Raw genomic sequence first — 142,453 nt, 5'->3', positions numbered from 1 at the left:
CGTCAGATGTGTTAGAAAAGTGCCGTACTTACGCAAAATGCCGGGTCGATGCAAGTCGGCAAGATGTTCACGCTGACGACGACGCACGTCGCGCCCCAAAATGTGGCCATGCCTGCCCCAACTGCTATCAAACAGTAGGACCCACCACGAAACACCTAATGTGGAAATTGTGGTCGGTGGCCTAGAGGACCGCCGCGCCGCCTTGCAGTACGTGCCTCCTGGCTTTTTCCATGGAATGCGGGACTTTAGCATTGGTTGTGGATCCTGCTCCTCACATTGCGCCTTCCACGCAAGGGAAGGTGGCAGAGACGGCGTCCGGATCTTGCGCGTTGTTTCCACTTGCAGATCACGGTGCGCCATCTTCGTTGGGTCTGGCGATTGAGAAGGACACTCGCGAAATTCGTACTATATTTGAGAAGCTCGTATTCATCATTGAAACTTTTGAAAACCTTTTAAAATGTTTACAACGTCGCGCGAGGCATATATCGGCGTAAGTAAAAATTTGAAAATTATCCCCATATCTAAACACATTCTTCACAGCTTGAGAAAGTACATCCCTTCTGCTACGTTGTTAGCATTTTAAAAGATATTATAAGTTAAACTTTTTATGATCCCCATCATTGAACCTCACCCTGCTTAGGCTACTGAGTCATTCTTTTCACTAAGGTTCATTCTCTCTCTCTCTCTCTTGAGTTGCTCCACGATAACTACAACTCCTCGATCTCAGATTGGCCTTTCAACCACGTCCTGTCTGCTGGCATTACCGACACATATCTGTTAAACCTATCTTTGATTAGAGATATGGGCGTTTAAAACTGGTAAAAAGAGGAATCTTTAAAGCCAGTTTGAGCTATGCACTTAGAAAAAATTCTGCGAACACCGAATGAATTGGACTTTCCAATAACAATTCGAGTCGCAGCAGGCTGGCTATCCACAGAATGACATTACATCACTTTGTCTTACCTCTGTTAAAGGCAGGAAAGGCGTCGAGCTAAAGGCACGCCGTGATAAGAAAAAAATTCAATTATTCCGAGCATGCATAGGACAGCTCATGAATTAAAGAACGTACGTAGGGGCCAGATATAAAGTGGAAGTCCGGTTTTCATGTTAAAAAAGATAGCTTCAACGTATATTCTGCTGTGTACATAGGAAGACCCCTGAATGTACCATTAAACACAGCAAAAAGTTTGTGGAATGTATTTGAGGAATTGTATACGCTATTTCGGTTAACTGTGCCAAGGTATATGTGGGCCAATCTGTCCGATGTATAATGTTGGTCTAAGGGAGCATCAGGCGTCTTTAAAATCAAGTGGGCCGTTGCATACGGCAGCCCATTGCAGAGAGTGCGGAGGCTATTCCGTGTTTAAGGAAACAGATTGTTTTCAAAAGCAATAATCAGCTCACGGCAGAACTTTGCAGAAGCCTTTCATATTATCAAAAAGAAAAGATGGCTGTGTGAGCCATCCTTGTGTCTTGTTAAATGATAAGGAATTTGTGTTTCTCGATTGTTACTACACGTACATGTTTGGGTTTACCTTTTAAATTTCCTTGCCAATAACTATGGGTATGTCGTTTTGATTTGTTAATCCTAATTTCCGCCGCATGCGCAATCACTTCTAGGCACATATATATGTGAAGCTTGTTAAATAAATTCTTCAAATACGAGTAAGCGCCTTGTCTCTGTGGTTTCTCTGTTTTTATTCGTTTCGTTGCGCTTTAAAAAATAGCCGAAGATCAAAGCCAGCCCAGCGGGAGGCGGCGCGCTACCAATGGCATATAAGGTTCCCCACTTTGCAAGAAAAAGCGCAGGAAACTCTGAGTACAATCGGTAAATCAGCCGATGCTCGGAAAGGCAACATCACTAACGACACCGGTTATGGAAATTTCGCTGATGCGGAGGCAAAATGCTCGTAAACGTTGCACATGACACGCACTTACCATATGGCTGCACGTGGCTCTGTCTGCGTGTACATGTGTTCGCGTGTGTGTCGAAAGAGACATGCTATACTTATGAAACGGCATGCGTGCTCGCATGCAGGCTTAGCTTAAGAAAGTAAGTAAAGGGCAAAGTAATGTCAAGGACAGATTGGTCGCTATCTTTCGCTATGAAATACTTTCGCGGTAGTACTAGACTGTAACGTAAGAATAATGTTTTATATTTCTATAATACTGCCCCGTGTATTGCAGGTGAGACTTCAGAAACCTATATAAGACGAGAACAGTTCTGATAAATGTGACATAATTGATATGCTCAGAGATCACCCACAATATTACCCGCAAAGTCGAGACGGCACTGATTTTTGGGGCGCATGGGCGACCCCCGAAAACAGGCAAAAGCAGCGGCGAAATTGGCGTCATGTCTGAGAGGCAAATTGCACCTTGCCTCCGCCGTTTCTCTGGCCTCACCACACGTTAACAGGCATCCCAGGACGAAGAACAGCGCTGGCTCGGACAGACGAGGAAAATGTTCGAGCACGGTAGCGTTAGCCCTTGACCCCACGTGCGTTTCGAAGGCCTTCCAGAGCACAGTCCAGGACAGCACTGCAGCACGAACATCGTCAACGATTGCGCTGAAATTTCGAATATGACTTTCATGCACGGCTGCGAGGCAGTCCATTGTGCCTTCAACTTCCGCGAGGAATGCCTTGTCGCAAGCGCGCCTCTTCGGTAACAGCTCGGATATTAGCCTCGAGACAAGGCGGGAACCTAGCCCGGCGAACTTGACAGCGCGGGGCGCCCCCAGCGAGTACCACGGGGCGTCGAGGTAACTCGCTTCCAGAGGTCTACTCCAGGCGCGACTATAGTTGACGTACGCGGCATCTCCGACGCTTCCCGGTGTGTCACCGCTCGTGACGGAGAGGGGGCTAAATTCCGCAATTCGCATCCAGTTCGTCACGGCGATGGGCGTCATGTCGGGAAAGTCCGCGTAATAGCCTTCGAAGTAGTCAGGCCTGGCGCGACTGAACAACTCCGTGTGCACGCCCGTCAGAATCTCGTCGCTGTTGATAGTGCATTTACTGTTCGGCGACAGTGGACGCGTTCGCAGAACGACCTTGCCGAACGACCGGCTGATCCGCCGCATTAGCGCCGCCACGTCGTCCCTGACCGTTTCGGAGACGATATCGGCTAAGTAAGGGTATACGAGAGCATAATGGAAGACCCGCTCGGCGTTTTTGAAGCACTGCCACCTGTGTCTTTGCAGGGCGGTGTTGGGGGAAGACATGTGTTGCGCCAATACGATGCGACTGCTAGTGAAAGGTACGAGCGCTTGTATGCACAGCCAAGCATAGAGCTCATTGAAATCGGCCTCCCCAAGCTTCTCGTAAAGGGCAAACAGTATCTGGAAGTAAGAACCGGTGTGCACAACGACGGGGGTGTTGCGTCCCTCCGGTATGCTCAAGAAAACTTTGAACGCCTTCAGCCAGCGGTCTTTTGGGATGGCTCGAGAAATTTTGTGCACCGAAGATGTGCTAGTGAACCAGGCACTGTCTTTGTATTCCTTGCTGCCACCAATAGAAAAGCCCAGAGAGGACACCAATGCAAACTCCAGTCGGGCTATGTTCTGCACTTCGAACCCCGACGAATTTTTGCCTCCCGAAAAACTGTCGTAAACGGCGCGAACATAGTCGTCGTATTTTTCGGAGGCCCTGTCATTTAAGCGGCTCTTCATTTCTCCAAGAAATACTTCCGTGTTGTCTGGTCTCCGAATTACCACCCGCCGGTCCAAGCTGGGTTCCACTGACGCGTCCAGTAACACGGGAATCTTAACCACTTGTGACATGTAGAACATGGCCTTCAAGACGTCCGTCGGGGAACCATTCTTCATCGCAGACCTCCAGACAATGCCGCCTTCGGCCAGAACCCGCTTGACGTCTGTAGACTGGTCGTCCGAAACGGCGACGATGTTGTCGCACGCGACCAGGTGCTTCGCAGCCTTCTGAACTGCCGTCTGGTTGCCGGCTGCATGCTTCAGTGGAATGTGGGTATTCTTTCTAGCGTGTCGAGTGACACGACTGAGGAATTCCGAAGCAAGTACTTCTGCAACGCTCTTGTCTGGGTGTGTGTGCGACCAGGAGCCGCACACGTACGCGTGGAAGTCGTCGCAGGGTTGCACTCTGTCGTCCAGGGCGTCCTTGAGCAGCGCCCCGATGCGGACGCAAGCCTCGTCGCGGCAAAGCCTGACTCGCAACGGACCACGAGCATCGGCCCGCAGGTGGAGCTTGCGTCCCTTTTTCCAAGAAACCACGCCGATCAAGAGTGTGACCGCGATGATGGTTACCAGGAGCATGGTGGAGTTCTTCAGAAGACAGGTCTTGCTGGTACTGCACTGTACCGACCGGAGCAGGGACGTCATGGCGTTGGTTCGCCGCAGTAAGTTGTAGCTCGCTTGCTCGTTGCAGGAGTTCTGCGAGCGGCAATCATCGAGCAATATATTGTCGACCTCCGACCGCATCACCGGAAGGATGCGAAGGCATATAATTAACCACGTATATACTGTGCCGTTACGTAAGCACATAGACTATTAGAAACGTAAGAGCAAGTCCGCTTCATTTTTTTTAACGCAGGTGCCCTAATTTAGACCTTCCATTATATATTTAATAATGATACCTTACGGATAAAGGAACACAAAAATACACGTAAAATTAATTAATTGAATTGAATTCTGGGGTTTTACGTGTCAAAACCAGGATTTGATTATGAGGCACGCCGTAGTGAGAGACTCCGAATTAATTTTGACCACCAGGGGATCTCCAACGTGCCCCCGATGCACGGGATGCGGACGTTTTTGCACTTCGCCCCCACTGAAATGCGGCCGCCGCGCCCGGGATTTCATCCCGCGACCCCGTGCTTATATTGTAGCAGTGCAACACCACAGCCGCCAAGCAACTGCGGCGCGTAGACGGAAAATCACAATTCTAAAGCAAAATAAAATGTCAAGCCTGCTTATGAGACGAAGGCGAAGTTAACCTGTGAGCGTCAGGATGCGATTCTACACCATCCAAAACGGCAATCTTAATGTACAGATAGCAGTGTATAGATGCCTTGCGTGATACAAAAAGATGTGGCCAGATGAAAAATAGAGGCTTAATCGGGGCACTCATGGGCCGTGTCTGTTAGTACTATTCTTGCGCCATAGCTATGCACATTTCTGCATTACAAGAACATGGGAATTGCTTGGTGTCACACTCGGCCACAACCTGGAGACATAGTTTTCCTGGCGATACTTCTATTTAAGCCACCTTAAAGCGTTCATGTCGAGAGAGCGAGCGCGGCCGCTGTCTCACCGGCTTCTGGCTGATGGCCGCCGGCATGGTCTTCGTACGTATCTCGCCGTCAACGCCTTGCAAGGAACGACGCTGCTCCCTGGAGGACGCGGCATCTGCCCCCGTCGCCGCTACCAAGCGACCACCGCGCACGTCCGTCAGCGAGGTCGACATCTTTGGCCGGAGGAGTGGAGGTCCGTGCACCTCACTGGAGGCGCCGCCCTGGTGATGATGATGATGATGATGATGTGCTTGGCGCATACTCATTTACGGGGATTGGCCGAGAGTCAGGCAGACTTTACGTACGTGTTCAGGTAATAAATGGTTAAATCTATAATTTTGATGAATAAATTAAAACGAGGAAATTTCAATGCGATAAGTAGACAGTCATTCAGTCAAAAAAGAAAAAAAGTATATATAATATAAATGAGGCCGCCCTTCTGCAATCGCTCAGTCATCACGGTAGCCTACAACCATGGGCTACAACCAACGGCGGGGAGCGTGCTTCAGTAATTCTAAAATTCTCAGAAAGCAAGAGGCTTAAAGGCGACTTGCACGGGCACGCAGCCTCGGCGGTAAGAAAACGCCACGAAATGCACGATACTTATACTAACTGAGGAATAACCAAAAAGTCGCTAAATATATTATTAATTAGCAGAGCCAAGTAAAACACTATGGTTGCGGAATTAAGCCTATGATGGCTACACGAACACAAATACAAAATAACGCACGCGTAAAGGACACAGATTCGGCACATTTCTTTCACAAGGAGCGGGCTTGCGTCATTTGCGCCGACGCGATAATGATAATATTTGCGAACGTTCCAAAACGCGCGAGGCGTAGGACCTAGGTATCGTACCTCGGTAAGCACACAGAAAAGCGAGCTTCCAGCGGATGATGATGATGATGATGATGATGATGATGATGATGATGATGATGATGGTGATGGTGATGATGATGATGATGAACCTCTGTCATGGCTCGCACCCACCGGGAATAGGCCAAGAATCGGGCGGCAGGAGGTAGCTAAAGGTAATTCTGATTTGAAAACAATAACCGCGAAGTAAAAGAAATGCGAAATCGAGAGATGTTGCAATAACTAGACTAGTGCGCGAGCGAGCACTCAGACTAACTAAAAGAGGCTACGGGTATGACCAGTCGGTATCACCTCACTTTTTGTTCATCGATCTCGCGGAAGCCGTCGCAGATGTCCTTGCCGCCAGTGCCTTTTACTAGGGAAGAACAAGCCCACACCATATATGGCGGACAGTTGCTGCTGTATATAGCGGAGCTTCCCCGCCATAAACCTTTCTCCGTCGCCTTGGACGCCTTTGAGAACGTGTAGAACCCACCATTCCCCTTCCCCCGTTTCCCGCTGTCGTCGCGATTCCGTGTTGCGTGCTTGCAGCAGATTTGTGGGAAAGACGGAAGTACATATATTATCCCTATAGGCGAGGAGGATGACCCTCTTGCTGGATGAAGGCGACAAGAATATACAAACACCACTTGCACGGGGACGGGCTCACTCGCTGCAATTCACGCAGTCTTTTTTACGGTCCTTTTTGCCCCGTGAACAAGCCCGTTGCCTCACCCCGAGCAACGAGAAGTATGCCGGCCCCTTTGCTTCCATCGTTTATGGGGAGGTCGTCCCCCAAATTATAGTGTCTGTTCATGTTGTCCAAACAAAAAATATTGTCTCTGGTGTATGCAGTGGCTTCGCGTTATTCTCCCGTACCCACCGCGTGGTTGCAATTAACTTGTATACGGGTCGGAGAAGCATTACGAAGCGACTGAAAGTGGGGATTACGTTCCCCACTATAGCACTGTAAAATATTTATGCCCTTAAGAGTGAATAAGAGTGTAAATAGGTTTATAACTCACACTTTTACATGCTTTTTTAGTGTAAACGTCAGTTATAGACCGATTTCTTCCCTTATTAATTTTTAAGGGTGTAAATTATTTTACAGTGTAGTCGCAAGCTCAGCGTATACCATACGTGTTGTGTAAGATTAGATTGAATAGCTTATTTGCCGTATTTATCATTTAATTGAAGGTGCTTGTTCTCTATCCAAACAAAACACATATTCGCAGGAAGGGGAAGACTCGAAGTGACTAACAGTGGTAGAACAAGAAATGCCACTGAAGCAATGTTTAGACATAGGCACTTCCTTCGTCAGGGCCTTCTGGCGAAGTTCTGACGTCAGGACCAGCAGGGCCGTCTGATTGTCAGTTTCTTTTTTTTTAAGCGAAGTGTTCTTATTTACTTCACCCACTTTGAATGGACGATCTAGCATAGTAAAAAAAAAAAAAGGCGTGCGGTAGATTGCAGCTGCGCCAATTCGTTGCGAGTACCCCATAGAGTTTCTCACTGTATTGCCTAGAGGTAAATCTGGCGCTGCTGCGCTGTGGTATGCATGGGAATACCGGTGTATTGTGTCTTCGAATTGGCATCGTTCTCGGAGAACCGGGCAAGCACCGTTCCGTCTGTCACAGTGATTAACTTTCTACTAAAACTGCACGTAAGAAGCTGTTTTAGCTTTATTATTGCACAAAAACATGTTTTGTTTAACTATGAGAACTTGTTATTGCATGTACAATTATATGAAACGTAGAAAGTACCAGCGGGCCGCTAAAGTTGGAGGACAGACGACAAGATTGGTGATCGCTTTGAAACAGTTTGTCGTCTGTTCTTGCTTTTCTACGCTTGGTCATGCACTGTAGGTGAGTAAAGATGCAATATGCGTGAATTGAAACATTTCATGAAGATTCATGAACATGAACATGAACATTCATGAACATTTCATGAATCCACGTTCTAGACGAAGCCTTTTACAACACCAGCCAACACGAGCCTCGCAGACACATATACCCTCATTCCCATGACGGCACGGCGCCCCTTAAGAAACTCCCATAGACGGTGGCGCCAGATTTCCCTCTAGGTGTTATAGTGAGAAACTCTACGGAGCACCCACGCCAAATCGGTGCGCCCAGTGTAACGTAACCATAGGTGATGCCATCTGCGCTTGCCGGAAATCAGGGGAGCAGCGTTCACCATGGTATCCTGGTCTGAGGTTGTACGTGCCATGATACATGCTCATAATGGCCTCGAATTCGGAACGCATTCTCACACTCGAAGAGGTACAATTAAGGTCTGGGGTTTTACGTGCCAAAACCACCCTTTTATTATGAGGCATGCCGTATGTGAGGGACTTCGGATTAATTTTTGACCACCTGGGGCTCTTGAACGTGCACCCAATGCACAGTACATAGGCGTTTTTGCGTTTCAACCCCATCGAAATGAGGCCGCCGCGGTCGAGATTCCACCCCGCGCCCTCGGATTAAATTGCGCAACGCCTTAGGCACTAACGCAACTACGGCGAGCAACAGGTATGAGAGAAAACCATGTTGCCCTGAAGCTGCACGCGTCCGCTATGCTGCTCGCGTGAACAGCGACTGGAAGTTGAATAAATCAGACAGCCCCGTAGACAACGCCAAGCCTCCAAGACAGCAGATGAAAAGGAAGTGGGGCTAAGCCAAAAACGTGTAGCTCGTCGTTAACGTGCCTCAGAAATGCCTTCGACCATTGCTGCCGATACATACGTCATCAAAGATTACATTGAGGACCCATTCGGAGTTGCGTGTAACGTGTGCTATCGTTCCGTGGCTCGCATAAGACATTTTCAGTGATAGAGAAAGAGCTGGAGAATTGTTGCGCTGTGAGTGGGGCTTTGGAACTGGTCCCTGTGGAGTTGGCGGCGAGGTAGAGTTTGACATTCCAATAAGATGTGCTGTAGAGTGCCATCCGGGCAGGAACTGTGGCTGGTAGCAAAATTAGATATAGGAAATTACACCAAGATATAGTGGGGAAGTGATATCGTGCTTTACATCGGGGTTGGCAGCAATAGTACTTCATGCCGGGTGCGCGAGGTACTTGAGAACACGGCTTTGAATCACCGTCGACAGTAAAATTCTCATCTGCTTAACATTGTCTTCCCCAAGCCCTCTGTCATGTATTCAGTGCATTTATCCCAGCGTATCAGCTTCATGTATGACATATAAAGATGTACGCTGTCCTAGTCGTCTTACACGCAGATCAGAGCAACTTCGAGATCGCCGCCTCTCAGGATTAGATTGGAGCTCATGGCCAGTTTTCACCTCTCACAAAGAAATAACCTCTGCCAGTGGTGAGGCAGGGTGTCGAGTCTCTCCAGCCGATGCCAGCCATGGCGATTGAGAGCCCTGAAGAACCAATGATGGCCATCGAGGAGCAGCATCCGGTGGCACATTTTAGCAGCTAGGTTCTCTGCAGAAAGGAGTGGGGGAAACATAACAAACAATTTGTGCAAATAACATTGGATTTAATCAAAGGCATGTTGAATGGCGTTCTTGAAGTTAGTAGTATCCGTGATGGCGGCGATGGCAGTGGGAAGATGGTTCCATTCCGTACTTGTTCGAGGAATGACAGAATCGCTGTAAAGATTAGTCTTACATGACGGCACGCCTACTTTAAAGCAATGATCTGAACGAGATGAAACCTAAAACGACTGTGTGAGAAGCTGCCCTTTTCCTACACGGTTGAAGTAGAAAATTTTATGAAATTGCGAAAGGCGAGCGCGTTTTCTACGGGATGAAAGATCGGGTAGCTTTAGGCTATTTTTCATTGCTGTAACGCTGGAATGACGTGAGTAATTGCATGGATAAAATTAATCTAGTTGCACGGTTTTGGATTGATTAGAGGGCAAGAGTTAGAGTGGTTTGAGCGGGATCCCATATGGTGCATGCATATTCGAGCTTTGATCGTACATGGGCGTTTTTGCGTTTCAACCCCATCGAACTTTAAGGGATGAAGGCGCAGATGCAAAATTACGACGCAGGTATCCAAGCATGCAGTTAGCATTATTACAGACGTACTCAATGTGGGTGTGCCATGAGAAGTTATTTGTGATATCAAGGATGAGATACTTGGTTGAGTTAACAGGCGTTAGCTGATTACTGTTAAGAAGGTACAGGCGCGTGTTACTGCATTTTGAACAGCGGTAAATTTGCATAGGTTTACATTTGGTTATGTTAAGCTGCATTAGCCATTTACTGCACCAGAGTGCCACATTATTCAGATCGTTTTGCAATTTACGTGCATCAGATGGATTAGTAATTTTATGGTAAAGTACACAGTCGTCAGCGAAGAGCTTAATAGAGGAAAAAGTAATGCAATCAGGAAGATTGTTAATATAGACGAGGAAAAGCAATGGGCCCAGCACCCATCCTTGCGGCACTCCCGATGTTACAGCAAAGGAAGGAGAAGAGTAATCATTAGCTCTTACATATTGTGTTCTGTTAGTCGGGAAGTCTCTAATCCAACATAAGACGTTAGGATCAATATTAAGTTTGCTGAGCTCAAGGATCAGTAAATTACGTGGGACCGTGTCAAATGCCTTGGCAAAATCCAGGAAAATGCAGTCAGTATCAAAACCTGGGTCAGCATTAAAGAACAGGTCATTGGTAAATGATAATAGCTGAGTTTCACAAGAGATTCCTTCCTCTCTACGTCACACTTATTATTCGTCTCTCAAAGCCGACTGACCACATTGATAACAAAAGCCCCTTAATAACGAGGCCGAAGCTCCGTTCTTCAGCTGTGAGCACGCAAGAAACGCGGAAAGCAATGTAAAAGGCATAGCATGTTTCAAAATCCCGGCTTTGCTCGCACCCTATCGACAGAGTGCACGCATAGCTATATTTCGCGCCAGAAACTTGCTTCGCACAAAAGCCAAATTAAAGTTACGGTTTTAGCTTTCATGAGAATGTATACTAGCTACAATAACAGGTTCACTGCATAAATTAAAAGTGAAATAAACAGACCGCGAAGCGGCCCACGTGTTGAGAAAAGGCAAAACCGATGCGTTCAAGAAGGTAAATGACCACTTCTAAATGCGCCGAATTGGCAATCTGGGCGCCTGCACTAAAACAAACAAAGAAATACATCAGATTTCATTGTGACCTTATTATATATGAATTCGTAAGCGCCGTTGAACACCAGCTGCAGCCTAGAGAACGTGTTCCAATAGGTCTCCTGCAACTACGCAGTACTGAGTCCGCTTTATCACATGTTCAGTGGCTTTCTTGATGACTGACGCTCGAATTCTACAACAGACATTCATTATCTTGCCTTGAGCTAATCTGTCATCAGTCTCGATCATGTAAACACGATCGTTCACTTAACCCCAAAGAAAGAAAACGAGTGGAGAGAGGTCAGGTGACCTAGCCGGCCACTTTACAGGCCCGTGCCTTCGAATTGTTTGGGATCGCACCGCTGGTACGATCTGTTGGGAACTCGGCGCTGACGCCCGTGGTTGTACCTGGGTCGCAAGCCCCAAGGGTAGCGTTGGCCTGGCGGCCCGGGGCACAACTGCAAGCATCCGAAGGTCCCGGCAAAGCATGAGTCGACTGGTAACAACGAAACAACTTGTTTATTTTAACATCGCAAAGAGTTGGTGGTCAGGTTTGACCGAAGTAGAGAGACGGGAGAGCACTTCACTCAACAGAAGAAATCGGAGCCCTCCCTTTTGGCGTCCGGGGGCAGCTGTTTTTATACTCTCGCAGTTGAGGGCAAGAAGGAACCCCTCAAAAGACGAGCACGTGAATGTACAATGGGCTAATGGTGACGCACACTGTCGTGGCGCTGCGCACGATCTCGTAGCACCCTGTCGTGGCGCTGCGCACGATCTCGTAGCACCCCGTCGTGGCGCTGCCGGTCGGACACAATGACTGTAACGAGAAGATGGTCCCTGCTTTGGCATCGCCTGTTTCGGGCACAATGACTGGAACGAGATCCCTGCTTTGGCATCGCCTGTTTCGGGCACAATGACTGGAACGAGATCCCTAGGCGGTCGCATCGCCGCAGACGCGCCTGGAAACACCTGGCGATGAGTGTTGCGGCGACGACGATCGGGCCAAAATGTCTGCCGCCCCGCCGCAGTCGCGCCGGCAAAACCACGTGTCGCAGGCGAAACGCAACAGACCGCCCCGCCGGGGGAAGGAGATCCCGATGGACAGGGGACTGCATCCGCTGTCCGGAGGGATGTCGCTCGATGATGCTCATAACCGAAGTCGGGCGTCCCTTGACGTTTCTTGAGCGCAGCGCACAGAGAAGGCCTCGTTCTCTCGTTCAGGTTCGCACGGGACACTGCAAAGTGACTTCGGGAGAGTTCACATTTTTGTTCTCGTTCCCGGCAAGCGTTAGAACTACGCTGAAAACTCAACCGCTCAGTCAGCAAGCACGGCACAACCCTCACTAAGCCCTGCCAGGCTCTTTCCCCTTTTTATACCACTGCCTAGTTCCTTACAGTAGTCTAGCATCACTCAGAACGCGTCCACAAATTGAAAAATTGCACTAGAAAGCATATCATCACTTTGAAACACTAAACAAAAGCAATATGTTAAAAAAAAATCCTGCCTCAGGAAGAAAACATCAGTAACAAACAATTTTGAGGCTGATTCCTACGTTAGGGGCTTCAACTTAAGCCATCGGCGTTACCGTTGAGACTCCCCTTTTTGTAACGCACCTCAAAGGAATATTGTTGTAAAGCGAGGCTCCAGCGCAGGAGGCGGCCATTTTTGGGAGAGATGGTCTGCAGCCATTGGAGAGGGCAGTGATCCGTCTCAATGATAAACCTCGAGCCGGCTAGATAGCATGACAATTTCTGAACGGCCCACACGAGACACGCACACTCTTTCTCGGTGGCGCTATACGCCTGCTCACGACTGGTCAGCTTACGACTAGCATACAGGACGGGGTGTTCTACTTCTTCATTTTCCCGTTGGCACAGTACAACGCCCATGCCTCGCTCACTAGCATCGCACTGAACAATGAACTCTTTTGTATAGTCTGGCGATCGTAGCACAGGCTGGCTTGTTAGGGCACTCTTTAGGGCGCTAAAAGCTCTTTCCTTTGTCTCGTCCCAGACGACTGTTTGAGGCTCTGTCTTTCTTAGAGCATCCGTCAGGGGAGCCGCGATATCAGAGTACCTAGGGATGTACCTCTGATAGTAGCCGGCGACACCCAAGAACGACCGAATATCGGTCTTGGTGCGCGGTTGCGGAAAGTCTCGCACAGCGGCCACTTTTATTTCAGAGGGGCGGCGACGACCCTGACCAATCACGTGACCGAGGTAGACAACCTCGGCCTGTGCTAACTGGCACTTAGGAGCCTTGACTGTCAAGCCCGCTTCGCGCAGGCGGGTTAGCACTGCCCGCAAGTGTGTCATATGCTCAGACCAGGATGCGGAGAATATCGCTACGTCGTCTAGATACGGTAAAGCGAATTCTTGCTGTCCCCGCAACACTTTATCCATGAGGCTTGAAAAACAGTATGGCGCGTTCTTCAAACCAAAACTCAACACTTTAGGACGGAATGTTCCCATTGGTGAAATGAACGCCGCATACCTACTAGCCTCTTCTGTAAGTGGAACCTGCCAATAACCCCTGACAAGATCTAGGGTGGAAATAAACTGAGCGCTACTAACTTTCTCAAGGCGCTCCTCGATGTTAGGGATCGGATAAATTTGATCCTTAGTGATGGAATTAAGCCTGCGGTAGTCGACGCAAGGACGAGGTTCCTTGCCCGGTACCTCAACTAAAATCAAAGGGGAGGTATAATCACTCTCACCTGCCTCAATAACACCGAGCTGTAGCATTTTCTTTACCTCAGCCTCCATAATATCGCTCTGGCGGGGTGACACCCGATACGCCTTGGATCGTACTGGCTCTGTGGAGGTAAGTTCTATATCATGAGTAAGTACAGAAGTCCTACCAGGCCTCTCAGAGAACAGACCTTGAAACTCTTGTAATAGCTGGTGTAGTTCGGTTTTCTGCTCAGGTGACAGCGGTGCTTTACTGATAAGGTCACTAATGACTTGACCGGTGTCTTCCCTGTTCGTCACTGAGCCTAGTCCTGGAAGCTCGACCGGAAGCTCTTCAGGAACGTTTACCATCATGCACACCACTGCTTCCCTTTGTCTATAAGGTTTGAGCAGATTACAGTGGTAAACTTGCTGTGCTTTCCGCTTTCCTGGCAGACTTACCACGTAGTTAACGTCCGACAGTTTCTGAACAATTCGTGCTGGGCCCTCCCACTGCACGTCTAGTTTGTTGTTTAGCGATGTGCGCAATATCATGACCTCATCGCCAACCTCAAAACGACGGGCCCTGGCTGTCCGATCATAATAAACCTTGGCCCTCTGCTGGGCCTTTGCCATTGCTTCACCTGACAACTCCTGTGCCCTTCTTAAGCGTTCGAGGAGCTTAAGTACGTACTCCACCACGACTGGGTCGTCGCCCCTACCTTCCCATGATTCTCGAAGCATGCGAAGCGGAGATCGAAGCGAGCGACCGTACACCAGTTCAGCTGGCGAAAACCCCGTAGCCGCATGCGGCGCGGTCCTTAAAGCAAACATCACCCCAGGCAAACACAGCTCCCAGTCAGTTTGATGTTCAAAACACAAGGCTCTCAACACGCGCTTCATGACGGAGTGGAGCTTCTCAACGGAATTCGACTGTGGGTGGTACACTGAGCTGTGTAACAGCTTTACCCCACACCTTTCGAGAAAAGTTGTCGTCAAAGCGCTAGTAAACACTGTTCCCTGATCTGATTGGATTTCCGCAGGAAAACCAACTCGCGCAAATATGGACAGTAGTGCATTAACTATCTCAACTGAGCTGAGTTCTTTAAGCGGCACTGCTTCAGGGAACTTTGTCGCTGGGCAGATCACAGTCAAAATGTGTCTGTACCCCGTGGCTGTTACCGGCAGAGGTCCCACAGTATCAATAACGAGCCGTCTAAAAGGCTCCGTAATGATAGGTACCAATTTCAACGGCGCCCTCGATTTGTCCCCTGGTTTGCCCACCCGTTGACAAGTGTCACATGTCCTCACGAAATGGTCTGCGTCCCGAAAACACCCTGGCCAATAGTACTCTTGCAAGAGACGGTCCTTAGTTTTCTTAACTCCTAGGTGTCCGGACCACGAACCCCCATGTGACAAGCGCAACAGATCCTGACGATAGCATTGAGGCACGACCAGCTGATCGAACTCCACTCCTCGGCGGTCGAGATACTTCCGGTACAGGACTCCACCTCTTTCCACAAAACGCGCAGTTTTCCTTGCGATACCTTCTTTGACATTGCAGCGCACGTTTTCCAGGCTGCCATCCTTTTTTTGCTCGGCTATCAAAGCCGACCGGCTGACTCTTAGCAACCTATCAAGTCCGTCTGACGTAGGCGCGATGAGCAAATCAGTAGATAGCTCTTCTAACTTTCCCGAATCGGGATTTTCCTCTCCAGTATCTGGCGCCTTCAACGCTACAGACTCAATTTTATTCAGTTCGGGCGTGCTCTGAATATCAGCTTGCTGCGCCTCTGACCCTTTTTCGTTGTTTGATAACGTCGGCCCCGCAACTACCGCCTTTGCAGCGAGCTCCCGAACCTTCGATCTGGTTAAGGCCTGAACACTAGCTTCACCAAACAAAAGCCCCTTCTCGCGCAGGAGGTGATCGGACCTGTTTGAAAATAGGTACGGGTACTGGGGTGGCAGCATAGATGACACTGCGGCCTCCGTCTCAAGCGCTCCGAAAGGTCCTTCAATAAGCACTTTTGCTACCGGCAGACACACGCTATGAGCTTCCACGGCTTGCTTGATCCATGCGCACTCGCCCGTGAACATATGGGGTTCTACGTAAGACGGGTGAACTACATCCATCGTAGCTGCGGAATCGCGAAGCACTCGGCACTCTTTCCCGTTCACGAGGAGGTCTCGCATGTAAGGCTCGAGAAGCTTCATGTTCTCGTCCGTGCTGCCTATTGAAAAAAACACAACTTTTGGTGTTGTTTCCGGACACTGCGCCGAAAAGTGACCCGGCTTCTGGCACGTATAACAAACGCCCGCTCGCCTCATCTCGAACCGCTTTCTGCGTTCGGCTTCGGCTGCCGTCTCTTTACGTTTGGTCGGATTGCTTTCACTCGCATCCTCACTACGCGTGTCCCCCTTAAATCTCATGGGCGTGAACCTTGGCCTCTCAGACTTGGAGCCAAATTCACCCTTTTGACCGTCCTTAGCTCCGCGAGCTCGACGCGTCACAAACTCCTCGGCTAGCTCAGCGGCTTTAGCCACCGTACAAACGTCTGGCCTATCCAAGACCCAGTATCGCACGTTCTCCGGTAACCGACTATAAAACTGTTCTAGCCCGAAACACTGCAGAACTTTATCGTGGTCACCAAACGCTTTCTCTTCTTTGAGCCACTCCTGCATGTTCGACATAAGCCTATACGCAAACTCTGTATATGACTCACTTCTGCCTTTCTCATTTTCCCGAAACTTCCGACGGAACGCCTCCGCAGACAGCCGGTACTTTTTTAGCAGACTCGATTTTACTTTGTCGAAATCCTCTGCTTCCTCTCTATCCAAGCGAGCGACTACGTCGGCCGCCTCGCCGGGTAACAAAGTGAGCAAGCGCTGTGGCCACGTTTCCCGAGAGAACCCCTGCTTCTCGCACGTTCGCTCAAAGTTAACCAGGAACAAACCAATGTCCTCTCCAAGCTTAAACGGCTGCATCAGGTCAGTCATTTTGAACAATACGCGTTCTCCTGCACCGTGTGCCTGACTTCCATTACGAGCGCGTTCCATCTCTACCTCGAGACGCTTCATTTCCAAAGCGTGTTGACGGTCACGCTCTTGTTGCTCTCGCTCTTTCTGTTCTTTAAGTTCACGCTCTTCTTTTTCTTTCTGTTCTTTAAGTTCACGCTCTTCTTTTTCTTTCTGTTCTTTACGTTCACGCTCTTCTTTTTCTTTTTGCTCTTTAAGTTCGCGCTCCTGTCTTTTTGACCTCTCCTCAATAGTCTCAAGGCATTCCGACAGCTCGTCATCCTCAGCCTCTAACTCAAGAATAGCCTTTAGCAGTTCAGGTTTTCTTAGTTTGTCTGAGACATCCAGACCCAACTCTCTTGCAAGCTCCAACAATTTCGGTTTGCGCAACGACTTCAAATCCATGGCTGCTCTGAATGCTGCTTTCTCTACTGCTTACTATTGTCTTGCCGCAAACTAACCCGGCAGCAACGACAACCACAATTACCAGCTCTGTTTCTGACACTAACAAAAGCCTGGCAAAGCTCAGAAGAAGAAAGTCCCGCACTCACCAAACCTCGCAGGCAGGAATTCCACGCAGTCGTTCCGCTGCAGGCAACCAGTCGTCACACAGGGCTCGTTGCACTGCTCCCGGATCGTCGTTGAGCTGCTCAGCATACAGTCAACTGCATCTCTTCGCTGCTGGCCTCCGTTGTCGCGATCTCGCCGCTGGCAGACAGTTGTTTGAAGTTGTAGGCGATCTCACCGCTGGCAACCAGATGTTTGGATCCGGACCGCTGGTACGATCTGTTGGGAACTCGGCGCTGACGCCCGTGGTTGTACCTGGGTCGCAAGCCCCAAGGGTAGCGTTGGCCTGGCGGCCCGGGGCACAACTGCAAGCATCCGAAGGTCCCGGCAAAGCATGAGTCGACTGGTAACAACGAAACAACTTGTTTATTTTAACATCGCAAAGAGTTGGTGGTCAGGTTTGACCGAAGTAGAGAGACGGGAGAGCACTTCACTCAACAGAAGAAATCGGAGCCCTCCCTTTTGGCGTCCGGGGGCAGCTGTTTTTATACTCTCGCAGTTGAGGGCAAGAAGGAACCCCTCAAAAGACGAGCACGTGAATGTACAATGGGCTAATGGTGACGCACACTGTCGTGGCGCTGCGCACGATCTCGTAGCACCCTGTCGTGGCGCTGCGCACGATCTCGTAGCACCCCGTCGTGGCGCTGCCGGTCGGACACAATGACTGTAACGAGAAGATGGTCCCTGCTTTGGCATCGCCTGTTTCGGGCACAATGACTGGAACGAGATCCCTGCTTTGGCATCGCCTGTTTCGGGCACAATGACTGGAACGAGATCCCTAGGCGGTCGCATCGCCGCAGACGCGCCTGGAAACACCTGGCGATGAGTGTTGCGGCGACGACGATCGGGCCAAAATGTCTGCCGCCCCGCCGCAGTCGCGCCGGCAAAACCACGTGTCGCAGGCGAAACGCAACAGAATCCATTGTGCATGAAAAGTGGCATTCAGCCCGTTTCGTGCTCGGCTGCTGCTGTGTGCTGGTGCTCCATCTTGCTGATACCACAGAAGTGGAAGACGTGACAGTGGGACTTCGCTAAAAAACTCATCCACTACTCCTTCAAAGGTTTTGTCCACGTAACGCTGTCCAGTCGGTATGTGATCGAAGAAGATGGGACCGATTATAGCACGGGCGTAAATTCCGCATCCCACATTGAACGACCATTGGTATACTGGTGCCGAGTGCGCTTCGCCGAGTGTAGATTGGAGTCACTCCAATAGTGTGCATTCTGGAAATTTACCTGGCCGTTTCTGTGAAAATTGGCTTCACTTGTGCACAGGATGTTGCTCAAAAAGTCCGTTGACTCATCGGCTTCTGTGAGGACCCAATTCGAGAAATCTAGACGATTCTACAGGTATCTTCCAAGCATTGGTGCTGGTTAAGGTGGTACGGATGAAAGGCTGTCGTTAAGAATCTCCCAAACTGATTACTCGAAAATTGGTAACTGGGCGGCGATGTCCCCGAATGCTAGCATGAGTGTTTGGGGCCATAAATGCTAGAACACACGTGCGTATAGGCTATAGGATTCAAAGATGGAGCCCTACGCCGCTGTTTCTTGAAGCTGCCGGTTTGTCTCAGGTTTTCATCATTTCTGATTATAGTCGGAGCCTTTGGTTTACCGCCACACCCCCATGACTGATACATATTTGCAGCCTTCCTCTTGTCATTTGCACCTCCCAAGGTAAGGATCATTTTTCCTTCAGCTCATTAGAGAGAAGACTTGGCGACGCTGATGAAACAAAACGTACCTTTAAACATTCTCTCGGACATTGTCAATTCGTTTTTGTGGCAAAAAAAAAGAACCATCCGTGCACTTTATCTACGCTAAGACAACAGTTATGACAGCTTGTTTCCAACTAACACCAAACGTGACATGTTACTTCGGCCGAGGCACGGCTCATAAGGCACTACTAGTTCTATCACCATCTTTTACAGCGAAGCTGCATGTGGTAGCCGATTCGTCCATCCGTCCGTGCGTCTGTCGTCTATACGCCGAAAACTCCTCCGACGCAACTCCATGCGAATGCAAAAAAAAATAACGCGAAAGAGAGGCGTGCGATTGGCTGCGCCATCGTTGTTCGCCGTCGCAGCCGAGCGCTCGCTCTCGAGCTCCGAAATGTGTAGGCCACTCGTCATACGTACTCCTGAGGAGCAGGCAGCTTTCGATCAGCAACGCCGTGAGCAGAACCGGGAACAAGCTCGTCTACGCTGTCTTGATGCTGCAGCCCGAGCACGAGAACAGGCTCGTGCAGCCGAGCGCAAGAAGCAGCTGCGTACCGAGGATCCGGCAGCCTTCCAAGCCGTCGTTTAATGAACCGTCGGGATTAACCCAGTGATAAACAACGGGACCGCACGTTTCAGCTTCTCTGGTTAACCATCTTTACAGAGTGCTTGGGCGGTGATATTTTTTATTTATTGCCTTCATTTCGTTCCGGCTAACTCAGAAGGAGCCTGTTCGAGGGCCCTGCCTTATGATGCGGGTGGGAGCGCGGCCACGTATTCGCCATGTTTCGCAGCGTTTATTTATCAGTCCAAAAAAAAAAAAACATAGTGCGCAATTATTACGTCGCTGAATATACCGCAGTTAGGTGTACCTTGGCTGTGCCTGCAAATGTCTCATTGACACTTTGATAATTATGACAGTACGCCTCGAGTTAGATCAATACAATTACCTAAGTAAATCTCAGTAACTAAAAAATTACTGGCAGCTACTCTACTGTGCTGGAAACAAAATGCACTACGTTTTCTTCGAGTAACGCATTATTTTTTTTATTTTGGTGCACGATAGTTAATTTGGAAACTCTATATATTTATGACCTCTGCTTGCAAGTGACGATGTTTCCATTTCTAATAAATGTTGCAAATTATTAGAAGTGTTTTTTGAATGAGTCGTTAGCTTTTCTTAGTGGAAAAGAAGCGATACTGAGACGCATATCATTCACGTGCATTTCACATGCCGTTGATAAAATACTCTGCCTAAGGGGCCACTAAAGTCTACAGCTTTTTTGCAGAGTTAAAAATGCACGCAGAGTATATTGAAGCCAGGTGAATATACAGTAACAATTACTTCTCTAGTCATAAGCTACCCATACCTTTAGAAATAACTTTTAATTGGCTGCCTCGTTTTCTTCAAAAAATGTAATAAGCATTGTCCTGTGTGTGTGTGTGTATATATATATATATATATATATATATATATATATATATATATATATATATATATATATATATATATATATATATGTATATATATATATATACATATATATTATTTAGACATTAATAAACATTAACTAATGTCAGTGGGATGCCGCCTGGAATAGAAGTGTCTATAGTTAGAACTTCACTTTCTGGAGTCATAAGCTGCTGGTATGCAATTTTAGCTCGGCGCGCAATTTGTGAATAAATAAACATAGCTAAGCTGTCAGTGCAAGAGGGATGGTCTAAATGAAACGTACGGTAATATATAACGTGAAATTTTTTTTGTGCTGACAGCCAAGTTTTTTCAACGCAACAATATCATGGGCGTGCTCTGTGTAAAGAGGTAAAAAAAGTTTAAAATTCGCGCTTCTCAAACCGAACGTGGACTGCCTACTAATTTAGTTTAAGCCAACACTGTGTTCCTGCCATTGGTGAATGCTTGATATTTAGAAAATAGATGAATAATTTTTGTATTTCTCTTTTGCAAACCATCTGTACCATAACATTCCCTACGTTTCTGATGTTTGTAAGCAATGCGATTCCTCATCATCATCGCCATCAATCGCACGTTTTAAATAGTGCTTCATGAGCGCGATCGTGCAATAGGTGTTCTCTGCTAGTGGTTTGTTGGTTCTATTTGAACTTGTCGCACAGTCTCGTGCAATGGCAGGGCACGCTGAGAGTGCTGTGCGTTGTGTCGCGTCCGGTGAGTGACTGTAACGTTGAAACCTAGAACAGTGCTTTGTACAGAGTGAAACACGGAGCCATGAGACGCAGCGAGTAGTCGCTGCGGTGTCCCTGCGTTTCACGTCGTTGAAAACACTGCATGCTGTTCCGCGCATAGTGGACATGTGTTCCTTTACACCTTCACAGGTGCTTTTATTCGCATAGATGTTCGTCATTTGTCCTAGTTCCGGTACTTCTTGCAAATGACACCTCTTCTCCGCACGCGGCGTCCGCCAGAACGGTTGCGCTGAAGTGGCTGTCGGCGCCCTGGCACCAGCTGTTTTTCTTTGGATGACCGAGGAGTGGGGAGCGTATGACAGTACACACGGGAACGCGTGCTGCTCGGTACAGGCAGAGCACTCTAATGAGAGGCTAGCGCGCCCTCGTAGCATAGTAATAGCACACGGTTGCGCTCTTTGTTTACTGTCACTGTACACCGGGGACGTGCTCATTGATATTTCACATGTGTAATCAACTTCAATTTTAAAGCGAAAGCTTTTCCGCCCGCGAACTTGGGATTTCACCGTGGCCGTGCTCCGAGGAGGCACATGACGTCACACCGCGTTCCTTGTCGTTGCGTTCGCCTCCGCTTGTTTGGCCAGCTGCGTCGCATGCCTGATAACATGTCGGAGGATTGAAAAGAAGAGCTCGCGTGCGCCGCAACCACAGTTGAGGCAGCAGTATGGACAGCGACAAATCTGATAAGCAGGAGGAGGCCTTTAATCGACATCGGAACGAGATGTTGAGGAAACGAATCGCCCAGGAAACAGACGAACAGTGCGCCGAACGACTGGCTAAACGCTGCAACATAGCTAGACAACCAGACTAACCTGGACTTGTAATCAAGATTAACCAAGGCTAACCATGCTATGGCTTAGCTTTCGCTACGTACATCCTGTCATAGCCGAGCTAAGCCACTGCCAATTTTTTTCTCTGTCACGTCTCGTTCATTGAAAATGTGCTTGCAATGACACATTCATTGGTTTTATTTCAAGTGTACTGTCAGCCTCTAGTCAGGTGTGGTTACATGTTGAGAAAATAACATAACATTTCACTGTATACAAGGCATGAAAGTGATGATGTTTGCAAAAAGATAGCATTTAGTGCTATCAGTGAGCTGTTCTTGGGGCTCAGTTTGCAAAAATGAAGGAAGAGAAAAGCAGAAACACCAGAAAAAAATATATGTATACATGTGTCAACAGGTGTAATGGAATACCTCGTTAGATTCCCTCAGTGAAATGGGCATGTGTAAAACGATGAAAAATTTCCAGAAGCACAAGAAAGCACATGTGTGAGATCACATAGAAGGACAAGTTGAAAAGCAAAGGAAGGAGGGCAGCCAATTTACCCCACACATTTGTTCCTTTTTTACCATTTAAAAATAAATCTATAGTGTCGCAGGCAACTGCCATGCCAGGCAGCATATTCCATTCCCAATGGTTTGTGGAAAGAATGAAATTCTAAATGCTTCAGTTATACAGTGGTACTGTTTAAGCTCTTAAGCACCGCTGAACCTAGTGAGAGGCTTAGTGTTTGTGTTCTTATGTATGCCCAGCTTTTCATGCTGAAGTAGACACATGTACTTTAGGTTGCCTTTATTATTGCCATTTCATACTTGTACATAGCAAATTACATGTAATTGATTACTTGTAATGAATTACATTTTCACAAATGTTTCTTAAATTTAATGATTGCTTTGCTGATTTGGCACTGCTCATTGTATCAATTACTTTTTCAGTAAGCAATTACATGTAACCAGTTACGTTTTTGACTAAACAAGCTATAAGAAGCAATGCTTGTTTGGAGCACTTAAATTTATCAAAAACGACGCTGTCCAAAGGGATGAAAACATTTACAGAGGTTATTTCCTACCCGATGTGGTTGCTCAGTGGCTATGGTGTTAGGTTGCTGAGCACGAGGTCACGGGATCGAATCCCGGCCACGGCGGCCGTATTTCGATGGGGGCGAAATGTGAAAACACCCGTGTACTTAGATTTAGGTGCACATTAAAGAACCCTAGGTGGTCGAAATTTCCGGAGTCCTCCACTACGGCGTGCCTCATAATCAGAACGTGGTTTTGGCACGTAAAACCCCATCATTAAAAAAAAAAAGTTACTTCCTTCCCACAATAAGTGTCCTGTGGTTGTGTCTCGATCGCCTGAACATAGCAGGCTTGCAGATTTGCACACCTCTCATCGAACTCTGGCCTTTGAACTTTTCTCTGATATCTCTCTTCTGGAAATCCAAAATCAATAATGGGGCTGATAGATGGAATAGCACACTGTGGTATAAAGGTTATAAACAGCGATAAGGGCCAGCCTTTCTGAGGCACCTTATCGCTGTTTATAACCTTTCTTCTGGAAGTGGTTTTAAGCAACCTGCATAGGCAGTGAGAGCTGGTGCTCCAATCTTCTTTGCTTAGTGCCATTTATGAATTCTTTGATATAGATGGAAGTTCTTTGTCATTGAACATATATGTTACTGTCTGTTTGATATATACGACTCATATGCATCTTCTTTTGTGATTGTAAGAGCAATATTTTAAGGCTGAATATTATGTAGATTTATATTAAATTACATTACAGACTTGGTCACCTTTTCAAGTAAGGTGAATGTTTGCTCGCTTCCATTAGTATTGGTCGTGTTTATTCTAAATGGCTAACACGAGTGGAAGGTGCTGGGAGGAGGTCCACCTGATGATGGCTGACAAATTGAAACCACATTTGTCTTACTCCATAGCGACGGCCAATTCAGTTGTTGATGCCAGGAAATCACCTATGGAAAATGTTTTAGTTTTTCACTGGACCTATCGGGAGCACCTTCTCCTAGTGCCAGCGACAATGAAGTGCTGCGCTTCATAGAGGACCCAGACCCGAGTATCCTAGCTCTGCATAACCACAATTTTGCAAGCAAGGTGTGTCAGAAAGTGTTAGAACACAAACCTTCTCTGCTGTGCATATATCGAGCGAGTTTTCAGTGTGACGGCAGATGTCTTCACAAGAAAATGAGGGAAGATTACGGAAAAAAATTGTGAAGAGCAATTCTTAATGAAGATAATGTGTGAAGGACTGCTGAGGATACACTTGAAGAGCCAGGCCAGCTTGTTCTATTTGCTCTATTTTTGTCACGTTAAGAAAAATAAAGGAGGAAAGTGATGCGTTACTGTTTAGTAATTGCTCGATTACATTTGTGGAGCAAAAATTGATGACTGTAATCAATTAGATTTTTCTTAAAGTCATTGTAATTGTAATCGGGGACTTTTCTACTCTAACGTGTACAAGTCTGCACCTTTTCTGTAGGGAATCTAATTCTGCTATTTCCAGCATCGCAGTCAGTGAAGCACGCCGACAAAAGGAGTTGAATACAAATCTTACCACCTTTCTGTTCATTTTCTCTGCGCTCTTTATGTTAAAATCACTGTGGGTGTCCCAGACCGATCCATAATCAAGAGTCATGCCGACAAAAGTCTGTGTGCCAGCAGCTTAATTTGGCGGGGTGAATTCCACAAGCATTGCCTCAAGTCATTGAGTTTTCACATGGCTTTCTTTCCTATGTATGATACATGCTCGTTTCATTTTAAGTCTGAGTTAATAAGTACACCCAAGTATTTGTAGCTTGTCACCAAGTCTAAAATTTGCCCATCAGTTGAATATTGATAGTTTAAAGGGTATAATTTCCAGGTCGAGGTCATTACAACAGTCTTTTTCACATTTATTTTTGTTTCCTGTGGGCTGCACAATGATTGTACTGTAGATAATGAAGATATTGAAATTTTGTGGTCGTCAGGACTACGGATTTGTTGTTGTAGAATGCAGTCATCGACAAATAATTTTATTTTAATTGGCACCTCCTGCACAGTATCATTGTTAAAAATTAAGTAAGGGTCCAAGCACTTATCATTGTGGAACTTCAGATAGCACTGGTTTTGAACGTGGATATGTTCCCCCTATGTTTACATTTTCTTGTCTTGAAGAAAGGTATGCTTGAATCCACAATAAAAGTGTATCATTTTCAAATATTGGTTTAAGTTCTGTGATGACTTGACTTCTGATGCAAGATGTAAGCAGCTGAGCTCATTCTATTCAACAAATGATGTCATCTAACAATGTAGGAAATGAGCACCTTGTGAATTCGGAGCAAGCAATGGAACATGTTCGCATGCTGCGAGCATTTGCCTTGGATACTGGTCTCTCAGCAGATCACATGCTGCAGATGAGTACAGTCGTCACTGCACCCACCACAAGTAAGTTTTCTCTTTTCTCTCGAAAAAAAGGAAAGGACACATGACTTCATGACCATATGCTTTGCTGGCAATGTGACTATCTGTCTGAATATGAGTCTAACATTGTGCCTTAGTATAGCCACTCAACAATGCGGGGTTGTTTCTACATATGCTCACTTGTCTTTGCTTTGAGGAGTACAAAATTGTGGTTTGTTGTGAATTGCCTCATAAGTGACATTTGAGGTTCTGCTATGCTGAGGAGGAATATGAAAGTTGTAGCACAAATTTTTTTGTTGCTTTGTGGTGTATTGTGGTATACTTCAACATTTTGTCTAATAGTGGCCTTTCTTAGCAGCTCCTTGTCCAATGCTGAGCTAAGGCGAGCAGAACTACAAAAATCGCAATAAAATATTAGTTTTTCTTAATTATGCTTATGTATTTATTATATTATTTACACTGACCATTGATGATGTAATGGTCTTTCTTGGAGGCTTCTTGTCTCTTTTTCCAGCTGATCGTGCATGTCTATTCACAACATGGCAGTGATGCAACATCTGGTGACACAGCAAATGAACAGTAACCACCAAAACTGGAAAACAAAAACAATTGTAATGTGTATTTGGTTGAAACAACCTACATGATGCATACCATAGGCAATCAACTTGCCATTGTGAAAGTAATTATCTCTGAGACTTGTTTCTGCTGCTTCCGTGGTTTATCTGGTCATCTCATTTGGGTGCCTAGCCAGCGCGACAACCGCTGTCACACCTATCACTGTTTACCACACAACAAGGTCTCATTGGTTTGCATCATTCAATAGACCACGTGGCATTGTCAGTCTGAACTTTATTCATCAGTGGTAGCAAAACCATATTGCGTCTCTGCTGCAGCGCATTTCTCTGATGAAAGTGCACTTGCTGTGATGGTTTTTCTCTCCACAAACTGCGGTATATCTGTAATGCAGTGTATATTGCTTGAAAAGCTGCTATAATTCTTGAGCCATTTAGGTAATGCTAGGCCATTTTTCTCATGTACTATGCTGCAAGTATTGCAGTATGATAGTTTAGCATGGTAGTTTGATTTGTGCTTGATGGGATGAGTTAATGGGCTCTTGGTGCCTCGTTGACTGTGGTATTCCTGATGCTGACCACATTCGTGAGTTTTGTCCCTGCTTGTTGAAACTCGTGTAAGCTTTTGATGTAATATTTCGGAATCTGGGGTAGTTGAATTCTTCACTCGGGTGTCTTTCATAACCACTGTGTTGCCTTAGGACATTGAACTCTATCAATGAGCTAAAAGTAGTCCATGAAGATGGGAGTAAAGCAAAAAAGTGGGCAGTTGAACCATCTTTGCTGTGGGTGTGTCGTCCTGTAGTCTCAACTGAGGTGTGGATTTCAGGATCTCCCATGTCAAAGTCCCTGCTTCACTGCATGGTGCCAGCCAAGAATGTCACCAAGGCCGTCGTCTTCAATTTTTCTGGGGCACTATGCAGTGATTCGATATCTCCTGCTGTCAAGGTTGGCATTGTTCATCTTGTCTCTGTTGCAGTGACTGTAGTTTCAGCTTTTTCAGCTCTTTACATGTCTGTAAGCTGTGCAACAAAGCTAGTTGCCTTATACAATTTGTGATGTTGATCTCGATGTCTGGGTAGAGGTTGTAATAGTTGCCCCAGGTACTGACAGTAGGGATAAAGAGCTACAGTGCAAGAATCTTCCTTGGATGTATATTGCCAGTACTGCAAAGTTAGGTTCTGTATTTGACATTGCAAGCAGCATGATCATAGTAAAAGGTGGCACTAAATGGTGCTTGTGAGGTAGTGGATACTAAAGGCCATTTCAGTGTGCCTCCATACCACCATGGAAAGGTATCTGGATAGCGCAACAAAACAAGGAAACAAGAAGAAACGAAGATTGACAAGCACTAACTATGACCACTTCTGGAACATACCACTATTATATATAGGGAAGCGCGAGTATGTAAGATCAATAATAGAAACAGAGAAAATCCTTTTGGCCGTTGACCAATGCATCAGCAAACTGTCGCTATCATCGTCCGCGAGAGCGTTAGATTATTTGCGCTTGGCATGAAAGCTGTTTGCATTTGCAAAATGTCATTTACATTTTCTTGTGTTTTCCTGGTGTACCAGTTTTAGATTGTTTATATCTTCATGGTTGATATCGGTGTGTACGTGGTTGTTTAACTAAATTTTAATTGTTGATAGTTAGCACTTGTCTTCGTTTCTTCTTGTGACCTTGTTTTGTTGCACTATACAGACACCTATACCTTTCCATAATTACCCACCAAGAGGACCATATCGCCACCCTCCTTCATACCACTTCAGGGGAGTCTTTTGTTTGGCTATTTAACAGTGGTAACAGAGGAATCAAATCGTTACAAGAGCCAAGCTGGCGAACAGTAGCTGCAGTTAGCAGTGGTGCTGAAAACATGCGCTGACTTCTTACACATTCTTTGACCTAACAAAGCCCAACATAAAATTTTTTATAAGCTCAGTTATTTGCCTCAAAAGGCTGATTTAAGCACGGCAAATCTAATTCAAAGTCCATACAGTCAACTTCCATTAGTTCGACCCTGACGGGACCGACAAAATTGATCCAATTGTCCGTCTGTTTGAATTAAACAAGATGCTTAAATAAACATCATAACCCACCACTGATTCACTTGGCAGTATTTGCCCGATTCTAACACGCCCCTGAACCAAGTGGGTGCCCACTTTCTATGTGTCCAAAATAGAAAACTAACATGAAATAACATTAAAGCTCCTATGCAAAGCAGAAATATAATGCCGAATGGATCTTTATCAACAAAAATGAGCAAGAGTCTAATATGTGCTGCACTGCGGCAGCCGGTTTATTAAAGTCAGCTTCGATGCATGGTTTTTCAGCCACCTTCGCTGTAATACAGCCTTGTTATGCGGCGAAGCGTACAAACGCTGCGAATGCAGTTTTAGGTTTCATTTTTATGGAGGAAAAGAAAGGCACTCATTAAAAGTGGGTAAATACCGTAATGAGACATTGTGAGCGACCGTTATGGCTTGAAAATCTTCCTATGGCAGACTGAACATATGCGTTTTTGACGGGAGATGACATATTTTCAATGCATTTAATGTCACTTATGCTATGCCACGGCCGATGCTGTCAAAAAGGGGTCGCTGTTGGGGAAACTTAGGGGTCATGTGCGTGCATGCTGACTGGTCAAGTTCAAAGGATCTGGTGAAGGCCAATTTTAGGATCGAAATTATGAAAATTTATGCCCATAGAAATGCGTGAGTACTGGCCGAGACCTTCGTTTGGGATCGAATTAACAGAAATTTACTGTAGTACTGTCTTGGTATTAAGCCAACTGTCAGTTGTGGGTAGTTTAGAAAATCAATTAGTAAATAATTACTAGGCTAAATAAGGTACTAATGTACTCTTTATGGCCATGAACAAGATGCATAGAGGTTCACTTTCCAAATAGAGAGGGTAACATGCTGATTATACAGCATTAGACAACTGCAAGACATGTTACAATGTAGCTTTGTCTCGCCCAAAGGGACAAAACAATGCATCAGTTAATAGATTTGTAGACTGCACTAGCTTCCTGTTCTAGAGAATTGGAAGTAACTACGAAAATCTGTCTTATGAAAAGCTTGCCTTAATTAGAAGAAGTGGCTTGCTGAAATGAAATTCAAAGGGGCCAAAATTCTTGTGTACATAGATATGCAGTTTGTTAAAGAACTCCAGTTAAAATTATACTGAAGTCCCCCCACTATAGCGTGCCTCCTAACCAGATTCTGCTTTTATCACGTAAAACTACATAACTATTTGCTTTACCGCCTGTTCTTATCTTTTACAGAGAGACATCATACAGTGGATGGCTGCTGCATACCACTTGTTTGATGGCAGCTGCAATATAGTGCTGCTCTGCAGATCTCTGCTAAGGCTTCTTGACACATCCCTGGTATGCTGCTTGCCATGTGCAGGCTTTAACATGCTCACACTTTAAGGCAACAATGAAGGAAAGGTGGACGCGGTACCAATACTAACTTTCAACTAATGTTTATTCAGAATAGACAGCATGCATAATTAAAGTGACATAGGTGCATAGAACCACATTGCTCGTAAGTGAAAAGAAAATCCACATTCATGCAATCGAGCAATACAGCCAAATAGTATACCAGCAGTCTTTCTGTAAACTTTTGCTCACTGCTGTGCAAATGTGAGACATCTTACAGATACAAGCCTTCTCATTTTATTTTTTAATGAAATAGTTACATTAATTCCTGCGCATGTATGTCTCCAACCTTACCCAGAATCAGAGTACTAGAAATCAATTACTCACGGGTGCGGGACCAATGTTTTGCCAATAAATGGAATGCATCCTTATTCTTCACGCACAGCATGTATCCTCATGCTTAGTCATTGATGCAGTGGCCTTTTTTGGGAGCATATCAATCTTCTAGCTTAATGCTGATTCTGTCTTTTTATAAAGTTCTCTTGCCCTTCACAATTGAATCTCAAGATTGTGAAGTGTGTGTACATTTTTTCAACATTGCTTTCATTTATAATAAGTGAGTTCTGCAGAACTGTGCAAGGTAGAGGAAGTTTCATTAAAGGGAAGCCATAGCTGCAGTTTAAAATACAAAATATAAATAAAGTTGAAAGTTTGTTCATTTCTTTTGATAGTAAACAGACCCTTTTTCACCAAATAAATGTAAACATGAGAGGAAAGAATGTCATCTGCCTGAAGGTGATTTGCATATCACCCTGCCTCCTATCACCCTATCACCCTGCTAGCCTCCTGGTTAGCTGAGATGGTAGAGCAACTGCCTAGGTGGCTATTGATCTCGAGTTTGATCACCAAACAGTACCATAAATTTTTCTTCAACTGTGAAGCTTGCTTTCTGAGAAACCGATATTGAATTTCCTTTGTAACTTCGTGTTGCACTCGGGTGGGTGACAAATTTTCCCCTTGATGTCTTTATTTATTTGAGAAAAAAAGGTTTCTTTTTTACTACCGTATTTACTCACTTCTAATGCACACCCATTCTCCGTGACAAAGAAAAAAAAAAGAACCTCGATTGTAAAGCGGACCGTTTTCCCTGACCAAAAAAAAAGCAGAGTTTAATATCGCACATCTCGTGCTTTTATATAGAAATACTATTTTCTCTCATTTGGAAAAAGCAGATTTGTTCTCAATACACTAAAGTTGCGATGAATAAAAGCACAAATGGAAGCAGCGTACCTTCCCCCCAAGATTTTCACTGCGCCGGTATGAGTCGCGTGGGTCAATAGATATCACTCAGTGTCGCTATCAGACAACTCCTTATCACTATCAACAGACCAAACCATTTCATCCTCAGTGCCGTCCATGGAATTCGAAATCCCACACTTTTTAATGGCCTTGTTGACCATGACCAGACAGGATCGTGCACCATGCGTCTTTCACCCATCCAGCAAAGTCCTGCAGCGAGGCACGGTTCATTTTATTGGCGGGCGTGAATTCGTGGCAGCCACTGACAAGCGATTTGGTGTAGAGTGCCCAAATTCTATCTTTCACTGGCTTGTTCAAACAAACATTGAGCGGCTGGAGCTGCAATGTCATGCCGCCGGGTTCACAAAAAGGTCAGTGTTGCATGCAGCCAGCTTGTCCTCGATGCGCGTGTCAAGATGGCACCTGAACGCGTCGAGCACAAGCATCCTACACAGACCCAGACTGCCGCCGGGTCTCTTCCGCCAAACGTTATCAATCCAGTAAGTGACCAAGTCCATGGTCATCCAACCTTTTTCATTTGCTTGCACAATCACGCCACTCGGAAACACGATTCCTTTTGGGAGCGTCTTCCGTCTGAAGATAAGGTACGGGGCAGCTTGTGCCCATCCACAGTGCAACAAAACATTGCGGTGACTAGTTTTTCGTGGCCGAAAGACAAAATATGCACTTACTTTGCCCCCTTCTTTTCAACGGTTGTGATGGCAGGCAGGTCAAAGTAGAGCGGCGTCTGATTGGCATTTCCAATCTGTCCGAAGTGGTAGCAGTTTCTATTGCGCAACTTCAAAACGTACTACTGAAAACTGTGCAATTTCTTTTCATATCCTTCGGGCAATTTTAGCATATCCCTGTGCGCCTTCGAAGAGAAAAGCATTTTTTCTTTTCATAAAATTTGATAGCCAGCACCTGCTGGCTTTGAAGTCACTCTACATTAGCCCTTTCTCTAGTCTTAACTGCATCACTCGTAGTTTGAGCAGATTGATCGTCACATGCCGCTCGCTGCTCTTGCACATATTCCGCAAGCAGCTCTTCTATTTCGGTGAAGTGGCCCTGCTTCAGTCCACTGAAACCCTTCCTTGTTGCTTTGCTGGTGAAAATATTCTCCTTCTGTTTGCATCAGTCCTGCACACAAGTTTCGGGAACTTCGAACGCCCGTGATGCGGCCTGATTTCTGTCCGTCTCCGCGTACATGATAACTTTCCTTATGCGGCATCATGGTGGACTCGGCGTGTCTTCGCAGTCAGCGCTTCCATACTGATTGAATAAACTCAGAAAACAGAAAGACAGGCAGCAGACTAGGTTACACCAGCGCCTGGTTACACGTACAACATGGAGGTATGCACATGGAGGAAGCTACGGCAGCTAGGCTAGAAGCGTGTACGAGGCGGCCATTTTTTGAATGCCAATGGTGGTATGGTAATGCGTATTTAGGGTCATACTCGATTCTAAAGCGAATGCAATTTTCGGACCCATCTTATTGTAAAAAAGTGCGCGTTAGGTTCGACTAAATACAGTGCAGTCCACTTATAACGATACCACATATACCGATACATCGGTTATAACGATGGGTCGACATGAGAGTGTCATTTCATGCATTAGGTCTATGGGGAAAAAAACCATGTATAACGATAGGTTATTCACCGCATATCGGATATAACGATCAAAATTTTGCCGTCTGAACGGCATTTTCCGTGCCAAATAATCGTAACATTTGCGTTGCTTAGTTCCCTGAAACGAACAATGTCAAGACGAAGCGATGTTTACCTCCGTAAGTTCGTATCTGCCGCCATTACCGCACAGCGCGTCCCGCCCCACCCGTGCACCGGAGAATAGCTGAGTAGACGCAGTGCGCTACAAGGTAGCACTAGCTGCTTCATGCGCGTCGGCCACAGTCGCTCTGAAAGAGAGAAAGAAAAAAAAGCGACTCTCTCTCTTGCGATGGCGGGCTGACGCCACCGAAGCAGCGTGCAACCAACAATTCAACCCAGTTCGAAGATGGCGCCAACAAAGCGCAAAGCTGTGTTACAGTGTACTAGAAAGTATTCTAGTACACTGTAGCTGTGTCGCTTGACACGAAGATGGATATTTTGCAGGACTCTCGATGCGGCTTCAAGGTGAGCGCCCTTGTGAAGAAGTATGAGCTCGCCCAGTTAACGTTATCAACCATCTTGAAAACCGGGAGCACCGCTATTGTGAAGGCAGGAGCTATCAGCGGCCATGCCGATCAGTGGGAAAGGGTTAGAGACCCTTTGTATGCCGATGTTGAAGAGGCGCTTTACCAGTGGTTCATCACCAATTGCTTCAAAAAGGCGGGCTTTGTGCCTAAGGACGAACTTCCCCAATCCACTGAGACCAACATGGTGGAAGCCGCTGACAATACCGTTGGGAGCTCGTTCCTACTGGTGACACAGGTGGTGCGTCGAAGGAGGAGTTTTTGACTGCAGACAGTGCTGCCTCATTCTGCGATGAGGTCACCGACGAGGCGATCGTTGAAGATGTGCTGTCACAACAGACGGCAAAGTTGTGCGACGGTGGCGACGGCAGCAGCGACAGTGACAAGATTGACAGTGGCTCCTTGACCCTGACCTCGATGTCCACGCGAAGTGCACTGTTGTCGATCGACTCCTTAATTGATTTTATGCATGCTAAAGGATTGCCGCCAGTGTTCGCGCAGCAGCTGGAAACCATGCACACCGCGGTCGTGAAGCTGAAGCTGCGGCAAAAGCAAGTGCAGATTTCGGACTATTTTGGCGCACCTAACCCTTGACACGGTCATTGGCGCTAGAAATAGTGTTTTTCACAGCCTGCTTTCTACATCATCTATTCTTTAGAGCAAGTAGCGAATTCGAGTTCGGAGCTGCAAAGGTATATTCTGCGTTTTTAAAATTTTTTTTTTAAATAACTGCAGTCCAGATATAGCGAACATCGGTTATAACGATCATATTTTTCGTCTTTCTCGATATCGTTATAAGTGGAGTGCACTGTATGGGAGTTGCAGAAAAATGAAGGCTGAAGTTCCATTTTGTAAGTGTTAGGCATAAGCAACAGTGCTAGTAGGTCAGTGTCACATCGCTGATTTCAAACTATCTTTGCGTCTTCTGGCCTTTTCTGTGTGGATGTGGCTCTAAAAATTCACTAGATTGAATCTTTTGTTCTCTTAAAATGTATATAACCTTAGTTCATTAAAAAAGTTGCAGTCTTTCTGAAAGGCGAAGCTATAAGAAGTAAGGTGAGTAGTTTTATCAGACGTGTAAACTGCTGTAAACATTCCCCTAACTAAATTAACTAGCGTGGTGTCACAGACATACAGGCAAACATGAACACATCTCACTCGATCACCTTGCTGTCGCATGCTGGGGACACGTGGGGACACTTGCTGTCAGAACGCTCGTGTAATAGAGTGGCAGCAATGGCAAACGAATTGTTCTGCATACTAGCTCTCGCTTCAATGTGAACCAGGCGCACAAGGTTATCTTGGGTTGCCTACCTTTGCACCCAAGATAGGATGTGCGCGTGGCTGGGTTTAGCCACGGCTGGAGTGAGTGAAGCGCACTAACCTGCCCCCCATCCCCTCCCCCTCTTTTAGTCTGCACATATCTCTCCGCTTAGGTCCTTGCACACGCAAGAAGATGGCATGCATCCTCCCTGCCCTCCTCCCTTGTGCACGCAAGATCAGGGGTGCGATCTTGTACGCGTTCCAAAATAGAACGGAGGCGGTCCTTCCACCGAGCCGCACACAATTGGTCAATTTGAACCCTGACGAACGCCATGACGTCAATTGTGACATAATATCTGCTGTCAATCACTCCGTGTCGTCTGCTATCGGACGAAGGCAATGGAACAGACCGCCTATTTCGTGACGTAAAGAGCGGACCGCCTCTGTTCGATTTGGGACGCGTACAAGATCGCACCCCAAGCCACCCTCCTGCTTAGCTCACCATTGCACGCTTTCCCTCGCATGTCCAGCATAGGGCATGCAGCTGCGATTGTATGGTACTTGGACTATTTGGAACTTCATGAAGATGTCGATCGTGATCCCGGAAATGTGCTTGGAGTGTCCATATAATTGTTATCACAATAAAAAGTATATTAGGCTCTGGCAGATGATGTCAAAATTCATGATGTTATGGGCAACTACTGTGGGAACTTCAAGGTGGCACGGCTAACCATCTTTAATTCTTGCACCTTTCCTGGCTCACGCACTCTTCATGCATGGTAAGACTGATGTTTTCTGTGTTCCAGAAGCGTAATTTACAAATATAGATAAACTTAGTACTACTAAGTAGTGCCGCTTTCACATTGTCTCTTGTGCTAAATCACAGAAATTATTGACAGAACAATCTAATATAATAAAGTCAGTGGCAATATTACAGTGCAGTAATACCAGGCGATATTAGAAAGACTAGGCTGACTGGCCTGAGAGACTTCAAGACAGCATGGTATGATTAGCTATAGTCAGGCCCTCCTTCCGTAGCGCAAGAGGACTTTTCTATATTATGCTTTAGAGAAGTCCAGCAACTATGAATGCACAGCTAAAGGTGCTGTACTTCGACAGGACTGGACCGAATATAGTATAATGTTAGAATGCACTTTCTCGTTAGTCCTTGAAGCTTTTTAGCCCTAAAAATATGAACACGCTGTCAGAGCCCAGATTCTACTCTGGTAAAGCATGCACTGTTGCATTGTCCTAACAACTTGTGAATGGAATGGTTTGTACTGTGAAGACTTTTCAATGTATGTGGTTCTGGTTTCCTGCAGTCCGGTGACGTTGTCAGTTTGATGCTTCTGCTGGCCTCAAAGGAGACTGCCACGTCGTTCACCATGTCCATGGTTTCTAAAGCATCAAAGAAAAAGGTGACAGTTTAGGTTGTCTTTCTTACATTGTTTCATTGAGTGACAGTCTCAATGACAATTTCGTTGAACGGCTATGACTGAAGGCACTGGCATTGACTAAAAATTCTAACCCATAAAGTCGTTTAATATATTAATTGGATTTGTGGATTTATATACATAAGTGAAAGAAATCAAATCCAGTGATTTGTTACGATACATACAATTTGAAGAAAGAAAAGAAAATTTTTATTTGAATCAGCAGTTGCCTTTATTATTACTTAAGACACACTGCAAATTGGCATTCAAGCATGTCAAACTCAGTCAAAAAGTGAAAGGGAGTGGCATCTTTTTTTGTTCTGCACCATGCCTGTGCCTTCATTCAAGCACTGAAGCAAAGGCATGCGTGTACGGCATATTTTCTTACCCTCCCCTCCCCACCCCCCCAAAAAAGGCAAGATAATCAGTTATCTCCCCTATTTCTGGCGATGAAAACGCGCTGCTCATACGTATGCTAGAGAAACACTGAACATTTCGACAGATTTTGCCAAGTCTAGCACACATGAATGGAGGTGCAGGCAATTCAGTCCCACTTCCTTGCTGTTGAGCTGGGGGAGTGGGGCTGTCAACGACAGTGCTTGCATGATTTTTGGAGTAAAGAATTAGTAGCAATTCAACCTTCAATCAATTAAGAGGTTAGTCCATCAGTTGCCCAGCCCTACTGGCATCATGTCCCAGCTTCTAGTGATGAAAGGCAATGGTAGCAGTCGCACTGCACATTGGCACACTTACCCCTCCCCCCATTTCCCACCAAACAAAGCCTGTTCTGGGTTATGGCACCCTTGAGCATTGGGCGTAGCGCAATGCCGTGGAAGGCAGTTGATGTGACAGAATGCTAGTTGTGCTTGCAACGAACGCTGAAGCTCTACCCCGGAGTTGCCAAGACATGGCAGTGCGGGTACTTAGAAGGGTGATGGTTTGGGCTAGTCGGTTTTCATTTTAGATTGTGTGGTGCAGCGTGACACAGGGACAATAGATGCTAGGGAAAAAACGATAAGTCACTTCTCGTTTTTTCCTTGCGTCCCTTGTCCCCGCTGTACCACACAATGTAAAGTGTGGGTACACTAGTCTGAGGCAAAGTGAAAATGGCAACAAGGCTGCTCAGTTCGAAAACGGGAAATGGATGCACGTTGTTTCCAGCGTTGGGACGCTGCAGTGCCCATACTTTGTCGTTTTAATAACTTTGATAGTACTGGTGGATGCTTCATTGTTTCTTCTTGTGTGCATTCTTCTTTGTCTGCAATTGACATTTTTTATTATTGCTGTCTGCATTGTTCTGCAGCGCCATCTTGCTCCTCTTACACTCTGATTGCCTGTGTTGTGACTTTTCAGCCTTCTGACGAGCTCCTCTACCTCGCCCATGTTCTTGAGAGGTGCAGCCCTGTTCAGGAAAGCCACAAGGCTGTCGAAGACGAGGTGAATGTGGTATGTCCTTTGCTTTTAAGCAAATCCTACGACGAGGGTACCACCATGAATATCCTCAGATACAGGATGTTCAGGGTAAATCTGACATTTTTAGGTGAAAGACAAAAGGAGGCCATAAGTTCAGCAAAACAAAGTTGATTGAGTGCATGGAAAAGGGACATAAAGATGAAACAGTGACAAAGTGACATCACTCAAAAAGGGCACCCTCAGCATCCACAACTGCCTTGAGGCAGCTCAAAAATCTGGCACATGAAACCTTCACGGTGTTCCGAGGGACAGCCGCAAAAGTTACCCGAATCTTGTCAATCGACAGGTTCATGGTGCTACTGGCATTGCTGTTGGTTACCTGCTCAACTTTTCACCAGACATAATAATTTGTAGGGTTACAATTGGAGTAGTTCGGGGGCCAGACGTTGGGACCAGTGAAATCGTAAAGGCTCTCGTTGTTTTCTCAGCAGTATGACAGGGAGCCGAGTCTTGTTGGCACACGTAAGTTCCTCTGGCAACTGCCCTTACCACCCAAGGTTTCACAATAGCATACAGCGTCCTAGCATAGGCGCGTGCTCAAATTTAACCGTGACTCCCCATGGAAAGACATATGTAGCCACCACATTACCCTCACTGGAGACTCATCCAAACACTATCACATTTTGGGGAAATTTGGTCTCCATGACATGTGGAACATAGAACTTTATCTTCAGCCACAGCTTTGTAGTCTCCATTGCACTTCTGCTGTTCATGTTGCATCGCTTTTGCAGCGTTCAAGGTGCACTGAAGGGCCACTCACCAGGCCCCATAGCAAATCTTTATTATATGCTCGAAGTTGTCACGCGTCCTCTAGGGAGCGTTCTGCCACAAGGATGTTTAGAATTGGCTCATTAATAGCCGAGGTAGAAATATTTCAGTGTTGCGAACCCATGATTTCAGGAGATGAGCTTCACTGCAAACATAGACGCTCTCTCCACTTGCCCCGTCTAGCCTCCGCAAGCTAAATTCCCTCCCTTTGTTCTCACATACCGGACCTCGAGGATCGCATGACGCATATGTCACGGGACCCGCCTTCATTTTTTTTCTCCTCACTTTTTTGCAGCACGGCGCACTTCTGCTGAAGGCGTCGCATGCGAGCTGTTGCGATTGTCTCGTTTCGTGCAGCACACGATTTTGCATGCTGTGCATGAGCAGACCTGAATAGAGGTATAAGTCTTTGCTGCACGAATACTGAGGCAGACACAAGCGGATCACAGAGCATGATCCCGCGGTGGAACACGGTAGAAAATGACAGTTTTGGTGTCCGCGCGTGCGAGTGCACACTGTGGGAACAAGCAGACGAAATGGAAGTACATCTCTCTTGCTGTGGTGTGGAGCAAAACAAAAACATGCAGACATTTGGTTTGTGTGTTTTATTATTTCTAAGCTTTAATTCATCTATATTAGCAACATATTACACATATAACCGATGTTGACTTGAATAATTCTCAAGTCACTTGTCACCACAAGCGATGTCGCCACGCAAACACATGTGTGTAGGCGTACTAGCATGTGTACGTCATCTTCCAGCTTGGAGTGCGGCAGCCGCGAAGAGAAGGGAAGACGGCGTTCGGTTTGAAATTTTCAGATCTTTACGGGGCGCATAATGATATAGTGCTTTGCAAACACGATCATTATCACGCATTGTGTGCTCTGCGCTTGTCAGCTCAAAATGACCAGACCTGGTGAGGGGCCGCCCTCTAAGCAACTGTTTCGATTGTGCAATTTGGCTGCCCGGCATGGATCATCATGATCTAGGTAACTCCTCTGTAATATTTTGGTGGCTTCTTTGCATCTATTGCAGTTACTTTTGATTTGATGGGCCTATCAGAAACAAAATAATAAAATCATGGGAATTAAAGCAATGTTGATATATGTACCAGGCAGGGTAGGTATTCACCACAAGAATCGGGCAACAGGTTCTGGAAAAAATTAATTATAATTCTTGCAAATGTCCACCAAACGAATGTAGTTAGTGAATATACAATGCCTAGAGTGTTAAGATCCATTCAAATTGGCTTGGTAAATAATCTTAGAAAAACATGCGTTTTGTGCACACACATCAATCCTTTAAAGCACAATGTGAAGACCACCGATGCGAAGGCATCCATTGCTTCATTATGGCCGCAGACCCAACATATTGTACAACCAATTTCAGCCACTTACCTGTTGCTTTTAAGTATAGAAGTGCATTCTAGAAGGAGAAGGCCACTTTCAAGGAAACTTTCCTAACTTCGAAGTCGCTAAAATGTTGCCACTTGTTTTGTCACACTGCTAAAAAAGGGTTGCCAGTTGCTAAATAGAAAAATCTGTTGCTAAACACACAAGGAAGTTGCTAAATCTAGCGATTCTAAAATGGAAACACTGATCCTTTAGCCTTTGCTTAATGTTAGAACATCATTCGAGAAGTTCAAATGCAACACTAAACCTTGCTCTCACTTTCAATGTTTTGCCCTTAGGCAAAACTACAAATTTTTGTATTCTTTTGTTGTGTTTTACTATACAAACACTTGTTCTTAGCTGTGTCGCATGGAGCCACGTGATTAAACCCCTTGCCTTTCCTTTTACTTCTCTTTCTCTCTTTCCCACCGTGCAGCAATTTAGGTTCAAAATATATTGCAGTAAAGCCTCATTAATTCGTAAAATAAGATAACTTGGGCTCTTCCTCTGGTCCCTGCAGGCATATGTGTTATTTAATGCTATCAAACTCTCGTTAATATAGACGTGTATGGCCGGCGAGCACTGCGAATTTGCAACACAAAAGAGCAATACCGGCTCTAGCGTCCAACTGAAACGAAGCGGTGGAGTCCGAATTGCATAGTAATCAACAGAAATCGTACGTTAATGACAGCCACACCAAAACACTGTGCTTATTTATTTGTGCCCCTAAAGTCTTTATTCTTCCATTCACCGCCATGCATAACCCTGCATATAACTGCGCAGCCACCATCCACGATCGCGTCTATAGCGACCAGTGTTTCGTCCGCAGCTGTTGTGGCTACATCGCAGTTAATGGACAGTCTGTTGGTGAACAGCTCACTGGCGAAAACTAATTGCTAATTGCACAGTAGTGAACTAATTGAATTGCATAGTAGTGATAAGCATGTCTCGTGTGAAGGCACATCCCTTGGCCGCACTGCAAGAGCCAATCAGTCACAAGATGAGAATTGCAGCTTCGACATTGCTTCTGTAGAAAATATAAACAAGATTTGTTCGTTCATTCAACAAATAAAAGCATGTTGGCGAAGTAAGCACTTGTTTATTGTTTTCTTGATACCCTCGATAATTCGACATTCACTTAGTTCAGACATATTTTTCTGTCCTGTGAAATCCGAATTAATTAGATTTTACTGTAGTAGTGCCTGTTTCGTATGTTTATAGTTCAGGAGCCGTGCAAATAACCATTTGGAATTTAAATCATGCACTTCATTCACATTATGATGTACTTCATGTGAATGTGCGCTTCATAGTCATACATTTTCCTGAGTAATATACTTTGCATTTTTCTGCTAGTACCTTTGTTAACCCTTCGATAGGGGTGGTTGTATGTGTGCGGAAACAAAAATAGTATGCACCGAATGGGGGTTGACGGAAACATACAGCAGGAATGGCACACTTCAAATTTCTACTGCATTGCAGGGAGGCAGAGTTCAGGAGATGTACCATTTCTTGTGTAGCAAAGAACGTTTAATCTTGTGTTTCTATCTGGTGCATAGAAAACATGTTTAAAAATCTCATTTCACATTTGTTTACTTTTGGGACTGTGATGAGTGTGACGTTTCGTGATCTTGATATATGGCTGTGAAGTTTGTCAGTCATTCTCGAGGTCTGCAGAGAGTGACTTGTATCGCTTGTTGCATTTCACTAAAGAAGTAATGCTGGGGTCTCACTAGCATTACTCCATCACTAGCATTACTGCATTACTAGCATTACATAGTTTACTGCTAGGCGCTTGCATGCATGCAGCCATCTTGCAATGGCTGCACATGCCTGTTTTTCTACAAATTATTCCTGCATTGCTTCTTGAAAGTCAGTCTAGGAACTGAGAAGGTTACCAAGATTGCTGCACAAAAGCTCATTTTTATTAAAGTACTACCTGTGACTGCCTTAATTTCAGAACCAGAATCTTGGTTCGAGATGGTGCTTGCTGGTTTCTGTTTTTAGCACTAAAACCACGAGTCTCTGATATAGCTGCTGCCTTCTTTTACGCCTCAGAAATGGGGTTCCTGTGCCACTGAAGTATTGGCTAAATGCATTTTTTTTAGTTTTATGATGAATTAGGTTGTTTTGTAGCTCTCAAGTCAACAGTAAAAGCGCTGAAACCCCTGAGAGGTGTATTTCGCAGCAATAATTAGGCTTTCATATGGCTGAAAACTTATTATTTGATGTGCTGCGTACAAAAAGTGTAGTATGTTAATTTATTTTTTCCTATTTGAGTTTCACTTTGTCCTGGCGCTAGTGTACTACTGCCTCAGCTGACACGAGATACAATGACCTGCCTTGCATATTTGCTTTTCTCTGTTCAGAAGCTGGATGCTGTTGGGTCACAGTGGGAAGCACACATGCATAAGCTGCAACAGGAGCTGTTTGGAAGAGTCAGGCATCCCTACCATGCTAAGGTGTCACCTTTACGCTTCTTTTTATTTTTTTATTTTATTTATTTATTTTTTTTCATTGTCCATCCTGCTGCATGAACTTTCTGCTTGATTTGCGGTTTGTTTGACGATGCCATGAGGCACATTTGTACGTGTAGACCTTAACAGGGCAGCAAAATTGACTTGTCTCGTTTAGTCATGCATTATAGACTGTGCAAATTAAAAAAATTACACATATCGATTTACATGCATCTGCGGGGGAAAAAAACTATATAAAAAAGAAAGAAACATTGCAGTAATAAGCATTCAGCTCTCTTGAACGATATTACTTAGTTTGTGGAGTGTACATGCTGAGAGTTCACTCTGATTTTAGGTTTCTGTAAAGGGTGTGCAAATACCGAATAGTAGATTTCAAATCAAATATTGAATCGAATCAAGAAAGGATAGCCAAATATGGAACCGAATATTTAATGTAAGAAAATTTTACACAAAGCTTTGTACTTACAAATTTTGTGCAAGAAAACACCGGGCTGCACGTGCTGAGGAGTTTACTCAGATTGTGTGACAAGAATGTTGCTAGCTATCAGGAACTTGGGTATCTAGGAATGGAGATGTAAGGTATTGTTTACTCCTATTGAAGGGAACACCAAATTAGCATGCCAGTACTGATAACAACTCAGTTCATATGTGATGGTTTGGAAAAATATATTTTTATCAATAGAATGTCTGTCAAATAGAATCAAGGGCTTTTTTCCTTTTGAAGCTGAAGAAATAGAGAAGTTATGTTGCCCTGAATACCAGTGAGGTTTTCATTTTAATAGTGAGCCATAATTGGGCTTAATGGCAATCTTCAGCATCTTAAAAAGTTTCGCTTTTCTGTTTTCATCCAGAAAACAAGGGTTTTTCCATCTTTATCGCGGGTGATTTCATTGGGCTATCGTCAGCTCGTTAAGGCCAATCTGCAAGACAGATAAAAGCGGGAGCCGTGCATCACGTGACTCGGTACCGCATCACACAGTCATTGTCATAGCATCAGTTGACTGCAGTCAGCACCAATGATTATGAACAGCGCGTTTACACTTTCAGGTTCAGCATCATTTGCTGCCTGTTATATGTTCTCAAATCAAGAGGACCACGGCAAATTCACGCAACACCTCGCACCCCTTCGTTCCGTTTGCATCCATATACCGTTAATGCGCGTGATTCTCGATGGTCTCCGAAACCAGGCCACTAAAAGTGCCCTGCAGGTGCTTGCTGTGCTGGAGCTGCTTATCGCAGCTCTTTACATGCTGTAAAGCTTTTGTTTGGTGCTTATGCTGCTCACGCAGCGGAGGCCCACACACTAGCTTCGTCTTAGTGCCTTTATCCTTAGGTTCACTTGAATTGGTGACTGCAGACTAGATATGGAACCTGATAGTGGCTTCGTGAAAGAGGATGCACCGTTGCGCATCCCTCTTTCTATGTCATCATCATCCCTCATCACACCATTATGTCCTCGTTCCCCCTCCCCCTGTGTAGAGTAGCAGGCTAGAGTGCATTAGATCAGGCTGGCCTCTCTGCCTTCTTTCAAATAAGTTATCTCTCTCTCATGTACCATCGTGTGAACGGCGTCTGCAGCTTGGAAGTCAGTGCGCAAGTCATATGACATTTTCTAGCCCACCTTGTATATCCAATGCTAGTCCTGTTACGGGTTGCCGAGGGGCTGTTGTACATTGTCTTAGCAAAGATGGCGGCTGTGAACAACTGTCCGCCCACACACTCGCTTTCATCGGCGAGGCGGTTTGTTGGCTTTCTGAGTGCCATATGACAGCTGCGAATAGATTTGCATTGAATCAGTGTGAAACCCTAACTTTGGTCACCGACGATTGATGTGCCACTCTAATTATGCCTAATGGACTAGACAGTGGTGTGGCTGGGGTGAAAATTGGCTGTCGGCCAGTGTGATAATGGGTAGCAAGCCATTGCGGAAAGCTCATTGCTAATACATTCCAATGGGTTGCTCATCAGTGATAGGGGGTGATATTATGCATACGGCCTGGCTAGACTGATGGCCGTTAAGTGCCTGTGATGCAGGCTCTTTTTCTTTAATTGTTGCAGACGGTTCTCCGAGGCGGAGCCTCTGAGAACTCAATTGAGGACAATGCCATTTATTCCAAAACGCGCACGACACTTTAATGCAACAAACGAAAATAAACACATAAAATAGCTATAATAAACATAAAAAATAAATAAATAACACATAATTAAACACATAACATAACCACTCAATGAAAAACTCGTGATCAGAAATAAAATACAGTAAGAACTATAAGAATAGCCACAGCACTCGAGTTAGGGGCAGATTATGAGTGTGAGTGCATGCAACAGTTCGACACGGACAGGCGGAAATGAGGCGGCAAAGGAAGTGGCATTGGTCTTGCCACAATGTCGATGTAGTTGACCGATGAGCCAATGACCAGAGCACAGCTCCAACTTGGAGAGGGGACACAGGTGGCATCTCAGCTGGGCAGCTGGGTGCAAACTCCGGCCCATAGCCCCACTGCTCACACCCTGCGAGCGGGCACAGAAGTTTGCCGGCCACGGGTAGCCATCCATGCTCGGCAGGAGTAGTGACGCCTGGGAACGGGACGGCTGGAGGCCTCGTTCATGTGAAGCCCTGAAGGCTCGGGTCCGGAAATATAGTGGTCTGTCTTCAGCTTCGGGTCTGGTGGACAATCTTCACTGCGTCGCTTCCTCAAGCTCTCCCCCTCTTCCACCAGCACGCCTCGTTTTTCTGCCAATCTGGCGAATTTGCCTTTTCCTGATTGGCCCCTGGGAACTATGTGCACTTTCCGTATTGGGTCAATTTCCTTTTTATCTTTTTGGACCATGGGCGTTCACGTGCTTAATGCTCCGAGATGTCATCGTCTTCCATTCAGTACTGGATTTGCCTGCGAACGTACACCCTTTGTCATTCTCTTCTTTTCTTATCCTTCCACGACACTATATTCGTGCGCTTCACACACCACAGCGTCGTATGAGATGCAGTCTATGTGCCTTACTGTGGCTAATCGAACCAATCTTCGCACATGCACTCGCGCTTTCCATGCACACTGCTTTTGCAGTACCCTCTGTCCGCCTTGCGTTAATCATTTCAAATGGTATTGTTAATCTGGATGAACCTTGTACTGATAAAGATTGTGTGTCATGGAAAAGATGGGCACGTCAAAGCACCAAGCACGGCTGAGTCCTTTATTGGACATTTGAAAAATAGAAAAGTCGAATAGTAAATATTCAACTCACAAATCGAATTATTTGGACATTTGCTATTCGTTTCTAAATTAAATATTGAGTATTCACACACCCCTAGTTTTCTTGAATGCTTATCTCTTTTGCAGAAATTGAAAAGTGGTAAAGGTTATTCATCTTTGTTGTCTGTAGTATTCACTAAGAGTGACTTGCGATCTGTGCAAACTTGTGCGGAAAAAGCAGTTTCAGTATTTCTTCTCAGATTGTTACAACTCATTTATACAGTATCCTTCTTTTTCACTATTTCGGGGAGCCAATGTTGCCCTGAAAAAATTTTTGTTTCTGTAGCAGTGCAGTACCTTGCAGAACAAGCTCAAAGAAATCCTGCATCACCTTCTTTATTGTTTCTCAAAATTTAGAACATATTGTAGTGAGTGCTACGCATTGAAATGTATTCCCACAAAAATGTTTGAGAAGGACTTAATAATAATGGAGCATAAAGACCACAATGTCCACCTTCCCCATAACTCCCTAACACAATGTTTACCGTCTACTGGGGCAGCGCGAAGAATAGTGCACTTCCATGGCTCTTTTGTTATTTTTTTCTTTTTTTTTTATTGAAGGGGTGCACTTGTGGCACCCCTTCAAGATTGGTGTCTGATAAAGGCGGCCAGGAGCGGTGGCAGGACGGGCGGGGCAAGGTAATAAATGCCGTTTCCCTGTTTCCATGAAGATTGGACGATTGTGCATCCGTACGTGACCCTGCACTTGGGACGAGAAGAAAGGGGCTTAACCGAGGGGCCCAATTTTTATTATTTATATCATTAGGAGCCAACAAACAGACACCAAGGACAACGCAGGGGAAGTTACTTGTACTTACTAATTGAATTAAAATAATGATAAATAAATGGAATTGAAAGTGGAAGAGAAAACAACTTGCTGCAGGTGGGGAACGATCCCACATCTTTGAATTATGCCTGCGATGCTCTACCAATTGAGCTCACATGCGTAATGCGAAGACGTGTGATCATTCCCCACCTGCGGCAAGTTATTTTTTTATCCACTTCCATTTCCACTAATTTATCATTTCTTCAATTCACTTAGTAAGTACAAGTAATTTCCCCTGTGTTGTCCTTGGTGTCCTTGTTTATTGACTTATGACACGATTAATAAAAATCGGGCCCCTCGGTTAGCCACCTTCCTTCTCATTCATTATATAACGATGGTCTCGAGTCTGGCAATATTGATGTCTTCAGATAGCACGTGTGAATTTATTGACTGGCACCGTGGTACTAGTACGAGGCGAAAATTTGGGACGCTAATAGTAAAAAAAAACTCGTAATATACGTGGGTTATTATGGTAATTCATTATGTAGACGGGCTTTCTTTGTGAGGCACTCTTTCTGTGGGATAGAAACGGAGAATAGACAGGCAGTGTAAGTTTTTCTTTTTTTTTTTTTTGTCTCATTGTTCTTGCAGGAGCTGGGAGTACGGTGTGTTGGCATCAACACCAGCAGTAAGCAGCTGCTGGAAGCCTTCGAGGTATGCTTCTACTAAGATATTGCATTCTACTCAATGAGCTGTTTTTAGTGATACCAATGGAGTACCCCCCTCCCCCCTTCGTTTTTTTTCCCTCACATTTTAAACAACAGCTGCACTCGAGCAAAACGCAGCGTTCTTGTTTCTGCATATAGGGCTTGTCTCCTCCCATATTGCGACTTAAAGGGGCCCTGCAACACTTCTTTATCAATATTGAGAAATGCATTTAGCGTTAAAATATACTGGTACACAAACCTTCAATAAATTCAATTCTGATATCTCAAAATATTGCTTAGTTCATAAAATTTTTCCAGTCATGGCTCCAACCCGTGCGTTCACCTCTATTCCCGAAAAGCTTTTGCAGCTGATTCTGGATATCAGAAAATCTCAATTTTGAAACTACAATACATAACTAAGGCTGTAAAATCTGCAATTTGCTTCAATATATCAGAATATTGTTCAATTGAAGTTTGATCTTTTATGCAAATAAGTGGTTGTCAATGAATTTTTCTTACATTGAAGGGGCTGCAAAATTTTCTGAATAATTGTGCAGTCATAAAAAGGAAATTTAAAGAAAAAAAGTCACTTTGTTGAATTTGAGAGTCGGCGATAAAAGATACGGTTTCATGCTGCGTCGATGGTAGCGTATTTATTCGAATCTAGGCCAATAGTTTCTTTCAAATAATCATATTCTAAACTCAAGGGTCGGCTTAGGTCTGAGGATTTTTAAAAACCCGCCAGTTTTTCATTGAAACTGCTAAATATGGTGCCTAGCTAGCACCATCTAGAAAAGTCAGTATCGCAGCCGCTACTAGCCGTGCCAGTAGCCAACCGTACACAAGCGAGGTTGCCATTTTGACCTGTGTCATGTCGGCCGTATCGGCAGTGTGTTCACGAAGCACCCTCCGTTGAGGCGCATCATGTAAATAGCACGAGATGGCGCTGTAGGAACATGGGCTGTTCAGAAGGCCATAAAGAAACGTCAGGAAGCCTCCAGGGAACACAGGTATTCCAAAAGTAAGGGAGAACCTGAAGCAGAAGTAGAGAGAAAATGGGTAAACTACATAAAATGCAGAAGGGAAGCATCCTATTTGATCAACGAGAAAATCAAGACAGAAGAATCCCAATGGCTGTCAGAAGTAAGCAATAAAAAAGATAAACAGGCAGCTAGGAAATTCTGGCAACATCTGAACTCCTTGGGTAATAGGACAAGCCTAGAGCAGAGGTATATAGTAACAGCTCAAGGTACTCGGTTAGAAGGAGAGGATGCAATGGAGCATATAGGAACCATGATGAGGGAAAAATTTACAGAACAGAGAAATGGTACATGCAGTATGTCGGAGAGGGATGGCCTGGTCAATCCACTGCTCTCGCTTGGACAAAGAGAGTGGGAAAGGGCCGAAAAGAGGGTACCAAGTAGCACATCGGCAGACCCGGATGGTATTCCAATTATGTTAATAAAGAAATTGGGCCCGAAATCTAAGAAAGCATTAAGGGAGGTGGTGAACAAAAGGCTGATGGATGGTAAAGTACCTGACGAATAAAGGCTAAGATGAGAACGATATAAAAGGGAAAGGGGGGACAAGGCTGACATAAATAACTACCGGTCTATAACAGTGATGTCAGTGGTTTACCGGATGGTTATGTAGATTATAAAGGACGGACTGCAGGCATGGGCGTAGAACAAGGGGATGCTTGGAGAGCTACAAAAAGGGTTCCGGAAACATAGGAGGCTAGAAGACAATCTGTTCTCACTGACACTGTGCATTGAAATAGCTGAAAAGGAACACGGACCCCTGTGGCTGGCTTTTTTGGATATCAAGGCAGCCTATGACTATGTACTTCAAGAGGGCTTGTGGGGCATTCTGGAAACTTCGGGAGTGCAATATGGAGTAACCAATTTCTTAAAAGATATCTATAAATGTAACCGGGTAATTATACAATAGGAAAAGCGGGTTTCGGAGCCTGTAATGATTCGGCAGGGGCTTAGGCAGGGGTGTCCATTGTCACCGCTGTTGTTTATGCTGTACCTACAAGGTTTAGAGGCCAAACTACAGCAAAGCAGACTTGGCTTCAACCTATCATTTTTCAAACAAGGAAAATTTATTGAACAGTCATTACCAGGACTGGTGTATGCGGGTGATATTGTATTAATGGCTGACAGTACTGAAGATCCGCATGCATTGATAGACATATGTGGTACAGAAGGAGGCAGTTTAGGCTTGAAGTTTAGCAAAGAAAAATCAGCAGTCATGATTTTTAATTATAACATTTGTGGTGAGCATAAGATACAAGAGGCCATGCTTCAGGTAGTCGATAAGTACAAGTATCTTGGGGTGTGGATAAATAATGGAATTGAGTATCTGACAGAGTACGAAAAATATGTAACGACTAAAGATAACAGAAGTGCAGCGATTATGAAGAGTAGGGCACTGTGGCACTACATAGGTACGAGGTACAGTGAAACCTCGTTAAACCGTAGTCGGACGGAGCTCGAAAAAAGTAAATACTAAACGGTAGTACTTAACCGAAGTAGCATGAGATCGATCGGCCACTTACCTGGCAAAAACGGAACTCAGAGAAAGTGCGTTGAAAGAGGAAAAACATGCAGTATTTATTCACTTCGCGCGACATAAGCGTTATTTTCGTTTGATGCCGCGGCGGCCTAGCACGACGACAGCGGCCTCAAACTTGCTGGAGCTGCGTGCCAGCTTCTCAGCCAGCCCCCTCCGCTCTGCAAACACTCGCACGGCAGATTCCTCGTTGACGTTACGTATTCTCCATGCACGCACGCAGTAGTGCTACATAAGTCCCGGGGCGCCTTTTTTCATTGCCGGGTGCCGGAGTTCGGAAAACTTTTGGTTTGGAATAGTTACGTTATCGCGCCCCTGTTCTCGTTGCGATGATTGCATTCATGAGGCTGACGTAGCGCGCAGCTTATGCCACTGTCGGGCCTGAATCGCCCGCGCTGTCACTTTCCGTGTCATCCTCATCACTGTCGCTAGTCGACACTTCGGCAACAACGGAGGCAACGATGGCGAAAAGTCGAACCTCGTAGCCGACATCTCTTCGCAGTCGCAGCAGCGCTGCCGAGCAACTTCGCATTCCAAATGCCACACACTGTAGTCAACAGCAGATCCATGTCGCGGGCCAGCGCCAACTTCTTCATGTCACGTTCGATAGCACGGACGATGTCTAATTTTTCTAAGTATGCATGCTGAGCACCCGGCGTGTTTTTTATCCGAGCTTCAGCATGACGCGAGTCCTCGCTTGCAAGACGCTACAACGCTCTCTGGCACGGCGTCGAAATGATGTTGATGATGATGCGGCTTCATGTGCAAACGCACAGGGCGCTTGGAGGCCGTTGTACTGACCTCTGAGGCTCGTTGTTCTGCTGGGCTCTGCCGACGCACCGCCGTGTTTGCGCGACGAAAAGTGGAAACGCTATGTTTTAACCGATGCGTACGCAATAAGCTGGTACGGTTTATGCAGATACAAAATAAATTATGTTCAATTACCGCTGAGTCGGGGAATTGACTTTACTACTCTTAAACCGAAACTACTGTTTAAGTGGGTACGGTTTAACGAGGTTTTACTGTAGTACGGGGGATATGGAAGGGGGTAGTGGTTCCAGACCTGACTTTTGCCAATGCAGCTCTATGTATGAGAGTAGAGACGCGGCAACAGTTGGAAACTAGGCAACATGTTGTGGGTAGGCTCGCTCTGGGAGCACATGGCAAGACACCAAATTTTGGGGTGCAGGGGGACCTGGGATGGTCTTCTTTCGAGGGTAGAGAGGCTAGTAGCAAAATAGCATTTGAGGAGCGATTGAGAAAAATGTGGGAAATGCGATGGACTAGGAAGGTTTTCAGTTACTTATACACAAGGAATGTTGACACAAGGTGGAGGAAGCGAACTAGAAAATTGTCAAGCAAATACTTGGGCAGCAGTGGGGGGACAGGTAAGGAATCATCCGTCAAGAAAAAGGTTAAGGAGACAGAGAGGGGTATGTGGAAAACAGATGCAAACCAAATCAGCATTAGAGACATTCAGGACGTTTAAGCAAGAAATAGCCAAAGAAAATATTTACGATAACTATAAGGGAAGCTCACCGTTTGAGGCCAGGACAGGTGTACTGCGAACTAAAACGTACCGAGCCAGATACCAGGAGATAGAATTGTTGTGCGGGGTATGTAGAGAGGAGGAAGAAACGCCTGAACACCTGATGCTTGTAAACAACTTCACCCTGCAGTTTAATGTAACGGGGAACTATTCAAAGCTTTGAGTTTTAAAGACAGTGAAAGTATAATAGATATTGAACAGGTAGAAATAACTAAATGGAGGCTATCTGACTGGTGGATAATATCAATGCAGAAGTAAAGGAGTAAATACTACATAGGTATGCATGCATATAGTACCATTCAAGGCTAGGTGGTGCGCGCCGCCGCCCGATTCAAAGGGTTGAGCCTCATTCATCCATCCATCTGTCCATCTGTACGGTACCGACAACGCAGTGCCAGTGCTTCATGCTGATATTTTGATAATCATTTTCTGTCGCAGCCAAATGGACGTGCAAATGCTCGGCGGATGTTAAGATGCATGCCCGAAACTCACTTCGTATAAGAGATGAATTATATGTGCACTCCTAACGCATCTCAACACCCATTAGACGGATTTATTAACCTGACAGCAAAGGTTTTGCAGACAGCAAAGTAGTGGCATAAAGCCGTTAAATCTGTTTTGAGCCATGCTGCCACGTAACCAGAAATTATTCGGACGGAAAAAGAAAACTGATTGATTAATGGGTTTCATATCTGCAAGCAACACTCGGCTGGAAATAACACTGTAGTAAAGGACATCGAATTGACTTAAAGCAACTCGGATTCCAGGTGCACACATTTTCTTTTGTGGTTCGCATTCATACAAAAGCGCCGGCGGCATCCGCGACCCAACGTCCAGCGCTTAGTTCTTCAGCCGCTGTTGTAGAAGAGAAGGCAAAACAATATGTACGTACAGTACATAGCCCAAAGCCAAAGAGCTTCCCTGCTTGGAATTTACCTTCTTTCGCGATAAACATTTGTTCCTCGTTCTTTCATTGTTTCGCGAATCCCCCGCAACTACATCAGCACAGTTTATTTGTGAATTTTTTTTTTATTTACATCATGAAGTGCTACCGAACGTCAGGCTCATGTGCGAGTATGAGACAGTTGCTGGTGCATTCAAAAAGCTAATTTTATTAATATAGTTAAGAAATGAATTAAGGAATCCACTTGCGCTTATTAATTCCGCTATAGGTCTCAATGGTTTGGGATGGAATGTACTGTTTTTCTGTGTTTTGGCATACTGTGTGTAGTTCTTGCAGAGATACCTTTTACTTGGCGTCTTTCCTACCTGTTTTATTCCTTTCATAGAAATGTAGAATGTCGGTGTACACCAACATCCTACATTGATATGTAGGACTCTGTGTTATGGCTAAACTCTATGACATGGATAAATGAAGGCAATAGATATATGGAATAAAACAGATAGGAAAGACTCCAAGTAAAAGGGATTGCAGCAAAACTACACACAGTATGCCAAAACACAGAAAAACGGTACTGGATACATTCCATCCCAAACAATTGAGACCTACAGTGGAATTAATATGTGCAAGTGGATTCCTTAATTCATTTCTTAATTCACAAAATTAGTGTTTTGAATCCACCAGAGAAAGTTGTGCATTTAGTTGAAAAACAAGAAGGGTCAGCATACATATGTTGCACCAGCCTGTTAAGAACAGCAGCTAAATTTAAAGTGCAATTTCTTTTTTCGTCGTGCTTCTCTTCACTGATTAAGACCTTTAACATAATTAAAGTACAGTCTTGTTAGGACATTAAGCCAACTACTGCTGATGTGAAATCATCAGCATGTAATTTGCAGCCTATGAAATAGCCAAATTTAAAGCTTTCACTAGAATCATGACATCAACTACGTTGTCGCTGCAAAGCTCATCTTTGCTGAAGAAGGTTGTAGATACATTCCCTCAAGTTTCTTTACGGCTTCAGAAAGCAACTTGGAGGGATACAGCAATCCTTCCCTGTCACAAATTTCATGAATTTTGAGACTTTGCTACTGACACTAGAGTTATTCTGCAAAAGAAAAGAGCAGCAGTCCTCACATTTGTTGCGAGTAAAAAATTTCTGGGCGGCATACCCTGCCATATAATGGATGAGGCGGTCATCGCTCCTTTGCTCCACATAAGTCCAGTGCTCTGCCAGAGTACTGTTTAGCCTTTGCTCTATCAGCGTCAGATTTCCAGCTTCAACTAACTCATCAAGTGACGCAAACGTCCCCTTCCTTGCCAGAATTATCAGGTGAGTGAAGCAGCGATACCAAATCTTCACTGACCTCTGTGTTCCCTGTTAGCATTGCCTTCGCCAAGTTATAAAAAGGCAGGCAATTCACAACAATAAAAAATTGAGACGGTGTTGGGTGATCGTTGGATCCGCACGACTACCTCACAAGAAGTTCTCCAACTTATATTGGCTTAGTTTAGATGTCAATAGATATTTAAAACCCTCCCCTTTGAAGTATTCTAAGAGAGCCAAAGGGCTGCACAATGTCACATGGAGCCCATCTGCCGCCGACTGGCTCAAGAAGCCGCAGTCCTTTCGCATGTGACTCCCAATGAGACAGAGAGACAGAAACTCGAAGAATTCCTTCAGAGTCCTTAAGAGCAAGCCCGCTGCAACCGGCCGTAACACATGGAGAACGCGTCTGTACAGCCCGTGCGACGGCAGCGCCGCCGCATACATCCGGGACCTGTATACGCTCCTGACTTCAAAGCAGTGCGTGGCACGCTCCGCTGCCTGAACACACTGCCCCTATTCTAGTACACTGTAGTACCGGTGTGCGGCGTGGTGTTATCGCGATGGCACCAAGCAGGAGATGCCACTACAGTGCCGCTTTCACGCGAAAAGTTGTGATAGCTGCAGTGGCATCGTCGAACCTTCAAGCCGAGCGGGACTTTAACGTCGGCGAGAAAAACTTCCGTCGTTGGAGGGGACGACAGCAGCTTTTTGCGTGCGCCGCAACGAGGATGGCATTTAGCGGACCAAAGAAAAGCCGTCACCAGGAAGTGGAGACAGTTTTTGCCGACTTTGTTCGGATGCAGAGAGCAGCTGCCCTTCCAGTGACAACAGAAGTGCTCCAAGCGAAAGGTAGGGATCTTTCGAGGGAGCGAGGCCTAATGCCAAAGGATTTCGAAGCCTGGCTTCAGAAATTCATGAAGCGCTTCGGCTTCAGCCTCCGACATCGCACTTCAATCACCCAGAAGCTGCCAAGCAATTTCGAAGAAAGGCTGATAGCTTTTCAGCGCTACGTGCTGCAAAAGGGAGAAGCGGCAGGCTACAACCTTGGGCAGATCGGCAACGCCGACCAGACGGCTGTGCATTTTGATATGCCAGGGGCGTACACTGTGAATGAAAAGGGTGCCAAGGAGGTGAAGGTGCGCTCTGCGGGTTACGAGAAATATCGCGCAACTGTGATGCTGTGCTGCACAGCTGATGGACATAAACTCCCTCCTTATGTGATATTTATAAGGAAGACACTGCCTGCTCAAGAAACTTTCCCAAGAAATGTCATTGTGTGGGCAAATGAGAACGGGTGGATGACGGGTGCAATGGTGGAAGAGTGGGTTAAGATCGTGTGGCGACGGCGTCCAGGAGCCCTTTTGACAAAGAACTCGTTCCTTGTCATCGACTCTTACCGTGGGCACTTGACCGACAGCGTGAAGGCTGCACTCGCCAAGCGAACACAGACCTCGCTGTCATACCGGGCAGCATGACGGGCCAGTTGCAGCCACTTGACGTCTGCATCAACAAACCTTTCAAGGATCGTCTGCGGAAATATAACACTGACTGGTTGACTGACGAAGACCACATGCTAACAGCAACAGGGCGCATCAAACGTGGATCGCTATCGCAGCTGGCGGGCTGGGTAGCTGCAGCGTGGGATGACATCCCAGGTACTTTGATAGTGCGCGCTTTTAAAAAGTGCAGCACATCTAATGCGCTTGACGGTACCGAAGATAGTGCTCTGTTTGAAGGTAACAGTGACAAGGAACACAGCGACGAGTCTAGCAGCGAAGACGACGTTGAATGAGCTCTGCACGTTCAGATTCAATAAATGCTGTTTACATTTTGTGAACGCTGTCCTCGCTTTTTTTGTTCGGCCTGCATTCGAAGTAATATATATATATATATTTTTTTGTTGGCTGGGGACTTTAGGGAGTCAGCTTAGAATCGGGGTCGGCCTAGATTCGTTTAAATACGGTATCTTCACATTGGCAGTCCAAAGTGAAGCCAGCCAAGCTTTTCTGTCTGCTCCTCCCCATGACTGATACAGTGCAGTACACTTATAAGAATATCAAAAATGAAAAATCCTATCGTTATAACTGATCATCGTTATGTGTGGACTGCTGTAAAAAAAATCTTTAAAAAAAGCTGCTGAATGTGCCTTCATAGCTCCGAAACAGAATTTGCCACCTATGATAAAAAATTGGAGGGGTAGGGGGCAGGCTCTCCCAGTCCCCTCCCGGAGTTCAAGCACTGCAAATGTATATCTTTTCGCACTTCTGTTTTTATTTGAGGTTGCTATCTGATGACTGCTGTAGGCACTAAGCACGGTCAGCCATGATGGCCAAGATTTACAGCGCTGCGCAACGGAACATGCTAACTTGGGTGCCGTGAGCCATGCCGATGCATTGCTCTCAACGCGATCTGCACCGCACGTGCTGGCACTCATAACCACACTATTATGGCCCAACCTCCTTGTGATTTGTTTATAAGTGATTACTGACAAGATATCCACGAGGAATGTTCTGGGAATTTTTGAATTCATTTTTACTGCTTAAATGAAATTTGGGATTTGAAGTTTTTTGCTGCAAGTGCAATTTCCTTATGTCATTGCTACTACGATGTTGAAGTCTAAAGAAGCTGTCCTTGACTTGCTGAAGAAAGGGACGAATTCCCAACGAAAGCAGCTTAAATATTGAAACTAACAGACTACTTTTACTATAGATAAATGTGTTTTCGAGGATTGCAAAGCTGCTGCAAAAGGTTTCGAACTTAAGTAGCCAACTGATTTTTCTCAGTTGCTAGCACTTACCTGTGGCACCGCCACTTACTCCATAAAACTATGTAAATGTTCTGTGATAAAACTGACTTGTACGACCTCTGTTGAACCAGTTCATAACGGTGACCTAAATTTCTGGCACCATACTGGATCTTGCTTGATTTTTTGGACGCGATGCTTAAGCAATGTCACAAAACAGAGGATGTGGCAGCTATCTACAAAGCTTCTGTAATTTAGGTTGTCACTTCACATCCATGCGATCTTAAAGCAAAGCTTTTTTCAAAGGAGATCTTTGTTGCATTGATTGCATTGTGTGGAGAGCAGTTCCACTCGGTGAACATAGCTTTTGATGTCATACCAACCTGGACTACAGCTGAGGTTATGCTGGCAAGCATGGACATGAATGGACATGAAAGCTTTGCTCATTCTTATAATTGCAAGCTTCACATTGTTTAAGGTCTTCAGCTGTTGTGCCACCGTGAAAAAAAAAAAAAAAGAGAGAACGCTTGACCTGCTCATAGAATGTGCGTTTCTGGTCCCCAAGAGGCGCCCCCCTGACCTGATGACCGTGCTTTTGAATCCGGAGATATTGAAGGCCATGGCTAGCGAGGGAAAGCATCGCCAGATAGACTACTTTCAGAGCCACTTGCGGATAGCACTCAATGATGGTGAGTTGTTTGACTGCCTGAATTGTTTCATTCCCTTGCAACGGTGCCTTGTGCCTTAAGTATTAAGTTAGGTTGGTATGTGACACTCAAGAATGCCAAATATGTACATGTATAAATCATTATTGATAAGCTGGAAGCTTGGTAAGCCAGGAATGACTTGAAGATTAAAGATGACTAGCGAAGTTACCTGAACATTCCGACACCAGCTCTACATGGTCTCATGCACATTAAAAGGACCCTGAAATGATTTTGCCAATGGTGTACAAACTTACTGAATCGGCAGGGTAGGTCATTCTGGGTAGGAAGGGGCCCTAACCTTGAACTACTTTTTATCCCTGAAACCTGAAAGGGGCCCTGAACCACTTTTTATTGAACTGTAGAAAGGCATCTGAAGTGAAAATAGGCTATTTCAGAAATACTTTGCTGCAAAAAGTACTTCAATGCATTCAGCAGAAGCAAAATTAATGGCAATCAAACATGGCCTCCGCTGTGTTCCCGTTCCTTCTTCAATGCCTTGCACTGCAAAGGCTACGGCGGAATGGGGCATGCCCACAGTACTCCACCTTCTAGATGTCACCATGGCATGCAGTGCAAATTTCATTTTGGATGTTAAGGCAGACACCACAACTTCCGATTTTGGTGCCTACGACATGCTAAACATAAGCCAAATCCGATTGTCCTTAGCGAGCTGGAGCAGCACTGCACTTAGCCACTGGACTTGTGGCGGCACCCCACAGTGGGCCGCAGTATCTACACTACATAGCTGACCACAGCTACCAATAGCAGCCACATGTGGGAATCTGCTTTATTATGAAATAAAGCATCCACAAGAGAATGAGGAACAACTTCTGTTGAAAAGAGCATTTGAGCGAAAGGTGACTTCACGCTCCACTTGTCACTCAGGCAAGCAATACGATCGGCTGCCCATGTTATGTGATCGGGAATGCTTGAAGCATGCCGCTGCATTAAGCTTACTTTGAATAGCATACCTATATATAGTAATTTGTGTACCCTTAAATATAAGTACAGATATACACTAAATGTAGATGTTTCTTCAAACCATTGGTGTAGTGCCTGAGAATGTAGATCGCCTACTACAGCTCCATAGGATGCGGAGGGGGTTCTCACATTAGAATAGGAGCAGCGTTGTCTTCTTTGATGACAGGAACATGAAATGTACCAGCGCTATATTATGCTCATCTTGCACTGCAGATGTGTGCAGGGAATAAACTGCAGCGACTACATGCTGTAGATGACACGGGTGCTTCATGTCAATGTCAGCACCTACTTCCGTGATCAACACAGCGATCACCTGCAGTTTTGAAAAGAAAGGCGATTTTAGCTGTAATCGTAGGTTCAGCATTCGTCAGTGTGCAGGTTTCGTACATAATCTGCCCAGAATGTTAGCAGGAAAATGCCCTAGCAAGCTGAGATACAGAAAAAAAGGGTTGTGAAAGTAATTGAACATGCCTTACAATCTGTCAAAACTTCCGTCAGTGAGCCGCCATCTTGACTTTGGTGTAGTGGTACCGTCTCCGCTTCCCATGCAGAAGGTGTGGGTTCGATTCCTTATGTCAGTGTACCTTTTTCTTTCTTTTTTATTCTAAAGTAAAGGAAACATGTGTAGCCATTTCACCACATTCACAAGTTACAGCACCACTCATAATTAAGTAACAACTACAAAGAAATCTTACGAGCAATCGTAAACATATGTATTGTTAGATGTGTACATGTCATCAGGCGATTATCAAATTGAAATAGCGGAAACAGCTACTTTTGTAGTTTGTACATGTATATACGCTTGCAGCAATGCGGTAGCAGCTGCCTTTTCGTCTCATGCAGCGCAAACCAGAGAACATTGTGTGTAATGCTGCCGCGTGAAGTTTGTCTTTAAGTTTTGCTCGATGTAGCCCACGCCTAACGAGAAAAACTGCTTAGAAAGGAGACATGGAAACCCACTCAGTTTAACTCAGCTGAAAGTAGACAACACTTGTCACCGCATAAAGGAGGTGGCACATAGTGATGTCCGCACAGTGTAATATACGAGGGAGAATGCCACAGCTTGAGGGGAGGGTAATGATTAAGCACTCGTACCTGTGTTATCGTAGGGCACTGACATGAAATTCTTGTAAAAAAGTATTCCTTGAGAGATACCCTCGGTGTCTAGATGTACAACTAAAACAGTTTCAGGGACCCTCTAACAGCATTTGTTCAGGGCTGCCAATCATTTACCTACAGGAAAGAATAACCGCATTTGAAATTAGGTGTACATTCTTCCTGGCTACCTTTGCAGACGCTCATAAATAACTGACAAAGTAGAACGTAAAAATGCAATGAGATCTGTGACATTGGTGGGACTTCACAAGTGCAAAACTGAGAAATAGAACTAGTTTCGCCTTCAGTTTGTCTACTAGTAATCAACCTCTTTGTATTGTAGAAATGCATATAAATTTTTGAAAGAATGCTCTATCAATATTAACATTCGATCCATGTTATGTGCTGGCTTAAAGTTGAAGTTGTGCTACAATTATTTGATAGTTAATACAATAGGCCTAACACACCATGCCCACAGGGTTGTGTAGTAGTATGGATCATTAATATAGTTGGCATGTCATCACATTGCTCTATTTTTCCAGCATGTTTGTGTGTTCTGGGCCGCTATTTTGTAGCGATGCCTTATGCCTTATTCTGTGCTATTCTTATCATCCACCACACACGGCCGCCTGATCCCGTTGATAATGTGGGCAGACCATCGCTCTGACCACTGGCCAAGCGCGAAAAGCCTGAAAAAGCATAGAATCGTAAAAGGCATCGCTACAAAATACCGGCCCTGTTGGCACCACTCATTAACAGAAGCCACTGTAGTTATCCCTCAAACTGCCAGAATACACAATGAAACCCTGGTGGTGACAATGACATTGCTTTAAAATCACAGTGATGTTGATGTGTGCTTGTACAGTTTCTCTTGCAACAATACCACGTTTTGACTGTGCAGTGTTCCGTAGCCCGGAAACTGATAAGGGCAGGCATTTCCTCAAGTCACTGGCAAGCATGGTCGGCATACTACAGGTGAGACTGAAGGCTCCTTTAGTACTAAAGGGAATTTGAGTCAGTGAGTTACTACCATTTGGGTGCCGGGTGTTTTTCCGAGTGCAACAATTTCAAATTCTTTCCGAGTAGCACATTAGCAGGCTTTAAATTGAAATGCTATTTATTGGTGATATGTTGCTGGACATTTGTAAAATAAATCTGGACATTCAAGGAAAAAAAAATTAGGACTTGTAGTAATATATTATATTAATTAATGCTGCTCGGGCAGCAAATAGCCTCTTCATTGCTGTCATTGTTCCTTGAAGACATTGCATAATAAACATTAACGTCTTCTGAATCAGAGTTTGTAAGAGACCCTTCAATTTCTGCATCAACAGAAGTTCTTGAATTTCTCCATCATTCAAAATATGCCAGTATGCAGTGTTGGAAAGTGAGAGACATGAGCAACACTGACATCAGTAAACTTTGTCATGCCACCTGTTGTTTAAAAATAAAGCCTACCATACATTTTTTTTTTTTACGTCCGAGTATTAGGTGACGCAATCAGTCTACGGATGTTCCACATTCTCAGTTTATCTCTGGCATGGCCAGGGCTGTGCGTTGGTGGCCAAGTGAGTACACTCGGTCATGGCACTTCAAGGCTGACGGCAACGAAAGTTCACGTCGGCTGCATAGTTAATAAAAGTGAGTGATGTACAGTGATCTCTCATTAAGACGAACTCAGTTAAGCCGAATTCTCTCATATAACAAACAGCATGGGAACATTTGTTTGGTTTTCCATAGACTGAATGCAAAAAAATCCGCTTAGGACGAATTGCCTCAGACGTTCTCTTTGGTTAAGACAAACATTCTGAGTGACCGCCTCCACTACCAATCCGGGGGTGCGCGCATAGAGGCACCCTACTGGAGGCCTGTGCGCAGAGGTGAAAACAGGAGGAGGAAACAAAAAAGTTACAGTGACATTTCACTTCATGAATTCGGGTGACGCGCAAGCGCATGGGTGCTATAGCGTACACGAAGCTATCGGCCCTCGGTGCGCCTAGACACCTACACTGTCTGCATTACAGATTGTATTCAAGACGGGGCTCGCGCGGCCACATCATATGCAGCAGCCGCCAGAGTAGAACGCCCCCTTGTAAACATTCCCTAACTACACCAACAAGCATGGTGTCAATGCGCATAGGTAAACATGAATATATTACGCTCGATGACTGCGAATGTTCACTGTCAAAATGCTGGCATCAGCGAGCGAGATGAGCTTTTTGCTGTCTCTCGCTTTAACACAGTGCACAGGCAAGAACACAGTGCACGCAAAGCTACGAGCCATCGGCTCACCTAGACTGTGCCCCTGAAGCAGATCGCTTTCCAGATGAAGCCCGCACTTCCTCCCGCTTTTGCTCCCTTGCGCACGTGAGATTGAGCTGCCATCGTCGGCTCACCATTGCATGCTTTCACTCGCACACACAGCGTACGGCGTGTGAGGACTATGTTATCATGAGACGAACCCGGTACGTCCGTATCGCAAACAAAACCTGTAGCAACTGCTATTGGAGGTCAACGCAGCACCCCTCTGCCTACGTTTTTCCTCCGTGACCTTTGCCTCGTTTCTCCTTCCACACTTTGCCCAACTTCACCTAGCCTTTCCTCTAGGTGGCGTTGCTTTGCTGCAAGTTAAGCAAGTTAAGCAGATAGGTTACATTTGCTAAGGTCTCACATTAAAGCTGCATATTCTAATTTTGATAAAACAAGTGTCTCATAACTGAGTATGCTTAGAGAGACAGGTGTTGTACTGAAGTCGTGTCAGAGATACCCTTATATGTTGTTAGTGTTGCATGTTATTGAGCCAGCGTGGTGTTTCCAAGTCAAAGTAGCTCTTATGAGAATGCCTAAGTACTTATAGAAAAATACAGACTCAAGTGAAATATTGTTCAAGTTGGATGATGGAGGACAAATGTTCTGACGAGAGAAACACAATTGTTTACATTTGGTAAGGTTGAGGTCCAGTTTCCAAGTTTTACACCAAATTGCAACAGAACTAAAGTTGGCTTGAAAGGCCTGTTCATCACGGACTTCGTGGTAAAGAACGCAGTTGTGTGCATATACGTGCAGGATACTTAACGACACTATAAGGACACTTTGTTTGGCTGGTCATTAATATAAATTAGAAAAAGTTATGGAACTAAATCTGAACCCTGAAGAACACGAGATGTTACCTCGATCTAGTATAGCATGCAGTGAATGTGTGAAAAGAAGTTTAATTTTGCAGGAAAACGAGCGCTGGCAGCCATGTGATGATGCGAAAAAAGTATTATACAGTCAAACGTACTTACAACAATGTGCTCGGGACGAACAAAATTCTTCATTATACAGGTCACTTCTGTGTAAAGGTCACACACAGTGCCACTCACACTAGAGCTGGCTGAGTGCCTTCAACATAAGAAAACCTTTATTTAACATGAATTCAGGAGCGACTTACTGAAATAAGCTGGTAATCTTATTGCGCACCGTTTGTCTGACAGAATGTGTGGCTGCAGCCAACCTTATTGCTCCGGATTCACGGCTTGCTCCTAAACGAAGCACAGTAACTACACAAAGTAAAGCTACAGATTGTCGAATGCTGCTATCATCTCTTTCACCATCGAAATGTTTGGTTCATTTACAGGGTCATCACTGTTCCCTTCATTAATATTCATGTAGTTTCTACCTTAGCTAACTTTGAAGACTTCGGTCATCAGTTGCGATGGCATCATCACGTGGTCATCAACTGGGATGTTATCGTCAGCCATTGCACATGTTGATGCGCTACAACTAGCAGCGTATGAGTTAAGCGATTTGATGCAGCAGTGCGGCAGGACATTGGAACACTCAAGTGTGCCACTACTGCTGCCATTAGCTCTAGCACAGGGTGCGCCTTGGTGGCAGGGGCAAGTTGCCGTGCATTGCGATTTCTGGCGTGCGTCTCGGCCATGGCTGCGCATGGCTGTAAGCGCGGATGAGCGCATACACAGCCACAAATCGTGCTTTAAAGGTAACCTTCCGCATATGCAAGGAGTGGGCACGCCTAGACTGCGTGGCATCATGTAAGCTTTCTTCCTGTGCCTTTAATATTGGAAGTTGCGTAATCTTGAGTTCCAGTGACTCGTTGGGGCAAGAGCCAGACAAAGCATTCACAACCCGCTGCCGGCACTTTTCATGGTAGTGTCATCCCAGTGCGGGCGACACAATCAGCCGCAGGGGCGGAGTGCATATGGAAGCGTGGCTGGCTTCACTTAATTCGTACCGCCGATATGAATAATATGGTCGACATGGCATGAAACCGTATCATTCGTCGCCTACTCCCAAATTCATCGAAATTGTTTTCTGATTCAAACTTGCTTTTTTCGATTGCCCGATGACTCAGAAGATTCTGCGGCCCCTTTCTATGTAAGAAAAATAAATCGGCGAGTGTACTTATTTGCATAAAAAGTTGAATTTCAATACCATGAAATTTCAATACAACGCAGCAAATTGCTGATTTTACCTACTTCATTATATTGAGGTTTAACTGTAAGTGGCAAAAAAGCATAGTGACACAGAATGCTGTTGGTGACGTTATAGAGCTCATCGACAAATGATTATGCACCGTTTGCAGGATGGTTAATATTCATGACATCTATTACCATATTACCACATTGTTTGTATTCGTGCTAACAAACTAACTGCTGTATTTACCTAAAGTATTTACTTGAAAAAAAGGTCGAGCAGGAATATAGGTCGACCCCTATATACTGAACTTGCCGAGAAATAAAAAAGTTATAATTTGAATATTGTCATCATCAGTCTATTTTTATGTCCACTGCAGAACGAACACTTTTCCCAGTGATTTCCAATTACCCCTGTCTTGTGCTAGCTGATTCCAACTTGCAAATTTCCTAATTTCATCACCCCATCTAATATTTTGCCGTCTTTGACTGCACTACCCTACCCTTGGCATCTGTTCTGTAACTCTAATGATCCACCGGTTATCTGCCCTACGCATTCCATGGCCTGCCCAGCTCTATTTTTTCTCTTAATGGTAACTGACATATCAGCTATCCTTGTTTGCCCTCTGTTCCACACTGCTCTGTTCCTGTCTCTTAACATTGCACCTAAAATTTTTGTAGCATCGCTTTTTACGCAGTGCTTGTTCTCGAGCTTCTTTGTTAACCTCCAAATTTCTGCCTTATATGTTAATGCTAGTAGAATGCAATGATTGTACATTTTTTCTTTTCAATGACATTGGTAAGCTCCCAGTCAGGATGTGGTAATGCCTGCCATATGCACTCCAACCCATTTTTATTCTTCTGTAGATTTCCATCTTGTGATTAGGATCGCCTGTGAGTAAGTTACATTGATAAAAGTACTCCTGCACAGACTCTAGAGGCTTACTGGCAATCATGAATTCTTGTTCCATTGCCAGGCTATTGAAAATTACCTTTGTCTGCTGTATATTAATTTTCAAACCCACTCTTACACTTTCTCAGTTAAGGTCTTCGATCATTTGTTGTAACTCGTCTGCAGCGTTGCTAAATAGAACAATGTAATTGGCAAACCGAAGGTTGCCGAGATATTTGCCGTCAATCCTTACTCCTAAACCTTCCCAGTTTACTAATAGCTTGAATACTCCTTCTAAGCATGCAGTGAATGGCATTGGAGAGATTGTGTTTCCTTGCCTAGCCCCTTCCTTGATAGGTAACTTTCTACTTTTCTTGTGGAAAAACAAGGTAGCTGTGGGATCTTTGTAAATATTTCCCAAGATGTTCACCTATGCCTCCTGCACTCCTTGATTATGCAATGCCTCTATGACTGCTGGTAACTCTACTGAATCAAATGCTGACTGCTGATTTCATTACTTAGTCAAATGCCTTTTTGTAATCCATGAAAGCCACACAGAGAGGTTAATTATGCTCTGCAGATTTCTCAATTATCTGATTGATGACAAAGACGGGATCCATTATAGAATATCCCTTCCTGAAGCCAGCCTATTCTCTTTGTTGAATGCTGCCCTGATTCTATTGGAAATTATTTTGGTGAATATTTTCTACAGTACTGAAAACAAGCTAATGGGCCTCTAATTCTGGAATTCTTTAGCGTCTTCCCTCTTATGAATTAGTATAATGTGGGCACTCTTCCAGCTCGAATATAGGTCGACCCATATCTTTTTGGAGGATGAAAAACTTTGAACATGGCACACTGCAAGCTTGGCTACTAAATTTTGCTAGTCGGTGCCACAAGCTCCAGATTCATTGAAACTGCAGAGAATTTCTCCTTGTCTCATGCATCACAGGCATCCTCAGCACTTCAAACAACGCCATCCTTGATGCTGTCGGGTACGTTAGATATGCAACACTTCTTAAAATCAATTCGGATAATCTCCAGACTGGCTTTTCGGTGGTCACAACAGAGGAACTCTTTTAGCTCAGTACTTTTGTTAGCTTTGTTCACGTGTGTAGGTCGCGATTCTTTGTTCAGGAATCTAGGTTTACAGCTCATCTTGAGTAACAGTATTAAAAAAAAAGAAAGAGGTGAACCTTTATATAAATGAATATGGTAAGCAAATAACTTTCTTTGACAACTGTGCTGAGTTTCTTGTTGACCACGGCCATTACTTAGGATACATTGAGAGAGGAGCGCCGGTTCAGGGGAGGAGATGGAGCATTTGCCATGCTTGGGACTCCCCTTCTCTTCCGCACCAGGGTGTCTACTAACCGGGAAAACCGAGAATTCTCAGGGGTTTTTAATAGTGTGGAAATACTCAGAGAACACTCAGGGAATTTGTGCTTCTATCAGGGAAAATTAGGTGTAATTTTATCGAAAGAGAACGAAAGTCGCAGTAATGCTGGCTCGAGTAACAAAGAGGAATCGTAACGAATCTACTTTGACGTCGTGTTGTCGGCTAGAGGAGGTGCCAGTGTACAGTCAACGACTGACTTTCAGGACGTTCAATAATTCTGACAGCTTCGCGGCACCACCACGTACCCCGTAGAGTCAGCGTCTGAAATTTTGGACACAAGAACCCTTCGCCGTCCGATTTTCCGGACTTTTTGTCGTGACTGCTGGTCCGCAATGGCATTAATCAAACAGAGCCACTACCGCCGACATTTTGATTACCTCGCCGACTCGAACGGCGCTCTCGCACGCAGATCCGCCTGCAGCCGGAGCTACCACCGCGGCAGCGCTAGGCCCAGCTGCTTCGACGTTCGCTGTTATGCTTCTTGCCGTTCGGTGCCATGTTTTTCATTGAAAGAATTTGCCACTGTCAGCAACGCGACTCCGCCTTTGTAGTCCTCACTATTAGCTTCGAAGCTTGGAAACCACAGCGTGTTGGATAAGGAGGTTCCTGAAAGTTTTCTTCGCCATAGTACAGTAGTGTTACGTAGTGAAGCATACGCAAAAGTATTGCAGTGAAGCATAACAAGCGTCGGAAGGGGCAATTGTCACGGGACGCAGTATGTGTTCCTTAATTATACACGCTTACACTCGCCATCTCCTATCACAGTACGAGCACCGAAATCAAGGTTCTTGGGCATCACGGAAACAATACTAACTATAGAACAATACAACATATCTCGAATAAAACAGATGAAGTCATTAGGTTACTAAGGAGAATTACCAATAGACACAGAGGCCTAGGAGAAGACAGCGCTTTGAGGATAATACATGCCTTTGCTCTCTGTCACTTCACTTATGTGGCCGGATTATTCAAATGGAAGCAGGCAGAACTTAACAAACGTAATGTGATGCTCAGGAAGCTCGTTAAAAGTAGCCGTAGGGATACCCAGTAACGCTGCAACCGACAAACTCATGAGTCTAGGGGTGCGCAATACAATGGAAGAAATTGCAGAGGCCCAACAGCTAGCGCAACACGAAAGATTGACAAAGTCACGAGCTGGCAGGAACATATTACAGGCAATAGGTGCAGAACTGAATACATCAAGGAGCCCAATAGAGGCTGAAGTAGAATTAATGACTGAAGTTAGGAGCAAGATCAGAACCAACCCTCTCCCCAGAAACATGCATGCAGAATATAATGTCGAAAGGAGAAAGGCAAGAGCTAAAGCACTCTTGAAGGAAATAGAGCAGCAGAACCAACTGGCAGCTATAGTTGATGCTGCCTGGGTGAAAGGTAAAGAAGCCTATACGGCCATTGTATCAAATTATCAAGGGAAGGTGCAAGACGGTCTCACTATTTTTACCATGGACCCCACGGTGGCGGAACAAGCGGCAATTACTCTAGCCATCAGGAGTAATAAGTGGGCCTTCATTTACAGTGATTCGAAATCCGCTGTAAAGTGTTTTGATAAAGGCTACGTAGCTGGAGTTGCAGCTAAACTTTTTGAAAACATTGTGATTATGACAACTGAAATCCGATGGTTTCCTGCGCATATGGGGAAAGTGGACGAGACTCGGGTAAACCTCAATGAGGTTGCTGATGACTTGGCCCGAGGACTTGCTAACCGTGACAGCCACAACCGAGCCGTTCACCATCAAGCCAGGGAATCTAGAGATCATTTATTAACATACAATGATGTTACCAAACATTACTATTTAGGACGCGGACAATTCCCATTGCCACATTCAAAACTGAACAGGGCTCAGGCAGTCTCACTGCGCTTATTGCAAACGGGTACATATCCCACACCGTACGCCATTAATAAAATATATCCAGAGAGGGAGATTAAGATGGACTGCAATGATTGTAATGGCATCATTGGAATCAGACATATGCTGGCGGGGTGTCCCGCAACTCTCCCCAACCTCGTTGAAGAATGGACACAGTGGGAGAAAAGGATTCAAAGCCCATTGTTTCAGGACCAACTAAGGGCAGTCCAGAGGACCCATGATGTCGCTGAAAGGCTTGGCCTGACAGTGCCAACGTGGGAGCGCCAACGTGAAAGGCTTGGCCTGACAGTGCCAACGTGGGGGCCTTGGCTTGAGAAGTCGAGCCTCCGGACCTCAGTACAATAAAAGTTTTCACACACACACACCGATATGCCTAATAAGTGTACTGGCACACGTTCAGAGCTTTTTCGCATGTGCTTGTGGCGATTTGAGCCCTTAAGGGCAGTAGAAGACATGCATTTGTTTTGTCGAACTGCCCGATTTTTCGGATGTTTCCGCGGCCCCTAGGGAGTACTAAAAATCAATCGTACATTCACTGTACAACTGACCAAGAGGATAATTCAAATGGTTCGTGAAGAGCACGTACGTCGGAAGGAGGATGAGAACAGAAAAGACTGACGCATTGCGGAATGAATGGGAAAGGAAGCGTCGTGCTGCCACTTCTTTGAAGAAGCTTGAGAAAGTTAAAAAATGCATTAGCTGACGCCGAGAGGCAGGTGTCCCTCATTCAAACCAAAATAAACTCTTTCAAGTAACGAAACGAAACACTGAGGCGTTGTGCACGGGCTGAGAGTATGTCTGGACAGCTGAGGGTGACTTAACAGCTGTTGAGAGAGAATCTCACTTGCGACAAAGTTCGGACATCATACCGATGAGCTTATAATCAATTGATGCAAATAGCTCATATTTGAAAATATTTGCTTCTGTACGCATCATCTTTTTGTTCCTATTTGAGAATAGTCGACTTGATTCGGAATTGGTTTTACCATATTTTTAACGGTATTTTATTTGCTGGGCATTTCACTACCCACTAGCCCATTGTGTTTTCTGATTAAATAAAATAAGCGCTACTCCTTATCATAAAAACTGGATTAAGTAAATTTTAAAAAAATTTTTTAACATGCTTACTAGAGAGTGACAGTATCGGGCGACATGTTGTCCAGCCCACCTTGGCGTAAAACAATGTTCTGTGTCACTTGAGGAATATTGCAATGCCACTCAGGGAAAACCTGGAAAACTCGGAGAATTCGGAAAAGTCAACTTGGTAGACACCCTGCACTCTGGCAGCTGTGGGAAAAGGCTCAGGTGGCAGCATAAGGGGACGAAAGCAGCCACCTTCCACTCCACTGGAGACAACGCACATATGACAAATCGGCATATATGTGCACTACAGCGACAGACGTGCTGGTTAACAGCTCTGTTCTCTACTGGATTAAGCATTGAAACAACAAACGCTACCTAAAAATCTTTGTGGCAACAATGTGAGTGCAATCGACTTATTAATTCAATCTTGACGGGTCCGACGAGACTGGTCAAATCATCTGGCGGGACGAATTAAACAAAAGGCAGAAAAAATGCCGAAGCATGCTGTTGGTAGTGGTGCATTTACCATTAGCTTCGCCGCTATACAGCCATGTTATGGGGCGAAGCATACTAAGCGGTGTGTGGGGGGGGAGGTGTCACTGTTGCAGGGCATAGCATGTGTTCCTCAATTTAGACACGCACATGCGCTGTCTCTGGTCGCAGTACAAGCACTAAGGCGGCTGACAAGTTTGCTGGCAGGCACTTAGAGTTAAAGGCCTGCCAGTACAGCCACTCGATGCGAGTGAACACTCTCAAATACTCACAGGATGTGAGTGCCTTTGTGATGGATTTATTTCTACTAAACTCAAGGACAACTTTCTCTCACAATGAAGGCAAACTATGGAGGCAAAAGGGGCTAATGTAAGAGTGCCGCTGAAAGAAGTCCCACATTCTCATCCACATAATTTATTGCTATATAAGAGAAAACATAACATCTTATTTACAACTTAAAAATGGGGCAAAATACACTGTGTAGTGTTAAATCTGGCATATTTTGCTGCTTTCCTCTTAAGATAATGCGAAATCACTGTCAAGTGCTGCAGGAATACTTGGTACAGACGTGCAGAAGCCCCACCCTTGTAGCTTTCCCTTCATTGCCAGAGACAGTTGTCTGCGAGCATAGGTGTGGAACTGAGGTGAAGTTGGTGCCATATGTATACTTGCGGTACTGAAGTGTCTTGTATCATGTGATGGCCTCTTACTGCTGGTCAGTGCTGCCAATCCGTGAGAAATTTTCCGAGATCTAGAGATCCTAGACCTTGTTCAGAATAAAATTCCAAAATCTAGGAAATATTTCTGCTACGACATGGCGGAAAAAAAACTCTGAGACTTGAGAAACCACCGCTGCGATTCTGCAATGACCAATACGTGGAGCTGCTGTCGTGACGGTGTGTTTTGATTTCGGCCAACCCAAATTACTTTCGCATTAGCATGCAAAGTATGATTTGTGGTCGTACTGCAGCGCAGTGAATGCCTCTTGTCATATAAATGACAAGGTGTGGATGTCCCAATTAAAATATTTAACTGCAACTGGCAAAACAAACTTATACTCCAATGCAAAACAATGCAGCACCTGCAAATCTCGGCATAAGCAAACACATATACCTGCCACTGAGCACAACTAGGCGGTTGAGGTGCTGCATAGCCAACTTTGCACCCAAATTTACCGTCCATAAAAAGAGCAGCAGACTCGCATTGTAGTGTCCCAGCAGTCATGTGTTTGGGTGAGAATTGGCATAGATGAAAGAAAAAAAAATTGGGACGCATATCTGCGTGCTTCGTTGCAAATGACTCATAAGCACGCAAACATAGTGCTGCTATGTCTGTACATCACAGCACATGAGAAAATTTTATTGAACATACTTTATATTGGTGTCGTGAAGGCTCAGACTGTTTTGACATTGCTGCATATTCTGTAACATGGTGTAGTCTGGTGCCTGCTTCCGTACAATTCAAATAAAGTTCCCTGTCAGTCTGGACATTTTGCTGTTCAAGTTTGCTTTGCATGCGGAGTTAGTATAAACGTGCCGACATCTTGTTTTGTGAACATAGTTTCAAGCAGGAGGCTGTGTTGTTGGCATGAAGAACACTGGTTAGCATGGCTTACATGCAACTCCATTTGAGCTTGAGTGCTGTGGCTTCATTACTTAAGGGGACAGGGTAAGCCCTATACTCCCCATGTATTTTTGACCATATTGTGGTGCACTTTTTTCAGGAACTAATAGAGATATTGTCCAGAGGTTGATGTCATTTTGTTCAGTACTTTGTCTTCTATCTACTTAACCAAAAAAAGTTTATTATACAAAAAAGCTAGTTATTAAGGACTTTTTCTTCCCAGACATGCTTTTAGACCAATTTTTGTCAATTTTCTTCTCATTTCACAAGAACTACTCATTTTACATACTTAATTTTGGTTCAGTATATTGCCGCATAAGCATTTAGTATGCACACGAAAAATCAGCATGCTATCTTTTGTCATATTGAAAACAATGGTACCGACATGATGAAAACTCTTGCTTTGAGAAAACTGAGTTTAAAGTAAACAATAACTTCAATCCCACGCTTTTCACTCTGCAAAAAAATTTTGACCCATTTATTCAGTAGGAGTCAGCTGCATAGTCATCATCTTGGTCAGCTTCACGCTTCTTTTGCTGTCGTTTAGCTTCCCAAGCCTGTTTTATTGCTTGATGCATTGCTCTTTGCTCTGTACGTGAAGTAAACTCGACGCAGTCGACTTCCTTTAGCTAGCAGACAGTGTTATCGCCCGGATTTAGTCCGCATGCCTCAAGAACCTTAGTTCTTGCTGTGTTGCCATCATTTAATGTTAGGACTGCATCTAATGTGGCAATCTTCAATGTCTTCAGGCCCACAAAGACATTTTTTTGGAGCACGCTCCCACACCACGCTATTGAAAGACTCATTTGGGTTCTGGGTTTGTCCGTGCCGACACTTCGCCAGAAGCTCCGGCTGTGAAAGCTGTCGATAAATGTTCTTCATTGTGTCTAGAATAGGTGGCGGAAGAGTGTCTTTGTGCACAAATGGTTTACCTTCCTGCACACTTTTGTTGTAGGCACACCAGGTGCCCGGCCCCTTTGGACAAAGTCCATGGCATGGGTTCTTGTCAGATGATGCCATGTGAAAATAGGTTGCCCAAACGGCCTTCCGCATCTCTTCCAAGTTCCCGACGTTTCTTCTTGTGGCCAAACCATAGTAAGTCTGAAGCTTATCTATGACTGCGTCCGTCAGTCGTCCTCTGCCCGAAAGGCTTTTTCTATCAGACAACTTTTCGGTCCTCTTCTCTTTTTTTAGCCATCTCAATCTCGTGCCCATTCTCTTCTGCATGTGTCCAATACATTCAAGCTTAGTAACTTCAATGCTCTCGCCATATGGCTTTGCTTCTTTCACCGCCGGAAATGCTTTGCTATCACCACCTCCCAGATACTTGATGTAGCGCACTCCAGGGCGTTCCTCACTTCTGTTGGAAAATTTGCAGTGCACCCGAAACTTCCATGCCACCACTGCTTCCTTGGTAGTTCCACTGGCAAATGTTTTCGTGCTGTGGATCACTACGTCCATCCTTTGAGCTGCATACCCGGCAGTGATTTGCCTTGACTGCAACATCAAGTGCTTTTCCAGAGTCAACGCTCGTCGCAGAAACGATGCCATTGTCGGAAGTGTGTTGCCGTTTTTGCCAACTTCCATCCAAGGCAGCAGCGATGTCATTGTCATTCAGCTCCACAGCCTCTTCCACAGCACGTTCCATCGTATCCTCAGTGGCAGCTTCAATATGAACTAGCAGCTCTTCATTGTACTTAGAGAACTTGATTGGCGGCTTCGGGAGGTTCAGCATGGCACAAAGCACACTTCCAGCAGCCGCTCCCTTACCTATGCATTTCAGTGCATACATCATTCTCAGGTTGGCTTCATAGACGCCAGAAGCAGCCATTTCAGAAGTGTGGAATTTTTGTGAGACACCACACAATAAACAGTTCAACATACAGACGCTGACAACACCTACACGTTCAGCAGCATTTTCTCGAAGCTCCACCTTGCCGCCACATGGTTTACACGCACAACTTCTTGCTAGAATTCTGAAAGGTATGGTCATGTCCATCAGAGCATAACCGGTATCGCACACACCTGGCCTTTCTTCTTGCGGCAACGCAGAAAGCTTCGACCTCGAGGAGCTGATCGGGTCTGCTGCTGGCGTTCCGGGGCCTTCCAGAGAACAATTTCGTTGAGCATCTGAAGTGCACTGATTTCCACGAAACCGACGCTTTTGAAATATCTTCGGTCTGCTCATCGTGGCACACGAAAACAAAATAAACTCAAACACATGCAAGAATAGTTTGCTGTCACGGAAGACGCAGCATATAGATCACAACCAACGCTACCAAAGCTCAACACATGGACAACATGTCAAAGACGGGAAACAGCATCTCAGGCTTCTCTTGGCTAACAACTTGAACACTGTTGCCAGACAGCTTTTTCTTTCAGCTAAAATGAGAAAAACTGTAGGTTTTTTGCAGAATAATGCTGAAACAATGCTACGAAAACACAGCATGCGTAAAAAGGGGCGTGTTGCTTTGCTTTCAGAACGCTTTTTTTTTTTTTTGGCTTGATATAAATTGCGCAAAATGAAGTGTGATACTGAAAAAGATGCAGAAAAGCATGTACTTTCATGTTTAAAAAAACAAAAGGTCGCTTTTTTTTTCATGATATTCGCTTACTCTGTCCCCTTAAATTTATAAAACAAGCTTGGAAATAAATTGACTGTGTAAATTTTCAATCTATTTGCATAACAAAATAGTACACCTTTACATCATATTGAAGAACTGAACAAGTGCATCTTAGAACAATCTAAAGAAATCTAGGTAATTTTTGCATACAATTTAGGGTAAAAGTGGCTTAGGAGGTTGGTAGCATTGCTGCTGATGGCCTTCTGTTCCTGTGTTCAGGAGAACCCGCCTGCTGTAGAACAGTGGCTTATGGAGTCTGTGGGCCTGTGGGATGCTGATCACTACTGGGAGCAGATCCTGGCACTCATATCCAGCTTTTCACTGGCCTCACCCAACCATTTCTTTCTGTGCATCTGGGAGCCAATTGCCCAGATTCTTTTCTACCAGAGCCTCGAAATGCAGGTAGGGTGTTATTTGTTGTGTGCAAGCTGTTAAAAGATGTTAAATTGGGGCTTTTTGGCCATTCATCTTCATAACCTTCAGTGCAAAAAAGACAGGGACAACTGAGAAGCAAACATTCAAGGAAGATACGCATGTGCAACAGGGAACACAAAGCATGAAAGGAAAACCCTGTGGGCAGTTTGATGCTAAACCAATCGCACAAGGTAAAAGCCCTTTGGATGGTCAAAATGATATGAAATTTTCCATGATGGTATCTTTTATAACCTTGCAGATCAGTCAGTCAATTAGCCAGTCATCCTTAGGCAATAAAGACACTTTGATACAACCTGTTATTTCAGTATCTGTTGCTTTGAATCTTTTATAACTTAATTATATTACTATAATGAGACATGGGGCTAGGCTTCACATAATGCAGGAAAATATCTGGTGATTTGCTTGGCTTAGAGCACTTTGGAAGTGCACTTCAACATTTGGGAGCTAGATGTGCCTTAAAGAAGCCTCCAAACCACTCACTGTCTTCATCATGCATTGTGTTATCTTACAGGTGAACATATTCCAATGCTTCACGGAGCTGTGTCGCTTCTGGACTCTAGTGGAAGTACCTCGCTCTCGAGGGCGCAGGTCTGTACTACCTTTGTTTCAGCATCTTTCAAAAAATACCTTTAAAGATGCGTGATTCTTTTTCTTTCTTTTCTTTTTCATTTTTTTTTTTCATTTCACATGTCTCAATATTACCAAATAGTGGAGCTTTCAGTAAAGCACAGTGGGGCTCAGTGTGCCGTATTCTTGACCTAGTTGCTCAATGGTTTAGTATGGCCAGTACAGCAGTGTTTGCAGTAATGTGTAAGGCTTTGTTCTTGTTTTCCGTAAACAATTGCAACTTGATTGTTATTGCAGCATTGGTCACTGAATATAAATTGAGTGTAAATTTACCCGCGGGCCCTGTTTTTTTAAACCACTAATAAATGAGGTATTCACCGCAAACAAATTCCAATCGGCTGGAAGCTATCTTGATTGCTTAGAATGCTGCCTATGGCCTCGGCAATCTTTGACGTCCCCAGCAACTGCCGCTTGTGTTGACAATTGCCAACTCAGCGGGAGTCATCTACAAGACTGTACATCATAGTGGCACATTCTCACTAGCAGTGCAGAAGATTTCTATTCACTGCATTACAACTGCATCAAGCTTATGTCAAGGTCCCAGGCGCAGGGATATGCCTCTGAACATAAGAACTATGAATGTGCTTTGGTACTATGCATACTGTTCTTTGGCGCAGGAGGTTCGATAATTGAGTCAAGAGAAATGGTCTTTCATTGTGTGCATACTCCAGCTACTTGGTCAGGCAGTCACTGTTCGCTAGGATACACAGGCAATATTACACTAACTTTTACTGTACGAAACAGTTTCGATAATGATCCAGTAGCTCATCTCTAAAGCTAGACCAGCGTTCTTTAGCATATAGAATATGTAGCCAGAAAGCAGCAAATGGCATGAAGGTCTGAAATTCATGTGTTTGACTGTCGTTAAGTACACCTGTAGCTATTTTGTTTTATCAAGAAATTTCTTACCCAGAAAGCTTATTTCTTTGTTGCTGATTGAAAATATACTTGTTATATAAAACATGTTTCTAACACAAAAAAAACATAACTCATAAAACAAATAAAAGGGGGTTACTGAACTTTATTTTTATTCTATTGCATATTATAAATGTACCAACCACCTGCTGCTAATCAACAAAAATTATGGAAAGAATATATGCAGAATTGTTTGTCTTTGTCATATTAGCTGCGCATGCTAAGAGTGCATTATTTGACTAACAGAGCTTTGGCGACATGTGGCACAGCTTAAAAAAAGTGATTACGCATAGTCGCTATCCTATTGGTTTCATCAACTGTCATGAAAACCATATCACTGCCTTGAAAACAATCGATATAATTATATATTCGAACAATTCAGCTGGCGAGCTTACAGTAAATATTTTACTGGATACAAAAAAAAAAGGAAACAGTGGTGGCTTTGACAGAACGTTGTTCACATAAATTTTAGCCCACAAAAGCGCACTTGCGGTGTTGTCCTGCAAGCCTTCCTCTTTGTCTTCTCTGTCCGAGGCGCTGCTGACCTCACTCGTCGTCACGTTTGTCTTCGATTCCCGAAACAAGATACCTCTTGGGTGTCTGAACCATCCTCTTCGAAAGAAGACAATGAAGAAATTCCTCCTTTTCCGGAAGATGGGCCGGCCATACATGCATCGCCTCCATCAGACGCCATTTTGAAAACGTTAGTCACCGCATGAGAAACGCGCTCCAGATATACAAGAAAGAAAAAAATCAACTGGCACATACCATCATACTGAAATGCCAATTAAGCCACGGACAAGCGCCTCTTGACCAAAATGCTAAAGGAGAAAAGAAATGCCGTAATGATGAGCTGCACTCTTCCTAAACACTTTGGGGATGCAAGTTCTCTGATGAGGAGGGCTCGTCCAAAACAGTTAAGGGAATACATATGTCTGGCCATGCCTGAAATATTGTGCGATGTTAAAACTTCCAAGTGGTTATTTTGTTGCTTTTGAACTGTCTCTCAGTCCTGTGACTTGGTGGAATAGTTGCATTGGTGCAATAGCTGCTCTACTATGTGTACCTTAATAAATGTTTTATAGTGACCCATTGTTGCTTCTCGTAAGGCTGTCTGTAGAACTGCACTTTTCTGCAGGGATTCCATATTCGTCAGGACCTATGAGAAGGAAACCATGCATGCATTGGAGCGCCTTATTACTGACCTTGGGCGTGTCGGCATGGCGCTAGTGCAACTTCACCCAAACAGGCTTGTCGAAATCCTGCTGCCTGTCTTCGAGATTTACTCCATGGTGAGCCTGTCTTCTGAGATAATCACTGCGCTTGTCCAACGTGAGATCATGTCCTAAGGCTGACTGTGCAACTTCTTTGGTGCACAAACTTACAATCATGTAGCTTATTGAGTCTTTTAATGACTGCTGCTCTGTAACACCACAATCTTGTCGATTGTCAAAAACGGTGCCCTTGACTCTTAGAATGTTGTATCTAGCTATGTGCATATCAGCCCATATTAGAACAAAGCTTTCTTTGTGGTGTTTAACGGGTTTAGGTACTGTTGTCAGCAATAGTGGTTGGATTGTGGAGAGGACGAGAGGAAGTGTGTGGAGGAGGAAGCTTGGAGGAGAGGTTATAATGTGTGTTTATTGGTTAGCATGAGTGTTGATTCAATATCCGCACATGCAATGCTTCCAGCAATGCCCTTTTAATGCACCCAAAAGCGTCATACAGCTAAACCTGCTAAACAATGCGCCCCGGCGCAGTCGATACTGTTGAAGCATGCTGGATCTATGCCACATGTGATTGTGACCCAGTGGGATATGGTGGTAATGATGATGCCATCATTGGTGATGATAATGATGGCAACTTATTGGCATACCCTTTTAGATGGGGCGGTGACAGTCACCTGCCTGCATGAGTTAACCAGGTATGCTATATGCGTGCTTTTCTATCTACCAGTACTGTGGCTGTTTGGCCGTGCTGGTAAGAAATGACAAAAATCTTTCAGTGCACAACCAGACGATGGCGGTGAAAGAAGGCAGTAGACACCCAAGTGCTGCAACAATTTATTGACACCCAGAAAGCAGTATGTAAAAACCTTTTTGGCCGAACATGATGCAAGCGTAGTGATGATGCAAGTATTGTAACTACTTTGATGATAAAGCAATGGACGACTTGGACACGCAGATATCTCCTAAATTATCAATAATCTGTGCCTCGATAATTTCATGTGCCATTTGGCAGCTGCTTCTCGTGGCAATGGTGCATTCTTGATAGACCAGCACGCAACTCAATTTTTCGCCGGAGTCTACGCTTAGGCCGTAGCTGGAAACAGCGCTAGGATCATTACTAGTTCACACTTCCTAAAATGCACATCAAGAAACCCTCCGCACTTGTCCGCCACATTTCTACGGTGTTCACGGAGGCAGTCGTTTGCACACCTCCCATTCGGACCTATATAAGTCTTACCTCAAGAAACTGGTATGGTGTATGCAGTCGATTCCCCACATTTCACGAATTGATATGTCTCCTGTCTTCTTTCACCATCCTCATCTCGTTGTGTGCTTAAAGTTTTTTTGTCATGGTTCTTTCTACAATTTTTGTGTACATCTCCTTAATCTGTTTTCTCTTCCTCAAAACTTCTCTATGTACCTTGTACTGCTACCTATGCCTGCAACGGATCCGATTGTATCAATCTCTCATTTGCTTTTTTACCACTGATACTCTAAACCTCTCTTGCTAATCTCAGCTGCTGACCGGTTGATGCTTCTGTCCACTTTAAATCCATCTGCTTCTAGAACGTCTACCTTACCTGTGGGTCTCACTGGCAGAATAGTCACATTCCATTAGAATGTGCTGACGTGTCTATGGATTTTCGCTGCAGCAGAGAAATGGCTCATCTTGTTGCGAATATCTGCTCCGGTATGTTTTTGTCTCTAGGCAACCAGCTCGAGCTACAAATAGCAAGGCACTGCCCTTTGCGCTATCGCACAGCTTTCCCCTTCTAATTTCTTCTCATTCTTGTAAAACTGAATGGTCGTTTTTTGTTTCCGTTCTTTGCATCCATTTGACGTAGGAAGCATGAAATAACATAGACAGAGGGAAAGAAAAGCATATAAACCCCCTCTGTTTCTCTCACTTTCTTTTTGATGACTCCTGGTTGTCTATTTACACTTTCAATTGCTTTCTACATGGCTGCAACTTTCTTGACCTCTTCCTCCATTTTATATTTTACACTTTCTAGGTACAAATACTAGTGCACTTTAGCCGCCCATTTGTTGTCTTCCACGTTCCTGAGTGTTTCTTCAAAACTAATTTTGCTCTGCGCTTCTCTGGCTTCAGAAGTGGCCCATTTATGCCTCATTTATGGTTTCGCCATGGGCTCCCAAAGCCATCCGGCCTACCAATCTTTACAGAATGGCATTTGCAAGCGCTAGCGCTAGTATCATTACTTCGTGCCGGGTTCCGCGCACCACTTCATAGTATTTATTGTAGCCCCAAAGTGCTCTATGTTTCATTATTGCTGCCGTCCACTCCCTATTTTTTTTTTAGATTATCTTGGTGGGTGCTTGAGTAAGCTTTTTCTTTGTTTATGTACACACTGAGGTACTTATATTGCTTCACTATAGGTACACCTTGCCGTTGAATTCATACCACGGAATCACTTATATCCTCATTAAAGATCACGATTCCCAATTTCGCTGTGCTAAACCCAAGGCCTAGATTTTGTCGCTGCATTGGCACACATATTTGCAAGTGTCTGTAAGTCTCCTGCATTGTCTACTAGTAGTACCATGTCGTCCACGTACATCAGACCTTCTGTTGCACCCTTTGCTCATTATGAATATAAGATAATCAAACCTCAATTCACTGTTTTCCAGTTGTCCATCTATGCCCTTAACATAAAGTGTGAACAACAATGGAGGCAGAGGACACCCTTGCTTCAGGCCTTGATGAATTTCCACTACTTCATTACATTTTCGGCCTACCCCATACAAATTGTACTCGGCTTTCTCTATATACATGTCCCTCAGCAGCTTCACAAAATCATCATCTGTGCCTTCGTGTTCGAAAATATCCCATAACAATTTCCTGTCTGCGTTGTTGTAGGCTCCCTTAATAGATATCTATTAACGCTATCCATAAAGGTCTATTCCGAGCTACTAAAATCTCTATGCCCAGAGTTAGTACAAACATATCCTCTAAGCGTCTGCCTGGCCTGAACTCGTTCTGTAGTTCCCCCAGTACTGTATCATTCTTCCCTACTCACTTCGGCAGTTCTAATTTTATGGTTTGCCTTGCCATTCTCTATATAGGTCACCGATGTTACTGTAACTGGCCTGTATGAGCTTGTCTTAACCTTAATACTTTTGCCTTTGTGGTTGAGGTTCATCTTGCTTTCACGCCATCCAACCGGAATTTCCTTCTCGTGACAGGACAATAACCAGTACCATCTAGTAGCGGCTTGAAGAAATTAACCAGCACTCGGGTGTGGCCTCTGATATTGCAATGGCATGCCAGTGCAATTTCGGTGTGATTCTATTGTCTTCAGCATGCTATGTCCTCGTATAACAAACTTCAGTACAACAGAATTCTCTATGTAACAAAGTGTTTAACTTTGTTAAATACTTTGCTTAATATAATATTTAATTTTGCTTCACTTCATTGAATGAAGTGAAGCAAATGTGTTTCTCACCAATAGCAGCACATGGCGAATGCATGCTCATTACGAATATTAGATATAACGTAGGTGTTCTTGTGTCGTATATAGCTTTGTTACAATGAGGTTTGACTGTGCCATTCGGGTCATTAGTTGAGTCGACTAGATAGTGCTTCTGCAGGTAGCTCACTTTCTCACACCACCGCTTTACAACATTTTTTTAAAGCAAAGCTGACCTTGCAAGCCCTCCTGTACTTTCCTGATCGTGGCTATACTGGCTGGGTGCTGCGGCTTTCTTGCCGAATTGTTCACAACTTGGGTTACTACGTGTATCACGTCTTGTGGGTTGGCGACCAGGCCTGGGTATATGGGAGGTGTGCAGAATAAATGCCCACTTTTCTTTCCTCTCAATCCTGTGCAGTGCATGCCTCGATACACTAGGAAGCCCATGGTGGAATGGGTAGAACATTGAGCTGCTGTGCTGAGGTAATAGGACTTGAAAGTAACCATTGGGCCAACTTAGGTCACAGGATATGTAAGAGAGAGAGAAGAAACTTTATTAATGAATGGTCCAGCAGTTTTGTTGTGGTGGCCTCAAGTGGCGGCTCGAAGTCCTTGGACTCGGGCGGAATCTTTGGCTTGCTGGATGGCCCAGAGCTGGTCTGCCAACTCTGAACTTTTGAGAGCCACCTCCCAGCGGCGGCAATGCTGATGGAGAAGGTCCCCGGTGGCCCCCGCAGCCGGGGCGGCATCTGGAAGAAACAAGTTCGAGGCTTCCCGTACTGTGGCAACGGCCGCGATTACGGACGCGTCGCGAACGGAGGTGATCTCATTACCGCGGTTGCCTGCACATTCCCTGAGCATGTGTCGCAGCATTGCTCTCTGTCCGCAAGCTTTACAGGCATCTGTCGGATATAAGCCCGGGTAGCAGTGGTGTAGGACGGCGGAGCTAGGGTAGGTGTGTGTCTGGAGCAAGTTACGGCCTCATTCCTGTTTAATTTATCGTGTGGTGGCGGGAATGTGCATCTTTGGAGTCTGTAGTGTTGGGTGAGATTTCTGAACGTGGTCAGGCGATCGCCCATGCCCATTGTGATTCTTGTTGCTGCATTTATGTTGTAGTGTCCCGATCCGGCAGATCCAATGCCCCCGCTCTCGGGGGCGGGGGCGGCGGCCACATAATCTGCTGCGGCTCGGCGTGTGAGACCTCGAGCCGTGGCGTGGGCCGCCTCGTTGCCCGCGAGCAGGACATCGGTGTGTGCCAGGGTACAGAGCAGGAAGACCGTAGAATTTTGGGGTTGCGAGGGCAATGACGAGTCGCCGTCGTCGCAAAATTAGAGTGTGCGGACCGCTTCCCGCGAGATGCGACTGCCCGCGAAGCCGCGGATTGCCGCCTGCGTGTCGCTGATCACGATCGTAGCACTTGGCACCGCGGCCAGTGCTAGGGCTATTGCGGCTTCTTCGGCCTCCTCCGTGTGTCCCGTGGTCACCGTGGCGCTTGCGAGGCACTTACCTGTGCGGTCTACAACCGCGATCGCGTGTGCGCTTCTCTCTCCTTCATATAGCGCAGCGTCTACGTACACCGCCTCGTTGCTGTTGCCAAACTTCTTCTGAAGGTCCCTTGCTCTTTTGTTGCGTCTCGCGGCATGGTGCGTCGGGTGCATGTTTTGGGGTAGCGGCGGGATGATCAGGCGGTCGCGGACCGAGGTTAGAACCGCCATCTTTTCTCCATGCTGAGTGTGGTACGCGATGCCGAGTGACTTGAGGATGCATTGACCTGTCTTTAAATTAGATAATCGTTCGTATTGCACAATGTTGTGCGCCTCGATTAACTCGTCAAGTGAGTTGTGAAGCCGGAGCTCCAGAAACTTGTCGGTGCTTGCGTTGAGTGGAACACCGACTGCCCTCTTAAAAGCCTTTCGTATCATGCATTCGACCTTGTTTTTTTCGCACCCTATCCACTTAAGGTAGGGGGCAACATACGTTATGCGGTTTATCGCGTACGCCTGCACGAGATGGATCGCGCAGTCTTCACGCATACCATTGCGTCTATTCGTGATGCGATGCAAGAGTCAGATCGTGTCATCTACCAAACAACGAAGTCTTCGCACCGTCTCTCCGTTATGGCCATTTGCCTGCAGGTGTAACCCCAGGATTCCAATTTTGTCTACGTGCGGTACAGGAGTACCATCTGCCAATATAATACGTATCTTGGAGTATATGACCTCTCCTTGTGGGTTTGTATATTAGCAGTTCGGACTTGGTAGCCAAGCACTCGAGGCCCGTTCCACGCAAGTAATTCTGGACCGCATCTACTCCTGCCTGTAGCGTTCGCTCGACGTGATCATCACGTCCTCCCCCGGGAACCCAGAGGGTGATGTCATCCATGTATAGACTGTGATGCAATCCTTCTACTTCTGCTAATTTCTCGGGTAGATATGTAAAAGAATAATAATGAATTACATGCCTGATGCAGGAATTGTACCTTGGTTCCCCAGCACAGCAGCCCACTGCTCTAACCATTAGGCCACAATTGTATATATACTTCTAAAGTGAGAATGCCAACTAGCTCTTTGAGATGACTGGGTAATTGTCACATGTTCATGATGACGATGATGATTTCTATACTGTGGCCCACAACTTGGTTAAGAAGCAGGTGGTATGTTTAAAATACATAAGAAGAAATGAATAAGAAAAAAAAAAACGCCGTAGTTGCTCAGTGGCGCCATGGTGCTGGGCTACTGAGCACGAGGTCGCAGGATCGAATCCCGGCCACGGCGGCCGCATTTCGATGGGGGCGAAATGTGAAAACGCCCATGTACCTAGATTTAGGTGCATGTTAAAGAGCCCCAGTTGGTCGAAATTTCCGGAGTCCTCCACTGCGGCGTGCCTCATAATCAGAAAGTGGTTTTGGTACGTAAAACCCCATAATTCTTTTTTTAAGGAAATGAAGAAATATGGGGGCAATATAAGAGTTGTCAGATTGCATGCACGGGTGTTCGAGAGCACATGCTCACGCCAGTTACCTTTGCGCCAAGACGCAGGAATGAAATGGACAAATTTATAGCATTTCATTAACTGCTTCATGAAAGCTTCACTACACATAGGTCCTAAAATGTGCATTGAGTCTATATAGTTCTTTTTTTTTTACTTCTATCTCAGTTACTACTAAAAATCCCATTTGAAAATTCTTGCAGTAGAATGCTTCCTCAGTGGCACTTCGCAGCTCCTGGTGCATAACCAAAATTTGCGGCAGCGCCTGGTCTTTGAATACAATGAAGGCACGGAAGGCAATTTATTGATTGCGTATTTCTGTTTTCCTGACCAGCTTGAAGTGCCCAAACATGCCTACTGTCTCTCTCCTTGTGGTGGGTGAGTTCACAATGGTAAAGCGTAGTGGAAGGCTCACTTCCTGTTTTTTCCTGCTTCTATTTTTCAGAGACTGGAGGTGTTTAGGAAAGCAAGAGTCATAATGCTATGCTTACCCGAGTGGCCATTTGTGATGCTTCCAGTCTTCTCACGTAATCCACTACTCATCGATGGAGTCTGCAAAATGTACTTGAGGTAAGGAGGAAGTGGAGTAGCAAGCAGTTTCTGAAGGAGAGTGACACAAATGTGATATGGCTCTGTGCATATAGTGTGAACATGCAAAGACACATTATAGTATTCATGGAAATGCAATAATACGCTCACAGCGTTCATTACTGAAAGGGAACAATTGTCATCCACCTGAACAGTAGTGCAAAGAAGCAGTGTTTCTTTGGCCAACTCTTAGACAGATGACGATTCTTCTTTCATGAAACTTTTTTAATTTCCACTGAGCTCACTTGGCAGGGTTCATTATTGTATTTGCAAAGTAAATCGTCTGTTGCCATTTGATAGATCGATTATGACTACCACTCAATCAATTTTACTGTGTAATGCTTGGAGTCATCGTTTTTTCTTCCACTTTCAGTTTCTTCTACCTTATCACTAGCACATTTCAATTAACGCAACAAATAATTTCCCTTGTGCTATCCTTAGCTTTATTATCTGTTGTCTTCATATGGTTGTGACTAAGAAACTTTGGGCCCCTTGGTTTGTCCCCCTTCTCGTTGAAGTCTCCAAGATGCAGGGGCCTTTTCCCACTTTTCGAAAACTGGTAGGGCCACTCACACTCAAATAATACAATACCTGTTATCTAAAATTACTGGAGGTAAGGCGCATGAAGAAACTCGCACTGGTAGTCCAACATTGGACGTGCAGCGAGTATTGAAAGAGGTCATGATTGTGCCACATGTTTTAAGAGCATGCTGGCAACATACCTGCCAGTGTTTATGATTTCATTGTGAATTTCTAATTCTTGTAGCTTGTTTATAATTGTCATATTTTGCACCATTGATTTTTCATTTGCGTTCAATTTATGGCAAAAGGGATCTCAACAGAATGCAAATACAATCGCCAACCAATTTTTCGAATACAAATTTTTCACACCTGCTCGATTATTCGTGCCTAGGTGCAGCAGTGTTGCCCACTCATGTGATAAATGTACTGCAACAGCAACTCAAATTTCAGCCGCCATTACGGGAATATTTTTGGAATGAACTTCACAGATATGTCCATTTTAAGGTGAAAGCCTTAAATCTATGTTTCAAAGTGCCGTTGTGAGTTACAGAAAATATCACGTGACCCAAGGAAGGCCAGAAGTGAACCAAAGCATGTCCACCCATGTTTAAGAGATGACTAATGATTAGAAAAGTTAATTCATGATTGATCAGTGATTAGATAAAGGTGGATTAGCATGGACTAATGTGGATTAAGCATGATTAAGGTGAATTACAGTAGGCTTTACAAGGCTCTCGCCTTTGCGTTTCGTAGGCGATCGCTATGGACACGTGGGAATTTTTTTCTGTGGCACTTATCAGTCTTGCTTTGACTGTAGAGCTGAGATATTTCTTAGTGTTTTTAGAGAACCCATTCTGAACTTTTTATTAAGAATAAAGATCCTAAATAATAAAACATTTTGCAGCATTTTCACCAAACTTCAAGTTTATGCTTCGCTTCTAGTGCTTTTTAACTTTATAGGTTGACAGGTTTTTGTCGATCATTGTCTTTCTTTTTTCTTTGTTCATTTTCCTGGCAGCCTGTTGGACTTCTTGGAAGAAGCAAAAGAGCATCTTCCACTGACTTGGTTGAAGACAAAGATCAGCGAGTACAATAACCAGGCGGTCTGGCTGGGTTTGGCACTGAGCGGCGACTGGAAGGGCGCATGTGCTGTTGGCCCGCAGTTGTCTCCAAGTGTCCTGGAGGCGCCGGAGGTTTCTCCCAGTGACAGTTATAGCCCCTTGGCGCTGTGGTGGCAACCTGCGCTTCAAGAACGTATTTCGGAACTTTGTCGTACTCACAACGTGGAGCCCCATGAGATTGTCCTGGTAAGTGGCTGGGATGCCAGCCTAGCATCCCATCGTAGAGCAGTGTGAATAGACAGCATCAGTGTTTTCTTGCACAGGAAGATTCAGTAACATTGGCTTTCGTGTTCTAGTGCAGTTAAACCGTTTGCTTTCTCAGCCAGCGATTTTCCAGCTCCTCAAAGAACGGTTGTTTCTGGCTATTGTTCATAGATGGCAGCACATTGCTCGCTATCTTATACAGTTGTTTTGGGTTTCACACACTAGATGGACATATTTGTTTACACTTTCAGGATTTATTTGTAAAACAATGGAAAGATTCCTGCCTGCCAGACTCCGCTCTGTTATTGTAGCCGTTGCTACCAGAGTACCTGGCTCAAAAAAAATGTGCAGGCTTCCGAGTGGGCTCATTTTTTTAGTACATGCCACCGAAAACTGCAAAGCAGAACCGTTTGATGCTGTGCTTAGTTTTTGAGGGCAAAGTTCAAAAACCCGAGAGGCGTTCTGATTGCAAAAGAATGCAGGAGTGCACTCTCCAGGTTCCTGCTCATTCTAGGCTTTTATTTTGCTCACTTGCTAGTTGTTTATTGCATCTGACGCAGAAGTTGTTTGGGAAAAAAAAATAAATTGGACATTTTGTAAATGTGATGTCTGCACCAGATTTTAAAGTAATTTTCTTATGTGGAACACGAAATACACTGGAACGGGCGAAAGCAAAAGGGTTAAACTTCAATATAACCAAGTCTGTAAAATTGCCAATTTGCTTAATTTTATTGACACTTCGTTATATTGGCGCTGCCATCAGCGTTGCAAAGCGAAGCCTGTGAGCTTTCTCGTCTACTCCACTGCCGCCGTGGCTGATAGTGTCGCTCACAGTGGGACAATGCTGTCATGCAGAGCGCACGCAGAGGGAAGCGAACGCTTCCCTTGTTGCCGCTTGCTTTTAGCTCGTCTCCGAAATTCGAGATTACGCAGCCTCCAGCACTAATGCGTGGGAAGACAGTGCGCGTGAAGCCAAGGCCATCTCAGCTTGCCCATCCGCCACAGATTGCCTCCAACATAGGGCGCACAGGCCATGTATGCACTCAGCCGTGCCGACAGCCTTGTTCAGCCGGGAACAGGCTAGAGGAGGAGACTTGCACCCACTGCCCTGCCCCTACTACCCCTGCCCACTACCCTGCTACACTACCCTGCTACACTACCCCGCTACACCTGCCTCCACTACCCCTGCACTCGGCAAATGCCTCATCATGTTACAGCTTCCTCAGCCCCATGCCTTGCTGACACGGGTAGCAACATGCATGAAGCCACCATGCTTCTTGGCTCACCTTTGCATGCTTTTCCTCGCACTCACAGCACACAGTGCGCTGTAGGATTTTATCACATTTGGACTTTATATAGAACGTGATACAGCAAGAGGGTGCTGCTGCTATGCTGCTCCACTTTAGCTGCCGCTCTCTGTCGCGCAGCACGCTAATTGAGAAGTGCATTCTCAAGCAGCCGCCTGTAATATCAACATTTGGCCCCAGTAGTTGTCATTTAGCATTTCCTCAATATTCCTTTGCAGGAGCGGTAAAATGTCATCATATTGAAATCATGTATAAACACACTTCTTTATATTGAGGTTCTAGTTACATTGTGTTGGTCTATGGACAATAATCTATAAAATGTTAAGTACGTTGTTATACCTACAATTTTATTATACTGAAGTTTCTTTTTGTGGTTCACCTGTATTTGTCTTTATTGACCACTTTAAATCTCCTTCGCTGTTGCCTTGTTATATATTTAATTCTATCTTACTTTTTCTTAACACCAGAAAAACTGTTTGTCTTCTTGCTATAATATAGCCTTGGTCCTCTTATTATGCAGCCAGCCTATCTCATTCTCTCCTCTTGAAACTTAGCTGTATGCCAGTGGCCTAAAAAGGTAGAGAGAATAGTCTAGCATTCCAACCTTGCGCCTGTTAAAGGTGGGCTGGGCACCCAGGACCATCAAGGTAGCATGGGCCCAGCAATCTGGAGCTTGACCAGCAGGGAATGACCCAGGCAGAGATGCAAGATGATTGATGTAATGAGTAACAAAGAACCTTTAATTACATTGCTATGGAGCAGTCAGCTGTACAAGCTTCACGACTGACTGAAAGTGACACGAACTGTCTATTTTGTGGTGCAAGCTGAAGTCGGTTGGTGGGGGCGTCCTTTATGACGTCGTTGGAAAGCCCTCGTCCAGGAGAAGCAGACAGTCAGTTCAACAAATTTGCTAACCGGCACCGCTGCAACAGAGGGAAAGGCACAGCACACACATGCACCCACACGCACACACACTGCAGCCGTGTTCCGTGCTGAAGAGAAGGAGTGAACGCGCACAAAAAGCTTGACCGTCTTGCTCACCGAAAGCAGACGGCACTGGCAAGCCGACACAGCAGATATCAGGGCGTCATGCGTGTCGGGGGCAAGGAGGTGAGAATGAGTGCACAAAGGCGGTCTTCTTTTCGGCGTTGCGGCCTCCTAAGCGTTTATCAATGGTTGCAGGAAGCTTGGCAGATTTCAAACGTTCAGGCTTTCGCCGGCACTTTGGCAGTGTGAAACAAATTGTTCATCACGCAGGCTAGTTGCAACAAGCCTCACAAGAATATTATAATGTACTTAAATGTACATTTAAGAGAAACACTTAGCCACTTTATCATGCTGAGGTATTCTTATTCTAGTAGTATTATTCTAGTAACCAGTGCAAAAACACTGGTTACTAAAGAAGATGAAAGACAGACCTCTCTATGTTGAATGGCATACCTAAGCTGCAGCACCAGTGCACGGGTGTGACATCATGGATTTCAAAGTATATTTTCTCGTATAGTACAACCTTTCAGCACAAAAGAAGTTGTTCAAACTTCCTGTATGTATTCATTCTTTGGCCTACTTAGAATGCAATTTAGTCTTTATTTGTAGGTAAATAATTAACTAAACCGAAGGAGGCAAGGTCAAAATGTGTGATGTCACGAGTAGCTCGTGCAGAAAATTGCATGGAGCGTTGCTACCCCTCTTCTAGTTTTTTGTTTTCTGGCATACCAAGCCTCCACTAATTGTCAGAGTGAGTTTTTAGGGATCTTCGAGATGCAACTTTCCAATGTAGCCTAACTTAATACATTTCTCTTTCTGTGTTTCTTTAACCCCTTTGCTTTGGTCCAATCGGCACTCTACTGCTCATAATGTTCCACGGCGCATATTCCTGCTTCATTCTGCATGTTCCACTTTGTAAGAAAATTGCTCTAAAGCCTGCTTTAAATTTCTGGTTTGTGTTGTTGACAAAAGACTTCTGCATCAGATGCAGCAAAAATGTATAAAAAATGTTTAAACATGCAGGAACCGTGGAGTGCATCTTTGCCTTTTTTGCACTTAGAATGCCTCTTGGACATTTTGACTTATTCCTTGAAAAACTAAGAGCCTCGGAGGGTCCTGCTGCGCAGTGTTTGCCAGTATGTGCTGAAAAAAAAAAATTGCTTGCTTGGGAGCCTGTACACTTTTTTCGAGCCTGGTTCTCTGGTTGCAGCAGCTACAGCAACAGAACGGAGCCCAGCGAGCGGGAACGTTTCCATTGTTTTACTATCAACTTGTGCTGAAGATGTGGGCAAGTACGTCCATCTAGTGCGCAAAACCCAAAACAACTAGTAAATAGCGCTGCCATCTATAAAAGACTAGTTAAAGCATACTTTGAAGAGGCCAAATTTTAGGCAGCTGGTGCACCACTGGCATCCTGAACTTTAGCCTCTTCTGGCCTGCTCACCACCAGACACGGAAGTGAATGGGTGAACATCTCCATGCTGTGTACAAAGGTATTCTCTTTAATCATAAAGAACCAAGTTTCATTCGATATTTCTTTATGTATATCCGTATTTGTTATATCAAGGTGGCATTTTCATTTTCAACCTAGCTTGGGGAGTGTTAGCCAGTGGCCCTCATGACCACTTGGCTGCCTCCAAAATGTGCAAATGACGTAAATTGGTATTTTATCTAATAGTTTTCCCGAAGCCTATCTCACGTGTAGCGAATACCGCATTTACTCATGTAAGACCTGAACTCCCACTTTGCAGTAGGAAAGTTTTGAAAAAAGTTTCGCTTAGCGTCAATCGCATACTCACATTCTCGTTAATAGCTGCAAGCGGCTAAAGGATGGCACTAGTCCGTGTCCGAAAAATTGCTCGGTGACTGTAAATGTGTTTGTAGTCGGCCATCAGTGGTTGCACTTATTTGCATAGCAGTCGGAACATAGTTTAATGATTCAGTGAGTAGCCACATGCCTGACTCGCGTAAGGCCTGTGCCCGGTAAAAATTCAGTAAATTAAATTTAATTTCAGGTCCACTTCTAGAAGTCGACCTTAAAAGGTTGTACTGCTAGCACTGCCTGTCAGTTTAGAAGAATCCTTTTTGAGTTAAAGAACAGGTAGCTCAGTAGCATGCAGATATTGATGCAGACAAGTTTCTTAATTTTGTTCTTGAAGAGCATTCCAAAATAATGGGACCATAAGGACAAGTGCTAATATGTCGTTTACAATGACATCCTTGAAGGAAGCCACAACAGATGGGGTGCAGATGTACACATCACGGCAGGCAGACATAGCTTCAAGATTGTTCAAGGCACAGGGGTCAACATCTTCATCTGCAGCCTTCCTGTGCTCCAAACTAGGGGGAAGAAGCTGTCTTCAACTTTGGGCAGTCTTGAACCTTAAAGGGCTGCGCAAGAGAAAAATTAATAGTTCTATTAGTAAATTACTGTTATAAAATACCCAAAAAGCCACTCTTACCGTGATAAGAGAATTTGCAAGCCAGAGAAGACACAAGAACGAAAGACTGGTGATGCCACTTTAATGTTGTCGCACCAGGTTGCCATGCTGGCATGGATTTTGATGGCATCTGCTTGAGCCTAGTTTCACTGCAGTGTATTGTAGAAGCGCCAAAGATTAAACATAGCAAGCTTCAGGATAACTTACTGAGATGTATTTCAATGGAATTTACTCGGGCCTAGCTAATTTGATATCAGCAAAGGTTCACTACATTGTATTCTAAGAGAGAAGAATTTAACCTAGCAAGTTTCAAGAGCTTTTACTTAGCTGCAATCAACCTGTTCTCATGAAATTACTATAAAAAAAATTTTGAACGACTATTTAATCCTTCCAAACTGATTTAATGCTCCTCTTTAGTGGTCCCTCTATATGTAAGTTTCTGGATGTATGGTCAGACATGGCAGAATTGCCAATGCGGTGGTCATCTTGATTGGAAAAAAGGTGGGTTATCCGAAAATTAGTGTTTCTAATGCAAAACAAGCAGAGTACGGATGAGAATTTTCATCCTGTTGAAGCCGCTGTGGCCCAAAGAAGTTCACGAGAAGGAAGCAGAAGCTGCACACTGGTCGAGGTCACACTTTTGTCCGTGCTTTTGTATCCTGCTCCTTAAGATAGCCCGATGAACCATTGCCCTTCAGTATATGTTTAATTGTGAAATTCTCCATTTTGTTCCCCTTAATTTGTTGCAGATTGAAGACACCTGGCTTGCCTTTATCAATGCCTTGGCAGACTTTCAACCACACACGGCGGAGTTTATGCGGCGGATATCAAAGATGAATGAGCAGTCGAGGGCATCTGCAGCATCAAAGATATCTGCTGAATGACTGCACCTCCTACAGTTTGAGTATTTATTGCACATAAAAGAGATATGCAAAGATTAACTCGTTTCCTCTGTGAATTTTCCATACTATAGTCATCGCTTGGGTGTTGTGTCTATGCCTTCCTTCATCTTTATTTTTGATGTGCTGTTATTAGCCAGGAATATTTTTCCAGTACAGCACGAATTACACTAACTGAGGGCACAAGTTATAGTGTTGTCTTGTTGTGATGGACTTTGTCATCACAACATCAGATGGCTTGAAACATCGCCAAGCCATCGAATCCCTATATACATTCATTGTTTTTTACAGACAACAGCATCATAGTATACCCTATGAAAGGTTCACAGGGAAGTCATGTTATGCTGCCACAGATCTAAGATTTACGGCCATAGATTCCCAGCAAGGATTGCTTTCACGGAAGTTGGGAAGATGTTATCGTATTGTCCATTATTGCCTCCTACATATCTGTTATTGGTTATGCCGCTGTGCAACTACAACAATTTTCATATTACCTTATCTCGTGCTATGCAAGCTTGACACATGGCACTTTCTTTAATTGTAGGAAAACTGGAAAAAAGGAAATGTGTGACAGAACAAAACCAGAGTAAATAATATACGACAGTGCACAACGAGAAATGTGTCAGGATAAAACAAATTGCAACACAGTCCCACTTTAAAACCACTGATCCTTTCTTTTTAAAAAAAAAGAAATAGTCTGGAAATTATTTTTCTTAGTAATGCTAAAGGGGGGGGGGGGGATTGCTGCGCAAACGTGTTTGTAAAAGAACCACGTTCAGCATAAATTCAAGATGAACCAGTGCAGCCAAAACACTAAACATCACTGATGACAGGGCTGGTGAAAAATCAGGGTTCGTCTTATTGCATTTCATTTCAGTGCATTGGAAAGCAGTAATTTGTTGACACTGCATTTGTTGAAGGAATCTATGGTTGGATGACTTATTGGTCCTCATGGCAGCCCCCATACTCATTTGCAAAATGTGGTGTAAACCTGCAGTTTGCTGACGGCACCATTGCTGAAAATGGTGCTGAAATGGTGCTGACCAGCTCCACAGTACTGTGGTACTGTGGAGCTGGTCAATCCAGAACGTTGCCCGTCCAGAACCATCCAAAGCTCCCGGTTCTATCACTGCAGAGATGCTTTGTATCTCCAGAATAGTGGCTAGCTGGGCTTGTTGGTACAAACACATTCTTTAGCAAACAGCGAAAATAACGGGACACCTTTCGGGACACCTGTCATGTACCTCTTTTCTCTGTCCCGTTATTCGTGCTGTTTGCTAAAGAATGTGTACGTTATCTCACATGAGTTCAATTTGTTAAATATGGGTAGTGAATGTCACCAAAGTTAATGTGGCAGAGGCGTATGGCTAGCAGCCGCACACCTTTTATTCAGGTTGCCTTGTAGCCTATGGCTGTCGCAGAGCCCTTATCCACCTTATTGTATAATAGCTGCATGGGGCAGTGCCACACAGATATGCATTAATGTGGATTGTCGTCAATATCAGAATCGTACATGGTGCACTGGGAACTGTCCCAGTGGTATTGCTTGCCTCAAAAATGTGCAATGTCCCAGACATGTGGCCATACTCTGCATGAGTATGCACCCAAAGCAGCGAGTAAACATCGGTTTGCAATTCATGTTCTGAGTAACTTTCAGCAATATTTACTAGGGTGGTGCTTTTTCCAGTTTCGGTAGAAAAAACTGGGTTTTTGCGGGTTGTTTCAGATGCACTCATTCGTATTTTGGTCACAAATCCGCACCGGGGTACTTTCGGGCTTTGGCTCGAGGATTGCAGTGGCAGTCTTCTGTGACTATGTCAAAGGTCAGTGAGACGCCAGCCAGCTATATCGGCGCAATAAGGATTGTTTGAAACGCGCCCCTGGTAACGAACTGGATTTCGACCTTGTTGTGGTTCTTGTGTCTCGTGATGGGGTCAGCATTGTGGCAATTAAGCAATGCCAAACATGACGTCCTGGTCAGAGACCTACCGTCCCTTCATGCAAGCAACATCTTGCTCCTTTTCGGGAGCTTTCTGTTTTGCGGAGATCTGCACGGTGCGGGCTGTGCAATATTCCGTTGATGCATGGCACTGACTTTGCCCATGTCTAGGGATGCCCAAGTGGCTCTGCAATGAACCTTCGAGTGCCTTCGAAGAAGAAACGAAAAAAAAAAAAAACGCCTTCGAAATACCTGATGCTTTAGCAATCTTCATAGATCAGAGCAACATCTGAAACAGTGTCTTTCAATGCTTGCGTGTATGATCTGTTGTATGCAGCAGTGCAACAGCCGAATCTAAAGCAGCATGAAGGACACCTGCCTTGACAGGCTGCTAGAGCAATGTGTGCATGCTGAACTCTTTTGGTGCAATGCTGTTTTATGCAGATATTAGTGTGCCCCATAATTTGGATTTATCTAATGTCACATTTTTTAATGCGGATTGGATTTTTATTTTGTGGAATATGAGCTTCAAGAGCATTGTGCTCATCGTCATATCACGATCATGGTCAGTGTGGTCGCATGTAATATTTAATCGAGGACGGTGTAGGCCTTCCTATACACGATCGAGGCGCTTCCTCACTTTGTGAAAATTGTCTCTGGTGATGAAGTTGCGAGCTTCTTTCCAGGTGTGGTTTTCGAAATCCCGTGAGAGCAGAAGTTTTTTTTTTTTTAATCTGCTATGGTTGACAGGAAGTCAAACTTCTTAAAGCTACATAAATTTGCGGATGCTTGTTTCTGCATTTAGAAGAAACGCACGCCCTCTGCCGTCATGAAGCGTGTCATGTGTCAGCATTGTGTCCTTATATAGAAGTGACACTGCCTTTTAACTTATAGCATTTAAGCTTGAATTTTTCTACCATGCCAAAGGATGTAGAAGTGGTTTTTTGTGAGTGTAATGACAGGTCAAAAGAACCCATGCAGATCCAATGCACTTGTTGGGGCCTGTGCGGAGTGAAGCTTAAGTAAATTGGTCAAATGCTTTACAGCTAATGGTGATGGATACAAGAATGAGACGGGTCGAGCAGCATTGAGAGATTCTGTACTCCTTGTGCCACAGTGGGACATATCCATTCTGAAGGATTGGCCAAGAACAGGCACACCTCCAACGGCACACATCAGAAGGCTAAAAAAAGAAGTAAAGTAATAAACTATTCGTGAATTATAATGAACCAATTTATTAAGATTGATATGCTTTGGAAGATATCTGTGAGCTGACATTATATCTTCATGTATTATGTAGGAAATGTACATTGCGGGACATGCCCGTTCTGGAGGAGCCAGTGGTACATACTGAGTGATGATATCTAAGGAAATAAAGAATATGGTAAATATAATTCACCATTCCTTTAAAAGAGTGATGCACTTTAGAGATGCCTGTGAGCCAGCATTATGTGGCAGTTTTGTGAAGGAAGTTATTTTTCTATAGTTGTTGGCATTATGCAGACCATAGCTGGACATACTTGGTCGGCATAGGAGGTTTATATCAGCCATTTCGTGGGTGCCATCATATAGCTTTTGTATATATATCCACAAATATATTTGGCAACCTAAACACAGCATGATGCAGCAAGATGAAAATAACAAAAAGGTAATAAATGAAACCATAACTAGGCTGATTTCAGAAGCAGTAATTGGAGGGAGAGATAAGGCACCAAGGCAACCAGTAGGTAAGAGAGAGAGAGAAGGGAAGACGGAAAGGCAGGGAGGTTAACCAGACTGAGTCCAGTTTGCTACCTACACGTGGGGAGGGGAATGGGGAGTGAAAGAGGGAGAGAGAGAGAACTTAGGTGTAGGATGTCTATAGTCGGGCACTCAAGTCTGTTGCCCTCAGGTAGCGACAAAGCGCTCGAACCGCTTTCTGGGCCAATGAGCTGTGAGGCCACGCTCCCAAGATCTTCGCTTCCGTAAATGGCCTGTCATCCAGTCTATTCAAGGCACACTGGAGAGTCGCACGTTGATTATCGAAGCGAGAACAGTGGCACAGAAGGTGACTGATGGTCTCTTCACACTTGCACTTAGCGCACATTGGTGAATCCGCCATTCCAATACGATAGCTGTAGGAGTTGGTGAATGCTACTCCTACCCACAGCCGACACAGCAGGGTTGCGTCACGTCGTGGAAGGTTCGCTGGTAATGTAAGGTTCAGTGATGGGTCGAGGCTGTGTAAACGACACTTAGAGTTCTGTGGTGTATGCCAGCAACCTAACGTGATTGTACGAGCGAGACTGCGAAGCTCTCTTGCAGCGTCGACTCTGGATAAAGGTATAAGGAGTGTCGGTGAGCCAGCCTGGGCACGTCGGGCAGCGTCATCGGCGAGGTGATTACCAACGATGCCACAATGTCCCGGCAGCCACTGAAATATGATATCATGTCCTCTTTCAGATGCACAATGGCAGGTTTCGTTGATTTGTGACACCAGCTGTTCATAATTGCCACCTCGTAAACTTCGCAAGCTCTGGAGGTCTGCTTTCGAGTCACAAAATATTGTCCATTTGTTGGGCGGTGCTTTTTCAATGTATTCGACAGCAGCGCGAAGGGCGGCCAGTTCAGAACCTGTAGATGTCGTTACATGGGAAGTCTTAAACTTGATGACGGCCGATTGAGATGGTAGAACAACGGCGCCTGTAGAATTTTCCGAGACGGAACCATCCGTGTAAACATGAATCCGGTTAGCGTATGAAGAATGCAGAAGTTCCAATGTGATCTGCTTGAGAGCCGCGGTGGTCAGGCTAGCTTTCTTCACTATTCCTGGAACAGCAAGGTACACTGGAGGCTTCTTCAAGCACCACATAGGGGATGGCGTTCTTGTTGCGGGTGAGTGCCTCAAAGACAAAGAGTGCCGGTTAGCCGCAACTGATCTGGAGAACGCTGCCTTGGGTCTTTTCTCAGGCAAGCGAGCAAGATGGTGGTCAGGGACTCTGGATATATGGCGAACATGCACCCGGAGTGCGTCGATATCTATATAGGTCCTTATTGGGTGGTCTCTCGCGGTGGCAATTGTTGCCACGGTTGAAGCATTTCGAGGTAGCCCCAGACATGTTCGTAGGGCTTGGCCTTGAATGCTCTGTAGGACATGGATGTTAGTTTTGCTAGCATTGGACAGCACTGGTGTGCTGTATCGCAAGTATCCTAGGAAGAGCGTCCTGTATAGTTGAAGCATAGATGCCACGGATGTGCCCCACGTTTTACCGGCAAGAAACCTTAATATATGGGAGATAGAAGTAAGCCTCTTCTTCAAGTATGTGATGTGGGGGCTGCATGAAAGGTCTCTGTCTATAATAACGCCTAGGAATCGGTGAGTTTTTGCGTAGGAAATTGGTTGGTGGTCAATAGAAATGGGGTACCAGGTCATGGGCTTGTGGGTAAAGGCGACTAAGGCGCACTTCTCGGTCGAAATGCTGAGGCCTTGCGCACGCAGGTACGATGATGTTAGGGTCACTGCTTTTTGGAGCCGTGCACACACCTGGAGACGTGTAACTGCCGAGGCCCATATGCATATGTCGTCAGCATATATGGAAAGGTTTACTGTATGTGGTAGAACGTCGGCGAGGATTGCAAGGTTGAACAACGTGGGGCTAAGAACCCCACCCTGAGGGACGCCACGGTTAGTGTAATGGTCAGCAGTTCGGCCATCTGCACTGTGCACAAAGAAGGATCTTTTGAATAGATAGCTCCAAATCCACCGAAACATGCGTCCACCAATTCCATTATTTTCCAGGGCATCAAGGATGGCTTCATGCGTTACATTATCATAGGCGCTTTTCACGTTGAGGAATAGTGCAACCGATATACGCTTGTGGTGTTTTTCTTGCTGTACAGACGTGACTAGGTCGATGACGTTGTCAATAGAGGAACGGCCTCTTCTAAAACCAGCCATGGCATCGGGGTATACGTTGTGGCGCTCAAGATACCATTCTAGGCGGCTGAGAATCATTCTTTCCATGACCTTCCCAACACAGCTGGACAGCGCAATGGGTCGGTAGGATGCTAGGTCAAGTGGCGACTTTCCAGGCTTCAGGAGTGGTATCAAGCGGCTGGACTTCCACCGCTCAGGAACGATGCCATCATTCCATGACTGGTTATAACATTCCAGAAGTCTGCATCGGCCATCTTCACCTAGGTGGCATAAAGCAGCGTAGGTGATGCCGTCTGGTCCTGGCGACGATGAGCGCCTGCATGAGGCCAGAGCAGCGTCCAATTCCTCAAATGAGAAGGACACATGCAAGTCTGGCAAGCGTGTCGCAGGAACCTCACCCAGAATTTCGCTGTTGATGGTGACCACACTGCCCGCAATCTTCACACAGAAGTCTTCGGCTATATCGACCTGTGAGCGGCCTTGATGGAGGGCTAGGGCTGAGAATGGGTGTCGTTGCTGTGGAGACGAGCCAAGGCCGCGCACCGTCCTCCATATGATAGACAGTGGCTTGCGGGGGTCAAGTGATTCGCAGAACGTCTTCCACCGTTGTGCCTCCAGACTGTCCATACGACGTTGGATTTTCTTCTGTATACGTCGAGCGACTCTAAGGTCATGAATTGACTTCGTGCGCCTGTATCACCTCTCGGCTCTTCTGCGAATAGTTCGAAGTCGCTCAAGTTCCATGTCAAAATCCGTACGTCTTTTAGCGGATGTAAATGTGTACTTAGACGATTCCAGTACACTTGTAATAAGGTTCTCAATGGTGCCGGTAAATCCTTCTTTGCATGCCTCTTCCACCTTTGTCTTATACGTTGACCACCTTATATATGCTTGTCGGGAAGTACAAGAGGAGAAGCTTCCAAATCCAGTGATACTTAAGTAGATGGGAATATGGTCACTACCATGAGTCTCGATGTCAGAGAACCATCGAACATTTTGACCAAGTTGCCGTGACACCAAGGTCAAGTCTAAGCAACTGCTATAGTTCGAACCACGCAAGTACGTCGGACTGCCATCGTTCATAATGCTGAGTTCATGGTCGGAAGCAAATTCCACAAGTTTCCGGCCCCTGGAATCTATTCTGGAGCTTCCCCAAGCCAAGTGATGAGCATTAAAGTCTCCCGTGATAATCCAGGGTCCAGTAGTCACCGTCAGGATGTCTCGCAATCGGTCTCCGTCGAACCGACTATATGGGGATATGTAGGCGCCGATAAGGGTGAAGGCCACTTTATTCTTTGTAATGTGGAGACACACGTATTGGTTTCCATCATGAGGCTGCACCGAGTGGGGAATGTAAGTCAGTTCTGTATGGATGTAAACAATTACTTTGCTGGATTGCCCGCACGTCGACACCATAAAGGCTTCGTATCCAGAGAGTCTTAGCGCTTTTGACACGTTCGGTTCACATATTACCACTACAGGAAATCTGTTCGTGAAAACGTATTGGCGGAAACATGAAATCCGTGATTTAAGTCCTCTGGCATTCCACTGAAAAATCGTCGTGCTACGCACTTCATCACGGAGTGAAGGCAGTGGAAGAGCCATTGTGCTTATGCAAGATTTGCAAGCACTGGGCTCAGGGCATCCAACACTTGCAGTGCGCTTCGAGCTGTTGGCGTATTCGAGTTGCCCACAAGCGTGCGAATCGTATTTATCAAAGACGTGAGCATTGTTGCAATTCAGCGGTCATGCTCTGTCAGCTCATCTGGGTGAGGGGTGAGCATTGTGGTTTCTTTCCTTGTTGGGGTTTTTCCACAGGGCTTATCCTTGGCAGTGGTGGCCATTCTTCATCCATGGCATTCTTTTCAGATTCTCCGTTGTCTATACATGGTTTGGAAACATTCTGCACTGAGGTTGGAGCAGATTCAACAGCAAGAGGCTGTGCGGCACGCATACTCTTTGTGCGGAGAGCAGAATTCCTTGATGAGCGTCTGCGACGAGAACGACGTTGCCTGACGTCAGCAGCTGCTTCACGATGTGTCGACCGGTCCCTCACTATTTTCTTCAAGATGGAGAGTTCTCGCTTAACTCTAGGACATTCCTTTGATGAGGCATCGTGGGGCCCTTGACAGTTCGGACACTTATAAGTTTTTGCCTGGCAGTTGCCTGCAGAGTGTTGTGCTGCACAGCGGGAACATATAGCAGACTTTCCACAGACGGCGCTCACGTGGCCGAATTTCTGACAGTTTCTGCACTGAAGCGGCTTGGGAACAAAGGGCCGGACAGCATGTCGAAAATCACCTACCTTCACATGCGATGGAAGGCAGTCACCTTTAAAGACAATTTTCACGCATCTGGAAGTTCCGAGACGGGCCACCTGTAGTATGTGGGTCCCATGATTGGCAGGCTTTATCAAAAGTGGTAAATCCTCGCCTGAGATGGCCGCATCAATGTCATATATGACGCCTGTAGTAGTTTCTTTTCCCATCGGGATGATGGTACGGACGTTCATGCCACCGAGAACAGTGACAGCTCGCAGAGAATCTAACGCCGACGCTTGGGCGACGTCTACCGCGACAATATTCTTCCGAGGGTTGACTCGTACGTCCTCAATGCCATTTGGCAACAGTCTCTCGAGTTCAACCGATGCAACTTGCCTGTTGAGGAACCTCATGTTGTCGGAGGGTAGCACAGGTAAGAAAAGGATGGTGTACTTCGGCGAACTCTGCGGAGTCCTCATAGTAGATGTGTCCACAGAGGCCCTAAGCATCCGCCGCTTTGCTTTCTGACTCAGGACAGTCATGTAGTCGTCGTCGGAGCTGTCGTAGCTCTCGGTCGAGTCTATCAGGGTAGCCTCGCTGTCGCTCGAGAGGCTGTTCCGCTTCCTTGAGGTTGCCGACGCGGGCGTCGCTACATCAGGTGGGAGTGCGGGTGGTTCCACTTCCATTCCCGTCGGGCAGGGAACAGCGTTCCCCGGAAGAAAGCGAGAATTACCACAAAATACTGGTGACGGAGAACAAACACTCAGCAATAGGATCACTTCGTCGTCCCAGTAGGTAAGCTCTCCCAAGTAACAAAGGACCTAACAAAGAAACTACAAAGCTTGAAAGGGTGTAACTCAATAAATCGGGTAGAATTCACTGAACTGTCAAAGCTGATACACAAGAAGTAAGCAAATGATATTTGAAATTACAAAGTCAGAAATATTTAGGAAGCAGCAAAAAATGACAGCAGCATGACTTAAATGAGAATAAAACTTGGCATAGGGTAGGGCAAGATGTATGCAGTGAAAGAGAAGTAGGATAATGTCACTCATTTCCACTATTCAGTAAAAGTAGCCGAAGAATTCTATACAGACCTGTACAACACCCAGAACAGCCATTCAATCCTCATTGGAAGTAGTGATGAACAGGATACAGAGTCTCCTATAACTAGCGATGAAGTTAGAAGGGCTTTGCAAGACATGTCCCAGGGAAAAGTGGCAGGAGAAGATAGGAAAACCGTCAGTTTAATCAAAGATGGCAGATATATTATACTTAAAAATCTTGTAGCCTTTTATATGCAATGGCTCACGACTTCAAATGTACTAGAGAGCCAGAAGAATGCCAACATTATACTAATTCATAAGAGAAGAGGCATTAAAGAATTGTAGGCTGATCATCTTTCTTTCAGTATATTGTATAAAATATTAACCAAGACAATTTCTAGTAGAATCAGGGCAACACTTCAGTTAACCAAGAAAATGCTACATTTTATCACGCCCATGCCTTCAATCGGTCAATTGAGAAGTCTAGAGTGCAGTGAATCTTTGTGTATGGCTGTCATAAATTATAAAAGGCATTTTATTCTGTAGAAATAGCAGTTACGGCGACATTGCATAATCAAGGAGTAGAGGAGGCATCAGCGAATATCTTGGGAAATAACCACATAGATTTCACAGCTGCCTTGCTCCTTCACAAGTAGAACATTACCGATCAAGAAAGGGGTCTGACAAGGAGGCGCAATCACTCTAATTGATAATTGATGATACCGCGCGCCGGCTTCCGAGAACGGATGCTTGTTTGCGGATGCTTGTCCTTTGCGGATGTTTGCGGATGCTCGCCCCGCGGCGTCGCTTAATTGGTCGCCGTATCTGCTCCGCCGAGGTGCGCTGATGTGGCGTCGCGGCGATGCCCTCACGCAACGCCGTTTCGCCCGCTTTGCTCCATCGAGGCGCGCTCTTGACGTGGCGTCGCAGCCAATGGGAATTCAGGTGGCCTTTCGCTGCTACAGACGCCGGCTTTTTCGCTCAATGGGTCATTTGATACTTTCGCATCAAAAATCGAGCTGGTAAGGCCATATGTAATGCGTAGGGTAGATAACCGGTACACCTTTAGAGTTGCACAACGGGTGCCAAGGGAAAGGAAGCGCAGTTGAGGACGGCAGAAAATTAGGTGGCGTGATCAAATTAGGAAATTTGGAGGCGCAGGTTGGACTCTGCTAGCGCAAGACAGGGGTCATTGGAGACCGCTGGAAGAGGCCTTCTAGTCCTGCTATATTGGCTTGTTGGTGTTGCATGACAGGTAACTAGTTCTTGCGCTAAAAGGTACAGCCCTGCACAGAAGAACAAAGGGGACACACAAGCAGCGATACTATGAACAACAATGTTTATTTCGATTACAGAGCGAACTATTGACGCATTTCACGGGGCAATTTGCTTTTGAGGAACGAGATGGTGCTTCCGGCGGCGCGCTGCACGTTGCCTCAGAAAAGCGCGCGCATACGAAATCATTGCTGCTACTGCCTTGCTACGGTGCGATCAGCTGTCGCAAATGCAACTGGATGTTCGCTAACGCACTGTGCTCGATTCATACGGCAAAATGTGGAACGAAAGAGGGAAGACGTATACGGTACTTGGCTGGAAAAATTGTGACTGGAATGGAATCAATCTATGGGGCCATTGCTATGTAAGGACTGCCTTTGTTGCCGGCCCTTCGCGAAGCACGGCTTTCGTCGAGGAGAAAAAAAGATCACTCCTCCGCCAGCGCTGGATCGCTAACCTCCAAAGAAAGGGCTTCAACCCCGGAACGTCGGCAATTAAGAGTGAGTACCGCCCGTTAGAAAACCAAGTATGGCGCCACTTACTGGCATAGTACGTTTCTTGCGCGTTATATACATGTCCATCCCTACTCAAACGCAAACTTACGCCCACTCTGTCGCCAACGTATCAAGAATAAGTGAATGGGCGCACACTTGAATCAATGCTCCGAAGCACGTGACGGCAACTACACCGACAACTCGCGAATGTTGGAAGCTGCACGTTCGTGACGGTCCACAGAGTAAGCGAATGACTAGCGATAACACGTCTTTGCTACAAGTTATTCACAGAGTACGGAACGTTTACGTTACAAGCCTTGTGCGCAGCTAGAACAAACCTATCGCAACTGAGCACACCCGCGAGCGATAGTGACCGCACCGTCTAACTTTACCGACTCACAAACATGATAAACCGCTGCTTCAGAATGTTTGCCAAATCAAGTACGAAGAGACAGACTGATTCTGATTTAATTCATAAGCAGAAAGATTGGGTAGCTTGGGATACATTTCTAGCACTTCTTTTAGTGCAAGCGCCATGCGTTTACGCTGCTCGCGCTGTTTGGACAATACGTAAAGAGCTCCTAAAGCACTTACATGCACACGTCCTCTAACGCTGTGGCCGAAGCTTCGCTTCGTCCACACAGTCACTGTCTGCGATAACCGTCGAAACGGGGGCTTGCTGCGCCGCACCGCCCTCATGCGCATGCATTGCAAGCATGGAGGAACGGAGACAGGCAATGGACGCGTCACCACGTGATCAAACATGGCAGCGCCCAGGGGATCTCCGGGAAAAGGGTTTATATGCCATTTACGCAATGGCGCACACTGATCACTTTCCTCACGTGATCAGTGTGGGCCATTGCGTGGGTGGTATATAGTTCGGCCTGTGATCGAAATAAACATTGTTCCGAGTAGCGCTCCCTTGTGGACCTTGTTGCGACGCCAATTACTAGAAGCTCAACTGGCGTTACATATGGGCAGCGTGGCGTTGTCGGCAGCCGCAGGCGTCTAGGAGACCATCGTGACCAGGCAGAGGCGAGACGATTACTAGTGCATAACTTTGCACTGTCCATCGTAGGGAAGTAGGAAAGAAAAGAAAATCAAGTTTTATATATAAAGTTACATGACGATGATTTACAAGAACGGCTTCATGGTTCTCAGAGCACGCTGCATGTCAAAGTCTTTCCATACCGGGCCACACAATTCAACACTCAAGCTCTCCTATTTAAACCGTTGATTTCACTTTTGCGGTTGAAGACGGAATCCAGTGTTCTCGGTCAATTGGATCTGTCGCAGTCTGCAAAATTCCACCCATGGCGTCGCACGCCTCGTCGGACTCCGCCTTTGGTGTCCAACCTTCGACCCACCCTCGATGCCATGAATATACGATTTCATGTTAAACTGGGGCCGACGCTGTTCCTACGATAAATTTTGCAAGCGCGGACGTTGCCGGCATGCTTCAGAAAAAGTGAGGGGATAGTTGCGTTTATAGAGCATATGGAACCCCTTGTAGCATAATCGGCACCACAAATGGAGCGCACAGGAACGAATTCTTCATACATTTCCTACGCACGTTTTGAAGCGCGCACATTCGCCGGTTCAAATCTGGCGCCACATTGATAGGATGCTGCGACTCGCAGCAACACGACCTAGATGGTGCTGCTTGCAGCCCGTAAAGGGGCGGGCAATTTAAAATATACATAAAGAGCAAGTAAATAAGTATGCAGCAAACTATAGCCGAACTCTTTCCAGTGGAGCAATTGCCTTCCTTCCCATAGCAGGCACTCTGCATGCCCAGCAGGTGGCACTAATTGCGTACTATCAGCCACATGCTCAATTAACTCTACGGGCTTTAATTGACCACCACTATACACAGGTTAAATATGTGACTGAAAAGAAATATCTGTAGTAAGACATGGTATGTAACGCGTCCATGAAAAAAAAAAAATCACCGCCCAAGCATTCCGTACAGATGGTTAACCAGCGAAGCTGAAACGTGCGCCCCCAGTGCTTATCACTGAGTTAATCCCGATGGTTCACTAAACGACGGCTTGTTAGGCAGCCGGATCCTCGGTACGCAGTTACTGCTTGCGCTCGGCTGAACGAGCCTGTTCTTGTGCCCTGGCTGCAGCATAGGCAAGGCGTAGACGAGCTCGTTCCCGGTTCTGCTCGCGGCTATGCTGAACAAAAGCTGCCTGTTCCTAAGGGGTATGTATGACGCGTGGCCTACCTATTTCGTAGCCGGAGAGAAACTGCTGCGCGCACGCTCGGCTGCGACGGAGAGCAACGACATCACTAGTGGCGCAGCTAATCCAACACCACTTACATAGCACAAGGCCTTTTAACTCCGATCCATGACGACATGTTACCTGGCCCGACTGCCGTAGAATCTAATGGCAATGCTCCCGAGATTTTGACGTCACCGTTTTCATCAGGCCAGCCTTGTCAGTGGAAATTTAGGGCCAGGTAGCGTGACATCATGGATCGGAGTAAACAGGCCTCGTGCAATGTAGGTGGTGTTGGCTGATCGCACCCCTCTATTTCACTCTTCTTTGTTGTTTTTTTTTTTTGCGCATGCGCATGGGGTTGTGCCGGAGGTGTTTTCGACGTAGAGGCGACCGACAGACGGACGGACGAATCGGCTAGCCATATGCAGCTTCGCTCTAAAAGCTGTATGCTGTTGAAGAAATGAGTTATGCATTAAAGTTGTTTTAAAGAAGTGAAACTATGTAAGCATGAGAAAAGATTAGACAGCTTTACTCAAGCACAGCGCCTGTAGCACAGGTGGCGTCACAAGCAACAGCGCCGCTTCGCGCTCTTCTTGCCGATTTTGAAACTTTCGACAGCCGTGGCGGCGTTTCGTTCGTGCTGTCGGCTTGCTTACAGTGGCAGGAATATTCGTGTGCAGAACTCGGGATCGTGTTTGCGAGAATGGCAGCAACAACATCGCTTTATTTCGCTTCGGTAAGTGATTTTATTATGTGATTGAAGGGTTCCCATTTTGCTAGAAATCATGTTGCACAGTTTGAACGGCACGAACGTCGGTTAACGTTTCGGATTGCCGCGTTCGTGCACTTATACACGGCGCGTGTTTCAGACTGCAAGTTTTTTTTTTTTAGGTATGTTAGGAGCATCTTTTTCTCTTCTGCCTCTCTGCAACATGGTATTCGCTTTCAGGCTACGACGGGAGGTGTGTAATTCCGTTGTCGACTCGATATGCGGTTGCGATACTATATTCATCACTATGCACTGTAATTAGACATGATCGCGCAAAGAACGCTCGCAGGCTGCCACTACAGACGAAAAATAAGCGAAGCCACAAGAATATCGCACGAAAGTCGCCTCAACACTGTGCGTTGACTTTTCAAATCGGGGGGAAAAAAGAACTGCTAATGGCCCCGCATATAGAAACTTGAGAAAACCAGCAAAAAGATTGAGACGGGAACAGACGGAAAGCAGGTACGCCACAACGTTGGACTGGCAACTGACACATATCTGAAAAAAACAAACAAACAAACAAAAAACCGGTCAACCCTCGAACACCAAACCGCAGTGTTCTTAGCAAGGTGCAAAATTCTTTAAATTGACGAACACACCATTTTGCCCTATTTATTTCTGCTTCCTTATGTTTAAGTAAACAACAAGGTGTGGTGCTCCCCCCGCCTTTAAATTTAATATTTATCTGTAAAAGACAAAAGAAACGCATGCTCCAGTGCCCAATAAAGCACCACCTGCAACTCTCGGCATAAGTGGACACATATACAGGGTGTCCCAGCTAACTTAAGCCAGAGTTTAAAAATAGGCGAATGCCACGTAGCTGGACAGAACAAAGGTAATGTTGTTTGCCGTCGCTTGGAGAAACTCAAATGAGATGTTCATTTCGTATAATAAGACAACCAGACTTAATTAATTAATTAACTTTCAACTCTTATAATTCGATAAACTTGTAGAGCGGCATGAAAAACTCCCGATACAGTTCTCTGTTGCTCAATACGCGCTACATAAAAGTGTCATTGCGAGTGTGAAAGAAGCCTGCAAATGGACGCAAAATTGCTGCGCGACTGGCCGCTCGAGGCACTTTCGCGAGGAAATACTTAATGTCATCAGGTACCGCGCACTGCTACACGGCAGGAGAGAGAGAGAGAGTGAACTTTAATGAGCACGAGCAGTTCAGTCGGCTGGGCCTAGGCCTCCCACGATGGGACGTCGAGGTCTTGCCTCTTCGCCGCTTCGTAGGCCTGCTGGGTCGCCCAGAGTTGGTCGTCGAGATGGGAGCTGCGCAGGGCGGCGTGCCATCTCGACGAGAGGGTCACGGGATTAAGAGGAAGCTTTAGCTCGAGTGCTCCTATCTAAATACATGTAAAAGGAGAATTCGTTTTTCTCGGCAACCACTGCACCAAATTTGACTAGGTTTGTTGCACTTAAAAGACACATAAAATCTAGTGACTGTTGGTTTCGAATTTTTGAGTTAGGTCGTCAATTTTTAATTAAGAATTGGCAAAAATCGAACATTTTCAAAAAACGAAACTATCAAGTTTACAACTCTGTAACTCAACCATTAAAAATGATAATACAATTCTGCTAATTGCATCTAATAGTACGTCTAAAGCGGACGAAATTGATATGTTACACATGAATATAAAAAAATTTTATCATAGGAAAATACAACTTTTGCAAAACCGTTGTAACCAACGTAACAAATTCACGTAAGATGTAAAATGACATATTGAATTTGTCCGCTTTGAATGATCTAATAGCTGCCGTTTACAGAACCGCGATATCAGTTTTTGATGCAGAGCTATGAATTTGTAAACTTCGTGCTTCTATTTTTTTCAAACTGTCAAATATTTGAAAATCGTTTTAAGAAAATTCAAGCCCTAAATCAAAATTCGGCTCCTAACAGTCACTAGAATTTAGCTTTCTCTTTCAAATGCAACAAATTTCATCAAAATCGGTCCAGGGGTTATCTCACAAAAACGTTTTTGCGTTTTACATGTATTTGAATAGGCCGCGTCGGAGTTGGGCCCGAGCTAAAGCTTCCTCTTAAGCTCTTGGTATTGATGTTTGCACTCCCATAGCATGTGGGAGAGTGTTGCCTATTCAGTTTTACAGACCTTATGCAGCAGAAGCTTGATGTGGGCGAGTTGGTTGAGCATACTTAATGAAAAAAGAGAGCGCTACGAAGACAAGGACGAAAGAACAACATGTACGACAGACAAGGCGCTACCCGAGCCAGACCTTGCACGTCTGGCTCGGGTAGGTGTCGGGGTATATAGTGTGTTAGCGTGTGAGGGAGGGGTATGTATTCGTCTGTAACAGGCGAAGGGTGGTTGCCTGTGCCCTGTTTAACTTGCGGTGAGGGGTGGGGGAAGTATGGGAGAGGCCTTTGCCCTGCAGTGGGCGTAACCACGCTGATGATGGTGATGATGAGGGGTGGGGAAGGTTCTTCTTGCGAGGTAAAATGACTTTACAGGGTCGTTGTATCTTGTAAGGCGGTCGCGTCCTGCGGGTGCACGTGCACCGTCTCCGGCACGGTTGATTAGTCCTCGTGCTACGGAGTGTGTAACCTCGTTGAGGTTGGTGAGGTGCGGTTGGACAACGCCGGCGTGTGCTGGGATCCAGACGAGGGTGATTTGATTTTCAGACGTATGCGGGGCTTGTCCTAAGATACGGAGTGATTGATGAGAAATAGGACCTTGGATGTAGTTGTTGACTGCTGCGCGAGAATCGATCTATATGGTGTGACAGGATGGGTCAAGAGTGGCAAGGGCGATGGCCACTTCCTCGGCCGTCTCGGCATTTTTGGTAATGCCGAGACGACATGCTGGCCGCATGTCGGAGCAAGCCGCCTGCTGTGGTAACCGCCGCAAAGCGCCGTCCATCTGCATCGGCAAGAGATAATATAATTTGCAGGCGATGGGGACAAAGAAGTTAGTGTATATGTGCGAAATGTTCTGAAATATATGTATTTAAAAATATATTTCAGCTTAGCTTTACTAATCGGAAGTCTTGTGCTTTTAAAAAAAATATATTCAAGACTAAAGTGCACATATGAAGATGAGACAAGATGAACCAGGTAGCTAAGAATCTAGTAATTGATCGAAACGTAATAGGGCCGACATGGCGGAGTGAACGAAGGCAATGAATACGTTGAGCATTTTGTCCCAAAAAATAGTGGAATGCTTAAAAAAATAAAAATGCATTTATTGCTGCATTGATTTGTTTACTTTCGTGGATTTTATTTATTCGGGGGCATTACTCAGCGAAAGTACTCATTGGGTACAGAAACACATTCGAACCCATTAGTTTGCAGAAGTCGCTTTCCCATAATTGCATTACATATCTCCACGGGGGAGCCGACTAATGTCAGTCTGCATTGCCTTCAGGATTGTCCACGAAAACAGTTGAATACAAGGAAAGAAAACTGGTCTGATGAATCGAAGAAAGCTAGTCGCTTTCAAATATTTCGCGGTCTTTCGGCGTCCTTCGGCGTCCTTCGGCGGTACGCAACGGACATTGGTTTACATAGTGGTGACTAACAGCACAGTCCCGCCTTTCCTGACGGCCAGCGTCAGCATTGAAGGCGAAGGATTGCGATAACTAATATATAACGAAGTAGGCCTTCTCCAACTTTGTTAAAGCGATGTTTCATTATGCAAAAAAAAAAAAAAGGTAAAATGAACTAATCGCATGCCCACTTCTTAGCGGCCACTCAAGGCTGCAGTGCGGGGGCGAAATTTAAATAACAGCGTTACAGCAACAACACTGTTGCGTGTGAAGGAAGACTGTGGTGGGCGACGACGACAACAACAGCAATAACCTCTGCATTTGGGTGTTGTGATCGGCCGTTCATTCCGCGACGACCTCCGGTCACGGCTAGCTCGATTATGGGAAACAGGCCGACGGCCTCGTCAAAATGGTTCTCAAAACGGATTATTGATGACCGGGAGTAACTCGGTTAGGAGAGGTTTGGGCAATTAGCAAAGATACGGTCCATCACCTGTTAGTCGCCCAAATTGGAACGTCCACGCTGGAGACGGAGACGAAGTCAGTGTACGATCCTCCTTCCCTTGTCTGTGTCCAGTGTGTGTTTCCGACAAAGCTCCCTTCGGAGGGAAAGGGCAACAGACCTCCGGATTGGTGGGACCTGATGTCATCAGTCGCCTGGTGCCGGATTGGGGGATTTGACTGAACGATAACCACGCAGGGCACAAAAAGAGCAATGGATGGCGGGAGGGATCGGCTGCTACAACTTATGAACCTTTTCTGTACTGATTTGAACTTTCTTGTAAATATGTAAATACAATCTTGTTCGTAAAACTTCGTGGATATCCGGACCCAGCCCCACGCTCCCTTACTCCTCCACGAGCAAAGTACATTCCGACATATTCGGACCCCCAGTCGCAACAGTGTCTGTTGTGTTCTGGAGCTCTTGCAGAGAAACTTCGCCCCCTTATTCTTCTGCCGAGGCAGGCCTTGCGACCGTGTTTAGGGCTACCTAAATTTGTAACGAATGAAGTTTTACATCTAGAAGGTAGGATGTATTCTCTAGTTATGTACTTTCGATTGTTATCTGTACAAACATTTCTAAGGTATGTGAATCTCCTGTAAGGCGTTAACAAACAGTTTTGATCTCCCAGCCAGATTTATTTTTTGGCGTGTACTGACTGGGATTCCACACATCTCAAATTATTTTAGACGTCTAAATTCATGAGGTGATTCCTGTTTATCGCAACGCCAACGTTTTTAATGTTCGGTTTGATGATACTTTCCCTAAAAATGCAAACGGACTATTTGCCGCATGCTGAGCTCTGTCTTAAACAGTGTAGATAAGTATGGAATTGGAATATTTTCTCGTGTTCTCGATTGGGCGTTTTTTATTCGCCTCCCAGACTTCGTACCTATCTTCCTAGCAGAATTTTCGGCTGTAATTCAAGCCCTCCGTAGACTAAACACATCAATACGTTCCACAGTGGTCGGGGCGGATTCCCTATCTATGTGCCTCTAACTCACTGCTCCTGATGACTCGCAGGTTTTGTGAGCTTTCAATTCGTTAGTGCCCCCTCATTTAGCTTTCACTATATTGGTTCGGGTACCAAGGTGTAAGGGTCTATTTCTAAATAAAATGGCAGATTCGCTGGCGGAAGTATCTCTGAATGGCCCACTCATTGAAATCCTACCGGCACCAGCTTTCATGATAGGGGCCATATTTCGGAGGTAAATGATACTGCGTGAATTTCACGTCGCTTCTTTAACGAACTCCTCACATTTTCAGCACTTGTCGCATTATTGGAATAGTAAACTCTGTATAACGCGACAACTTGAAGTCGCAATCACTCTGCTGCACTGCCGAATTCCAGAGCTGGTCTGGCTCCCTCACCGAACTGTCCCTCTTGCGGGGAACATGAAATAATAGATCATATTGTTATTGATTGTCAAAGTATTCTGAATTGCAAAATGAACATCAGAAGCACCGTTCCGCCTTCTTAGATTAGACTTAAATGCTCAAAATTTACTATCTTTAGGGGCCTCGAGCCTTGGGCACAGCGACAGGAAGGTTGGCGATGCTGTCCAGGATTTTATTGCAGGGTCAGAAAAATTTCGAATATAAAATCAGAACATTCGTTTTCGTTATATTCCTACAAAATCAATTAGATTAGCTGTATTTCTGTTTTCATTTATTCCTTCATTCTATTAAAATGGCAAGCTAGAATTTACTATTTCCCGTATGCCTATTCACAAATTTTGTTTACATTATTTTATAATCCTTTATTCTTGTTATATTGAACTACCCAGTTCACCCCCCAGAGTGGGTATGTGCCATGAACATCTAGGTTCCACATCCACATCTACAACAATAAGGTGTGAAGCGCATTATGAACATAATTAAGGCCTGACTTCCAAACCCCCTTCCTGCATGAAATCAAGCAACGCGGGCATGCCCTGAAAATTAGTTTTATTTTACCATTAAGAGGCCCAGAATAACTTGCTCTGACAACGCCTAGTAGTCGGAACGTGCAAGAGCAGCAATGTTGGTTGATCATGCCGATATATTAATGGCGAACACGTGGTTTCAAGCAGTTTCAAGCACATAACTCAATTCATATTCTAATCACTCGGCGCGCCAGAGAAACTGCAGACAGAGACGCGCAAACGCCACTTTAATTTCTGCGGAAGGCTCTCATTGATGCGGCAAAAGCAAATGGCAACTTGATTAGCAAATCGCGCGTCCGGTTTGCTATCCTGCACTGCGGGAAGGTGGTAGTGTTGAAAAGAGAGATATAAAAAGAGTTAGAAGCTAGATAGATAGATAGATGGATAGATAGATGGATAGATAGATAGATAGATAGATAGATAGATAGATAGATAGATGGATAGATAGATGGATGGATAGATGGATAGATAGATGGATAGATGGATGGATAGATGGATAGATAGATGGATAGATAGATGGATAGATAGATAGATGGATAGATGGATAGATAGATAGATGGATAGATAGATAGATAGATAGATAGATAGATAGATAGATAGATAGATAGATAGATAGATAGATAGATAGATAGATAGATAGATAGATAGATAGATAGATAGATAGATAGATAGATAGATAGATAGGCAGGCAGGCAGGCAGGCTCGAAATGCTTGAAACAGGCAAATAATGCTGATCGCATTAAAAATTGTGTTATGCCTGTAACGCATTCTGTTATCCTAGACGATGAGCAGAATGTGAACAAGATGAAAGCAGGAGCCAACGTTTCGACAAGTGGACTTGTCCACTTGTGGGACTTGTCTATTTATGTTATGCGCATCTCGACATGCTTCGACTATTCACGCTTCAGATATTTCTCTTCCAGTAATCAAAGTCACTGCATTATTTCCATGCCTTTATTATGACACGCTGAACGCTAAACGTGAATAAGCACACGTAAGCAAGAAAAGAAGAGGGGAAAAGGAACTCACAGGTCTGCATCGTTTCGCGCTGTTTGAGCTTAAACATGTGTCACCGGTGTGCGCAAACTGACAGTCTTGGTAATAAAGTGTCTTCAAACCATTCTAGATCCTCAAGCAATTGTCCGCCCCGAGGCACACATATCGAGGAACCGTAGTAGAGGAGAAAGAACTCTCGTGCAACGTGACGCGGCGGGAGAAAGTAGAAGATTTCCGGAACGCTGCGCCAGTGATCTGACGAGCTGCTCATTCCGCTTCATTGAGCGTTTGATCCACTTAACAAAGCCATCCTTGAATCAGGAACGTTCTAACACCATGGGCGGCGACCGAAAGAAGAAGCATAGCTCCCACTCTCGCTCTCAACAGTCACGCATTTCTTTGCCAGATGACTCGGTCCGGACAGCAAGTTCTCCAAGCGAAGCGACAGCCTCGACAAGAAAGACGCGCGCGCCACGAGAACGATCTTCTAAGGTGTCAACAGAAAAGAAGCCGGTGCTCCCGACCGCAGCTAAGTCGCTGAAAGACCTTCGGCCAGTTAAACCCCCGAAATCCGTTGCTGATGCGCAGGCCCAAAAGGCCACCGAAGTGCCGTTGCATGCCCTGGTTGCAGCAGCCAAGTTAAAGGCGCTGATACACCGTAAAAAGAAGTCGATAGTTCCACCTTTGCCGTCGCCATCGAGATCGTCAACAGACACGGCTGTGGCACAAGCGATGTCTGGTGCGGCGCAGGAGATCAGACCCCGCAAGACCAACGGACTCGGAGCGACACCAGCCATAGTGGGCTCTGCCTGCCTTGTCATCTTGGCAATTGTGACCTTCCTGGCCATTAAGGAGGTGCTACACCAACTTAGAAACGGGCAAGGTTTCACCTTCTGTTGCCCGAGTGACGTTCAGGCGCTCGCGCAGTACGTCAATGCCAGCGTCGACCCGTGCCACAGCTTCTTCGACTTTGTTTGCTCCAACATCGTAGAGCACCGCAGCCTGGCATCTCAACCAACGGCGCCCTACTCTTCCGCTCTGCCGCCTCGACTGAATCCTAGCTTCGAGCTCGATGTGCTGATGGCGGCCAACGGCACTAGAAGCGAGGTGAGCACGTTCCTGAGGTCCTTCTTCGACACGTGCCTGAACACGGACACCAATGAGAAAAGTATCGTAAATGAGGTAAGAGACGCCCTCGTCCAAATAGCTGGAGTTCACCTGCAGAATATGAGACCCGCGAGTGCGTTCGCGTACCTGCTGTTGACGAACATAAAGTACGGTATTCCATCAGTTGTCCTGGTCGTTTTCAGAGGAGTGGACACGATTTTATTTGCACAGAATCAACGTGAGGGGTGTCAGATGTCCGATAACATGTTGAAAGCAAGCTTAATCCTCTCCGCTGCGAAGCTGAACGCAATATTTAAAAAAGCGATAAAGCTTGAAGAAGTCACTGCTTGTGCCATTTCGGTAGAGAAGATGTACCAGCAAGACGCCATTCTGGAAAGCTACACAGGCGAGAACGCTACAAAATTGTTGCGACGGTGGCACGTGACGACCGCATTGAAGGCAATCTCTATCGGCTTCGGTGAGATTACGCGTGTTGACGTCAGTGGTGCGCACGAGATAGACGCCCTGATTGCAACCTTAAATACGTCCAACAAAACAAACAACGATGCAGCGGCAGCGTACTTCCTCGCTGCGAGCACATGCAACGTCGTGAGGGACTTGCAATGGAGTCCAACGCAGTCATCGCCGAACAAAAAAGATTTCTGTATGCGCTTGGTAGATCTCATGCCAAACGTGCGGAACGCGATGTACGCGGTAGAATTCATCACGCCAGAAAGAAGCCGGCAGGTCACACGCGTGGTCAATTCCGTCATAAAGACAGTGAAGTTGGAGTGCAGATCGAGCTCGATATTTCAGCCCGAAGACGTTTCACTCTTAAATACATTTTTCGATAGCATGACCCTGGTGCTGCCGCGGCCGTTGAGTCTCACAAGCATCGAAGACGTCCACTTCGCACAGAGCTTCGTGCAGAAATTTCTCAGGGGCCACGCGTCGGAACACGAGACTCGTCTGGCCTTGGCTGAACATGGCTTGCCCTTCGAAAGCGCTGGCACTCCTGGACGGGGTTACAACTACGTAGCTCTCCCGAAGGGAGATAAGATCCTCGTCTCACCGACGCTTTATTCTTCCATACGAATAGACCCGACACACACCGATATCTTCAACACTCCGGTCATCGCCCAAGCCTTGGCGGAATCCATTTGGAATTTCATTTTACGGGAATCGGAGCTGTGGTCCCACGCTGCAAGAGCCGGCATTGACGGCCTCGTGAACTGCTTTCGAAGTAGTTACTTGACAGCAGACAAAACAATGCGCAGTTGGGAGGACGAAATTGACACGGTCGCCGCATCGTTGGCTCTCTCGTCTGTAGTGAAAAGTTTCGAGGAGCGCGACTGGTACAAAGTAGAAGCGGCCTGGCCTCACTGGAGCATGTCCCACAGCCGGTTTTTTTACATGCGCGAGGCTTTCTACCGCTGTCCGATGTCTTCGAGGCCTGTGGTGAAAGATGCCGTGGACGTTCCTCTGATGTACGTCGACACCTTTTCTCGGGCATTTCAGTGCCAGGAGAACGATCGAATGGCGAAGAAACGTGCGTGTGCGCTTGGTCAAACGTGACACCGTTATTGATCTTGTGCCGTTCTTTTCCATTTTAATTTTGTGATATTTTGTTTCAGTGACTTCCCGTGACTACTCATGGAATTGAACCGTGCGCGTAAATGTTTCGGCTCGTGTTTACTGCATGTGTAACGTGGGCCGTGGCCGCTTTTAACTATCACGGTAAATGACTTGGTCTGCGTACCGTAAGTGCGACGTTTTTGTAAATAGAAAGGTAATCTCTTAAGAGTTCCCAGTGTGATTGACACTTGAGACGTTTGTGTGAAGCTCATTTGTAAATTTTGTTGCCGTGCTAATAACGAAATCAATGAAATATTGCCTCAGTGATTTAGAATATTGCAGGAGCTCACAATCATCTTTCGAGCACTTAATTGCATGTGTTGAGTAAACACGTAAATGACCTTAAAATACAGTGGAATGGAGCTCTGTCTGCTTATAGAATTGGTGCTTTGTACGACGGATAAAGTTTTACAGCGAAGCTGTCTATGGCTAGGATCTGGGAAAAAATGCGTCTGAGGCGTTGACAAAAGCAAATCATGTGGACTGATCCTGGTGGTAGTGCAGAATGGGGTCCAAGCTCAATGGCACATACTCCTGTGGGCTCGACGACCTGTATCGCGCCCTTGTTGAACTACCCTTGTCGCACGTGGGACCCGAAAAGGTCCCAGGCACAAGGGTGAGAACAGATGTTTTTGAAAAAAAAAATGTTTCGTACAACTTTTTCAAAAAGGACTGTTAAAATTTTTAGCGCCAACCGCGCAAACACGCTAGTGCCACTGCTCGCGCGCTCGTCTTCTTCTTTCACAGCTGACTTCGTGGTGCAAAAACTATCATCATCAGCAATGACTCGAGCGTCGATTCCACGGCTGGCTCAGTTGCCGCTCATCATTCCAGCGTAGAATTTCACTTCTGTTGTCGTAATGGAGAGGCCGCGTTTACGGGGGTATCGGTCATTGCTTAAGGTGGTATGATCCATTCATTGTCTTACATGACGGACACATTTAATAACAGAGGTGACACGCGAATCTGTATGCATACCTTTATCGCCATGATGACTACAGGTTAGGATAAGTATGTTCGATAAGTATGACCGGCTCCCGCTTCTGAAAATGATTTCGGTGATTTAATTTGAGCCCAGTTCGACTATTGTAGTACCAACGGACTCTAAGTTGTGGCGATCCCTAGACACCCGACTCTTGAAGGTGGGTGGTCTTGTTGCGATTTTATCGTCCTTTTCCGTCCAGACCACGCCGCTGCGACGCTAACCCCAGCCGCGCTTGTGTTAGCGCGGCGAAGTGCTGCTGCGGCGCCAGCTTTTCTCGTCAGTGTCTGCAGTGATGGAATGTGAAGTGGAAAGGGAGCTTCTCACTCTCAAGCAAATTTCCAAGGATCCCGGATGGCAAACAGTTGCTGCCAGGCGCTCCGGAGCCAAATCGGCGCCCGTCGATCGAGTTCATGCCATTTCTACCGGCGCTAAGCCAAATGACAACGTGACCGCAATGGGTCGCCGAGACTGCAGCAGCGATAAAGCCAAAATTATTCGGGGTGGAAGGATGCCTCCGCTGCCCAAAGAAGACGCGAAGATGATCGTCAGGCCGAAGGGAGGTCTGAACATCAGCAAGGTGGGGCCAACAGTTGTGGCCGAGGCCATATGGAACGCAGTCGGTTTCGACCAGGCGAAGCGGGACTCGGACACGATGTGCCCGAATTTCCAACAAAATATCATGGTCATCAGCACCCCCAGCAGAGAGAATGCGACCCTCTACGTCAGGGTCGAGTGCATCGCTGTTGGCGGTCAGCGCCACGAGGTGAACGCATACGAAGCAGCGCCCAACTCTACGTGCAAAGGCGTCATCCGCGGCATCGCACCGAGTGAAGTCCCGGAGGAGCTCGACCGCAAGATTGTCAACTCGAAGAACCCGCTGGCCTTGGGAGCCCAACGAATCAAGAGCACGGGCACCGTGGTTGTGGTTTGTGGTCTTCGACGGCTACTAGGTGCCAAACTACGTGTCGTACGGTGGCACACTTGTCAGGTGTGCATTATATAGGAAGCAAGTGGAGGTGTGCGACGCCTGTGGCCGCCTCGGGAATCGAGCGGACGTCTGCCCCTCGCCGGATGAAACTATGTGCAGGGGATGCGGCATCACCAACCCGGATGAACAACACAAGTGCGACTCCAAATGCAGGTTGTGCGGAGGCCGACACTTCTCCGCTGCCAAGGAGTGCAAGCAGAGGTACCACACACCGCACCTCCGCAAACGCAGGCGCGGGGACCGATCCCGAGCCAGTAGAAGCAAATGTGCGGCCCTCGCCATGGGCGAGCGACAACTAACGGCCGCCGCCGGTCGCTCCGCGGCTCGCGGGAGCTCTAGATCCAGGAGTCCCTCTCCGCCTTCCGGACGCCGTTCCAGGTCCAGGGGAAGATCCGGGTCTAGGGGCAGATCTATGTCCAGGGGCAGATCCGGAAGCCACTCCAGGAGCCGCTCTGTCTCAAGGGCCCGGTATGGGTCCAGTGCCGGCCAGCAGAGGAAGAGAAAGTCGACATTATCGTGGGAAGATATGGTTGCTGTCGGCGCCCACGCGACATCCTCCCGGGGCCCACGCGACCCGCTTCCAGAGCAAGCCAGGGACGCCGAGGTAGCGCGCCTTATGAAGGAAAACGCGGACTTAAAAGAAATGGTCAGGAAGATGGCTAACGAAATGATAGAGATTAAGAAATTGGTAATAAGTCAGAGCGCTACATCCAACGCGTCGGCGCCGACCGCCACAGAAGCACCAGTTCGGGCCTGCGACTCGGACGGGGCCGCCAAGCGTAGGGCAGTTTCCAGTAAGGACGATTCAGATTCGCAAACTTATGAGAATAAAGGTATGCTGGCCACGCTCACTAAGAGGGTGCAGCAGTTACAACAAGGCTTAGCACAGGTGTAAGTCGCCCTAGGAGACCCAAGGAGAGGCCTAGGCGCGCTGGCCGATCGCATGGACGCCCTCGAGCGTCTGGTGATCCCAAATAATACGTCCGTAACTCCGGTGCAGGTCGTTGTTCCGAACGCGTCGGGGACTCAAATCAGGGCTACGAGCACATCGGCACGTCAGAGTGGGGGGAACTTCTCGCGTGCACCTGTGCTTACAGCGGGTACCCCAGACAATTTATCTAATCATGAATAGTTCCAAAGAGGAGTTCAAAATTTGGCAGTGGAACTGCAGGTGGTACTCCAATAAGAGGGCTCCGTTGCAGCAATATTTAAGATCGCTACTAAGAAACCACAAGTAATAGCATTACATGAAACCCTCGTCTCTGCCGCATCCCTCTCTGGTTATCATGCCGTCTTCGTGCAGGCCGAAGGTCGGGGAGTGTGCACGTTAGTTGACAGGAGGCTTACACACTTGTCTCACGACCTGAAGCTGGCGAGTTGCAAGGTCGAATACGTCATGGCGGAGGTTCTGCTCAACACGAGACAACGCAACCAGCGGAGAAACAGTGTGTTTATACTCAACATCTACAGCAATCCTAGGAACTCGCAACAGCAGTTCAAAACGATACTCAAGTAGTCCGTCGACCTGGCCGGCACCCATCCCCTGGTTGTCGTCGGATATTTCAACGCACCGTGCGGAGTGTGGAGGCACGCCTACGACACGAGCAAGGGCCGAGGTCTGTGGCAGATCACCAACGAAATGGACCTCACGCTCATCACGGACAAGGTGTTCCCCACCCGAATCAGCAACTCGGTGAGGCGGGACACCACCCCCGATATGGCGTTCGTGAAGAACGCCGAGGGAGCCGAGTGAAGTAACACCGCAATAAATTTTGGTAGCGACCATTATGTGCTCGAGATTCGCTTCGAAGTCACCCCAAGTAAATCCAGAGAATTCACTGTCACGGACTGGGACCTCTTTCGCAAGCTCCGCGGCAACGACAGCGCACCCGTCTCCAAAGACCTGGAAGATTGGTGCGAGCGAATCAAGAGTGGCGCCGAGTCATCCACTAAGAAGGTCGTCAGCGACCTGGAGGTAGAAAAGATGGACAGTAGGCTGGCCCACCTGATCGAGGCCAAGCAGGCGCTGCTTCTAAGATGGAACGGACAAAGGTTTAACCGAAGATTGAGTAAAAAGATCTCCGAGCTTAACAAGGCCATCGAAGATCACTGTCGGACTATCGGCAAGCAGCAAGGGGACGAGGTCTGTGACTCGATCGACGGGCAGATGCGTAACGGCAAGTCCTGGGGCATGCTAAAACATCTCCTCGACGAGGGCAGCACCAGATCCAGTCAGAGACACACGCTCGCCAGAGCTCTGCATGAAGCTACCACATCCTGTTTCGGGGATGAGCTGGTTGCCAAGCGCATGGAGAAATACCTTCCCATAAAGCACGGAGACGAGGAAGACCGGTTTCCCGACTACCTCGGCCCAGCCCGTCCGGAATTGGACGAAGACTTCACCGTGGCGGAAATTAGACAAGCCATTTTTGCGCTCAAGGGGTAGTGTGCGCCAGGTGCCGACAGAATCACCAACAAGATGCTGTGGAACCTTGATGACGGTTCGATCGCGTGCCTCACCGAGAAGATCAACGAGACGTGGAAAAACGGCAGCGTCCCAGAGCAATGGAAGGCCGCCAACGTCGTCCTGATCCCCAAACCCGGCAAGGCTCCGAACGTGGACAACCTCCGACCGATCTCTAACTCCTGCGTCGGGAAAGTGGCGGAGCACGTCGTCCTCAACAGACTAAACAGATATCTCGAAGAGAACAACATCTATACTCACAACATGATTGGCTTTCGTGCCGGCCTCTCGTCGCAGGACGCCATGAAGATGATCAAGCATCAAATCATCGATGGCAGTACCAGAGACACCAGGGCCCTGCTCGGACTCGACCTCGAGAAAGCGTTTGACAACGTTCTCCACGAATGCATTCTGGCCTCCGTGGCAGACCTCGAGCTGGGCCCCTGACTATATAACTACGTCCGTTCGTTCCTGACGGGGAGGAAAGCGAAGCTGCGGATCGGTGACTTTGTCTCCGACGAGGTGCTCCTGGGTCTGCGGGGCACGCCGCAAGGCTCAGTCATTTCGCCTGCTCTCTTCAACATATGCATGATCGGCCTCTCGAGGAATCTGGCCCAAGTTGAAGGTATCAAACACACCATCTACGCAGACGACATCACCATCTGGGGCACCGGCGGTAGCGAAGGGCAAGTGGAAAACGCCCTGCAAGAGGCGGTCGACGTCACGGAGCAGTACCTGCTACCAACCGGACTCAGATGCTGCCCGACCAAATCTGAGCTTCTGCTTTATAGAAAAGAAAAAGGCCGCAGACCCAAGGGCTGGAAACCGGTCTCGGAAAGTGACATTCACCTGTTCAATCGGAGCGGTGACCCGATACCCAGGGTAGACACCATCAGAGTCCTGGGTATGTTCATAGAATCACGCGGCGGCAACGGCACGGCGTTACGCAAGATCATTGCGAAAACCAACAATGCTTTTCGCCTCGTCCGAAGGGTCACGAACAGACATCGTGGCCTCAAGGAGGACAAGCTGCTTCGGCTCATCAACGCCTTCGTGCTGTGTCACTTCACCTACATGGTGGCCATGCACAACTGGCTCAGAGCCGAGCGGGAAAAGCTTAATACCCTCATTAGAAAATTCTTCAAGAGAGCCCTCGGGCTGCCGGTCAGAACGCATACAGAGGACCTCCTTCGGCTCGGCATACACAACACCATGGAGGAGATAGCCGAGGCTCAGGAACGGGCCCAGCTAACTCGGCTGCTTTCTATGAAGGTAGGTGCTTTCTATGAAGAAGGGCAAATTGTGACGCTAGAGATAGGTTGAGGGTCGGCGAAGGTTGCCATATCATTCCTTTGGGTAACATCACAGGATCTGAGATTGTGTTGCAGGCAGACAGAAGAGAGCGGCCACGTGAAAACCGGACGAGACAGGCAGTGATGAGAATTCTGCGAGAAATACAGCGGTAAGAAGAGGCGACTAGGGCGTCTCTGTCGGCGATCTGACTTGATGTTGCGGATACAACGTCTTCGTGATCAAGACGCAGGACGTAGCCTACAGCGACAGCCACATTCAAGCATGAAGGTGAATAGTCCGTGATAGGTGCAAGCACGGTATCCGTGATAAGTAGAACTTTCTCTCTATATGAAATGACGGCTAAAGCAGAATGTAGGAAGTTCCAGCCCAGGATAAGTTCGTTGACACACGTGGGAAGCATAATTGACTCAATGTGGTGGCGAATGCTGTCGATGAAAATACGAGCAGTACGCGGTCCGTCAGGGTGCATGAATAAATTATTAGCACCGAGCAAAATAGGTCCGAGACAAGGCGTTTTAACTTTTCAGTGCCGAGGCGCGAACACACATGACTACGAAGGACAGAAACGGCGGCACCGGAATCGACGAGAGCTGACCCGCGAACACCTTCTTTCAACGGTTACATAAAGCACGTTGGCCGGGCCATCAGGATGAATTTGTGATGACCGATAGGAAGAAGTTTTCCCTCCAAATACTGCAACGGTTAGTTTTCGGAGTGCTGATCCACAAGATGGGAAGTGGGACCAAGCGGTGTTGTAGAGCGCCGGTAGGGTGAAGGAGAACGACGTCTGGCCAAACGTTAACTATCAGGTTGATTGAGGGCAACTGAAGGAGAAAGAGAACGCTGCTGAGGGAAGGTGCACGGTCCGGATTATTAGGATTATTAGCCTCGTCTTTCATCCTGCTGGCGATTGCGGCAGAAGCGAGATATATGCCTGCGTATGTACCATAGTAAAAACAAACCGGATGCGATGGACGCCACTGAGGGTAGAATGGCGCATCAAGCGCCCTGGGACCTGTCAAAGCCAAATGACCACATTTAACGTCAGCAGCAACAAAGGTCATGGTGTGGGTCGGTAACGAAGCAACATCCCTTTACGTGGGTGTTGGGCGCGATACCGGAGTAAGAGGAGTCGTACGTGCAGTCATCGCTGTTAAATCTTGCTTTACGACCTCGCACAAGTCGAAGGTTGGGTCTTGGACGCAGGCAGCAGGAGAACGCCTCAGTTCTTGTACTTGAAGCTCTTCGTGAGTGATGGTGCAGATGAGAGCACGCAAGTCAGAATAATGGGGAACCTGGGGATCGCTGCTGTCATTTTGAAGTCCAAGAGAGTGCAGCTCATCTAGACGCTGACACGTCTTGGACGGAAGCCAGATTTTTCACGATTAAGGTGTTGAACGCCACAGAGCCAATGCTTTTCAAAATGTGTTGAACGCATTTGGCTTCCATCATGCTAGGGTTTGCACGGCGGCACAGATCCAAGACATCCTTTATGTATGAGGTGTAAGAGTCGTGTGGAAGTTGAAGGTGCGTGCGCAGCTTCTGTGTTGCTACATCTGCACGACCGGACGAGGAAGCGAAGATTTGCTGCAACCTTGTGGTAAACGTTGGCCCATCCGCGATGTCGGATTAGTGGTTGAAATACCACGTATTTGCAAGACCGGTCAAATAAAATGCGACGTGCGTCAATTTCTAGATGTCAGTCCACTGATTGCACCAACTCACGCGGTCGTAGTTGACGAGCCATTCGTTGACGTCATCATCGCGGAGGCCCGCAAAAACAGAGGGATCACGTTGAGGGCTCGTCACAGTCCAAGAGTGTACCGGAAAAGTTTAAAATTTTTGGAAAAGTACTTACGCTGGCACTGTTGCTGGGAACGGATGTCAGCTAACGCTAATCATGATGGCGGAGGTAACGCTGGCGAAGACAGCCGGCCAATAGGAAAGGGCTCTTACGCACGAAAAGATTTCTGAATTCACGTCCATGTTATTTGTTTATAGCCACTGTTCTTGTTTTCTTCTCATCGCATATGAAAAGTTCATAAATCACAGAAGTGTTATGACTGAAAGCAAGCGACCTGTAAAAATGGCGAACGCAAATAAACTACTCTGAAAGGCAGCTCAAAGGACGCGATTATTAGGCATAGAGATATGACAATCTCATTTCTTATCTTGTCTTCACAATTTGCTTTTAGTAGTCATTTATCACTTTGGCTTTACTTTTCTTGTTCTTTTGTTTTTATTGAAACAAAAATAGAGGAGTTGTCTTCGTTTGCTGGTGACGGTCGCCCATTTTCAATTGGTTTATAAAATACCATTAGAAAGTATATGAACGATAGAAAGCTGAGCTAGTTGGTAAGGATTCATAATGCAAAAAAGAGGTGAGGCGTGCAGATAGGACACAAGAGTAGAGATGTGGACTTGCGGAGTTCGTGTTGTCCACTTCTCTACACTTGTGTCCTGTCTGTACGCCTCACCTCTTTTTTTGCATAATGAAAATATATGTATGAATTCTTGCACTAGTGCTGATGCAGATTAGCACGCTCAAGGGTAGCTGCTCGGGCTGACCTACTTATCTTGCCTGTGAAAAAAAATTTCGTTTCTTTCTAGTTGCCTCCACGCCCACGGGGAATTGGGATGAACGACGAAGAACTGTTGTGCAACGTTGCATTGAACTTCATGTACCTCTTTAGCATTTGGCAAGTTGTATCTATTGTTTTGAATCGTTAATCTTATAGTTGTGATAATTTTTATTATTTAATACCTTTCTTCTTTTACCTTTTTCTGCATGCTCCATGGCCCAGTCCCGTAACGGGTAAGAGCCATTGATCGGTAGCGAGAATAAGGAGATGGTCTTTCTTTGGAACGCGGCGCCATTGACTTGACGTGTCTCACACTTAGCTTTTTGTAACACGCTGTGAGGAGTTGCCACGCTGGCCAAGAAAGTCCTCTCTTGAACACGGAAACTGAAACTGAAAGAACACTGAAACTGAAAGAACACTGGAAGGAAGAAAAGTTGTTCCAGTTCCCGCTCTCCTGTTCTCGCAAAATGCCTGAACTTGAGATTCGTTTGAATAACAGAAGTTGATACATCCCTTCGTGGAACGAAGAATGCGTTTGTGAGGCAGAAAGGGAAATGCCTATTGGAAAATACCATTACATAATCAGAGTCCCAAAATTATAGCGATTATACATTTTTTGGAAACGTTTTTAAACATACAGTTTCAAAAACCAAAGACATATACGACTGCAAGCATTTTGATATCCTATGTAACAATAAAAATAAACGTGCGTTCAGTTTTCTCCGCAGTAGGAAAGTCCTTCTGGGCCCAATAATATTGACTCTGTAGTCTTAAGTAATAATGAACTGAGGCAATAACATTTGAATTAGGAATTTGATTTCTTGAGTTTTGCAGAATTGTTCAAGCTTACGAAGTGCATCAGACGATTTTACAGAAATTACTATGTTAAAATTGGCTGAAATCGTGGAGCGACTTTCAGATTCAGCTTCCGGCGCACATGGGGGGTAACCTCTGCCATAATCAAAAATCTTATTTAAGGAAGGTCCTGATGACCTTTTAGGTGATACAAATCACTCAGGTTTTCAAGGATTTCATCTTAATGAAAAAATGCTAAAATAATTCCGATGCTTATAAATAATATGGGGAATCATATACAATAGATAACATTAGACCAATCGCGCTAGCCTCAAATGTTGTAAAATAATTGAAAGAATCCTATATGCCCGTATGCTTGAATGTGTAAAGAAGAATTGCTTAGTCCCTGCCAAATTGGATTCCGACAATCATGCTCAATCTGGCATGCTTACGTGGACTTACAAAGTAGAATAAAATTAGGATGGCGTCAGAGGCAGAGAGGGGCTATTGTGACACCTGACATTTTCAAAGCCTACAATTGTGTAGAATCCGCAATTTTATCGCATATATTGCGAAATCTAGAGTTTCCAAATTATCTTCTAAAGTGTATGTGTGAATGGTTAATTGGGAGGAACTTTCACTTCACTCTAAGAGGCTTTTCTTCGAGTATGCACCATTAATGCCGTGGTGTTCCTCAAGGATCTGTCACTTCGCCATTATTATTTAATGTTCGGATGTTCAGTTCCTCGGCATCAAGATGTACAAACATATGTATACGCAGGCGACATTGCTTTCTTTTCATCAGATAATGACATTCACTCCCTATATTATCGACCACAAAACTATCTCTACGCCATACAAACCTGGTTAAACAAGATTCGCGCTTCACTTAACGTTAAAAAGTGCTCGATATTGGTTTTTTCTCTTAATAATTTCATTAACATATCGATATGCTACCATGTAGAGGCTACGCCTCAAGTGGAGTCGTTGAAGTATTTGGGTGTAGTCTACGACGGTTCCTTCAGCTGGCTTGGCCATATTGACCGTATAGTTTAAAAAGGAGTGAGATCAGTTGGCATGATACGTAAACTACGCAACAGTTGGTTGGGCACGCGGAGAGACTCACTTCTAATGATATATAACATCTGTGGCGACACACTCTGCGCATATTTCCGCGCAGCCTCCGCCTTATTATCATCCGGCCCAGCGTAACACGGCTACACGCTGGACTGCATTACCGATAAAACACAGCGCCAGTGCTGCGTCACCCGAGGTATGCGTCACCGACGGTGGCCACAAAAACAGGCTGCCCGGCCGGGAAGGTTTGCTTTTTCCCTTCCGCTGCCGGGACGAGCGTAGCGTTGGTATGCTCGTCCGCTGCCATCGCTAATCGAAGAAACAGTTGTTAGGTTTTTATGTTGGGATTCGTCCTTCAGCAGATGCGACATCTCGCACATGTATGCGCGACTCATTTTAGAATTTGAATGTGTACTATTTCCTGGGGCACCAGCTTGTAAATTAGGCCCCCTTGTTCTGCTTGAACGGGAAGCCCTGCGATTAATTGTGCTGCGGATTACCGAAATTTGTTGCTAATAACGTATTACGTCTAGAAGTCAGGTTGCCCTCAATATTGTGCAGATCTCGTTTGCTGACGGTGCAAAAATTCTTAAATATGTACGCAGCTCCTATTAGCAGATTGGAAAACATATTTATTTCCCAGAATGCATTATTCTTCGGAGTACACTGGCCTTGGTTTCTTACAACACAGGTGATCTTTGTCCAAACATTTATTAATCCCTTAAATGTGTGTATCTGGGAGGTGCCACCTATTTGTGATGCGCGAGAGAGCTTAAAATAATTTATAATGACATCTACATAAACAATGCAAAGCGTTTTTCTGATAATATAATGAATGGACTATTACAAGACCATTTATTAAGTTTATCTATAAATACGGTTTTTGCGACAGACGCCTCACAATTTGGAGAAAAATCTGCAAGTGGCATTTTCGCTCCTGCTCTAGACTGGCCATTCTCAATCAGGATTCCGGACTACTTATCGGTATTTCTGGCTGAATTTCTAGCTGTAGTGTTAGCCTTAAGCAAACTAAATTCGTCAATATCGATGGAAGTCATTATAGAGGATTGTTTATGCTCATCGCTCACAACAACTAGCGGAACTAACGTTTTACGTACATTTAATTTTCTAGTGCCTGTCAACATAAATTTCATTAGATTACTTTTGGCGCCTGGACATAAGAAAATATTCATGAACGAAATGGCTGACAGTCTTGCGACAACGGCCCTCAACGGCTCTGTATTACCTTTACTTCAATTATCTGCAGCTTAACTAACTACTGCTAGATTAAGAAGATATGCAATTGCTCAAGACTTTTTGAACTCAACTACAGCTCATTTTCCAGAATATCGACACCTGCTGTTCCCTTGCCCAATTACGTCGCCGAACACCAGTACTAAACTTTTATCGTCACAGGGCTTGTTTTGTGCCCTCCCCTCTCGGTACCAAATCTGGGGACAAGATGAGACCATACATCATTTTTTTCTTATTCTGCCCCCGTTTTTTTTCTTAAAAAAAAAACATTTCAGAACCAACGTTCCGACGACATAGTTTGAAATTTTTCATTCTGAATGTTCTTTCTCTAGGAGCCTCCTCTCTCAGAAAATACCATAGGGATATTTGTTAAGCCGTGGAAGAATTCATAGTTGCTTCAAGGTGATTCTCCTAAACTCTCCAAACGTTATTTTTATTCATTTCCTCCCGACAATTTTACCAATTTTAGTATTAACACATCTTTCTAATGCCATCCAACTCTTGGCCAATCGCCCGCAGTGGGCATGCGCCATCGTAGATAGAAATCCAGTTCAATCGAATCCAATCCCGCTCTCCTCGGCCGAAAACCTCGTTAGAGTTCGTAGAGTCAACGTTGTAGGAAGTCATGGCAACGAAGTCGTCATTCCCAGAGGCAGCAGAAAACGCAGCTGATCGGTTGCCGGCATGATAGCGGCTGACGACGACATGACAAGAGCACCATAATCACGTTTGCATGATGGCAGTATGATTAGAGTACAATGAACAAAATGAGGTTCGTTACAGCGCAACACAATATACGGACAAAAGGAAGGTATAATACGACGACACGGAGCCGTGTCCTCGTTTTATACCTTCTTTTGTACTTGTCTTGCGTTGCGCTGTAATGATACTTACTATGAATTCCAACCAACTGGCCCAACTTGCCGTTTTGGTATAATGAAGAAAGTTGATATGACGGAACGACGAAGGCGATATGACGACGATGACATGTCGACAAGGGGATGACGCTACTGAAATGATGACATTGATAAAACGAGAGCGTGGCGACAACACGACGACAGTGTGACGACGATGGCGTGATGACGACGGCACGACGAGTGTTGGATGGCAAAGATGGAATGTCGACGATGCAATGACCTCGATGAACTCACGACCGTAACCCCATACCTACTGGCCCATGCTATTAGGGAACTCGGGTGACTGGGCCGGGGTAAGAAGATGACGACGACAGTATGACGAGACTAGGATTGCGAGGCTGGAATGGCTGCATTGAAACGACCAGAATGGCATCACGACCAGGAGCGCAAACCTAGCGGCCTGAGCACTGAGACAACTTGGGTCACTGGGTCGGCGTAAGAAACTAGATAGAGAGATAAACTGAAAACGGCTGAAGTAAGCGAAGAATACTATTCGCTTTAAAGTAAATAGTATTATATGACGCAGTTAAAAACGGCAGATTCCGCCATGAGTCTCGCGTTTGTATGTTATATGGTAAGGACATTTCTGTCATGACAACAGCAAACTTGTCATTACGACAAATCGCGATTCAGGCTTACTTCAGAAAAGCTTGTGACGCGCTCTGTCACGGGTAAACGTGCACTGGAAATATGTGTGGTTACTATTTGCTCTATGCTATGCGCTTGCCGAAGTAATTTCCGAAGAGCTACGGTTACACCGAGATGATCAAACCGAGGCTCTTAGAATTAAACCACATATAGATGGCATTTGCTTCTGACTGAAACAGCAATTATATGGACAGTCCAAGCGCATTTACGTCGTCGTCGGCGTCATCACTGCCGTCGTCGCCGCCGTCGTTCCTTATAAAGTCCATATGCGATAACATAGCGGCCACGCGCCGTAAGCTGTGGGTGCGAGTGAAAGCGCGGAAGTGGGAGCCGAGAAGGGTGGTGGCTCGATCTTGCGCGTGGAAGAGGAAGTCGGAGAGGAAGCGCGCCGTTTTCCATCGCGCGCAAGGCAGCAGGGGGGAGGTGGGAGGTGCATTCCACTCCGGCGGTAGCTGCGTGTGGCGTGGCTGAGCGCGGCCGCGCAGACATTATTTTGAAAGCGATCTTCTATGGGTACAGAGTGTGTAGGTCGAGGACTGATAGCTTCTTGTACGCTGTGTTCTCGCCGGTCGCGTTGAAGCAGGAGGCAGCACGAAGGTTAGTTGGCTCGCTGCTGCTGCCGCTCTTCCTCACGCCAGCTTTCTGACAGCGAGTGTCCGTAGTCGTCGAGTGAGATGTGTTTATGTTTGCCTGTGCGCGCGTGACACCATGCTTGTTAATTCTGTTAGTAAACGAATGTTTATAAGTTTATACGGCTGATAAAGCTCCGCATTGCTGTCGAATAAATTGCTATAGCAATCGATGCTTCGCCTTTCGGGCGAATCTGCAACGTTTCTTAAACTATACAGGTTTTCTTCATTAAAAGGCTATGAGCGCGGCGAGCAGCGTGCTTTTGCAGACTAGTTTCTTGGCTAGGCAGACATATTTTGCCGCTTATAAAGTGAGGAGTAGGTGGAAAATGTTTTATTCAAAACCATGTTAAAATGGGACGAAAATGTCAATTGGCGGAAGGCCCCTTGTGGTCAGGCAGCCAGAATTCCTTGGATTCTGGCGGCTGCCTCTGTTCGCAACGTGACCAAGACTGGCACGTCTGAATCCGAGCAGAGTTCCCACTGCTGAGGAGTAGCGATTCGCAAGCCCCGGAGTTTGCAATTTTGGGGCATGTGAGGGCAACCCCATAAAATGGTATTGAGGTCTGCTCCTTCTGCAAGGTAGAGTTTACTGTAGGTAGAGTATATGTAGGGGTTTATGTGTCAGTATATTAAGGGGCCGCAAAACATGGCCGCAATTAGTACATGACCGGGGTAGTTGGAGAAGTATGGGAGAGGCCTTTGCCCTGCAGTGAGCGTAACCAGGCTGATGATGATGATTAGATTAATGGGGATGGGAACGTATTCGTTTATAGTTGCCTCAAGACAGTTTCCTGTCCTTTAGTTGGGGTTTAATCTGTGGAGGGATATTCGAGTCTAGCCAACCAATAGTGTTGAGCTATTTACGGATACGCTGCCATATGGTCGCGCATCGACGGCCCCATCATCTCTGTCTCTATATGCTGAACTCCGGTTAGTATTGGGATCTGCCTGCGGATGGCGAACGCTCGAGCTTGGTCGTGGGCGGCCTCTTTGCCGGGGAGCGAGGTGTGGGCTGGAGCCCAGAGAATTTGGTCGGTGAGATGCTAATAGTTATGATTGAGCATTGAATTGTCGATTGGGGAAATGCGTCCCTGCGTGGAATTACAAAGGCTGATTTGGAGTCGCTTGTGATGTCAGTATTGGGGTTGGCTGATACGGCCGCTTCCAGCACCTCTTCCGGGTTAGACGTCTTTACCAATCCTCCCTACCTAAGTTGACCTTCGTAGTTGACGACGGCCACCGAGAACTCCAGGTGATCCGGGATCTCTACCGCATTGACGTACGCCGTTTTCCTATTGGATTGAAAACGAGTGTGTAAGGTTTGGGAGCATACTGCCCGTCTTTTTGAGTGATGGGTAGGATGCATGTATAAGGGGATGGGAGTAATTTTGAGGGATCCCCACTGGTCAGGCGAGATTTTGACCTTGAAGGCGAGGACAGGAGTGTAGCGGATGCCAGCTTCGACAAGCGTGAAGCGGCCTGACGGGGTTTGAGATAACTTCTCGTATTGCGCCGGGAGATGCGCCTCGATCATATTGCCCAATGTGTTCTCGAGTCCTATAGAGCAAAGAGCTTGGCTGTAGGAGTCCGCACGGGGAGACCAGCAGCCGTCTTGTACACTTTCCGCAGCAGCGTATCGACCCTGGTCCCCTCTGCTCGTATGAGGCGGATGTATAGGGTATTATTTAAGTAACTCTGCTAAGTACGAAGGCCTGAACCAGCCGAAGCAGGTTCGGCTCCTTCATGCCCGCATACATATTACTTATCCTGGTGGTGAGGCTAAGGGTTTGCAAGACTGTGGTCTCCAGTGGACTAACTGTTTCCTCATTGCATCCGGTGTTTCGAATGTGAAGACCTAGAACCGTGGTCATGTGGACCTCGAGGACAGGCTGTTTGCTCAAGGGTATAGTGATTTTGGGTGGGGGGTTCTTAATGTTCTGCGTGCCGCAAAATTCGCGCAGGAGGATCAACTCGGATTTCTGCAGTGGACACGAGAGTTCCTTATCACTCCCGTAGCATTTCACGGTGTGGACCGCTTCCTGTAAAGTGAGTTTCAGGAGACTAATTAAAGAAAAATGTGTTCAATAAATTTTCTCATAAAGCCTTGGTGGCAGCTGTTTGTATGGCAAACTTAGAGGCAGTCACATTCTATTGTACCACTTTTTGTGCAAGGAAATTGCACCTAATTAGATATATTTATCGAATTTCTACGCTCGATCCAGGAAATGTCAAAACCGGGCACGCCCCTCTGCTACGGCAAAGGGAAACGCCCCGTGACGAATCGCGTGACACAGTTTGAATCAGGCATGTCGCCGCAAAACTTTGATACAGCACGGGGTGATATTTGCTTGAGACGGTCGGTTTTGAACTTCGTCAGGCTTTTCGTCACGGGTTTTTTTTTCTTTCTTTCTGATGTAATAGCGAGGTGGGGTATTTTTTTGCGCTCCCGGTGGGATCTGTTTCAATATTGCCTGAATTGAGCGTCGAAATTCATTGATGAATATCTCGAATTAGTTGCGATATTTAAGATTAAGAAAAGGAGGTTGCATTAAAGTGTGAGTGCCTCCAAGTTTGCCATATAAACAACCACTAACACGACTCTAAAAGTAAAGTAAATAAAATGTTTTTATTAGCTTTCGGCAAGTCCACGTTATTCGCGGCAAAGTTCATCCGTCTCGCCTAGAAACACCTCCACAAAAACGCCACGTTAGTTACGTTCATAGCCTTTTTTTAAAAAGAAATATCTGCATAAAAAGAAACACACCTTATGTAGTTGCGCACTTGTCGAGATAGAAGACAGAAGCACAAAAAAGGACGAAAGTTTTGATGACACAACTCCTCTGCTGAAAGACTAAAATGTATGTACAACGTAGCGCCCGAGATGTTTGTTTGTCTTAGCTAAACGCGCACTTTACTGAATAAACAAGTAGATCAAAGCACAAGGGAGCTCGAAACCCTTTTTGAATAACGCGAACAGCGGGGATCGGGAAGGCAGAAAAGAGATTGCGCTTTCTACTTTCAGAAAACAACCGCCGCCGCGTAAACAAGAGGAAGAACTAATGCGATTGCAGAGACAATCACTATGCAGGAGATTACAGCACACCCCCGTGCCATGCTTCGATGGTGTTGCATTCCAAACACGTCGCGCACGCAGTCCGCGATTGCATATCCGTATTCTAAATATGGATATGCTCTCGTGAGCTGCAGTCTGTATAGGCTTATTTGTTGTGAAGCCGTAATGCTCTCACTCATAAAGCGCGACCAAAGAAAGCGTCTCTTTTAATCTTTCTCCGGAGAAAGCATTGCTAAGCACTTAAATGTAAAACGCATAATTCTGTTAGAACCCCTCTCGCGATGAACGCCGACGTTAATGCGATTAGCATTGAATCAACGCAGCCCCACACCGTAGCTCTATACCACAGAGACGCGTCATTTATGAGGCGAGTGTGCAGCTGGGCTCCTCCCTCGCGTTTCCTGCTGCATACTCTCCACCATCTAGCGGTGCCGACGCGAAGTTCGCGCCTCGCGCGTGGCACGTGTGGGAATTCAGACAAGGTAGCCTAAATATGTGAGACGTGGGTTCATCCCGCCCAGCACCGGATGAACTTTAAATAATTTTTTTTCGATGAGGAGCGGCACATACCAACCGACACATATATACCCACTGACACACACCGAGAGACTGAAGTTGGCGTCAAATGGATTCGTCGAAGAGCGGCACACACATATATTTGCACACGCACACCGACCCAAGTTGGCGTAGTCCACGTTATTCGTTGACGCCAACGTCCACGTGACGTTGGCGTCAAGGAAGCTCATAGTAAAGCGGCCCATACTCAGTGGCACGTGCACAGTGACACAAGTTGGCGTCAAAGAAGTTCATTGAAGATTGGGTCGTACCCAGTGCCACATACCCAGAGATCCATGTTGTACTGCGGTTTGTTTCGAACTCTGCTTGCTCAGAACAGCAGCCCGAAGTGCTGTACCTATTAGACCATGGAATACCCGATGACCCAAGTTGGCGTAATAACGGTCACAGACTACAGGCAGACCCACCGACCGACCCAGGGAAGTGCATAATGTACCTCAAGAATGCTAAGCACATTAACAGACGGTTTTGTACAAGGCATTCGCGCGCGTTGAAATTAATTATCTTGTGGCGTGCAAAATCAGTGATGAAAATGAGTCACAATAATTAGGAGGATATATTTTTTTACTGAGCAGAAGGCCCTATAGCTGACGGTCTTTGCTTGGCGGATAAATGGCCCAGCCACGCCTAAGCCTGCTTCGCTTCTATAGGCAATGGCCTGTCCCTAGCCAGCCGCCGTTCTACTCATCTACCTGGACGTCGGTGCTGCTACAGTCTTTTAGAAGGAGCATCCGCGAAAAGGTCAAGGCAGGCTGTGGCCGTAGACCTAATTTGCGCGGAAGCCCCTGTTCGAGATTTTGGGCAGGCTACTGACACAGCGGAAAAATATCGCTACATCCATAGATTCCACCTTTCTCAGAAAACACCATCGTCAGTATACTTTAGAACCAGTAAACCAGTTTTTGGAAATAAACAGTTTGGTCTGACTAGTTTCCTATAATCACGACGACAACGTGCTAGCAATGATTTATCACTATCGCTCAAACCATTTCTGTGCACCGTCAGATGGCTTTAGGCCTAACGAAAGCTGTAGAGGAGCTCGAGCGTCTGCGGTCATAATAGCGTCGTATGATTCTGAGGGCCCGGTGCATTTTCACTTCTGGAGCACACTTTACGCTCTCTTCCACGTGTGCGTGCAATTTATATTTCGAGAATTGTGAAAACCGTCATCGGTTGAACTGCGCTGAGAGAGAGAGAAAAAAAAACAAGCTTTAATGATATTCTGGAGATGTTATAGCATATAGCTGAGCTTTACACTTAGCAAATGTACTCGTTGAATCTTCAAACAGCGAGCCGGATCGCGCTTGCGCCCGACATGCCAGTTGTGTACACTGCCGCGCGTACTCGAAGCCTATTTCGTGTCAGCGGTTTTGGTGGCCGACTTGTGGCCTTTAATTGCCGCTGCCGCGGAAGATGAGGACGACAACGCGAACTGAGTCGCTGAGTGTCGTGGACGACAAATACCCGAGTCGTTAACGAAAACAACGATGGTGTCGGCTTGACAGTCTAGGCTTCCTTTAAATTAATATTAGTAGTTGTTGCCGTAGTATTATGTGACAATACTATATAAAACTATATGGTCCGTTCACATGAAGCTATACAAGAAAGTAAATTAGATCCGGCAAGCATATTAACATACGGAGCAACGTTGTTGGTTCTTCAAGGCGTCCTCGGCTTTCCCCATCTAAGCGAAATTATATCTTCATGAGAAACGGGCGTCATATCTGAGGGAATCACGCGCAACTACTGACAGAGGTGGCCTGTATAATTCACAGTCCTTGTATACGTAAATCGCTTGTTGTCGGCCTGTTTCCTTCTTACTAGCCGATGAACGGTGGGCCTCAGCACACATAGGTTCTGCTTAATCGGCATGCTGATTGAGAGGAGTGCTGGGTGATACCATTGCGCATTTAACTCTGACCCGGGACTCGTGTCTGCGAGCAGTGCACGATACAGGGATCCTGGGACGTATCACACTTTTCTGACGAATTTTAGCGGCACTATTCCAGATAACCTGAAGTTCCCTCACATAGACAAATTCGCCATGCGCACTGCTTTGACTAGTTACCAGGGTGGCTGCACTACGTCTGACTGGCCTCAAAAGCAGGCAGCATGGAATTTGACAAAATGGCGCAAAAGTGACGGCTTTCTGGATAGCGCCCTAGGTCTAACGGACTTTCGCCACCATTACTAGCATGTAGTTAATGACCAGCGATACCATGGTTACCAGGGAAAGGACCATGTGTAACCATGTATGGCCGAGCGTTGGCCGGGAGTACATTGCGCCTACATGAAGTAAAAATGAGGATACGCGCCAGGTTTGTATACAATTAAGCAATTTTTTTGGCCTACCTTCCCTGCGGCTTGGCGAGGCTGCATCTGGGTTGCTCAGAATCTCGGCGGATATGTTTGTCGATCTATATAGAAACCTTATATATGCTCTGAATTAAAGTACTTGCGAACGGTCTTACATATAGTACAAGTATGCACACATTTGTTCCGAGTAACAAAAAATGCATTCCTACATCAGACCTGTACATATGATGTCGGCTTACAGGTATCTCTAAAGCGCACCGACTTGTTAATGTAATGGTGAATCATATTGTTACGATGTATAGGAAACAGGAGACAAAGACACTTCTCGCAGAAGTAGTCTGTCTAAGAGAATCACAATCTCCGAATCACAAACTCAATCGCAAACTCCGAATCAGAATCGCCAAATTAGACTCTCAGATCCAACAATACGCTATCAAATTTGCGGCACAGCAATGGACTCAGGTTTGCGAAGGAGCGTATGGTAATCTCAGCACTAAAAAGACCTGGCAATTGCTTCGGCACCTGCTCGACCCCACCACGTCTAGGATGCACAATAACCACCAGATGAATAAACTGCTGCATGAACATGCAACCCACCTGCCGATCATGTTCAGCAACCTGGCCTCCAAACATATGCCCCCTCCTACGCAAACACCTATGCCAAACTATGCTGGTAAACTGAATGAGGAGCTTTACAGTCCCATCACATAAGCGGAGGTTCGACATGCCTTCAACCAACTGCGAACCACCGCGGCACCAGCTCCAGACTCTGTGACCAATGAAACGCTTAGCAACCTCGATGAGCAATCCATAGGCAAACTCACTGAGTATTACAACCACTGTCTCGGAAAGGGGGAAATACCCCAACAATGGAAAGCAGCCAAAGTGATCTTCATTCCAAAGCCGAATAAGCCAGTTCACATTGATAACGTCCGTCCAATTTCTCTCACTTCATGCATAGGGAAAATCTTGGAGCACGTAATCCACCTATGCCTCTCCAAATACATTGAACATAATAACTTGTTCCCTTCGTAAACGACTGGCTTTCGCAAATCTCTTCCTTGTCAGGATGTAATACTAAGGCTCAAAGAAGACATTATCGAACCGAGCGACGCACGTGACACACAAGCGTTGCTCGGCCTCGATCTCAAGGGCGCCTTCAATAACGTGTCCCACTTGGCCATACTACGCAAACTTAGCAGTATAAACTGCGGGGAGCGATTATACCGCTATATACGCAGCTTCCTCACGAAGCGCACTGCGACGCTACAATTAGGCAGCGAACAATCTGGCCAAATAAGTTTAGGAAGCACTGGCACGCCCCAAGGGGTAGTACTTTCCCCCGCCCTCCTCTTCAATTTGGCTATGCCACCTTTAGCTTCCACTCTCAAGAAGATTCCTGACCTCCGATTCACACCGTACGCGGACGATATTACGCTGTGGATGACCGGAGGTTCTGGCGGGCACATCCAAGACACCCTCCAAGCAGCAATTGATCAGGTCGAACAAGTAGGTAACGAGTTGAATCTCACGTGCTCCCCCACCAAATCACAGCGTCTCGTGAATTGCAATCACGAGACGCTTCAGGACTTCAGCCCCGAATATCCAACTCATGATTGAAGGGCACCCTATACCCCAAGTAGAAAGGATACGGGTCCTAGGATTACACCTCCGACACAACCGAGCAAATCAACATACCGTGCAAGCACTACAAACAACGGTAGATAATACGCTCCGCCTGATAGGGAGGATCTCCAACAAACACGGAGGGCTTCTTAAGAAGGAGCTAAGTCAGCTAATCAAGGTTTTTGTCTTAAGCGAAATCACCTTCACACTACCATATCTCTCGCTCTCTAAGCAGGAAGAGGATACTGTGAATTGCTTGATCCACATGATACACAAAGTCGCTCTTGGTGTTTCAATTATAGCATCCACACATAGGGTGATGGCCACGGCCACACTATATACCCTTCAAGAATTAACCGAAGCACATCTATCATCGCAATACCACAGACTCACTACTACTGAAGCTGAACGTGAGATCCTGTGACAACTTCATCATGCTCCACTATTCAACGAAAGCAAGCGACATCAACTTCCTCGAACATACACGGCCAATACCACATCCAGCCCCTACCCAGAAACATGCACCCCAAATTTCACGTCAAATGCCGCAAACTTCGAGGCAAGGCGCTACAACGCAGCTACGGACAGGCTGAAGGAGTCTACTATGTGGACGCTGCAGCCTACACCCCTAGACATCGTTATGCTCTAGCGGTCCTAGACAACCAGGGCAACACTGTTTGTTTAGCATCAGTCAAGACCACCTCGGCGAGCGACGCAGAAGACGCCGCCATTGCACTCGCATCAGGGCTACCCGATTGAGACGTCATCATTAGTGACTCTAAGACTGCTATCTGGAACTTCAGTAACGGCTACATTAACAACCTAACGCACTCTCTACTTGTCGCTCACCCACCAGAAAACGACACCGCTCTCGTATGGACTCGAGCACATCAAGGACTCCACGGCAACGAAATGGCTCATGCCGTTGCTCGAGGATTCACGGACCGAGCGGCCGCAAATATAGGCCTAACTGTAGAACCCAATGACTCCCAACAACACACCAATAAAGACACACTCGTCACATTCCATGAAATTTGCACGCATTACAGACACCAACACCTAATGTATCCACCTCTCTCTGTGCCTAGAACGCACCAGAGAGAAATACTGTGGCGCCAACTACAAACACGCACTTTTCTTACCCCGCGCCCTTTGTACTTATTCTTTCCCGCCACATACCCGACACCCAAGTGTCGCTTTTGCCCTATCCCGATAGCAGATCTCTCCCATATCATGTGACAATGCCCCATCAAAACACCCCCCACCCCACCCCGCACGCTTAAACCATTAATTAGTAGCGAGGAGCTGTGGGAGACTGCCCTGCGCAGCTCCGATCCCACCCTACAGGACCGAGTCCTGAGGTGGGCTGAGGAGGTAGCAGAGGCCTACCACGACTGGTAGACGGACTTCTAACCACACAATGTGGTGACGGAAGCCTGCTGGGACTGGAGTACTTAGATCTCCCTCTCTCCCCGGCCCCTCCCCTCTCTTAAAAGGGGAATAACGTTCATTCATTCAATAATCATCATTCTTCTTCTTCGGATATTGGGCTCTATGAGACGGACTTGTTTTGATTTAGTTTGTGGCTATTGTTATGGTTCAACCCATTACGGGGGATCGGTCATGAATTGGGCGGCAGTAGGTAAAAAGGAAAGAAACCTTAAATTGAATTTAGTAAATTAGGGATGAGATATTAGGTAGTCATGTACAAATAGTAGAAGTGACAATAATTAACAGATTGATTTACTTTTATTTAGCCATTCGTTATGTACCACTGGGTGTGCGTCCGTATTTGCCGATCCTGCAAAATGAGTGTGTGCCACTGTGACATGACAGATACAAAATCCTTGAATGTAGCTAGATATTTGTCGTACTTCTCTGTGCATACACCTGTCATCACCGGTCATTCCCCAGACAAGCATCATCACCTTTGAGTTAGATAAAATAAATATTGACATGCCATTACACGTAGCCTAGCATGAAATTAAACAAAATTGTGGGCATTGCCCTTATCTGCAAAATATTTATTTAACCCCTTTACTAAAGTTTCGCTTCACTTATTTTCTTACATGCGCGTTGGATCTGCATATTTATTGTTTTTCTTTAGATATATGGCTAGCCCGTCTCGAGGTAGCTTCCATGTGTGGGCACTGGAAGACTAAGAAGAAGAAGTGAACAGTTCGCCGGGGCTTTGTGATTTGAAACGTAGCTGGCCACCGGGCAGTGGTGATGACTGACGAGACGGATCCGTTCAAGGACATCCTCGGTGAAATCACCGACGATCAGTGGGACGAATACAGGGCCTTAGAGGTGAATCTGCAGCATGGTGGCCTGCTTCACGATGACACGTCGTCGGAAAGCTCGGTTAGCTGCTGCACGACGCCAGACCTATCGGAGGACAGTGACGCGACTGATACGGACGATATCGGAGGGCATAACGAAAGGCTCTACGCTAATTGTACCGATGCAGATATCCCGTTCGACAAGATGACAGGGTTCGCGGACTCCTTCTTCGCGTCAGAGGACGAAGACTCCGAAGAGGATGACTCGCTGGAAAACGACGTCAGCGAGGATCAGCTCCCACAAAAGAGGGACGTTCGCAAACTGCCGCGCTATCTCCAGGGACTAATGGGTGAGGCGAACGTGTGCTTCGCGCGAGGTAGTCACGAGGATGCCGTCAAGATGTGCCTGGAAGTTTTGCGGCTGGCGCCCACTTCGCCTCTTCCCTACCAGACGCTCGCCATGGTCTACGAGGAACTGCATGAGCCCAGCCGATCGCTGCAGTTCGCCCTGATCGCGGCATACTTGGGCCCACAGGACGCGTGCGAGTGGAGCCGGTTGGCACAGCTTTGCCTGGAGCATGGTCTCATGCGTAAAGCAGCTTCGTGCCTCGTCAAGGCACTGCGCGCAGACCCGCGCGACTTGGAGCTGCGGCGCTGGCTATGTGCGCTGTACGAGCAGCTGGGCGACGAGCGCCGCGCCCTGGTTTCATGCGCAGCCCTCGCCCGCCGAATGGACGAACCGGCCGAGTGCCTGCAGCTATCGCGACGCCTCGTGGCCGTCTATCGTAAGCGGGACAACCTGGCTGGAGCTGCGCGAGTGCTCCTAAACGTCGCGACTAAGTTCCCCACGCACGTCCCCACTGAAGATATCACCACGCTGCTGGAGATACAACTGGCACTCAAAATGCACTCAGAGGCGCTGCTACTGCTTCACAGCCTCTGGGGAGTTGAGCTGCTGCCACTTCCTGAGGGGCACGAGACGATATCCGCAGAGCTACTCGCCGACTCCCTAGTCGCTTTTGACAGATGCCTAGTACCAGCTGAGCTTCCCGTTGATATTAGGACGAAGCTAGTGCTGTGTCTAATACATCTGGGTGCACGGCACCTCGTGATGGATCTGGTGGGAAAGCTGCAGCACGAACTGAACCCCGAAGAAGAGGGTGGCTTTCTGCTGGACGTGGCGGAGGCCTTCATGGATAAAGGCTTCGAGCACGATGCTCGACCTCTTCTGCGCGTCCTTGTGCGCACTCGCAACTATGGGCGGGCGGCTGTTTGGTTCCGGTATGCAGAATGCCTGCAGCGACTGGGCGAATACGGGGATGCAACAAAGGCGTACGAACGCACGTGCGAGCTGGCACCGCGCCATGCGCAGGCGCGCCTCTCCCTGGGCCAGCTGTTAGACGCGCAGGGGCATCGGCAGCGTGCCATCAACTGCCTCGCCACAGACGCGCGATATCTGCAGGATACCAACAACAGTACACCGGAACAGCAGCAGGACTCGGCGTCCGTGCTGCTTTGTAGGGCGCACCTACTGTGGGAGTCTGGACCGCGCGAAGCTTTCATCGAGGCGGCTATGATGTTGGTGCAGGCGCACTGTTTGTCTGTCCGCACCGTAGAAGAATACGACGCAGTGTACCTTAACACCACTCACTTGGGTCGCATGAAGGCTCTTCGCGATCTGCATGAGGAGCGCGGATTCACGACAGGCTGGCTTCCAATGGAGAGTGGTGTTTCTTTCGACGAACTGCAGGCGTGTTTCCTCGAGCTGTACCGAGCGCTGCACGAAAGCGGCCGCATGGACGATCTCAGGCAGGTTGCCACGGAAGTCCTCGTGTCGCCCCTGTTCAACAGGGACGCGACGAGCACTGAGGAGCTGGAGTTCCTAAGTTTTCTTGCCCATTACCAGGACCCGTACCATGTAGAGCACAGCTTCCCCCTCGTCCGTGCCATGGTGCTCAAGTATCCGGAGCAAGTACGCGCGTGGAACTTGCTGGGCCTCGTGGCGGACCAAATGCCGGCGTACCGCAAAAAGGGCTTCTACCTCCGGCTACTCTACAAGCACGAGAACAGCGTGCCGCTGAAGCTTCTCAACGGACACAATGCTTTTCTCTCGGCAAACTATAGGCACGCCCTGGCGGAATACACGGAACTGCTGAAACAGGTTGGAGAGGAGGAACCAATGCTGCTGTTTTGCGCCGGCATCTCCCTGGTGCACCTGGCAACCCAGAGGGTTTCAGAGAACCATCACTGGCTGGCCACTCAGGGGATGGCTTTCCTGGGCCGCTACCTGGTCGCGCGGGGCAGCGGTTGCCAGGAGGCTCTCTATAACGTAGGCCGCGCTCTTCACGAGCTGGGCATCCTGCACCTGGCGCTCCACATGTACCAAAGGGCGCTCGCCGCACCGCCGGCTCTGCAGGAAGTGCCAGAGGTGTTCGATCTGCGGCGGGAGATAGCCTTCAACGTGAGCCAGCTGTACCTGCTCGGAGGCAACGTTGAACTGGCCCGGTGGTACATCGACCGCTACTGCGTCGTTTGAATCGGACAGCACTGTGCGGGCTAGAATTGCTTGCATTTACAAAATTCGTACTACCATCTGCTTTGAACACTGGGATTTGTGCACTTCCTACATGACCACACTATGTGATATTGCCATCAATATGTAAGATTTCAGCGAGTCGAGATGAAGGCCGTTAACCAATTCATTCGGTAAGCAAAAGCATGACGGGCAAAATTTTGATTGGCTATTAACAGTACGCATTTCGCAGCTTCAGTTCAAGTTTGTGCAACGCAAGCGTTGGTCCTTAAATTGTGCTTTTTGTGCAAGCTTCAATTCCATTAACGTTACGTTTCTTTCGCTCAAACAATTTGTTCTCGCTAGACATTAGTATAGTGATGCAAAAACAAAATCGATGGCTCTCGTGTCCATTAGCCACACGAAGTACGTAGCTCTTTTCAATATGCCTCCGGAAATTACGCAAATGCAGGTTGGCCTCGCTATGTTTACCTGATCACCAAACTTTGTTATAAAAGTGCTGTATACCATTGCTCGCAGTTCTGCAGGTTGCGGAAACATTTTGGCTATGACGCTTGACCTATTCGTATAATTTTGTGAGGAAGAAACCTTACTTTTCTCATTGACGTTTTTATCACTTGCGCGCCGAGTACTGTTTTTGGGCTGAACAATGAAGCGGAAAGCCTGGCTTTGCCACTGCTCCTAAATTGTGTAGAAGGTGATTTGGACGTTGGATAATCCAAGTGATTTCGTTGCCTTTCACTGTATATTGGCCCTAATATTCATTTGGAACACGAGCGCCACATAGAATACGATTGCAAGCGCGGAAGATAAGCGGAACTCGGAACTTCATTTCCCGCAGGAACGACTTCTTTTCTTCTGTATTTGCCAAGTGTGTCATATGTGCATTCGAGAAAAGAATGCGTGCCCATTTCTGGAAACTGCAATCCACAGCTCGCGCTCACTGTTCATTTGGGGGCGCGAGAAAATGAAAGGCGACGAATGAGGTCGAACGCAGTCAAGCCACAATCTCCGGAACGACCTATTCAGAATGTGCGGATGTGATTTCTCGCGTTCTTTTTACCGACTGTTGTTGAAATGGCTGGGGCACCTTCAAGTTTATTTTATCAGTCTGGAAAGGGTAAAAAGAGAAGCATTTCATTCGCGGGAACGAACTCTTGAACCCCCTTTTTCTCCCTTATGATGTTTAATGAGCCTCGGTGAATAGAATGCATCCTGTCGATTGCATTCTTAGGTGAAGCGACTCTTGGAATGCGCTTGCGTTACGCTTGCACAGACTGTCGACGCAGTTCTGCGAGCATGTGCGTGCCTTTTTTTTATCTTGCGCTTATGTGTGTGTGAGTGTGTGTGGGAGGAGGGGGCAGGTTTGCATTCTGTTCCCAAGCTCTATTTCCGGTTTTGTAAAGCATGAACACGCCGAGCTAAGCGGTATGCACATCGGGCAAAAAACGAGCGTGAAGGAACGTTGAAATGCAATAGATTTGTTCTTTACGGTATAGAATTGCCAAGATACATTATTAGATGTATTGTTCAAACAGTGGGTTGTTACAACAGGAGGTCACCCACAGTTACCACTGTCGTGGTAACGTTGGGTGATCACATTCCACTATTAACTTCTATACTCCTCGAAGATATTAATTCGTATGACGAGGGTGCTGCCTTTATTTACACTGAATTGACTTCATCTTTTGCGCCGGCAGACACAGAAAGGGCATGCTTAGCCACGTAAATTTTGCGTAAGGTTCAGCGCACGTTCTTGAAAAAAAAAAGATAAGTGGGTTCCAGGCAGGGCTCCGAAAGCGGAGTGCAGCGCTGGCTTCTCCTGGTACCCCCGCCGTCGATTTCTCCCGGGAGCGACGCATGCACGGAAGTTATCCTCTCGAGAATTTGCATACGCTTAGACGACCGAGGTTATAAGGAGAAAACTTTTTTCCGTTACTGTGACTTGCTGGCGCTAGGAACCGAGATTGGGCCGTCGACATTTAAGTTTCATTCGCTCGCTATGCCCATCACAATGGCCGAATCTCTCTCCCAGTTCACAATGGGTGTAAAAATGGCCAACCGTATGAAAAGGCGCTAGAAAGCGAGTTCCACATTCGGCGGATGCCGCAGATTGTATCACCGAGAGTATGGCTTTATTACTCTTGAACTGTTGAGCTGAGACACGCTGAGATAAGCAGAGCCGACGCATAGCGCTGGTCTTATCTAGAATGT

General features: G+C 46.0%; 3 protein-coding genes across 5 annotated transcripts; 2 read left to right on the top strand and 1 right to left on the bottom strand.

Moving 5' to 3' along the window:
- Positions 1-2,251: 2,251 nt before the first annotated feature.
- LOC142578288 (endothelin-converting enzyme 2-like) lies at positions 2,252-4,354 on the bottom strand. The gene has a single exon (XM_075687686.1). The coding sequence runs from the start codon at positions 4,352-4,354 to the stop codon at positions 2,252-2,254; it is 2,103 nt and encodes a 700-aa protein (XP_075543801.1).
- Positions 4,355-21,230: 16,876 nt separating this feature from the next.
- Positions 21,231-90,616, top strand: LOC142579589 (uncharacterized). 3 transcript variants are annotated; one of them, XM_075689960.1, is made up of 16 exons: positions 21,231-21,367; positions 25,499-25,630; positions 27,008-27,126; positions 29,465-29,569; positions 35,639-35,734; positions 37,103-37,195; positions 41,749-41,841; positions 46,525-46,587; positions 56,243-56,366; positions 59,362-59,435; positions 73,100-73,282; positions 73,827-73,903; positions 75,996-76,149; positions 82,951-83,075; positions 84,634-84,922; positions 90,425-90,616. In XM_075689960.1, exons 1-16 carry the CDS (start codon positions 21,325-21,327, stop codon positions 90,557-90,559), a joined length of 1,905 nt encoding a protein of 634 aa, XP_075546075.1. In that variant the 5' UTR covers positions 21,231-21,324; the 3' UTR covers positions 90,560-90,616. The 3 variants fall into 3 exon arrangements, with proteins under 3 accessions (XP_075546075.1, XP_075546076.1, XP_075546077.1); XM_075689961.1 differs by lacking the exons at positions 56,243-56,366; positions 59,362-59,435; XM_075689962.1 differs by lacking the exons at positions 82,951-83,075; positions 84,634-84,922; positions 90,425-90,616 and adding an exon at positions 76,742-76,768.
- A 47,037-nt stretch (positions 90,617-137,653) lies between these two features.
- LOC142578287 (general transcription factor 3C polypeptide 3-like) lies at positions 137,654-140,442 on the top strand. Its single transcript, XM_075687685.1, has one exon. The coding sequence runs from the start codon at positions 137,654-137,656 to the stop codon at positions 140,240-140,242; it is 2,589 nt and encodes an 862-aa protein (XP_075543800.1). The 3' UTR covers positions 140,243-140,442.
- The last annotated feature ends 2,011 nt before the right edge of the window (positions 140,443-142,453 follow it).

This window comes from Dermacentor variabilis, chromosome 4, assembly GCF_050947875.1.
Source record: "Dermacentor variabilis isolate Ectoservices chromosome 4, ASM5094787v1, whole genome shotgun sequence".
NCBI classification, from domain to species: Eukaryota; Metazoa; Arthropoda; class Arachnida; order Ixodida; family Ixodidae; genus Dermacentor; species Dermacentor variabilis.
This window is presented reverse-complemented; position numbering and strand designations above follow the sequence as displayed.

Bases quoted from the DNA above. Each gene is read 5' to 3' on its own strand.
- LOC142579589 (XM_075689960.1), top strand. From the start codon at position 21,325: ATGGCAGGGCACGCTGAGAGTGCTGTGCGTTGTGTCGCGTCCG. The intron at 29,570-35,638 runs GTATGCTGCTTG...GGTTTCCTGCAG, and splicing joins GGCTTCTTGACACATCCCTG to TCCGGTGACGTTGTCAGTTT. The intron at 37,196-41,748 runs GTATGTCCTTTG...TTCTCTGTTCAG, and splicing joins TCGAAGACGAGGTGAATGTG to AAGCTGGATGCTGTTGGGTC.
- LOC142578287 (XM_075687685.1), top strand. From the start codon at position 137,654: ATGACTGACGAGACGGATCCGTTCAAGGACATCCTCGGTGAAATCACC.
- LOC142578288 (XM_075687686.1), bottom strand. From the start codon at position 4,354: ATGACGTCCCTGCTCCGGTCGGTACAGTGCAGTACCAGCAAGACCTGT.